General features: G+C 54.1%; 1 protein-coding gene across 1 annotated transcript; it reads left to right on the forward strand.

The window, feature by feature from the left end:
• The first annotated feature begins 20,799 nt into the window (after window positions 1-20,799).
• Window positions 20,800-108,363, forward strand: CMTM8 (CKLF like MARVEL transmembrane domain containing 8). Its single transcript, XM_062179482.1, has 4 exons — window positions 20,800-21,015; window positions 102,895-103,068; window positions 107,071-107,187; window positions 107,966-108,363. The coding sequence occupies exons 1-4, from the start codon at window positions 20,869-20,871 to the stop codon at window positions 108,047-108,049; spliced, it is 522 nt and encodes a 173-aa protein (XP_062035466.1). The 5' UTR covers window positions 20,800-20,868; the 3' UTR covers window positions 108,050-108,363.
• Window positions 108,364-118,205: the final 9,842 nt, after the last annotated feature.

Consider the following 118,205-nt stretch of genomic DNA (forward strand, 5'->3'; position numbering starts at 1 on the left):
TTTTCACTGTAGGTGTTTCCTGTTATAAAAGTCAGATTGCCCGGGGAAAATGTTCCTGAATGTTCTCCATTTCCAGAGGACATCTTCTTCCATTTGCAGTGCCTCTGAGATCTAGGGCTTGGGAATACTTTCAGCACAAGGATAAGTTTATGAATCGAAACTGCTCTTCTGTGACTCTGCTAAATGGAAGTAAACGACATGGTATTAAAACTGGATCTCACCACTGCACTTCCCCCAGGGCACCAGGCTCTTCATAAAGGACTCGGTGGCTATTGTGAGTCCACTAAAGTATCATTTTTATGTTTTCAAGATCAAATACATCATTCTGTAGCCACGGGCAAGTCATAGACGCTAAATAATATTCTCTTCCCAGCATGTCCTCTCATGGGAAACACTGGGAGAGAATACGCCGTCTGCAAGGGAGACTGCATTTTCCAAACCAGCTCTGCCGTGGCAGACCGTGTTGAGGAGTAACTCCTGACCTTGAACTCCTGACCTGGGGTCTCTCCTGACCTTGAACTTTCCCTGGCTGTAGGTCATAATCGCTCCCTTTGTTGATTTCCTCTGCCCAGTTTCTTCTTCTTATCACCCCATCAGATGCCAGGATTTTTTAAGTTAATTCACCTTTGTTTTTCCACCATTCTGGGGGCCAACTGTGGATCAGCTCCCAGGCTCAGGCACAGTCGGTATCTGGAATGGAAACATTAGGACCAGGCGTGATCAATACATCTCAATGGGAAATACCAGCTCTTCAGGGCCCGATGTTAATCCTTCCTGAGCAGCGACCATGTGTCAGACCCTGGCCTGGGCATGCCGGACACACAGATGAAAAGAGACAAGGGGCGAGGACATGTGGCGCAAGGGGCTGAGCCGCCACCAATGGCATGGGCTTCCCACAGGAGTGCTGGTTCGAGTCCCGGCTGCTCCGTTTCCCACTGAGCTTCCTACTAACATATCCTAGGAGACAGAGGATGATGGCTCAAGTGCCACCCACGTGGGAGATCCGGATGGAGATTTTGGCCCAGCCCTGGCTGTTGTGGGCATCTGGGATGTGAACCAGCAGAAAGAAGTCTTTGTGTGTCTTCCTCTGTCGCTCTGCCTTTCAAGTTGATGAAGAATAAATAGACAAATAAACAGACATTTTTTTAAAAAGAGGGGGAGCCATGGCTTTCCTTCCCCGGGGAACCCACAATCCCAGGAGGGAGACACCAGACCCAGAGAGCCTGCAGGAGCATGAGGGCAGCTGGGTAATTTACCCCCCAAACGGGACATTTGGGGAGTCAGTAGGAACGCCGTTAGAATGACGCCTAGACAAGACAAGCTAACTCAGACTACCCCTGGCTCGAGCGGAAGTGTGTGCAATGCGTTACGGAAACAAACAGGTAGCAGCTGGCTTCACCAAGATGAAAGTTGCTAGCCGGCGCCGCAGCTCACTAGGCTAATCCTCCGCCTTGCGGCGCCGGCACCTCGGGTTCTAGTCCCGGTCGGGGCACCGATCCTGTCTCGGTTGCCCCTCTTCCAGGCCAGCTCTCTGCTGTGGCCAGGGAGTGCAGTGGAGGATGGTCCAAGTGCTTGGGCCCTGCACCCCATGGGAGACCAGGAGAAGCACCTGGCTCCTGGCTTTGGATCAGCGCAGTGCGCCGGCTGCAGCGCGCCTACCGCGGCAGCCATTGGAGGGTGAACCAACGGCAAAGGAAGACCTTTCTCTCTGTCTCTTTCTCTCACTGTCCACTCTGCCTGTCAAAAAAAAAAAAAAAAAAAAAGAAAGAAAGAAAGAAAGAAAGTTGCTGTCCTCCATTTCAGATCCCTAGGACTTTAAACACTGTGTGTGATTAAGTCCTTTAGCTTGCGAAGGGCCTTTATTCAACCAACCGTTGCATGGAAGTCACTTTTAAAAGCAAGGTTCCCAGTGTAATTTTTGGAAGTTGTATGGGCGCTTGCATACCTGGAGAAGGTTAAAGATAATTTATTCCCAGAGTAAGGATGGCATCGATATATTCATTTAATAGCAAAAGTTAATAAGCCAGCTCTAATAGAGTAATTATTTGAAATCTTCCACGCAAATCTTTCCTTTTTCATCTACTGCTTTTCCTAAGATTTCAATCCCAGCCACAGAGGATAATTAGATATGCTTGTCTGGCTTAAGGAGTAAATTGATTTTGCACATAATTCCCCCAGAGATCTATGCGACGGGCAACTCCATTTCACGCTTTTTTTTTTCCCAGAATGGCACTAAATAGCACAAGATGTATCTGAAACCACGGGCCGCTAGGGTTTAAAAGGAGAAACTTCTAGAAACTCACTTGCTTCACTATCTCCAGCCCCCAACGGCAAACATTTTCTAGACAGACTTGGAAAGAAAGCTGGAGAAGAAAGCTGTTGCGTGCGTCTCTCTCTGTCCACACCAAGCCAGCGGCGTGGGGCCAGGCAGGCACCCCCGTTCTGTGCACAGAGGCCGCGGGAGGGAGCCTGGGGTGCTTCTCATCCCAGCAAGCCAGCGCACAGGGAGCATGCGCACATCCTTGCACGTGCGAAGCGGACGTCGGAGCGGCAGGAGCATTGAGAGAAGCGCCTGAACACACGTGACGTCATAGCTTCATCAACAGGAGCCAGCCCGGATGCCAGATCCAGGCTGTACAGGAAAGGAGGGCTGGGGTCAGGTGCTAACTCCGAGCGTCCACCCAGGTCTCTAAGCCACCCAGGTCTCTAAGCCCCTCCCCACCAAAAGAGCCCTAGCCCAGTCCACAGCCTGGAAGGAATGTGCCACTGGGAGCAGCTGATGCAATTTGCTTTTGCAATGGGCTTCCAGTGCCAATGGATGTGCCGACAGGGCAGTGGGAGGCTGCGAAGGACGAAATGCTATCATCCCTATTTGGATACCCGGGGCTCCACCCTGGCCTGTGACTCCATCCCATATGGGCGCCGGTTTGAATGCCGGCTGCTCCACTTCCCATCCAGCTCTCTGCTATGGCCTGGGAAAGCAGTAGAAGATGGCCCAAGTGCTTGGGCCCCTGCACCCCATGGGAGACCTGGAAGGAGCTCCGGGTTCCTGGCTTTAGATCAGCACAGCTCTGGCCATTGCAGCCAATTGGGGAGTGAACCAACGGATGGAAGAACTCTCTCTCTCTCTCTCTCTCTGCCTCTCCTTCTCTCTCTGTGTAACTCTGACTTTCAAATAAATCTTAAAAAAAAAAAAGCATAAAACTTCAGGGTAATACCATAAGACCCCGGGGGTCATCTGCATCACCTCACTTCCTAACAAATAATGATTATTTCCACCCCCAAAATAATGATTACTACTATTAATATGCCTTAAGAAGGTAGACTCAGGTTTGCTGAGGTCAGAGGCGTCATTTTTAGGGCCCTCTTTAAGAAAAGGAACACACAATTATGATGACAAAATGAAGCGACAAATGTGACAGCATCCTGAGGGCCCTCGGTGGGTTTTTGCAAGGGCCTGTGCAGCTGAGTGGTTTGTAGCTTAAGTGCCATTAGCTTTAAGGAAAGTCCACTCTTAGAAAAAAAGAAAAAAAACTTTATATATTTGAAAAGCAGAGAGCAACATAGAGAGAGTGAGAGAGACTTCACATCTGCTGGTTCACTCCCCAAGGGCTGGGCCAGGCTGAAGCCCGGAGCCAGGATCTCCACGTGGGCCTTCGCTGCCTTCCCAGGCGCATCAGCAGGGAGCTGGATCAGGAGAAGAGCAGCCGGCACTCATGAAATATAAGAGACAAGGAAATGCTGAGTTGAAACCAGACTGGAAACCTAGTTGGAGGGACTGAGCCTTTAGCCTAGTGGTTAAGACACCAGCTGGGGCGCACATGTCCCAGACTGGAGGACCTGGGTTTTTTTTTTTTTTTTTTTTTTTTTTTGACAGGCAGAGTGGACAGTGAGAGAGAGAGGCAGAGAGAATGGTCCTTCTTATCCGTTGGTTCACCTCCAATGGCTGCTGCGGCCGGTGCACCGCGCTGATCCGAAGGCAGGAGCCAGGTGCCTCTCCTGGCCCCCCGTGCGGCACTTGGGCCATCCTCCACTGCCCTCCCGGGCCACAGCAGAGAGCTAGCCTGGAAGAGGAGCAACCGGGACAGAATCCAGCGCCCCGACTGGGACTAGAACCCGGTGTGCCAGCGCCACAGGCGGAGGATTAGCCTAGTGAGCCATGGCGCCGGCCATGGACCTGGGTTCTATGCCCAGCTCTGGGTCCTCTCTCCAGATTCCGGCTGATGCAGACCCTGGGAGGCAGTGGTGATGGCTCGGTGGCTGAGTTCTTGCCATCCATGTGGGAGACCTGGGCTGAGTGCCCGGCTCCCAGTCTGGCCCCTTGCCTAGCCAGGGCTCTTACAGACACTTGCAAAAGGAACCAGTAGGCCGGTGCCGTGGCTCACTAGGCTAATCCTCCGCCTGCGGCGCTGGCACCCCGGGTTCTAGTCACGGTCGGGGCGCCGATTCTGTCCCGGTTGTACCCGTATGGGAGACCAGGAGAAGCACCTGGCTCCTGGCTTTGGATCGGCACAGCTCTGGCCGTAGCGGCCATTTCGGGGATGAACCAATGGAAGGAAGACCTTCTCTCTGTCTCTCTCTTTCTCACTGTCTAACTCTGCCTGTCCAAAAAAAAAAAAAAAAGAACCAATGAATGGCAGCTCAGTTCCCTGCTTCTCCCTCCCACTCTCTCTCTCCTCCCTCCCTCTCAAATAAATACATTTGTAGGAGAAAACCTTCTTGTGAAAGGGCAAGAAGTAATGGATGCATTTCCATTAGAAAGACATGGTTTCTGGGGCTCACAGGGAGTTGACCACTATCTCACCTCACTGCTCTGCCCTTTGTTAGCCCTGCCCCAGGCCTGCCCTAGGGGGAGAAGCTTCCTCCCAGTGAGGCCACTGGACACAACTGTAATCTAAAAAGAGATAAAAATAGTGGTCTGTCCCACTCCCTCCACCGCCACATCCAAAAATAAGTCTTGCTCTGATAATAACAAGGACCTTGGATCCAAAGATGTGTTGATAAGGAGAGTGACAGGGCCACGCCTCCAGGAGACGGGACCAGTGGTCCATTTCCTTGCATCATCCGGGAAGTGTTTATTAAGTCAGGATAATGACCCTGGGCTGTCTTCTCTCTACCCTCTCCCACTCTGCTCTGGGTACCAGGCCTCCCTGGACAGACTGCCAGGGGCTGCCCACATCAGCTAGGGGGTGCAGGGTGGGAGGTTGGTTCTCCCAGCCTCTGCCTCTGCTTCCGTGACCTGCACCTGTCACCAGCACCTCCATACAGCCTCTCTGTGCAAGGAACAGCTCCGTCCCAGGAATAACTCTGGGCCACTGCACACCCCCCACCCCCGTGTGGCTTCTCCCCATTCTCACAACCTCCCACACGCAAGGAGACTTCAAAAAGTTTATAGAAGGGGCCAGCACTGTGGTGTAGCAGGTAAAGCCGCCACCTGAGGTGCCGGCATCCCATATGGGCACCGGTTCAAGTCCCAGCTGCTCCATTTCCCATCCAGCTCTCTGCTATGACCTGGGAAAGCAGTAGAAGATGGCCCAAATGCTTGGGTCCCTACACCTGCATGGGAGACCAGGAAGAAGCTCCTGGCTTCTGGCTTCGGATCAGTGCAGCTCCGGCCATTGCAGCCATTTGGGGAGTGAACCAGTGTGCGAAAGACCTCTCTGTCTCTCCCTCTCTCTGTAACTCTGTCTTTCACATAAATAAAAATAAATCTTTTTTTTTAAAGAAAGATTCCAGACAAAAGCCAGCAGCATCAGGTGTCAAACGGCCCTGCAGGCCCGCAGGGCTTGAGCACCAATAAGGGCGAGAGTCCAGGATTCCTGGGCACTTACTATGTGCAGGCACCAGTCTCTAACTTGCTCAATGCTCACAAAAACCCAGGTAGGCAGTGGGGGCTATTATCAGCCCCATTTTTCAGATGCTCTAGTTGAAAAAGCTGAGAGTAGCTGTTTGGGGTATCTGTCGCTTTGTAGAAAATCGCCCCCAAACTTGTAAAACTAACCAGGATTTTATTGCACGTAGGGACACTAAGGACCAGGAATTCGGCGAGTGCTGGCCTGTCTTTGCTCTGTAAGGTCAGAGAATCATCTGGAAAGACTGACCAGCCGGGGGCTAGAATAACCCGAAGGCCTTCTCAGTTCACGTGGTTGGCCCTCGGGCGAGGTGGCCTGATCAGCAGACAGCCAGCACAGCCACACAGCCTGTGGCCTCTCTCGGCTTCCCCACCACCCGGAGGCCTGGGGATAGTCAGATTCGAACTCGGCAGCTCAGGGCTTCCAGCGTGAGTGGCCCAGGGTTAAGCTCCCACTTAGGAAGCTCCTATCCCGTATTGGAGTGCTGCTCCCCTTCCAATCCAGCCTTCTGCAGGTGCGCCTGGGAAGGCAGTAGTTGATGGCCCAATGCTTGCCACCCTTGAGGAAGCCCCAGATGGAATTCCCAGCTCCGGCTTCAGCCTGGCCCAGCCCAGGATGTTGTGGCTACTAGGGGCATGAACCAGGGGGTGGAAGATCTCTCTCTTTGTCTCTCTCTCTCTCTCCCTGTCAAACAAATAAGAAACTAAAACAAGAAAGAAGCTCAAGTGAACAGCCAGTGAGCAAGGCTAAAGCCGCCTCTCCTTTTATGAGCTTGCATCAGAAGGAGCACAATGTCACGTCCCCCACGGTCAACATCCAAGGGCGCGGGGCGTGCGAGAGAACACGGATCTCACACCCTGGTGGGAGGGTCAAGGACCTTGCAGATGGAACACGAAGGGGACCCCAGTCGATGTCTGAGCTTAGCCACTGTTTCACTGGGAATGACCTGCAAAATTCAACCCCACACCTGGGCTTTGTGTAGTCCTGTAGACTTCACGAATCAGCTGCCTCACTGGCGATGATTAAGCGGGTGTTTCTATCTCTGTTTCACAACTTGAGAACCCGAGGTAGCTCGGAGACTTAAGGAGCTTCCCCAAAGTGAATTCTGAGCTCCTGACCCAAGCTTTCCAGCCGTCTCCAGGGAAGGCTTTGCCCCGTAGCCTGGGCTGTGGTGTGCAGGTGCTGGCCCGTCACCTTTCACTTCTCCCAGGGGCAGGCATTTGGCATAGCAATGAAAGTGCTACTGGGATGCCCCTGGGCCCCATCAGAGTGCCTGTGTTTGAATGCAGGCTCCTCCCAGTCTGAGCTTCCTTCTAACGAATGTTCTAGAGACAGTGGTAAGGACTGAAGTAGCTGGGTCCCTGCCACCCATGCAGGAGACCCATGTTGAGCTTCTGACTCCTGACTTCTGTCCTGATCCAGGCCCCACCCTCGCTGTTGTAGACAACTGGGGAGTGAACCAGCAGGTGGGAGCCTGCTCTGTCCGTCTCTCTGCTTTTTAAATAAATGAATGAATAAAAATTTGCACTGGAGCTTGATTCCTTTGGGTTTGAAGGCTTTTGGTCCCATGCATGCGTGTTGGTAGATCCTCTGAGGAAACAGCACACAGTGAGCAGGAACTGTTGTTACTGGGGCTGGTGCTGTAGCACAGCGGGTTAAGTTCCGGCCTGCACTGCTGGTATCCCATATGGCCATCAGATCCCAGCTGCTCCACTTCCCATCCAGCTCCTTGCTAATGTGCCTGGGAAAGCAGCAGAAGACGGTCCAAGTCCCCAAATCCCTGCACCCATGTGGGAGACCCAGAAGAAGCTCCTGGCTCCTGGCTTCAGCCTGGCCTAGCCCCAGCCGTTGTGGCCATTAGGGAGTGAACCAGCGGATGGAAGACCTCTCTCTCTCTCTCTCTTTCTCTCTCTCTCTCTCTCTCTCTCTCTATCTGTCTCTCTACTCTGTTACTCTGCCTTTCAAATAAATAAATAAATCTTTTTTAAAAAAAAAAAACTGTTGTTACCTACAAAAAAAAAATGTTGTTCCTGCTCAAAGGGTGTGGCTTAGGCAGAGACCTGCTGGGAGGCAGGGTTTACAGGGCACAGGGAGAAGGTCAAGGACACAGAAACAGCATCACTGAGAGACGGACGGAGCCAAGCCTACGCACACACCTCGCTTCATCAAGGCATTCGCGGCGTTACCTCCCATCCCAGGGCTCTTCTAGAGTTTGATGTTGTCACTCCTTCCAGAAGCGGTGGGGACCGGTACCCCTTTTCCTCACTCTGACCTGATCTATGGCTGACAACCAAAAGAAGGTAAAGAAAGCAGTGCCTTGTGCCCTGCCAGGCCAGGTCAGAAAGATCACCTGGCTCTCCCTGGTTCTCCTGGGATGCTCGCAGGTGCCATGGAGGAAGCCCAACTTCCTGAAGACGGCCGTGCTGCATGGCCTCAGGCAGGCTCTCTACTCGACAGGCCCAGCAGGGCCCCCTCCCTGCCTTCTCCACCAACATGCAGGCGTGAGTGATGCCATCTTGGATCCTGCAGACCCAACCATCCACCTGCTGAGCAGCCTCAACGGATAGGATCACATCCTGCTTAAATTCCTGACCCAGGGAACCTGAGATATCATAAAATGCGGGGTGTTTCACGCACTGCACTGTGAGTTGGGTAGTTTAGTAAACAGCATTAATGATGTGACACACAGCTTGATATCCGGTACCATATGGTAACCATTATTAATTCCGGATTAGGAAGCCGGGGGAGGGGTAGTTCAACAACTCGCCTGGCCCTGCCCTGCTGATAGCTGGGGCCATAACCCAGTCCTCCAAGGCTGGCGGTCTCTGCCCTACCCCCAGCTGATCCTAGAGAGTGAGGGGAGCCTGGCCCCAGCCTACAGGATGCCAAGGAGAAACACTGTCTCCCTTAGGCTTTGTGGGGGCCAGGCTGTTCCCGCACCACTAATTATGAAAGCAAAGAGCTCTCCCTCGGGGCCAAGGCCCAGAATCCAGCACCTGCCACTGTGGCTTTAGCCTCCAAGGGCTTGAGCAAAACCGTTTGTTTACACGTTTGTCCCTTGTGCCTCTCGGTTTCACAGAACTCAGGAGAGAGTCAGAAGTTCAAGCCCACCGTGGTGATGTCACTCGGGGACAGCGGCTTCCGTCCCCCACAGACTGACAATTCCATCCTTTCTGATGTGTGTGCCCTATGGCTTGGGCCCACTATCCACTCTGTCTTTCACAGGCCACCTGGCCCCACAGTCCTACTGACTGTGTGTCACCTTCTCCCAGGAGACGACGGAGCCACCACACCACTCTCCTGCAGGATTGCAGTTGCCTCCCCACCAGGCTCCCACTTCCTGTCCCCCTTGATCAGAGACCCCTAACGAGACCGTGTCTGGGTGGGCGTCCAGCGTAGGCGCGCACGACCCACCTGTCCTGCTTCCTGCCAGTGCAAACCCGGAGAGGCCGTGCTGATGGCTCAAGTAGTTGAGTCCCCTGCCACCTGCAAGGGAGGCCTGAGTTCCCAGCTTCCAGCTTCAGCGTTTGGGTAGCAAAACTGCAGACGGGACCCCTCCCTCTCTCCCTCCCTCCCTCTCTCTCTCCCCCCACCCCATCCCGCCTCTCAAACAGATAAAGACAGGCCCATCTCTGAATGCGTGTCTCCTCCACTCACCCCAGTCTGTCCTGGCCCTGCACTGCCTTGCTCCCCTCCCGCCACCACCACCATGGCTTCCTTTCTCTCCCGGGGAGGCCTCTCCTTGGGGCCTCTGCTCAGGTTCCCTACACCCGGGAGACTTTGTCCCAGAGCTCCCCAGGGCACAAGCTTCATGGCTCCTCACAGGGCTTTGTGGGGCGGCTAGCACTCCCCAGGGGCTTCCTCCAGGTGCACTGCCCGTGCCAGGGGTCTTCAAGAAGTTCATGAAAATGTGGATCAAGGAAGCCTGCATTTGCTCTAAATAATAAGATAAAGTAGAAGATAAACTTCTCTTTTACTCCCATGTCCCCCAAACCTTTTGGAGACCTCTCGCGCTCCCTACACAGCTGGGTGTCTGCAGCGGACTTGTTCCCACCTCTGACTGATTGCGGCCTCCCTCCCCGGGAGGGAAGGGACACTGGCTGTGTTTACCACTCTGCAGCTAGCACGGACTTTAGTGTGAAACGGACACACGGCCCAGTTACTTCCTGAATGGTCCTGAGCGGATTCAGTCTCAGAGTCTCGCGAACATCAGAACTTCTGCTCCGATCAATGCGGTTCGGGTATGACCTCGCAGACAATCTCGGTGGGGCGGAGAAGAGGGGGTCCCAGGTCACCAGGTTCCAAGCAAGGGAAGGCCTTTTGCTTTGGGGGGCCAGTGTGGAAAACCAGGACCTCCAACCTCCGACAGCGGGAGCTGGACCGTCTCAAGCTACACGCTTGCAACACTGCAGCCATTATTCAAGTTCCACCAACGCCCTCTGCCCTCCATTGAGAGCCAGCTGCTTGCCAACGCTGTCCTAGTGAGACAGAGTATCCTGAAGACACTCAGTCCAGAAGAAAGAGCACCGGGCAAGTGCTGACTCTAACAAGGTCATTTCAGAACCAGGGTGTGGGCCGGCGCCGCGGCTCACTTGGTTAATCCTCCACCTGTGGCGCCGGCACCCCGGGTTCTAGTCCTGGTTGGGGCGCCGGATTCTGTCCCTGTTGCTCCTCTTCCAGTCCAGCTCTCTGCTGTGGCCCGGGCACAGCCATCCTCTGCTGCTTTCCCAGGCACATTAACAGGGAGATGGATCAGAAGTAGTGCAGCCAGGAGTCAAACTGAGGCCCACATGGGCCCAAGAGACAGAGAGAAAGGAGCCAGGAGCTTCTTCCTGGTCTCCCATGTGGGTGCAGGGGCCCAAGGACTTGGGCCATCCTCTACTGCCTTCCCAGGCCACAGCAGAGAGCTGGCCTGGAAGAGGAGCAACCGGGACAGAATCCAGCGCCCCGACCGGGACTAGAACCCGGGTGAGCCGCGGTGCCGGCCGTAATGGGTCTTAAGTATCCTTCCGGTCCTGGGCTTTTAAAGAGCTGCCTGGGTGACTGTAGTGGACAGGCAAATCCGAGACAGCCGGGGCCACAGGGTCCTCCCTTCCCCCACACCCCTGTTCTTTAGCCAGAAACCAGGAACCAGCACCTCAAATCCCTTCGCTGTTAGGACAGCAAATTCCAAGGAAGCAATTATCCTGTTGGGTGTTTGCTGTAGGCTTTAGGACGGTAAATAGCCCCAGTGCCTGCCCTTTCTCTGGGTGTCACCTGGGCTTCCCTTCCTCTTCCAAGCCACCTCTCGAAGGAGTCCGGGTCCTCTCCTTGGTGTCGCTTTGCTACTGATTTGCGGTCTCCGCTTTCCTATTGGCTTAAGGTCTCAGCCTCTGGCGCTACCCTGCGTGAGCTGCGGAAACTGAAGCCCAGTCGAGCTGCCCGTGTTCACGTTCACCTGATAGGACCGCAGGGCTGGGAACAATCCTCCTTTGACGGCCAGGGCGACCTCCCGGGGGAGGGGCCCTTTGCTTTAATCAGCCTCTCCTGGGACCCATCCCAGCGCCCTCGTCCTGGGCGGCTCCGTGCCACCGGCAGCCTGCCCCGCGCCCTCCTGCTGCTTCTCTCCCCGCAGAATCACATTGCCTACAACGGGCTGAGGCGAGGACTTCAATCCGAGGGAGGCAGGTGCCTCCAGCTCAGTGCCTGGGGAGCGAGGGCAGAGTCCGAGATAGAAGGCTGAGCCGGCGGACGGACGGAGACCTTGGTCGCCTCCCCCGATCCGGCAGCCACAGACCCTCAGCTCTTCCCCCAAGCGGAAGGTTGAGCTGGTGCAGGGAGGGCTGGGTCTGGCGCTGTCTCCCCTAGAGCCATCATACCCCGCCCGCAGCTCCGCAGGGGGCCTGGACTGGCTCAGGAAAGCCGCCCCCCTGTGCCATCCAGGTTGGGGGGGGGGGGGGAGGGACGCCTGTCGCAGCCAGGACACAGCTCTCGGCAGCTTCCTCCCCGTGGGGTGGGAGTGTGCGCACTGAGCGCCGGTGCCCGCGCTCTGGCTAACCTCACAATGCTCGCTTTATTGCCGCTTTCTCTTCCTGTTGCCACTTCCCAGTTCTCTCCCCGTGTTCCCTTCAGAGTCCAAAATAAACTACGCAGGTGCAAACCCTTCTCTCGGGTCTGCTTCCAGGGAAAGTCTGAACCAAGACCAGTTTGTTCACTTTGCATTTCTAGACCAGGGGTGGCTTTCTCTTTGTTACATGGTGGTATTTGTCAGGATCACTCTGCCTGCCTGTCTCTACCCCACGAACTCCTACGCATGCTTCAAGACCCAATTCAAGGGGCAGGCATTGTTGCCTAGTGGGTTAAGCTGCCGCCTGCCACACAGCATTGCATATGAATTATTTATATGAATGAATAAAAATTTACATTGGAGTTTGATTCCTTTGGGTTTGAAGGCTTTTGGTCCTGGACATGCTAGGTGTTAAGATCCTCTATGGAAATCACATACAGTGAGTGTAAACTGTTGTAACTGGGGCGGTGCTGGGGCACAGTGGGTTAAGCTGAGGCCTATGGCAGCCAGGACTCGAACCGGTGCCTGTACGGGACACCGGCGCTTCAGGCCAGGGCTTTAACCTCCTGCGCCACAGCGCTTCCTAGCTAGGGGCTTCACACGACTGCCCTGCAACCTGGAAGGTCCCACGTGCCCAGCTAGCAGCCAGCGCGCCCTCCACCTTCGACACTCCTCTTTTAAAATCCATGCAAACTGAGAAGGTATTTTGCAAGTTTCAAGAAGAAGGGCTTCTGGGGTCTCAACGGGTGCTATTGGTAGAGGAACCATCCGCCTTGAGCTTCTACAGCTGTGCCTTCTAAATCCGGCCATCTGTTGACGTTCGGGGTAAAATCGCTTGTCTGGCCCGTTTTCTCAACTATCAAATGGAACTCAGCGTACGATCAAACGGCTTTGCAGAGGAACTAATAAAAGGCTATGAGTCACGGCGGATGCCCCAGCAGTTCTGCTGTGGATGAGTCACCTCCTGGAGGCATCGCTGCAGGGGAGTGAACGGAGGTGTTTGGAGAAGAACGCCTTTGGAAATCCCAGGCTGGCCACCTGTGTCATCCTAGGCAAAGGGCTGAGCCACACTGGCCGCGGACGCTGGCGGCGCCGCCCTGCAGAACCCTCGTGGGGGACAGAATGAAGGCACGGGACGAACAGCAGGTGCTCCAAGACTCGCTTCTCTTCCCACTGTCACCGCTCTCTTCCCGTAAGGTAGATTCGTCAGGACAGAGTCTACTACCGCATTGCTGTGCCAAAGACTATACCTTTCCTCTCCAAATACAACGGCTGAAGTTTCTCATGTAACAATCTGAGCACCAGGAATCCAGGCTGACGGAACAGTTCTGCAGCACTGGGCACCCGGGCTCCGCACGCGACTTCCCTCTGTAGTTTGGGATGGTGATCACCACCTGGCAGGAAGGGGCACTGGAGAGGAAGCCCCTCCCCCTTTGAGCTCCACTCACATCCATGGGCTAAATGAGAGCTAGAATGCAAACTTGGGAGCCAGGCTTTTGGGGATGAAATCCAAGCTCTATCACCTACTACCCATGTGGCCTTGGGCCTTAGTTTCCTAATCCTTGATTATCCTATTGTGACAATTCAATAGGTTAATAGAGCTAAAGCATTTAAGAGAGTTACCTGGGGCCAGCATTGTGGGGTAACAGGTTAGGCAGCTACCTGCAATGTCAGGACCCCATGTGGGCGTCAGTTCAAGTCCTGGCTGCTCTACTTCCAATCCAGCTCCCTGCTAATGCACCTGGGAGAGCAGCAGAAGATGGCCCAAGTCCTTGGACCCCTGCACCTGCATGGGAGACCTGGAATAAGCTCCTGGCTTGGGATCAGCTTAGCTCTGTCCATTGTGGTCATTTGGGGAGTGAACCAGTGGGTGGAAGACCTCTCTCTCTCTCTCTCTCTACCTCTCTGTCTTTCAAATAAATAAAATAAATCTTTAAAAAAAAAAAAAAAGAATACCGAAGAGAAGTGATTGTGATCTCTTATACGGGCCTGGAAACACAGGGACACAGGGACAGCTGTCTGGTGCTAATGTACACCCTGGGGGGCATCAGATGATGGCTCAAGTGCTTGGGTCCCTGTCACCTGTGTTGGACACCTAGATGGAGTTCCTGGTTCCTGGCTTTGGCCTGGCCCAGCCCTGGCTGTTTCAATCATTTGAGGAGTGGACCAGTGAATGGAAGATCTCCCTGTGTATGTTTCTCTGTGTCTTTCAAATAAGATTACATGTAAACCAAATGCCCGCATGTGGACCGTGTATTTGAATAAATCAAACCTGAAGCAATTCATTGTAATGAAAAATGCTACCGGGGTGAATGGGAGCAGTTCCTAGAGGTGGAGACAACAGTATAAGTGTGGGAGGGAGCTCTGGGTTGTCAGTGATGGCCCACTGAGAGGCCCACAATACTCTGGTTTTAGGCAAAGTGCCATTTTTTCCTGCCCCATCCTCTTCCCAGATCTTCCCAAATGCTTAGCATCTTCCAGGCACCCTGGACACAGGTAGGGTGTCCCCCGTGAATTCTACTTTCTCATGGATAAGGCCCCCAGGATGCCTCCAGGGGTCTCCCTGCTCTGCCTGCGACCCCCACGCTCTGAGTGTGCCAGGAGATCTAACTGGCTTTTCCGGTTACAGATTCACCAGGTGAAAGGGAGGGAGGGGCTTGAATGCAGCCTGCCAACCAATGGGAAGCCCGATGTCCCAGCCAGGCCCAGAGCCCCTCCCCCAACTTCCAAAGCAAGCACCGCTCAGTCCGGAGAATCCAGGGGTCCCTCTGAGCCAAGTGGATTTGCACACAGGAATTAAAAACCAAGGGAGAGGGGGGCCGGCGCCGCGGCTCACTAGGTTAATCCTCCGCCTGCGGCGCCGGCATCCCGGTTCTAGTTCCGGTTGCTCCTTTTCCAGTCCAGCTCTCTGCTGTGGCCCGGGAGTGCAGTGGAGGATGGCCCAAGTCCTTGGGCCCTGCACCCGCATGGGAGACCAGGAAGAAGCACCTGGCTCCTGGCTTCAGATCAGTGCAATGCCGGCAGTAGTGGCCATTTGGGGGGTGAGCCAACAGAAGGAAGACCTTTCTGTCTCTCTCACTATCTAACTCTATCTGTAAAAAAACAAAACAAAGAAACAAAAAACAAAAAACCAAGGGAGAAACAGGTGATGGCATTTCTTGACCAACTTCAGAATACTCAGGCCACGTTTTACCTGCCAGCAACTCTACAAGAATGCGTCGTAAATACATCTTTTACTACAAATGCGATGTTTCTTAGCAACGACTCAAGACCCCAGCTACCTTCACGGTTCTCAGCTCTGTCCTCTCTCTTCAACTAGGAAATTGTCCAGAAACAAACACTTAACTGTCTGTTGGCCCCTCGGGTGCCAAAGAACCCTCCAATTAATTCTTTCTGAAGCCAAAGGCCGCGGAGAGTCAGTAACCACCCCCTACATTGCCTGCTTAGCGGGGTTCCCTTCGCGAGCCTTCTGGGGAGCACAGGGGAACAGTAATTACTCCCCCCTTCCGAGTGCCCTTCTGATGGCCTGTGGAGGCCCTGGCGCTTCCTTGGCAGCAGCTGGCTTTGGAAGGGCAGGTCCTTGCTCATCCAGCACCTGCGGCAGAGGCTTGTGCACGTGGGCGCCTAATTAACCCCAAAGAATGAAAGGAGTGGGCCCCTCTGTCTCAAGTCCTCTTAAGAGCATGGAGCTCTTCCAGTCTCCTAACAGAGCCTGTAGGTCTGGGCCCAGGGCACCTCCACACCCAGTGTTTCCCACCATTCTGTGGGGCTTGGAGGCGGCTCTTCCCGACTCAGCTGAGCTCACAGGAACCTCGCCCTGGATGGTCACTCGCAGGCTTTGTGTGCCGGTGAAGGTTGTCGCCTATCTCTGTTGCAATGTGACACAGGAGCCTTGCTCCTAAGGTATGCCTCAGGGCTCTGGCCCTTCCGGCAACAAACCTCAGCTATGTGCCCCCCCCCCCCCCCCCCCCGCAGCCTGGCGCCATGGCCCCGCCCCACCCCCAGGTCCCTCACTGAGCCTTGTTTTTGTAATAATAATAATAAATAAATATGTATATGTATAATCAATCTGATTCTCTATTGACTTGCCAAATGGCTGGATAAAGTTAAATGCCTGTAGACCAACAGGACGGTGTTTTAGCCCTGTAAGGTGATACACGGGGACTCTGGGTGCCTGGGTCCCTCACCCCTGGGTGCAGCTAACCTCCCATCAAAAATATTGAGGGAAAAACTGCCTCTGTACCAAACCTGTGCAGGCTTTCTTTCCTTGTCATTGTTCCTTAAAAAGAAATCCACATAACTATTTACATTGCGTTTGCATTGTATTCGTTATTATCTAGAAGTAATTTATAGAACACCGGCAAGGTGGACAGTGTGGCACAGTGGGTTAAGCTTCCACTTGGGACATCCATATCCCCTATCAGAGCACCCGGTTTGAGCCCCAGTTGCTCCACTTCTCATGGACTTGGAAGGCAGCGGAGGACGGTTCAAGTATTTGAATTCCTGTCACCTCTGTGGGAGACCCGGATGGAGTCCCAGGCTCCTGACTTCAGCCTGGCCCAGCCCCAGCTGTTGTGGCCATTTGAGGAGTGAACTAGTGGGGGGGGGCATCTTTCTCTTTCTGACATATATGAATGTTTTTAAAAGTTTTAAAAAATGAATTCAGGGGCTGGTGCTGTGGCGCAGAGGGTTAATGCCCTGAAGTGCCGGCATCCCATATGGGCGCCAGTTCGAGACCCAGCTGCTCCACTTTCAATCCAGCTCTCTACTATGGCCTGGGAAAGCAGTGGAAGATGAACCAAGTCCTTGGGCCTCTGCACCCACGTGGGAGACCTGGAAGAAACTCCTGGCTCCTGGCTTCAGATCGGCGCAGCTCCGGCCGTTGTGGCCATCTGGAGGGTGAACCATCTGATGGAAGACCTCTCTTTCTCTCTCTGCCTCTCCTTCTCTCTCTGTGTCACTCTTTCAAGTAAAATTAAAATAATTGAATCCAGGGGCACTGGCGCTGTGGTATAGAGCTGCCACTTGCAGCGCCGGCATCCCATATGGGTGCCGGTTTAAGCCCCGGCTGCTCCACTTCTGATCCAGCTCTCTGCTATGGCCTGGGAAAGCAGTGGAAGGTGGCCTGGGTTCTTGGGCTCCTGCACCCGCGTGGGAGACCCGGAAGAAGCTCCTGGCTCCTGGCTTCAGATCAGTGCAGCTCCGGCTGCTGAGGCCAACTGGGGAGTGAACCAGCGGATGGAAGACCTCTCTCTCTGCCTCTCCTCTCTCTGTGTAACTCTGACTTTCAAATAAATCCAGGAGGAAGTGCACAGGTTATCTGTAGATGCTACACCATCTCATACAATGCTGCAAAGCTGAGGTCACATTGTGCCCCTCGCCAGGTCCCTCCAGCCACTCTGAGTGTGGAATATTCCCTCGGCGTCTGCCTTCACAAAGCTGACAAGAGAAAGCCTCTTGGAGTTGGTCTGTCCGCGCTCTCCTCCCGAGTCAGCCTGGGCTGTGCGGTTCGGTCAGAATCGTATGGAAGCGACGTAGGATCTTCCCGACTCGGCACCTGACACCAGGTGATGCTTACCTCACTGGTGAAGCTGACCCCCATTCAAAGGGAAAATAGTGCTTTCTGGGCGCAGGCTTCGAGAGGGTGTAAAACATTCTTTTTCTCATCGTGCTTTTGTCTGCTAATTTTTTCTTAAAAATTTATTGAGTTATTTGAAAGGCAGAGTTACAGAGAGGCAGAGGCAGAGAGAGAGGGAGAGTCTTCCATTCACTGGTTCACTCCCCAATTGGCTGGAACAGCTGGAGCTGCACAGATCCAAAGCCAGGAGCCAGGAGCTTCCTCCCGGTCCCCCGTGCAGGTGCAGGGCCCAAGCACTTGGGCCATCTTCTACTGCTCTCCCAGGCCATAGCAGAGAGCTGGATCAGAAGTGGAGCAGCCGGGTCTCAAACCAGTGCCCATATGGGATGCCGGCACTGCAGGTGGTGGCTTTACCCACTATGCCACAGCGCATAGACCAGCCCCCCTTGTCCTTGGCTTTGACCCACAGAATGTCCCACAAACGAGGCATGTAGCTTGACTCCCTTCCTGGAAAGTTCCCTCTGGTAGCTGGTTGTCATGCAGAGCTTGGGAAAGGGCGAGCTTCGGGGAGACAGCGAGCGAAGTTGGATGAGCACTGAAGCGCCTGCCTGTGAGTGAAGTCTCTGTGGACTCTCTAGCCCCGCCCAGCGGCCTGCCGAAAGCTGCTGAGGGGATGCCTTCAAGCAATGGAGCACAGAGCAGAAGAGCCTGCCAGCCAAGCCCTGCCCCATTCCTCACCCGCACATCCCTGAGCAAGTTATGTATTTATTTATAGATTTATTTATTTATTTATAGATTTATTTATTTATTTGAGAGGCACAGTTATAGAGAGAGGGAGAGACAGAGAGAAAGGTCTTTTATCCACTGGTTCACCTCCCAAATGGCCACTACAGCTGGCGCTGGGCCAATCCGAAGCCAGGAGCTTCTTCTGGGTCTCCCACGCGGGTGCAGGGTCCCAAGCACTTGGGCCATCTTCTACTGCTTTCCCAGGCCACAGCAGAGAGCTGGATCAGAAGTGGAGCAGCTGGGACTCAAACCAGTGCCCATACGGGATGCGGGCGCCATGGGCAGAGGCTTAACCTACTAGGCCACAGCACAGGCCTGAGGTGGTTATTTTAAGCCACTAAAAATTGGGAACATTTGTTACATAACAATAGATAACCCAGGGTTGGCACTGTGGCTCACTTGGTTGATCCTCAGCCTGCAGCACCAGCATCCCATATGGGTGCCAGGTTCTAGTCCCGGCTGCTCCTCTTCCAGTCCCGCTCTCTGCTGTGGCCCGGGAGTGCAGTGGAGGATGGCCCAAGTGCTTGGGCCCCTGGACCCCCATGGGAGACCAGGAGAAGCACCTGGCTCCTGGCTTTGGATCAGCGCAGCACCAGCTGTGGCGGCCATTTGGGGGGTGAAACAACAGAAGGAAGACCTTTCTCTCTGTCTCTCTAACTCTGTCAAAAAACAAAAACAAACAAAAACACATGTCTGTTATATCTTCATTACAGGAAATTAAGTGTATTTGGTTACAGTGCCTCTCTAGCCTTCACTAGGGTGTTAAATAATATACAGCATATGCATAATTTACCTTTCTAAATTGTAAAAAAAAAAAAACAAAAAACAAAAAAAAAACTCTGAGTGCTGAAGTCCCTTGGGCCCCAAGAGTTTTGAGGACTGTCCTTTGTATTACAGAAATAGAGTTGTGTAGACTTCCTTCCTGTCTTAGGAATTCACTAATGTCCCGCGCGGCGCCTTGGGTGCCCCTGCCATTGCCCATGTCTCTTACCTGCCCAGCCTAACCCGCGGCTCTCACACTAGGGCTGGTCTCAGTGTCTGTGGGGGCTCCGGACCCCGCCCTCAGTTTCTGAAGCAGGGGGCGTGGGGCGGGGCTGGAGAACTTTGATTTCTGACCCGTTCCCAGCGGATGGGGATGCCACTGGTCCTCGGGACACATTCTGACAACCGCTGTGCTAGGGAGAGTGGCATCTCCTGAGTTCTGACGCATTTTCCTACCGACCAGCCCAAGCTGCCAAGCCCATGGCCGGGTGCGGGACTTCCCCAAATCTTCACCTTGACCACGCCTTTGAAGTCTGGGTGTCCTGGGCCCCAGACTTGGGAGAAGCGAATGTCTTGTTTCCTTCTTGTCACTGCTTTGTAGCTTTTTCATTCTTTGCACAACTAGTAAGGTGTGGAAGATTAAATGTCCCTTCTCATCTTTTTTTTTTTTTTTTTTTCTTTCCTTTTTTTTTTTTTCCAACCTGGCTTGGAGTAGCTCAGGGGGAACGGGACGCCTTCTCTGCGTACCCAAAGCTACCCTGTGTTTGGGGCCCAAGGGTGCCGGAGACAATGTTCCTTTAGCGAAACAGGAGGGACCCCACCGAGGATGGGCCGGAAGTTCCGTGTCAGAGCCTGCATAGTACAGACCTATGACCAAGGCCCGGGAAAGCAGGCCACAAGCGGTGACCCCACGGCCGCCCCGTGCAAGCGCGCAGGTGCCGGTGCGGGTCTCCCAAGGGGCCTCCCTCACCAGGGCGCTGGCTGCTCGCCCGCCCCAGGGTGTGTCACCAGCGCCTCTCGACCCAGTGTTCCAGGGGCGACGGGGCGATGCGTCCCGACCAGCGCCCCCGCACCTCTGCCCCCTGCCACCCGCTCCGGGCTCCTCCGTCTCGCGCCACGGAGCCGCGGCGAGCGCCTGGCCGCGTCTCGCCCTCCGAGCGCAGAGATTAAGTGGGTTCCTCGAATTGTTCCCAGCAGGAGGGGCAGGAAATAGCGCCGGGACTCGGTGGCGGCCGCGGGGGCAGAGGGAGACGCGCGCGCCGCCCCGCCCAAGTCACCACCCCGGCCAGTCCCCGGCCCCGGAGTCCGGGCCAGGTGGAAGCACACAGGGGTCAGCGGCCCCAGGAGGCGGAGCCTTTCGGACACGCAGGCCGCGACCCCCCCCACCCCCCCCAGCCTTCCCCTCCGCGCCCCCAGCCCCTCGGAGACCTCGGGCGCGACCCCCGGGCGCCCTTTCTGCGCGGGTCTCCCGCAACAGGTGAGGCGGCCACCCGGCCGCGGCGCCTCCGCGGGGCGGTCCCTGCGCGCCCGCCTCGCGCCCGCCCCTCTCCACGCCCCCTCCCCTCCTCCCGGCCTCCGCCGCCCGCCGCGCCCGGCGGCCTCCCCTCGCTCGATCGCCGCTCTCCGCCTTTCCCTCGGGCCCCCGCGCAGCCCCCGAGCCACGCGCCCCGCAGCGGGGGTGGCGCGGCGCGCTCGCGGGACACGCGCGGCGCCTGGACGGGCCCGGGCGGGCGACCCCCGGCGCGCTCCCCTCCCCCCCGCCGGTGTCCCCCCCCCCCCCCAAGCCGGGGGCGCAGGGCCGCGTGCGCAGCCCCGGCCGCGCCGGGGGTCGCCGGGGCGCGAAGATGGAGGAGCCGCCGCGCGGGCGCTCGCACACGGTCACCACCACCGCCAGCTCTTTCGCCGAGAACTTTTCCACCAGCAGCAGCAGCTTCGCCTACGACCGCGAGTTCCTCCGCACCGCGCCGGGGCTCCTCATCGTGGCGGAGATCGTGAGTGGCCGGCGGGCCGGGGCGGGAGGCTCGGGCGCAGGTGGACCCCCCGTGCGCGCACCCGCCCGCCGCGCTGCTCGGGACGGAGTGAGCGTGGTCCCATAGGTGGGCTGGAGGTGCCTGGGCTCTATGGCTGGGAGAGACGGCCGCGACCCCCGGGACGTGGGTGGGCAGTGGGTGACGGGGACACCTGGTGCCCTGGATCTCCACGCGGATGGGCTCCGCTCTGAGCATGGGGGGCGGGGGAAGGAGACAGCTTCCTGCTTTCCCTCATTGTCTCCCCGGTGGGAAAATTGCGAACCAGGACAAGCTGAGTGCGTCAACCCCAGGTCTCCTGCCTGGTGCTGTGCACATCCCGTGTGGGTGCAGAACGTGCGAGAAAGGAGGCAGAGAGGTGCCTCCCCCTGTCCCCTGGAGGTGTCCCCAGAAGCCCCCCCCCCATCCTTGCTGGGACTGGAGCCCTGTCGGCAGCTGGTAGGGGTCACCCTCTGTAGACTCTGCACCCGGTGTCCGGCCTGGCCAGCCCGTTCCTTGCCCTCCTGCGCTTGTGCAATGCCTACAGGAGCCGTCCCCTTGGGGAGGTAGCTCGGCCTTCCCCATTTGAGCTGTGAAGCCAAGGCCCAGAGCCAGGAAGAAAGTCGCACCTGTGGATGGTGGCGCTAGGGTCCAAGCCCCACCTTGTTCTCCCAGGCCCTGCTCTTAACGCTCCGGGGGGCGTCCCTTCTGCTCTCTGTCCCAGAGTCTGGTTTGGGCATGCGTGCGGTTGAAGTGCAGCTTGTGCCGGAGCTGTCACGGTGCGGAAGTGACCGAAGGCTGCCCCCCTCCCCTGGCCCTTTGAGAATCTTTCAGGCAAACGTGTCCAGCAGGCCGCTCGATTGCCCCGGCAGCCTCAGAGCGCGGTCCACACCCACTCCATCGAGCTCGGTCCACACCCACTCCGTCCATGCACCCAGAGTGGGACCCCAGGGGTCCCCTCGGCCGGGCTGACCCCGGCAGGGGGCCCAATCAGAAGCTGCAGGCCTTGGAGCCACCTTCCAGCGCCTGGATTTCAGGAGTTCCACAAATATTTGCTGTGTGCATAAGGGAGTTGGCAGGCTGTGTTTGGGCAGGGCAACAAGCTGGCATGACACCGAGGGCTTCTACCCTGGGCTACGTTTGCAGCAGGCATGAAGTACAATGCCTCTTGCTTTCTGATTTATTACCAGAATGCACCGTGTTCCAGACTTTCTCGGAAAATGTGCAGGGGAGGGAAGACATATTGGCAGCCCATGCTGCCATCCCTAGAAAGAAGCGCATGTGGGCGTGTGTCCTTTGAGATTTTAGGACCTTTCTGGAAGTGCAGACGGGCACATAAGCAAAGCTGCCCTCATGACGGCTTGGGCCGAGTCTTTGTGTTTGCCCGCGTTCATTCGGCACAGGTTGGAGTCCGGCCGTGCTGCTGCAGATGTCCGCCTCCCTCCCTCGCTGTCCCCACACCTCCGGGGCTCCCCAGAGCTTGTTTCTGATGCTGGGGGGCTCTCAGTTGTATGCATGTGCCGTTGCCTTCCTGTCTGAACGGTGGGGCGTGTTAGCTCTCCTGGGCCACCTTCCCCCACCTTTTGCATCAAGGGGTCTTCAAAGCCTCCTGGACAATGCATGTTGTGAACGAACCCTGTGTTCAGACTTTCTTTCCACCAGAATAACTTTGTATTTTAATTCCATTTTCCCCTGAGCTCTTGGAAGTGCCACTGTATGCCTTGCTCGTCTCCCACCATAGCCATCAGGTGGTTTGGGTTAGAACAACAGCCTACCTACGGCACCCAAGACACTGTGCAGCCCTGGGCCACCCAGCAGCGGGGGGGAGCTTCTCCTTGTTCTTCCTGATGTCCTACTCCCCTTCTGAGTCACAGTTCTCCAGGGAGCAAACGCTGCTTTACCCTGGATGTCTAACCCTCCTCCCAGTTAGCTGAGCCACCCCTCTCCCCACCTGCCCTGTGGCCTGGGCCCACTGGGGTCTCTGAAGGCTGTCATGTCCAGAGCTCTCCTCTGCCACCTGGAGTGACACACAGGTCTCTAGTGGTCTCGTGGAAATTGAGACTTGGTTTTTTTTTTTTTTTTAAAGATTTATTGGCCGGCGCTGCGGCTCACTAGGCTAATTCTCCGCCTGCGGCGCTGGCACCCCAGGTTCTAGTCCTGGTCGGGGCACCGGATTCTGTCCTGGTTGCTCCTCTTCCAGTCCAGCTCTCTGCTGTGGCCCGGGAAGGCAGTGGAGGATGGCCCAAGTCCTTGGGCCCTGCACCTGCATGGGAGACCAGGAGAAGCACCTGGCTCCTGGCTTCGGCGGCGCAGTGCGCCGGCCGCAGAGCAGCGGCCATTGGAGGGTGAACCAACGGCAAAGGAAGACCTTTCTCTCTGTCTCTCTCTCACTGTCCACTCTGCCTGTCAAAAAAAAAAAAAAAAAGATTTATTTGTTTATTTGAAAGGAAGAGTTACAGAGAGGCAGAGAGAGAGAGAGAGAGAGGTCTTCCATCTGCTGGTTCACTCCCCAGATGGCCACAACAGCCAGGGCTGGGCTGATCCGAAGCCAGGAGCCAGGAGCTTCTTCCGGATCTCCAGCGTGGGTGCAGGGGCCCTAGAGTCATCTTCTGCTGCTTTCCCAGGCACAGTAGCAGGTAGCTGGATTGGAAATGGAGCCGCCTGGACTTGAACCGGCGCCCATATAAGAGACAGGCGCTGCAGGCGGAGGCTTTACCCTCCACACCACGGCGCCGGCCTCCAGACTTGCACCTTTTAAGATGTCTTCCTTCCGTTGCATGTAATGAACAGACTGAATGTTTGGTTGGAAATTGTTTTCTTTGGAATGTTGGAAGTACCCATCTGCCGTCCTCTAGCGATCCTCAGTTTTATTCCAGTCTTCACTCCCCCCACCTCTTCCTGGAAGCCCACAGGACCTTCTTTCTCCCCAGAGACTGGAAATACCACAGGGACCAGTGTGTGTTCCTCCCTAGCACTGGCGTTTGGTGTGTTCTCCCCAAGAGAGAAACAGGTTCACCTTAAGAGAGGGACTTTCTTTTTGCTTTCTCTCTCTCCATTTTCTCAGTTCTAAAACTCTTTGTATTTTCCCCTATGTATGTATATTCCTGTGATTTTTTTTTTCATGCTGATTTGCGGCCTGCTATTTGCGCTCTGTGCCATGGGCATTTCTCGGGTTTTGTGTCTCCTGAGTTGTTCGAGTTCCTGCCGGCAGTGAGGACATCCCGTGCTGGCTTTCCCTAGTCCTGCTCCTGTATAGTGCACAGTACGTGCTGTTTCTGGTATAACCAGTGCTGTCGCGGCCTCCTTTGTCTTTCCACATTTGTCCAGTGGTTTTTCTTGAGGAAAAGTTTTTTAGAGTGGAATTGTTGGGCCCATGGGTGTGCACATTTAAAGATTTTATGACGTGTTATCAGGTCATTTTCCCCAAACTTGTTTTTTTTAAAGGTAACCTTTATTTTTCTTTTTAAAGATTTATTTATTTGAAAGTCAAAGTTACACAGAGAAAGGAGAGGCAGAGAGAGAGGTCCTCCATCCGCTGGTTCACTCCCCAATTGGCTGGAATGGCCAGAGCTGTGCCGATCTGAAGCCTGGAGCCCGGAGCTTCCTCTGAGTCTTCCACATGGGTGCAGGGGCCCAAGCACTTGGGCCATCTTCTACTGCTTTCCCAGGCCATAGCAGAGAGCTGGATCAGAAGTGGAGCAGCCGGGACTCGAACCGGCGCCCATATGGGATGCCAGCACTGCAGGCGGTGGCTTTACCCGCTACACTACGGCGCCGGCCCCTCCAAAGTTCTACTGGTTTAAATTGTCATCAGTAGTAGCACGAACCTATTAGGCTAAACACATAAGGATACTTTAAAAAGTTCACAGAACAGTGAAATAAAAAGATAAGTGTATTTTGGTGCAAAACAATTTGCAGTCTATGCATAGTTTTTTCATAATATTCATTTTCCAAAAACTTTTAAGAAAACTCTTTACTTGAAAGACAAAGAAACATACAGAGAGAGAGAGACAGACAGACAGACAGACAGACTGATACAGATCTTCCAGCTGCTGTTTATTTCCTAAATGCCCACATCAGCCTGGGTGGGGCCAGGTTGAGACCACAAGTGGGGAAATCCAGGTCTCCCACGTAGGCGTCAGGAATTCAGTTACCTGAGCCACCCCTGCTGGCTGTACATTAGCCGGAGCTGGGGCTTGAACCCCGGGAACTCTGGTACAGGGTGTGGGTGTCCCAGGCAGTGGTTCACCTGCTGTCCCACATGCCCTCCCCTCCCCAGACTTTCAAGACTACCTGTTTGTATGGATTTCAATTTTTTTGCACTAAAATGAAGTTGTGTTTTAATTTAATTTTCCATGAAGTTTTCTTTAACAATTTAAATTTGTTTATTTATTTGAGAGGCAGAGGAGAATGATGGCGCTCACATCTGCTGGTTCACTTTCCAAATACCCCGAGCGAGCGGGGTGAAGCCGGGAGCCGGGAACTCCATCCGGGTCTCCCGTGTGGGTGAGCCGTCACCCCTGCCTCCCAGGTGTGTGCTTTAGCAGGAAGCTGGAGAAGGGAGTGGGGCCAGGATGCACCCAGGCACCCAGGCACTCCAGCGGGTGTCTTATCTGCTGCTGCACCACAAACTTTTGGAAGCACTTTGTACTTTTTTTAAGTTGGATAAATTCTTAAAATTGAAAATGAGATACTGTGTGTTTTTTTTTTTAAAGATTTATTTATTTATTTGAAAGTCATAGTCACACAGAGAGAAGGAGAGGCAGAGAGAGAGAGAGAGAGAGGTCTTTCATCTGCTGGTTCACTCCCCAACTGGCTGCAATGGCTGGAGCTGCACTGATCTGAAGCCAGGAGCCAGGAGCTTCTTCCGGGTCTCCCATGTGAGTGCAGGGGCCCAAGGACTTGGGCCATCTTCTGCTTTCCCAGACATAGCAGAGAGCTGGATTGGAAGTGGAGCAGCCGGGACTTGAACTGGCATCCATATGGGATGCCAGCACCACAGGCAGTGGCCTTACCCGCTACGCCACAGCACCGGCCCCGAGATAACCTGTTTTGATTCTAAGATACTCTTTTGTTCATGTTTTAATCTCTGAGTCAGGATGCAGTTTCTAATAGATGACTTCTTGGATGTCATGAAATATACTTTTTTTTTTTTTAAAAAGATTTATTTATTTGAAAGAGTTACACACACACACACACACACAGAATTTTCCATTTGCTGGTTCATTCCCCAAATGGCCGCAGTGGCCAGGGGTGGTTCAGGCCAAAGCAGGAGCCTGAAGTTCCATCCAGGTCTGCAGGTGCAGGGGCCCAGCTCTTTGGGCCATCCTCTGCTGCTTTCCTAGGCCCTTAGCAGGGAGCTGGACTGAAGTGAGAGCAAATGGGATTAAACTGGCACCCGTATGGGATGGCGGCCTCGGGTCGTAGCCCTGGAATACGACACTTCCGTGGAGTGGGGACTCCCAGCAGATGTATTCCAAGTTCTTGTCTCTGCCTAGGAGACGACTTCAAAGCCGGGATGGAGATAAGGTGCGAGAATGGCAGGAGGGGTTATTTCAAGAGGTTAAGGGACAGGTACACACTCACAAGTGGATGCAGGCGACCTCGTGGGGAGGCTTCATTGGGCAGGGTGTGGTGTCTTAATTGTGTGTCCAAGTGAGGTAGCGTTTGGGTGGGGTTCAGTGCGTTGGATGATCTCTGGGAAGGTGTCATGGAGTCTCCATGTGGAGCTCATTACACACCTATTCACGTGGTGCCTCGTGCATAACGGAGCATAACGGAGGCGGCTCAGGTGCATCGTGGGAAGTCGGTGTGCAGAATTGGCGTGGAAGGGGGTAGGGCTGCGGCAGAGCCTGCTGGATGCCTGTTACCCCTTGTTCAGCAACTCCCTGCCTCGCCCATATCAGTTCCACTTGTTCTTTATATGGTGTGTGTGTTTTGAACTATTGCTATCCCATTCCTGAGATTAAGATACACCTGCCAGGGCCGGCGCCGGGGCTCACTTGGTTAATCCTCCGCTTGTGGCGCCGGCATCAAATATGGACACCGGGTTCTAGTCCCGGTTGCTCCTCTTCCACTCCAGCTCTCTGCTGTGGCCCGGGAGGGCAGTGGAGGATGGCCCAAGTGCTTGGGCCCTGCACCCGCATGGGAGACCAGAAAGAAGCACCTGGCTCCTGGCTTCGGATCGGCGCAGCACCAGCTGTAGTAGCCATTTAGGGGGGTGAACCAATGGAAGGAAGCCCTTTCTCTCTGTCTCTCTCACTATCTATATCTCTACCTGTCAAATAAAAAAAGACCTACTTCCTGCCGTGGCGGCCATTTGGGGGGTGAACCAACAGAAGGAAGACCTTTCTCTCTGTCTCTCTCCCTCACTGTCTAACTCTGCCTGTCAAAAAAAAAAAAAAAAAAAAAAGATATGCCTGCCACCAGAAAAGTGCTACTTCTGCATTATAAAAGCAAAACACTGTGGGCAGCGCTGTGGCACAGTGAGTTAACACCCTGGCCTGAAGCACCAGCATCCCATATGGGCGCCAGTTTGAGACCCGGCTGCTCCACTTCTGATCCAGCTCTCTGCTGTGGCCTGGGAAAGCAGTAGAAGATGGCCCAAGTCCCTGGGCCCCTGCAGCCATGTGGGAGACCCTGAGGAAGCTCCTGGCTCCTGGCTTCAGACTGGCGCAGCTCCAGCCATTGCGGCCATCTGGGGAGTGAAGCGGCGGATGGAGGACCTCTCTCTCTCTCTCTGCCTCTCTCTGTAACTCTGTCTTTCATATAAATAAAAATCTTTAAAAAAAAAAATGAATAGACTACTATCAAATGCTACAACATGGGTGAAAATTAAAAAAAAAAAAACTAATTAAAAACAAAACACCAAGAGAATGACCAAGAACCTGACTTCCTGCTTGAAACTGGGCATTGGCAAAGAAAACACAGTTTTTCCCCAACTCGCTTATTTAACTGGCTTCCTCACAGGGACGAGTGGTAGTGGCTGTCCCTACTCAAATACTCAAGGGGTGCCAATGGAACGCCATTTCCTTGCCTTTACGGTTTTTTTTTTTTTTTTTTTTTTTTTTTTGACAGGCAGAGTGGACAGTGAGAGAGAGAGACAGAGAGAAAGGTCTTCCTTTGCCGTTGGTTCACCCTCCAATGGCCGCTGCGGCCGGCGCACCGCGCTGATCTGAAGCCAGGAGCCAGGTGCTTCTCCTGGTCTCCCGTGCGGGTGCAGGGCCCAAGCACTTGGGCCATCCTCCACTGCACTCCCTGGCCACAGCAGAGAGCTGGCCTGGAAGAGTGGCAACCAGGACAGAACCCGGCGCCCCAACCGGGACTAGAACCCGGTGTGCTGGCACCGCAAGGTGGAGGATTAGCCTGTTGAGCCACGGCTCCGGCCGCCTTTACAGTTTTCTAACGAGCCAGAAGCAACCCAGCACTTGCCCTGTGACTTGCAGATGCTGTGGGCTGTGACTGCCACCAGTACTGGAAGAATGAAGTCATCTGTGAGCTGTGAGCTGTGAGCACCCTTTCTGCCGACTTCAGGACGACTTAGAGCACCCATGCCATAATTTACTTTTATTTTATTATTTTATTTACTCACTGTCCCGGCAAACAGAGTTGAGCCCTGAGAGCTGGAATCCAAACTGCTCTCTTGTTGATCCTTTCGAATAACAGTGAGCCTGGCTTCCATCACCCAGTCTTTGTGGGAGAATCAGGAAGAAACGGCCCCCCGCGGTGGTTCCGGCAGGTGTGGGAGCAGGTGGGCAGGGCGTGTGCAGTGTTGGGGTTTCTGTAAGTGCCCTGGAGGCCAGGAACGCTAGAAGTCCTGACATGCAGGGCGGGGTGCTGCCATGGAGCACTGCCTCGTGGCTGGTCGGTAGCAGCGCTGTCTGCCACGGGCGTGGACTGGTGCAGGAGTTCCTGAGTGATGGCGTACAAACGCTCCTCCTGCTCCTGTGCCGTCTCCCTTCGCCAGATGTCCCACCACCGCCGAGGTTGACCTGTGTGCACCGTGGCAAGGCCCCGCCCCCACCTCTGGCCTGCCCTGACACCTGTGGGTGGCTCCCAGGCGAGGGGAGGGGGCAGCTCCCTGCTGGGGCCCAGCAGGTTGGCTGGGTCTCTCCCCATGGCTGACTATCGCTTGTGGTTTTCCTGCACCCTGCTTTATAAATGACCCCTTTATTGAGCTCTACTCAGATTACCCAATCTGAACGTGCCTGGCTTCCTGCTGAGACCTGATACGTTGCCTTTCCTCATCAATGATTAATTTCTTGTGACATTCTTTTTTTAAAAAAATATTTAATTATTTAATGTATTTGAAAGAGAGGCAGAGACAGAGACAGGTAGGCAGAGAGTTCTCATTTGGGGGTCACTCCCCTGTTGCCTGCAACAGCCTGGGGCTGGGCTAGGCCACAGTCAGCAGTTGGAAGCTCCATCCAGGTCTCCGCTGTGGGCGGCAGAGCCAGTGCTTCAGGCATTGTCCGCTGCCTCCTGGGTGTGCATTAGTGGGAAGCTGGAATCTCCAGTAAGTCCAGTAGAACTCAACCTCAGGCACTGCACTATGGGATACGGGCATCTTTTCCTTCCTTCCTTCCTTCCTTCCTTCCTTCCTTCCTTCCTTTGGGGGGGGAGAGGGAGGGGGAGGGAGATCTTCCTTCTGCTGGTTCACTCCCCAGATGGCCACAACAGCCAGGGCTGGGCCAGGCCAAAGCCAGGAGCCAGGAGCTTCTTCCAGGTCTTCCATGTGGGTAACAGGGGCCTAAGCACTTGGGCCACCTTCTGCTGCTTTTCCCAGGCCATTAGCAGGGAGCTGGATTGGAAGTAGAGCAACCAGGACATGACCCGGGACCCATATGGAATGCCTGTGTTGTAGGTTGTGGCTTTACCTGCTGTGCCACAGCTCTGGTCTCTCAAGCTGTATCTTTAACTGCTAGACAGGGCCGGCACTGTGGCGTAGTGGGCATTCCATATGGGCGCTGGTTCGTGTCCTGGCTGCTCCACTTCCAATCCAGCTCCCTGCTAATATACCTGGGAAAGCAGCAGAAGACAGCCCAAGGAGTTGGGTCCCTGCACCTGTGTGGGAGACCCAGAAGAAGCTCCTGGCACCTGGCTTTGGATTGGCCCAGCTCCGACTGTTATGGCCATTTGGGGAGTGAATGAGTAAATGGAAGACCTCTCTATTTCTGTCTCTATCTCTGTCTCTATCTCTATCTCTATCTCTATCTCTATATCTCTATCTAACTCTGCCTCTCAAATAAATAAACATATAAAAAAAAACTACTAGACAAAATGTCCAGTCTGTGTTTTTTATGTATTTATTTGGAGGAGAGCGCGCGAGAGAGTGAGAGAGCTAGCTAGCTAGCTAGGTTACACCTGCTAACTCACTCTCCAAATGCCCACAGTGCCCAGGGCTGGGCTGAGCTGAAGTCAGGAGCCAGGAACTGAGTGCAGGTCTCCCCTGTGGGTGGCGGGAACACATCTGCTTGAGCCATCACTGCTGCTTCCCGGGGTCAGCCCAGGCAGGAGGCTGGAGCCAGGCACTGAACCCAGGTACTTAAAAGAGTTACAGAGAGAGGTAGAGACAGAGAAAGAGCTCTTCCATCCACTGGTTCACTCCCCAGATGGCCACAATGTCTGGAGCTGCGCTGATCCGAAGCCAGGAGCCAGGTGCCTCCTCCTGGTCTCCCATGCAGGTGCAGGAGCCCCAGGACTTGGGCCATGTTCCACTGCCATCCCAGGTCATAGCAGAGAGCTGGATCAGAAGTGGAGCAGCTGGGACTAGAACCGGCGCCCATATGGGATGCCGGCGCTTCAGGCCAAGGCATTAACCCGCTGCACCACAGTGCTGGCCCCATGATTTATATTTTCTTTTAAGAGCTTCATAGTTTCAGATCTTTCATTTATGTGTGTGGTGTTCCTTTTGAGTTTATTCTGTATATGGGATGAGGTAGGGATAGCTAATCATCCTGCACCATTTCTGTTCTTTCTTCCTTTCTTTTAAAATTTATTTATTTGAAAGGCAGAGTTAGAGAGATAGAGAAGGAGATACAGAGAGAGACTTTCCATCCACCAGTTCACTCCCCAAATGGCTGCGATGGCCAGGGCTGGGTCAGGCCAAAGCCAGGGACCAGGAGCTTCTTCCAGCCTCCTACATGGATGCAGGGGCCCAAGGACTTAGGCTGGCCTCTGCAGCTTTCCCAGGTGCATTAGCAGGGAGCTGGATCAGAAGTGGAGCAGCAGGATCTCGAACAGGTGCCTACATGGGATACAGGTGCTTCAGGCATTGGCTTAAACCACTGTGCCACAGTGCTGGCCCCACGGTACCTTTTTTTTTTTTTTAAAGATTTATTTTTATTTATTTGAAAGAGTTACAGAGAGAGGTAGAGACAGAGAGAGAGGCCTTCCATCTGCTGGTTCACTCCCCAGATGGACAAAATGGCTGGAGCTGCGCCGATCTGAAGCCAGGAGCCAGGAGCCTCCTCCGGGCCTCCCACACGGGTGCAGGGGCCCAAGCACTTGGGCCATCCTCCACTGCTTTCCCAGGCCCCAGCAGAGAGCCAGATCGGAAGAAGAGCAGCCAGGACTAGAACCGGCACCCATACGGTATGTCAGTGCTTTAGGCCAGGGCTTTAACCCGCTGTGCCACAGTGCCGGCCCCAAGTACCATTTCTTAAAAGGCCATTTTTCTCACACTGAATTGTCTTGGCCCTCTTGTTGAAAATCAGTTGGATTTACATATAAGGGCTTTATTTCTGAATTTTAAGTTCTACTTGGTCTGTATGTTTATCCTTCTGCCACTACCGTATTATATTGATTACTGCAGCCTTGTAGTAAGTTTTGAAATCAGAAAAGTGAATCTCCAACTTTGTTGCTCTTTGTGAAAATTGTTTTGGCTGTTTTGGGTCCTTGCATTGCTGTATGAATTTTAGGATCAGTTTGTAATTACTGCAAATTTAAAAAAAATGGCAGAAGGGTTTCAATATGGGTTCTGTTCTATCTGTAGATCAATGTGGGGAGTGCTGCCATTTTAACAAAATTAAATCTTCCAGTGTGTGAGTGTGGGGTATTTTTCCATTTTTTTATTTCTTCTATAGTTTCTTTCAGCAGTTTTATAGTTTTCAGCATACATCTCTTGTACTTTTTTTTTTAACCTTTATTTTTGTATTTGAAAGGCAGGGTTACAGAGAGACAGAGGCAGAGAGAGAGAGAGAAGGAGAGTGAGGGAGAGAGAGGTCTTCTACCCACTGGTTCAGTTCCCAAATGGTTGCAATGGCTGGAGCTGGGCCGATCTGAAGCCAGGAGCCAGGAGCTTCTTCTGGGTCTCTCACGTGGGTACAGGGGCCTAAGGACTTGGGCCATCTTCTGCTCTCCCAGGCGCATTAATAGGGAGCTGGATTGGAAGTGGAGCAGCCGGGACTCGAACTGGTGTCCCTATGGGATGCTGGTGCTGCAGATGGCAGCTTAACCTGCTGTGCCATAGCGCCGGCCCCAAGTCATTTCTATAAATGGAGAGTCTCTGTCCACCTGTCCTCCTTCACTCCCTGCTCTCCTGTCCACTGCTCTGATGCAACCTCCATTGCCTTTCTTCAGACCTTTCTCTGTGCACGTACGGATGTATGCACGGTCTTGGTATTTCTGTCCTTCTCCCTTTGTTTCCTAGCTGAAGTGAGGGTCACGTGACAAAGTGAACCAGTGTAAAATGAACAATTGAGAGTACATTTAAAATGTTGTCCAATTGCCACTCCTAACTAGGACCAAATGTTTCATCTCCCCAAAAGGGAAATATCCTCTTTTTTTAAGTTTATATTTTAAAAGTTAACATACTCACTTAAAGGCAGAGAGAGAGAGAGAGAGAGAGAGAGAGAGAAGCAGAGATAGCTCCCATCTGCTGACTTATTCCCTAAATATTCACAGGGACCAGGGATGGGCAGTGCAGAAGTTTGATACGGGGCACTCTGCATGGGTGGCAGGGACCCAGGTGCCTGAGCCATCACCTGCTGCCTCCAGGGTGCACATCAGCAGGAAGCTGGAGTCAGGAGCGGAGCTGGGACTCAGATCCAGGCCCTCCACTGTGGGGTATGGGTGTTCCAAGTGGTGTCGTAACTGCTCTGCCGGGCACCCAGCCTTCCTTTTATTTTTTAACTTTTCTTTGTCATCTTGTTCTAAGTACATCTTCTATAGCCATCATGCAGGGGGCATTTTATTTGTATACCCAGAATGAGAATTTGTTTCAATATAGGAATTTAACACATTCATATTGATTGTGATACCTTACTTAGAATTCTTGGTTTCCCCTACGGACTGCAAGTTATAAATTCTATTCCTATTTTGTTTCGTTACTTTAAAGTCTCCGCCACGAATGTTTGAACACTTGCTACCTAGTTCTAGCCATGGTTCCCACAGCCTTAGTTGCCACGTAAAGGACAGTGAGGGATAAACACCTCACACAGGTTGCCTTCTGCTATTATGTTACCACGGGAACGGAGCAACAAGCTGTAGGTGGGATGGTGTCAGAGGTGAAGTGGATGGTGGCATGCAACCCGGGTTGATGGGGTTCGGAGTGGAAGAAGATTGTTCCGCCCTGCTTAGAGTTTGCAGAGTCATGTTGGGGTCTCTCCCAGGCCCTGGGCAAGCAGAGCTTCCTCAGGGAGACCTGGAGCCCCCTTCGCAGGTGTCTCTAGCCAGACTGCAAAATGTGCATCTCCTGCTGTAAACTGTAACTTGCATACAGTTTACTCAGAGGCCTGGTTTACACTGGCCTGCCAGCTCACCGCCCTGTGACCCGGCTTCAACTTTCCTTTTGTGAATACCTGATCGTTTTTCTCTCCAGGAGCTTTTGGGAATTTCCCCCCATCTCTGGGGTCATATTTGCAAACTTTACCCATGTGTGTTTCTGCCTTCCTCACCACTTTTTGGACTCCTTGTGTTGGATACTCAACTCTGGTTTCAGTCAGGGTGATTCTTATATCCTGCATTTTTTTCTTTGCTTTCCCCTTTAAAGGAATTTTTATTCAATCCAGGGGTTCCAGGAGAGATTAAACTGTCTTCAGTATTTCCTAATTTTTCTTTCATTTCCAAAAATCTTTGCACAGAGTTTTAGAGAAATTGCACTTTCGGCCCCAATTCAGATTTTTAGTGGGGTTCCTTCTGCTTTTCGGCCCATCTGTGAGGGTTTTATTTTCTCACCTCACTGTGAGTTTTACAGTGTAAATGACTAATGCATATCTCGTTTATCCAGTCTTCAGAAATGTTGGGTATTTACTGCATGCAAGAATGTGTGTCAGGCCCGGAAAATATCTCAGTAAATAGCAGCACCTCTCTGTTTACACCACGATCAGTGATAGGATGTGAGGCCGGAGCGGCTCAGGAAGACCCTGAGTTTTAAAATTGGAGCTGAGGTTGAGAGGCATCGCTTTCTTGTGTGCTTTTGGTCCTTCATGTATGTTAGAGTTAACTCTAAAATTTACCATGTAAAATGCTATTCGGTTCTCCTTCTTGTTTTTCTTCTCCTCCTCTTCTCCCCCCTCCTCTTCCTCCTCCCCCTCCTCCCCCTTCTTTCCTTCTTCCTCTACCCCCGTCCCCCTCCTTCCCCTCCCCTCCCCTCCTCCCCCCTCCCCCTCCCTCCTCCCTCCCTTCCTCCTCCCCCTCCCCTTCCTCCTGCCCCTGCTCCCTCTCCTTCCTTTTTTCTCCCCCTCCCTTTTGTTAAGATTTGTGACCAGTGCTATTTCCAGTACTTGTCCTTAGGTGAACATTGTACCATGTAAAGGGTTTTTTGTCTTGTTTTGTTTTGTTTTGTTTTGTTTTTGACAGGCAGAGTGGACAGTGAGAGAGAGAGACAGAGAGAAAGGTCTTCCTTTGCCGTTGGTTCACCCTCCAATGGCTGCTGCGGCCGGCACGCACCGCGCTGATCCAAAGCCAGGAGCCAGGTGCTTCTCCTGGTCTCCCATGGGGTGCAGGGCCCAAGGACTTGGGCCATCCTCCACTGCACTCCCGGGCCACAGCAGAGAGCTGGACTGGAAGAGGGGCAACCGGGACAGAATCCGGCACCCCGACCGGGACTAGAACCCGGTGTGCCGGCGCCGCAAGGCGGAGGATTAGCCTAGTGAGCCACGGCGCCGGCCATAAAGGGTTTTCACAGTCATTATCCGACTGCTGATAAACCAGCCCAAGCTGGGGGGAGTCCCTGCTCTCTCATTCCCGTTTCTAGGTGAGCCATGAGCCAGGGCACACTCCCTGTCCTATATGGGAATGAGTCAAGCCTGCCCTGTGGATTGCGTGGTGAAACCAGCCCCGTGGGTTGCTTGCCCTGCTCAGGTCTCGGGCCATGAGATTCACTGTGACCAGTCCAGTAGCATCTCCCTTCCCTGGGAAAGTGGGGTATCCATTATCTTGGACAGGGTTCAGTTGCAGATGACAGAATCCAGTCTGGCTAGCGGAAGCAACGTGGGATTTGTTACACATCATTTGACGTCCTCCAAAACCCTGGGTAGAGTTGGAGGAGCAGCCTGTGGGCTGGACTCTGAGGAACACTTTCGAGAATGGTAGTACGACCTCGCCTGCCATGAGCTGGAAGGAAAGGAAGCAGGATTTCCCCTTATGACTGCAGTGTTGTGACACATGGCACCAGATGGCACCGGATGACACAGCCCCCTGCCTCGCCTCTCAATATTTTAAAGCTAGGAGTGGGAGACTGGGGTTTCTTTTAGCGGCCACAGAAAAACCAGATGCCTCCTTGACAGTGTCTGCCGTGGGAACACAGAAACACCCAAAGCCTATCTTTTGCTTCTGGTGTCTTGGATAGGTGTGTCTGCCGCAACTCCGTCGTCATAGTAGAACCTGAGCCCCGCTCTGTCTCTCCTGTCTCTGGTGAGCAGTGAGGCACCAGCAAGGGGATAGAGTGGAGTTGAGTGGATCCACCTGAATCTAGTATTTACTGTGTCTACTTTCCCTGGATTCAGCCTGGGTCACTGTGATGCAGGTGGAAGATCACCTGGGAGTGGGTGTGCTTCTAAAGTGCTCTGAGGATTTGGCCTGTTTCAAAGACGGGCATTCTAGCCGTGTGACCTTGCACAACTGACCCAGTATTTCCTGAACTACCGCCTGTGATAATGAGAAAGGTGATGACAGCTTCTCTAATGGGAGTGAGCAGAAGTACCTGTGAGCCCAGGCCCAGAGTAGCTCTTGGTTATTTCTTGGGTAAGAGTAGTTTGTTCCTTCGGTTGTCCCCTCGGTAGGTGTAGACTTGGTTGACTGGTCCTGCTTGGACAGGGCTGCATTTGGGATTGTTACCGGAGAAATGCAGGGTTCTTGTCTTCGCGCAAGAAAGAATTCAGGCGTGAGACAGAGTAGTGGAAAGTAAAAGTAGCAAAGTTTATTAGGGAAGAGACATCCGTAAGAACGGATGGGCACCTCTCCAGACAGGACCTGGGAGAGAGTGCCCAGTCGCTCGGATGGGGGGGGGGGGGGATGAGGTTACATGGTTGAGTGGAGAGATTACACCTGGCCAGACCAGGCGGGCGGCTCAGCAGTGAGGCAGAGGGCTGAGGGCGCAGTCCGGTTGAGAGGCCGGGGGTGGGGGGTGGGGGTGGGGGGGTGGTTAAGGAGATGGGTCTCTGTCTTCACACATCTCCTCCTGAAACAAAGGATTTTATGGCTGTAAATATTAAGAAGCTCCTATCTGAGTTTTCCCCTGAAGGTATCAGACAGGAGGAAGCCTAGCTGGCGTGAGCAGGACCCCCTGGAGAATCCGGATCCGATCCGGAGCAGGGTGTTTGAAATGCAGATACTGGGCTGTATCTGGGAGACTGGAAGATTTGTCAGGCAGAAGGGGCGGGGACCTCCACCTGGCAGGTTATCGGGTAGAAGGGGGCAGGGCAGGATGCGAAGGCCGGGCTGCCCCTGAAACATCGGGATGACTTTGAGATGCAGATGCATATGCTGGACATAGATGTCTTCTCTTTAGGCCTTTGTGTCACACTGCCAGCAATGAGCGGTGAACATAGAATTTAGCCTCATTGCTAGGAACTGGGGTTAGGATTAGGATCGTACCTTGAACAAAGCTTGAAGACCACATTAAGAAACGCAAAGACTTGCTTATTTGAACTTTTTACATGATGAGTTCATTTAGACTTAGTGAGAGGTCAGTAGAATTAATGGATGATGCCAGCTTTGTACTCACAGGGGAGAGATTTTATCAGCAGACTTTATTCAAGGAATCCCTAGGTGTCAGATTTCCAGAGATCTGTGTTGAAAACCAGGCAAAGCTCACTCCTTGTTCCTTTCCTTCATTCTTCCAGAGTCTAATTATAAGAGGTGTCACTTTCTGGGGGAAATAGAATTCAGAGGAGACAGACCTCTTTGTTGTTTATTTACAGTCTGCCTTGTTTACTAAAAGGGCTTGAGGCGGGACAGAAGTCTTTACATTGAGGCTTTGAAGGCTGCAACAAGAAATCTACATCAATCAAGGTTTGAAGAACATCAAAGATCAGTTGAGGGAAGAAAGCCGTGATCTGACGCAGGCTGGAGTGAACGCTGTAGAACCGGAAAGTGAACAGCGGTCAAGAGATAAAATTGTGAGCACGTGTGGGCTAGTCGCCGGTCGGCTTTGGGTTTACTTGAGTGAGAATAAAAAACCTGTGTGCTTTGAGACTCTGGCCTTCCAAGCCCAAATGGAGATGTGCTAGCTGTATTTAATATTCCACTAGCGCCTACATTGGCAGTTGTACGTAAGGTTCCTTTAACTCTGATGTGAATCCTGAGTGAGTTTCCTCTTCATTCAAACTGTGTGCTCGTGTACATACTGCCTGAGGACGCTCATGTTGGATTTTTCCTCCCCCTTTACATGATTTGGTGACAGGTGGAAGCCCCGAGCTCAGTTCACTAGGTCACTGGTTAGTACCAGGCTGGCTTAGCTGCCACAGTGGGGCCAGGGGTCAGAGGGGAGTGCACCTGTTTCCCGTCTCCCAGGGTCTTTGAAAGTTGGAAAGGTCGAGCCACAGTGGTTCCTTTGCCGACTTGCATGATCGAGGGGTGGAGCTCTGTCTTCTGTAGACTTTGCTCATGCTCCCCAAGCTAAGATTCCTTGCTGGCTTAACTGTGTGTGTGTGTGTGTGTGTGAGAAATGTACAGCACTAAAGCCCATATATGAGTTAAAGAACAATGGAGCAAGTAACCGTATCCCAGCTGCCCTAGTCCACTTGTGCCAGCTATAACAGAATACCTGAGACCGGGAATTGTCCAAGACTGGAAGGGGCTGTGGGGTGAAGGTCAGGGCTGCTGGTAGGGGCGCTGTCTACTGAGGCTCAGATCCCTGGTTCCCAGATGGCGCCCTGGACGGTGCATCCACACCAGGCAGAAGGGCACGAAAGGGCAGACTCCCTTGGCCAAACCTTCCACAGCAGCATCAATCCATCGTGAGGACGCGAACGCTGTGGAGTTGGGCATCGAGCTGCCAGTACGTGGGTTTGCGGGGACACACTGAGAACATCACACCAACCCCCAAGCTTAGGGAAGAGCACATTCTCCAATCTGGGGCCTCACGTGGGCCTGCCCTTTGCCCCAGAGGTGGCCACCGCCCTCGATGTTGGTTCTGTACGTTCTGTATTGTGTGGAGCTCAGCACGTTCTGGGTGCCATTTAGCTGTGGCTCACTTTGAGCTGTGCAGAATCTGGGATCACACGTAGTTCTCTCTGTCACTCTCTGCTTTCGCCCGCTGTTGAGTATTTCCCATGTTGGTCCGTGTTCACTCTGGAAGCCCTATCATGTTCCATTTTCTCAAGTGCGGTGTCTCCTGGACCGCCACCTGGTGCACTGATTGACTTCTGGTGTTTCTCATTCCCTCTGTTCTGCTTATTTGGAAGTTAATCTGTTAGTAGATTTCCTAGTTATCTTCACATGCATCCTTAGTCTGTTACACAGGCTAATTGCTTTTTTTAAGATTTATTTTATGTACTTGAAAGGCAGAGTTCCAGAGAGAAGGAGAGAGGAGAGAGATCTCCCATCTTCTGGTTTGCTCCCCAGGTGGCTTCAGCAGCCGGGATGGGACAGGCCAAGGCCAGGAGCCAGGAGCTTCTTCCAGGTCTCCCACATGGGCACAGGGGCCCAAGGACTTGGAGTGTCTTCCCCAGCTCTCCCAGGCCACAGCAGAGAGCTGGATCGGAAGTGGAGCAGCCAGGACATGAACCTGTGCCCATACGGGATGCCGGCACTGCAGGCGACAACTTAACCTTCTACGCTGCAATGCCAGCCCCAGACAGGTTAATATTAATCAGCATTTTTAACCTGTTCCTAATCAGAAAGATCTCAGCACGCCAACTCAGATGGTATCCGTCATGATTTACGTTTTCTGGGCATTTCGTTCTGTCCACGTTTCTGCCTACGAGGGAGGCAGTGCACTTGTGCCCGCAACCCAGACAGCTGCCTGGTGCCTTTCTCATGGTTCCTGCTTAAATCTCAGGCCCCCATCTGTTTGTTTTTCTGAAACTCTTGCTTCCTCATTCTTGAGAGAGAATTGTACAGGTGCTAGGATTCTGTGTTGACACTTATTTAGTCTTAGCACATCGAGGGCATCTGTTGGTCTCCATGGTTGCTGTCAAAGCTGGCAAAGTGCAGATTGCCACTGCCTTCAGTTGACTACTTCTGCTTTCAGAATTGTCTTCGCCTTTGTATACAAAACCTCTCTGATAGGTCTAGCAGAGGACTTCTTTTTATGTATCTTTGGGTCCGGTTGGGATTCTTTGATCCAGTTGTTGGTCTTTTTTTTTTTTTTTTAAGTTTTATTTTATTATTTGAAAGACACAGTTATCAGAGAGAGGTAGAGATAGAGAGAGATCTTCCATCCGCTGGTTCACTCCCCAGATGGCCGCAACGGCCAGAACTGCGCCGATCCAAAGCCAGAAGCCAGGAGCTTCTTCCAGGTTTCCCACGTGGGTGCAGGGGCCCAAGGACTTGGGCCATCTTCCACTGCTTTCCCAGGCCATAGCAGAGAGCTGGATCAGAAGAGGAGCAGCCGGGACTAGAACCGGTGCCCATATGGGATGCTGGCACTTCAGGCCAGGGCTGTGCCACAGCTCTGGGCCCCCATTGGTCTTTCAACAGTATAGGGAACTTCTCTTCCTGAAACATTGGAAATTTTGTCTTTCCCAATTTATTTCATCATCGTCTGAAGCACTAATTAGATGTGGGTTAGATTCTCAGACTATTTCCCGTATCTCTTAAACTGCTGATTTCCCACTCTGGGTTCTTGGGCTGCATTTCAGTTATTATTCTTGCTACATCTTCCATTGAATTTTTGGTTTGTATTTCTTTGGAAGATAAACAGAGGGGAGAGAGAGAGAGATCTCCTATATACTGGTTCATTCCACAAATACCTCAACAGCTCATACTGGGCCAGACCAAAGCCAGGGACCAGGAACTCAGGCTGGGTCTCCCACACAGAGGCCGGGGACGCAGTTACTTGGGCCATCATCTGCTGCCTCTCAGACACATTAGCAAGCAAGTGGATCAGAAGTACAGGAGGGATTCGATCCCGGGCACTCAGGGATGTGGGCGCCCAAGCAGCAGCCTAACCTGCCACACTACAACACCTGCCTATCTTCTATTTCTGTATTTTTCCTTTAATCCAGCCATTGACTCTTCAGTTACATGTGTAGAAATTCCCTAACAGTTTGCAGATCTACTACTTTTTTTTTTTAAGATTTATTTTTTATTTATTTGAAAGAGTTACAAAGATGGGGATGGGGAGAGAGTGAGTGTGAGCGAACTGTCTTCCATCTGCTGGTTCACTCCCCAAATGGCTGCAACAGCCAGGGCTGGACAAGGCCGAAGCCAAGAGCTGGGAGTTTCTCCAGGTCTCCCACGTGGCTGCGGGGACCCCAGCACTCGGGCCATCTTCCACTGCTTTCCCATGATCAGAAGTGGAGCAGCTGGGGCTGGAATAGAGCCCAGCTGGGACTTAGGTCACTGCAGGTGGCACTTATCCTGAACCAGAACACCAGCCCCTCTGCTGTGTTCTCAGTCTGTGTAGACTCAGACCCAAACCAAAGGAGAGACTGAGCGTGGCTGTAAATGGAAAGCTAGATTTTCCCTCCTTTTAGTCATTGCCAAGATTGGCCTGCCTGCACTATCCTCTGTTCTTGTGGGTTGGTGAGTTGTTATCTCTCTAGCCTCATGTCCAAGGATGGCCTTTTAAGGTCGCAGCTCTACACAGGGGGGGTTGCTGAGAGATTCTTACCTTGACGGGCCCTTAACTTTGGCTTCCACCATCCAGCCCCTCGACAGAAGCTTGTTAAAGGAGTTAAACAGCAGCTTCTCCAAAGATGCTGTTCAGATGGTCAGTAGACACATAAAAAGATGCTCAATATGATTAAAACCACAGTGAGATGCCACTTGATACCCATGAGGATGGCTGTAATTAAAAAGACAAGAACAAGTATTGGCAAGGATCCAAAGAATTTGTGACCCTCAGGTGTTGCTGTTGAGATTGGAAAACGTGCAGCCGCTGTGGAAAACAATTTGTCAGTTCCTTGAAAGGAAAAGCAGAGTTATCGTGTGACCCAGCGATTCTGTTCTAGGCATATACCCAAGAGAATTTAGCAAAACGTGTTCCCACAGAGAAAGCCACGTGCGATGTTCATCACAGCATTTTTTTTTTTAAGAGGGAGAGAAGAAGAGGGATCAATCAGAGATAGAGATCTTTTTTTTTTTTTTTTTTTGACAGGCAGAGTGGATAGTGAGACAGAGAGACAGAGAAAAAGGTCTTCCTTTTTGCTGTTGGTTCACCCTCCAATGGCTGCTGCGGCCGGTGCATTGCGATGATCCAAAGCCAGGAGCCAGGTGCTTCTCCTGGTCTCCCATGGGGTGCAGGGCCCGAGGACTTGGGCCATCCTCCACTGCCTTCCCGGGACATAGCAGAGAGCTGGACTGGAAGAGGGGCAACCAGGATAGAATCCGGCACCCCAACCGGGACTAGAACCCGGTGTGCCGGCGCTGCAAGGCGGAGGATTAGCCTGTTAAGCCACGGCGCCAGCCCACAGCATTGTTGTAACAGCCAACGGCTGGAAACAGTTCACATGTCCATAGATGGATAAATAAAACGTGGTATATCCATACCATGGGATATTAGTTGGCAGTAAAATGAAGTAAGTACTGATATGTGCTGTGTGGAGCACACTGTATTGAAGACGTTGTGCTGGGTGAAGGACGACAGACACAGGTGGTATGGAGAGCAGGATTCCATTTTTACACAGTGCGCAGCATGAACAACTCCACAGAAGCAGAAAGCGGTGGTGCTTGTGAGGAAGGGGCGGGACTGCTGGTGGGTGTGGGCTTCTTCCCACGGTGACGGACGGAACAGGGAGTGGCGACGGCTGCACGGTTCTGCGGACGTGCTCACAGTCAGTTGTGGCAGGTGTTTGGCAGAGCAGGCCAGCTGCTCTCCATTCCAGCCTGCTCCCTGCACCCTGCAAGGCAGCGGGCAGTTACCCCAGTAGTTGAGTCCCTGTTTCCCATATGGGAGACCCAGATTGGCGTGACCCAGCCCTGGCCGTTGTAGGCATTTGGAAAGTGAACCTGTGTACACGAGATTCTCTCTATCTGTCTCTGTCTCTGTCTCTCTCTCTGTTGGTGTCTCTCTGCCTTTCAAATAAAATTAGTTAATTAGCCAACTAATTAAAAGGTCATTTTTATGATCTGAAGAATATAGGTATCTCAAGAAGATGGAAACTCAAGGATCCCAAGTTTGCAAACTCTCATTGTGGAAACTGACTGGCATTCAGGAACTCTTCAAGATTCTTGTTTTATTTCATTTTTGGCCTCTAAGGATTCTTTCATCCCAACTCAGCAACTCAGTGTTTTAAAATGGGGTGGGCGTTGTGGTGCAGCAGGTTAAACCGCTGCTGGAGTACCTGGGTTCAGGTCCCACCTCTGCTCTGGTCCTGCCTGCTGGCTGCACAGCCTGAGAGGTCGCAGAACTGACTCAAGCATTTGGGCTCCTGGCACCTATCTGGGAGACCGGGATGAAGTTCCAGGCTCTTGGCTTAGGCTGGGTCTGGACCTGGTTCTTGTGAGTTTTTGGGGAGTGAACCAGCAGGTGGTAGATGCCTCTCTCCTCTCTCTCTCTCTCTCTCTCTCTCTCTCTCTCTCTCTCTCTCTCCCCTACTGCCTTTCAAATAAATAAACCTTTAAAAAAGATTTAGCTTTTATCTGCACTTTTTTTTTTTTTTTTCATTTGGATGGATACCTGGTCTGTCATACCACCTGGAATTGAAGACAGACCCTCTTTCATTAAGAAAAAACCTTCAGGGCCAGTGTTGTGGCACAGTGGGTTAGGCTACCACTGAGGATGCCTTCATCCCATGTTGGAGTGCAAGTTCAAGTCCCGGCTGCTCCGCTTCAGATCCAGCTTCCTGCTAATGCACCTGGGAAGGCAACGGACAACAGCCCAAGTACCTGGGCTCCTACCACCTGTGTGGGAGACCTGGATGGAGTTCCTGCTCCTAGCTTCAGTCTGGCCCATCCCTGGTTGTGACCAATGGGTGGAAGATCTGTGTCCCCCTCCTCTCCCACTGTCCTCCCTGTCTCGTTTGCCTTTCAAGTAGGTAAGTAAGCAAATAAATGTTTTTAACTCAGAAGTGGTGTTGGGTCCTTCTGAGCACAGTTCGCCAGCAGGGCAGGAGGGCAGTGTGTCTCATGATGCGTGAATCTAACCTGAGTTGCTTTTCCAAAACCTGCATCTGACATTCTGATGAGCGGAAGTGACGCAGACTTCGGAGCAAACAGACCTGGCTTTGAGTTAAGTAGAATGTTCAGCATTTGAACGCTGTAGGTAAAACACGTCTAATACCTCCCTCTTGTGATTATTGGAAGGGGTAAACGTGGATTCCCGTGGCTGTGTAGGGCAGTGCCTGGCTCATGAGAAGTCATCACCCTTGTTTTGAGGGGGGTGGTGTGGGGCTGTGCCTCAAGGGTGCTGGTGCAACTGCTCAGAATCTCAGTGTGTCTGTGTGTGGAACCAAAGACCTTCCAGATGCTTCCGTTCAGTCCCAAAGAGCCTCTGTTCCCGTGGCCTTTTCCGCCTTCTCACACTCCTGTCCCCTTTGCTGATTGCCGTGTCCAGGGTCCACAGGAAGCCCACTCACCCCAGTGGGAGCTTGGCTTTAGGTGTGGATGGGAGCAGAGGCTCTTGGAGACTGCACACCTGCCTCGCACTCTGCCCACCTCTCTCGTTCTGTCTCCTCTCTGCCCTCCTCACCTCCACATCTCTCCCCTCTATTATATAAGGAAACTCTCCAGCTGCCACCTCCAACTTTGCACATGGGGATTTCAGAAGATTCATGGAACATGGAATTACATGCGTATTTTGGTGCAAAACTTTAAAAAAAAAAAATCCGTGTGTATGAGGGGTCTTCAAAAAGTTTGTGAGAAATGCTATTATGAAAAAGCTATGCATGTGTTTCAAAATACACTTACCTTTTAGGGCTGGCGCTGTCCCGCAGTAGGTAAAAGCACCGCCTACAATGCCGACGTCCCATATGGGAACTGGTTTGAGTCCTGGCTGCTCCACTTCCAATCCAGCTCCCTGCTAGTGGGCTGGGCAAAGCAGCGGAAGATGGCCCAAGTGTTTGGGCCCTGCCATCCGTGGGGAACCTGGACGAAGCTCCTGGCTCCTGGCTGCAGCCTGGGCCAGTGCTGGTCATTGCAACCATCAGTGGGGGGTGGGTGTGAACCAGCAGATGGAAGATCTTTCCCTGTCTCTCCCTCCCTCTCTCAAGCTGAGTTTTCAATGAATACTTAATTTTTAAAAAAGATTTTATTTATTTATTTGAGAGGTAGGTTTACAGGTGGAGAAAGGGAAAGGCAGAGAGAGAGAGAGAGGTCTTCTATCTGTTGGTTCACTCCCCAGATGGCTGCAATGGCCGGAGCTGGACCTATCTGAAGCCAGGAGCCAGGAGCTTCTTCCAGGTCTCCCACGTGGGTACAGGGGCCCAAGCACTTGGGCCGTCTTCTACTGCTTTCCCAGGCCACAGCAGAGAGCTGGATTGGAAGAGCAGCAGCTGGAACACAAACCAGTGCCCATATGGGAAGCTGGCACCATATAAATAAGTCTTTTAAAAATTTCAAAAAAATACATGTATCTTTCAGTCACACTTTCTGTGAACTTTTCGAAGTCCCCACATAGATCTGAGCCCATCGAGGATGCTGGGACCGGAGGTTCCCCCCAAGCCAGGACCTGGCCCTAGAGGGCAGGTGGTTTAGTAACAGGAGCTCCCTTTTCTGAGACACAGTCGTGTTTATTCTGTTCATGGTGCTCCTTGTACAGCAGTAGAGCCTGGTAACTCCCTTGTCTTCATGTCGGCTTGCGAGCATAGCTCGTGGTTTGGACCTGTTTTCTGGGCAATATCGCGATGGGGGCGCTGCCCGGCTGGCAGTTAGAGTGACACTGTGGCTGGTCATGACCTCTGCACAGTGTTCTACCCAAACCCTGGGGAACGGTGGGCTCGGCTGAGATTGGGTCCCCCGGGTTTTGTGCTTTTTGGAAGTGGGTACGCTGGGACCTTGCACCCGGCTGATGCCTCTCGTCAGGGCGCCCACAAGAGAAGCGTTAGGGGTTGTGCCTTCTGCGAGTCCCTTCCCGCCCACCTCCCAGGGAGCTGTCTGTCTGGGTGGACTTGTTTGGTGAGGCTGCCAGCGCGCCACCTGCCTTTCACCCGCCGGGCTTTGCATAAATGACCGGCAGTTCCATGATGCTGTGACCCGGCTCTGTCTCTCGGGAATTCTATAATCCTGAAAAGCAGTATTTGTGCTGGTCAAGGGCACCCAGGGAGGCCCTGCGTGAGGCTGTGTGAGGCTGTGTGGCTGCTCGCCTATGAGGCTTTGGGAAATGGGACTGCCCTAGGGATTGTGTTTGAAGGTGATGAGACTTGGCGGGAATTATCTTGTGTTGCCAAGACTTGTAGGATTTCTGTGTTCTTTGTCCTGATGAGAAGCCTTTAGGGGCCGCCGTGCATTGTGGCGTAGCGGGTAACTGCGGTGCCAGTTCTGGTCCTGGCTACTCTACTTCCAATCCAGCTCCCTGCTAATGCGACTGGGCAGGCAGTGGAGGATGGCCCAAGTGCTTGGGCCCCTGCCCCTTCGTGGGAGATGTGGAAGAAGCTCCTGGCTCCCGGCGTCAGCCTGGCCCAGCCCCGGGTGTTGTAGCTATTTGGGGAGTGAACCAGTGGATGGAAGACCTCTTGGTCTCCCTGTCTCTCCCTCTAGCTGTAACTCTGACTTTCCAATAAGTTAAAAGTCTGTGTTTCAGAGCAGAAGTGGTGCTGTCCACTGTTGAAAATCAGAATTTGCTCCAATAGATCAAAGTCAGACATAAGAAAAATCTCAGCTTCCATGTTCTCCTGGGAACCTGGGCACGTGGACGGCGCAGGGCAGGCAGCCCGCGTGGCAGTAACCCTGTGGAGCCAGGAAGTGCCTGTCTGTGCGTCGGCGTGCTGGTGGTGGTGCGTTTGCCTGTCGTAGCAACGGCAGAGACAGGGCTTGCTCACCACCGAGACTCGTTCTTCCTTCGTCTGACATCGGAGTGCGGGCTGCCCAGGGCAGGTGCAATGACCGAGGCCTCGGCGACTCCAGCCGGCTTGCTCTCTGTTCTCCACACCGGGCCTGGGTGCTGCTTTGTCTCCCTTTAAGATGCACCTGTCATTTCCTGTCACGTCCTGTGGGTCAGAACCTACTCTCACAGCCACATCTGGCTGCAGATGAAGCTGGGGAAATGGGGCCTGCTTTTAGGTGGCCGTGAGAAGAGCTAAAATCCACTGCTTTTTTTTTTTTTTTTTTTTTTTCCATTTTAATGGGACAAGGAGAGAGGCATAGAAATCTTCTGTCTTCTGGTTCACTCTCCAAATGACTAATAGCCAGGCCTGGGTCAGGCTGAAGCCAAGAGCCTGGAACTCCATTTGAATCTCCCACAGGAGGGGCAGGGACCCAGGGACTTGAGCCATCGCCTTCTGCCTCCCGGAGTGTGCATTGGCCGAAGCTGAAATCAGTGGAGTGGGGATTTGAACCTGTGCACTCTGGTATGGGATGTGGGTGTCCCAAACAGTATCTTGACCACCACAGGAGATGCCGGCCCCCAAAACCACTCCTCCCTGAAGGCAAAGGTGAGAGTAGTAGGTAGTACAGACAACCGTGTTTGGTGCTGCCATGGGCCTTGTGCGTGCCAAGGGGAACTTCCAAAAGTTGGTGGAAAGTAGAACAAAAAGAGAATGTGCATTTTGCATGAACTTTGTGAAGACCCCTTGTTTCTTTTTTTTTTTTTTATTTGAAATTCAGAGTTACACAGAGAGGAGAGGCAGAGAGAGAGAGAGAGAGAGAGAGAGAGAGGTCTTCCTTCTGTTGGTTCACTCCCCAGTTGGCCGCAATGGACGGAGCTGTGCCGATTTGAAACCAGGAGGCAGGAGCTGCTTCTGGGTTTCCCACGCAGGTGCAGGGACCCAAGCACTTGGGCCATCTTCTACTGCCCTCCCAGGCCATAACAGAGAGCTGGATCGGAAGTGGAGCAGCCGGGACTCAAACCGGTGCCCATATGGGATGCTGGTGCTTCAGGCCAGGGTGTTAACCCACTGCGCCACAGCACCGGCCCGTGAAGACCCCTTGCTGTGCTGCGTGGGAAGACTTCTGTGCCGTCCTCCCTTGGCCGAGGGCGAGTCCTCGTCTCTCACTGCCGATTCCAGCTCTGGTTCACCTGGCTATGTCACCTGCCTGGTCCCTGCAGATCTGAGGTCGCCCTGCTCTGCTGGTGTCTTTCCGTGCACCTCTGTGCTTCCACGTGGCTGCTGCTTTTAGAACCGCTCCCCCGGCTTTCAGAGGGGGCTGTCCCCTCCGCGGGCTGATCCAGCCCCTCCGCGGGCTGATCCGGCCCCTCCGCGGGCTGATCCGGCCCCTGCTTCCCATGACAGATTGGTTCTTCCCTCCTTGACCCGTCCTGCTAATTCTGCATCGTGCCTCTTCACTTGCTTCCGTTATAGACTGGGTGTCTGACACAGCTGGCTGGGTAACAGACTAATGCTCAGTGTCGTTGACCGAGTGCCTATTGCCTATTCAGAGACACTGCAAAGCGTTCATAGCCCTCGTTTCCGACGCCCCACGCTGAAGCAGCGGATTAGTCGTGAACTAGTGCGTGCGTCCTGGCCGCCGCAGGTGAAGGTGCTGGGAACTTGGCCAGACTGACTTCCGCAGTGACAGGAAGGAGGCTGATCCACCTGACAGGTGGAGGAATCGGTGTAGACCTGGAGGAATCGGTGTAGACCTGGAGGAATCGGTGTAGACCTGGCTACGGCGGGCACGGGCGACTCACGTGACGTAGGACTCGGTCTCTGCCTGCTTCTTGTGTGAGCTTGGTTTTCCAATGGCTCCCTCTGCACGACGACCCAGATGGCACCCACAGCCTGTGTTATTCTTACAGTTACCACTCTCGCCGTCGGGACAGAACGTGAGTCTGTGTCTTCGCAGTGCAGACCAAGCACCGACGAGGCCCCCGGTTGACGTGGCTCGGGTCAGGTGGGCATCCTTGCTCCGGTCCGGGTGGCCAGGGCTTAGAGAACTCCGGCCACACCTGGGTCATCTGCAGGCTTCTGGTATCTGGGTGGAATCGAACCTACACTGAAAGAAACGTCGGTCTCCAAGGAGGGAAAAAACAGATAGAAACATGTGCTCACTGCACGTGGGGCCTCCCTCGTCCCATGTCACAGAGGAGACTGCTGAGGCTGAAGGAGAGGATGGTGACCTAAGGTGACAACCGGGGAGCGGCAGAAGTGGGATCCTGGTTCCACCCGGGTCTCGCTGCACCTGCTTGGCTCTCACTGTGCTGCATACGCCAATTCTTGGACCTGCATCTCTGCGTGGGGACCACCCTGTGGTTCAGTCCTGGGCTGCATTTGGAGATACGTCCGTGGCAAGATTGTGTGTAGAAAAGACAAGTTTACCTGTAAGTTGTGTTGTCCTTGAAACACCTCCGGTGGCTACACCTGCACACGTTTCTCTCAATGAGCAAAGGAGCTCTTGTTTCGCACTTGTGAAGCAGGGAGGCCGGACGGCTGGGCTCTTCTGTTCCCTGGGAGCGTTTGGTGGATGTAGCGCCTGTGTTCTCAGCGGGGTCTGTGTCCCCCAGGCCTCATCCATCCGTCTGCCCACGTGCTGGTGCGTGCGTGGGTAGGCGATCGGTTTACCTGCAGGGGGCGCCATTTCCCCAGGAGGATGGCGCCACCTGGGAAGCAGGAACCAGGGTCCACTGCCAGCCTCGCCCGCCTCCAGTCGTCACCTGTGTTTTCTGAAAGAACTGCCTGCCTCTCCCTCTCCTCTCATCCACCCTTGAGCCCACGCCACGCAGTCTTGCCACTGCCCCACCACCCAGCTCCTGTCAGGGTCACCGGTGTGATGTCTGCTTTGGCAAACCCAAGGGTGAGCTTTCAGTCTTCGTCTTACTGAACCTCCTTCTTTATTTTTATTTTTTTAAAAATTTATTTACTTATTCGAAGCTCAGAGTTACACACAGAGAGAAGGAGAGGTAGAGAGGGAGAGAGAGGTCTTCCATCCGCTGGTTCACTCCCCAGTTGGCTGCAATGGCCAGAGCTGGGCCGACCTGAAGCCAGGAGCCAGGAGCTTCTTCCAGGTCTCCCACTCAGGTGCAGGGGCCCAAGGACTTGGGCCATCTTCTAGAGCTTTCCCAGGCCACAGCAGAGAGCAGGATTGGAAGTGGAGCAGCTGGGACTCAAACTGGTGCCCATATGGGATGCTGGGGCTTTAACCCACTGTGCCACAGCACCGGTCCTAAGCCTCCTCCATTAAATGCCGGTTGTCCAGAACGTGGTTTCTCGTATCTCACTGGGTAAATACCTCGGCTCCTTTCCTGGAACTCCTGCCTCTACTTGACTCTGAACCTGGGCGTGCCTGGGCTCAAGCCGTAGACCACGTCTCCTGGCTTATTTTTACAATTACCTCCTTTTTTAAAGAAATATATATTTATTTATTTGAAAGTCAGAGTTACACAGAGAGAAGCAGAGAGAGAGAGAGAGAGAGGTCTTCCATCTGCTGGTTCACTCCCTGTTGGCCACAAAGGCTGGAGCTGGGCCAATCCGAAGTCAGAAATCAGGAGCTTCTTCAGGGTCTCCCACACAGGTGCAGGGGCCCAAGGGCTTGGGCCATCTTCTACTGCTTTCCCAGGCCCTAGCAGAGAGCTGGATCGGAAGAGGAGCAGCCAGGAACCAAACCAGTGCCCATATGGGATGCCGGCACTGCAGGCTGCGGCCTTACCTGCCACACCACAGCGCCGGCCCCTACAGTTGCCTCTTAAAGGATCCCTGCTTCTCCCGCCCCCCACACCCCTCTAACCCCATTCCCTTCTCCACCCAGCAGCCAGAGAGGGCTGGGTAGGATGCGTCCTATCGTGCACTTCCCATCTCGTTCCCGGTAATTGCCAAAGTGTGCTCCATCTACCAGAGCCCTAGGGCCTCCCGTGTCCTTCTGTCCTGCTTCACCCGGGAGAGGTGATAATGAAACAAAAGCTTGGAAAGTTCTGCCTTAGCCCCTCTGGCCACTGCGGCCACTGTTGGGGTGTTTAATCTTCCTTCCCCCGCTCCTGCCTTGAGGCGGTCTCTTCTCTACTACAGGCCACTGGGTTCTACCGTGCTCTCCTGGTTGCTGTGAGGAGCTGCGGCAGCCGCAGTGGCCTCTAAACGGCGCGCCACGGGCGAGTTGGCTTCCTCCCCGCTCCACGAGTGGAGCCTGCAGAACAGGACCGGGCAGGCACTGTGGCGCCGTCCCCCGGGGCGCTTGGCATTTCAGGCTGGGCAGCCGCCAGCGTGGGACTGCCCACGTGGCAGGATGTCTGCTCTTGTTGGCTCCAGGATTTATCTTTTTTTTTTTTTTTAATTTGAGAGGCAACGAGAGAGAGACAGATACACAGAGAGATCTTCCATCCACTGGTTTGTTCCCCAGATGCCCACAACAGCTGGGACTTGGCCAGTCAGAAGCCAGGAGCCGGGAACTCAGTCCAGGTCTCCTGTGTGGGTGGCTGGGACCCAGGGACTTGAGCCATCACCTGCTGCCTCCCAGGGTGCACGTTATCAGGAAGCTGGAATTGGAAGCAGAGCCGGGACTCGAACCCAGGTGCTCATAGATGGGACGTGGATGTCCTAGGCCACAGCTTAACCACTGCACCAAGCGGCCACGCCCAGCATTTATGTTGACATCAAAGATATTTTAGCTTGCATCATCCGTGCGCATGCGTGCGCGAACACACACACACACACACACACACGAGGTGGCAGGAGGTCGGGGGGGAAGAATGGTGAAGAAATGCAGGCGATTCTCGCAGACTCACTGGTTCTGGCCAGGAAGCACTGCTCCGGGTGAGGGGAGAGGCCTTTGGTGTGGTTTCTGATGCCTCGTTTGTGAACATTTGTAGCCCACTCTGTCCAAAGCGGCTTGAAGTAGCTTTATGAGTCTACGTAGACCCACACGCTAACACACCCATGGAGGTAAAAGGGAGAAATCTGGCTGAAGGCACAGGAGGAAACAGGCAGAACAGTGAGCCCTGAGGGGCCCGTGGAGGCCTGGCTGGGGGAATCACCTGCAGCCCCTTGCTCTATGTATCCTGGCTCCCAGGGGAGGGAAGCCTGGCTGATACAGACACAGCATTCACGTGGCCTCTCCTCGTCGAGGGGAAGTTGAAGTCCGGAGGCTGGAGGGCAGTTTAAGGGAGAGTTGGAGAGGCCCCGCTGAGGTGATGGCGGGTGCGTACCTTCTGGCCATCCGACAGGATCCAAGAAACACAGGCCGCTTGGGAAGGCCAGAGAACAGTCCTTACGCAGTGTTGCTTCCAGGGCAGCTTCCCGTGCGTGCTGGAGGTGGCTCTCTGTGAGGTTATGGAATAGAGTCACAAGATGCAGGGACACTGTGGAGAATGATAGCCATCACCGCTCAAAAAAAGTGCATGTAGCCGGCGCCGTGGTGCAGGTTAATCCTCTCCCTGCGGCGCCGGCATCCCATGTGGGCACCAGTTCTAGTCCCGGCTGCTTCTCTTCCAATCCAGCTCTCTGCTGTGGCCTGGAAAAGCAGTGGAAGATGACGCAAGTGCTTGGGCCCCTGCACCTGCGTGGAAGACCTGGAAGAAGCTCCTGGCTCCTGGCTTCGGATCGGTGCAGCTCCGGCTATTGCAGCCATATGGGAAGTGAACCAACAGACGGGAGACCTTTCTCTCTGTCTCTCCCTCTCACTGTCTGTAACTCTACCTCTCAAATAAATAAAATCTTTTAAAAAATACATGCAGGCCGGCGCCGCAGCTCACTAGGCTAATCCTCCGCCTTGCGGCGCCAGCACACCGGGTTCTAGTCCCGGTCGGGGCACCGATCCTGTCCCGGTTGCCCCTCTTCCAGGCCAGCTCTCTGCTGTGGCCAGGGAGTACAGTGGAGGATGGCCCAAGTGCTTGGGCCCTGCACCCCATGGGAGACCAGGAGAAGCACCTGGCTCCTGCCATCGGATCAGCGCGGTGCACCGGCCGTAGCGCGCTGGCCGCGGCGGCCATTGGAGGGTGAACCAACGGCAAAAGGAAGACCTTTCTCTCTGTCTCTCTCTCTCACTATCCACTCTGCCTGTCAAAAAAAAAAAAATGCAAAAAATGAGTTAGTCCACTTAAGGATATTGTACCCATTTCCATTACCTAGTTTTTCTTCTTTTCTTTTTTTTTTTTTATGTTTATTTTCATCTACATGAAAGGCAGAGCAACAGAGAGAGAGAGAGAGATTTTCCACCTGCTGGTTCATTCCCCAAATGCCCACAGTAGCCAGGACTGAGCCAGGCCAAAGCTGGGAGCCTGGAATTCCATCTAGGGCTCCAACATGGGTGGAAGGACCCAAGCACTTGGGCCATCATCTGCTGGATTGGAAGTGGAGTAGCCAGGACTAGAACCGATGCTCGTTTGGGATGCAGGTGTCACAAGTGGGGCTTAACCCACTGCGCCACAATGCCCACCCTGATTTTCTGATTTTAATACAGTTTTATAGTTACGTAAGATGCCGCTGTTGGAAGCAGATGGATTGTGGTTATGTAAGATCTCCCTGCAGGATTTCTGCAGCTTCCATAAGAGTCTATAAATTAGAAATACAAAGTGTTTTAAGAAGTAGGGCATTGGCAACAAAGCTGGATCCAATCCCAGGCCTCCCCTGCTGAGTGGCGATTTATTTTCTCCTTGCACTCACCACAGTGGGTAACTTTGTAGTCTCGCTTTGCCTAAGACAGGGTGCATCCTGAGAAATGTGCTGGAGGCACTGGCGTGGTTCTGTGGGCATCAGGGGTGTACTCGGGCTCACACAGACCTCGTGGCGTGGCCACTGCACACCGCGGCTGGGCACTCTCCACACCGCAGGCACCGCGTGCCCCGGGAGCCACGCAGAGCAGCACGTCATGAGATCAGTGCAAGCACAAGGGAAAATGATGTCAAGAGAGAAACCACAAGACACGTGGCGCTGCTGCTGGCGTACCAGGGCGTTTTATTTACAGTAAATGCTCTTGGGCACAGCAGTGCCCGTCCAACAGGGAGAAGAGGGGGACAGTCAGTGCGTGACAGAGTTGCTTGTCTTTATCACCACGTCTCACGTGCTGCACGTGACTGTGCGTGCTGCGTGTTAGACCACCTGCAGCTCAGCGGGTGCATTGACCTCGGAATCACCCTGCCATGGTGGTCTTGTGGGGCTGGCCTCGCCCACGCGGGCTGCTGTCGTCTGCGAGGTTGTCACTGGTGGAAATACCGTCATGGGGTCCATGACCGTGTCTGTTTTCCTTCTTTCCACATGGGACTAGAAACTCCTCAAAAGCGGAAGCCAGGGGCCGGCGGGTTATTCCTCTGCCTGAAGTGCCGGCATCCCACATGGGCGCCCGTTCTAGTCCCGGCTGCTCCTCTTCCAGTCCAGCTCTCTGCTATGGCCTGGGAAAGCAGTAGAAGATGGCCCAAGTGCTTGGGTCCCTGCACCCACGTGGGAGACCTGGAAGAAGCTCCTGGCTTCGGATCGGCACAGCTCCGTCCATTGGAGCCATTTGGGGAGTGAACCAATGGAAGGAAGACTTCTCTCTCTGTCTCCCCTTCTCTGTCTGTAACTCTACCTCTCAAATAAATAAATAAATTATTAAAAAAAAAAAAAAGCAGAGCCAGCCTGTTTTGCTCGCTGCTCGTTCCCTGCTCCGAGCACGATACCTGGGCTGGTGTCTTGTCCTTGGGTGCTTGGAGGCAGCAGCCCCGGTGGGCACAGGGGGCTTTACCCCCTCTGAGCAGTCCTGTGGCTGTTGCAGTGAGGACAGAGCCCCTCCTCGGGACACCTGAAGGAGGCACCGCTCCGGGTGCAGGGCTCCGCCTGGGCGCCGGCAAGTTCTCCCACCCCAGGCCTGATGGTGGGCTCCAGGCTCTGCAGGCTGGGAGGTCTCTGCGGCAACCCCCTGCCCACCGCAGGGGCAGCCCCGGGCCCAGTGTGACCAGGGCGGCTCACTGAAACAGGAAACTGTTTCAAACTGAGATTTTAAATCTCTAAAGTTAAAAATTTAATCTTGATGAACACTGAAATTCACATTTCATATTTGGGCTGGTGTTGTGGCGTAGTGGGTTAAGCCTCCACCTGTGACACCTGCATCCCATATGGGCACGGGTTCAAATCCCAGCTGTTCCACTTCTGATCCAGCTTCTGTCTACTGGGAAAGCAGTAGAAGATGGCCCAAGTCCTTGGGCCCCTGCACCCATGCAGGAGACTTGGAAGATCTCCTGGCTTCGGATCGGCGCAGCTCCAGCCGTTGCAGCCATCTGGGGAGTGAACCAGCAGATGGAAGACCTCTCTCTCCCTCCCTCCTTCCCTACCTCCCTGGTTTCTCTGTCTCTCTGCCTTTTAATTAAAATGAAAGCATTTTTTTTAAAGAGTAGAATTGGAGCAGGTGTTTGGCTTAGTCATTAAGACACTGGTAGGGACGCCCGTGTGCCTGGTTGAGTCCTGGCTGCCTCCTAATTCCAGCTTCTTGCTAATGTGCACCCTGAGAGGCAGTGGGTGGGGATCCACGTGCTTACATGCCTGCCACCCGCAGGGGAGACCTGGCTTGGATTACCAGCTGTTCCTAGCTCCTGGCTCTGACCAGCACAGCCCCGGGTGTTGTGAGGATTTGGGGAGGAACCAGCAGGTGGAAGATCGCTCTGTCTCTTAAACAAACAAAAAGAGGAGTCATGTTGTGGCTGCTGCCCTTCCGTTGTTTGCAGCCAGCTAATACCTATTGAAGGCCCTTATCTACTGAGCATTGCCGGACTGGCCCAGTGCATTGAGTGCTGCTCGAGGGAATAAGCATTCAAGCACTTAACCGCCGTTTGCACTGGGCTCCTTCCCTAGGAAGCATCTAGGTGAGGCGAGATTGCCTGCATTCTTTCAGACACACGCGCACACACACGCTACCGCCCAGCTCGCTCACCTTGAAGCGGTCTTTCCCCCCAATTTTTTTTTTTTTTTTTTTTTTTTGGACAGGCAGAGTGGATAGTAAGAGAGAGAGACAGAGAGAAAGGTCTTCCTTTTTGCCATTGGTTCACCCTCCAATGGCCGCTACGGCCGGCGCATCTCACTGATCCAAAGCCAGGAGCCAGGTGCTTCCCCCTGGTCTCCCACGCAGGTGCAGGGCCCAAGGACCTGGGCCATCCTCCACTGCCTTCCCGGGCCATAGCAGAGAGCTGGTCTGGAAGAGGGGCAACCGGGATAGAATCCGGCACCCCGACCGGGACTAGAACCCGGTGTGCCGGTGCCGCAAGGCAGAGGATTAGCCAGTTAAGCCACGGCGCCGGCCTCCCCCCACTTTTCTTTATGTTTGTCAGAATGAGCATAGCACAGAGTCACAAACTAAGGTTGTTTCCAAAGTTTCACTTCAAACCTCCTGATGTTTTGTTCTGAAACAAGTTGGGACCCGATATGATATTGCCCTTACCATAATATCTTGAAACACGTCAGCTGTTAATCCTATTAAGCATTTACAGGGTGAACTGTTTTCGTAGCGTTCAAGTACATTTTAGTATAGATTGATTGGGTGAACTCTACTGGTAAAGCTTCATGGTTTGTCTTTATGTATGATAGAAATTGCAAGGAGCTGCCAGTTCACAGTAAAGTTAGAATATTAAAGGTAAGAAAGCTCTAGTATTGTGTGTGTATATATATTATATTATTATAGTTATATAGTAAATAACGCATATTATATAATATGTAATGCACACTATATCCTTACATATTATAAAATAAATAAAACATACTCCATTATTATATATTATGCAATGCTAAAGTTTCCCTAACTCTAGTACGTATATGTAATATATATATATATATATATATAAAAGGCTTTGAGGTTGACTAAATTGAAAGGTATTTTATAAAATTATTCTTTTGAATTAAAATGCACATTTTTAAAAAATATTTATTTATTTGAGAGGCAGAGATCAAGAGAGATTTCTTCCATCCACGGACTCTCATTCTCCAAATGATGTCAACGGCTGGAGCTGAGCCAATCCAGAGCCAGGAGCCAGGAGCCAGGAGCTTCTTCAGGGTCTCCCACACGGGTGCAGGGGCCCAAGCACCTGAGCAGATTTCCAGTGTTTTCCCAGGCGCATTAGCAGGGAGCTGGATCAGAAGTGGAGCAGCCGGGACTTGAACTGGCGCCCATATGGGATGCTGTCATCACAGCAGTTGTCTCAACCTACAGTGCCGGCCCCTGTTTTGTAAAGAATTGTTTATTTATTTATTTGAAAGGCAGAATAACAGAGAAGTTGGGGGGAGAGACAGAGGTGGAGACAGGTGTTTTATCTGGTAGTTCACTCTCCAAATGGCTGTAATTGTGGCTGGGCCAGGCTGAACCCGGGAGCCAGGAACCCCATCTGGGTCTCCCACGTGGGTGACAGGGGCCCAAATACTTGAGCCATCACCTGCTGCTTCCAGGGTGAGCTTAGCAAGAAGCTAGATTGGGAGCTGAGGCAGGACTCAAACCCAGGCACTTAGATATGGGGTGTGGGGTGTAAGCAGCATTTGAACAGCTTCACTGTGTGCCCTGCCCCTGTGTTAATATTAACAAGGAGACAAGGGAGCCAGTGTGACTGAAGTGGTTCATAGAAAATGCAGGATCAGCCCCCAAAGCCTCCAGCAAGCGTTATACTTAGTGACAAAGTAGGAGCTGTGGAGGGGAGTTAGGGTCAGAATATAAGGATGCTCTAACCGGTGTAGTAAGATCAGAAAAAGCAGCGGGGGCAGTGCTGTGGGTCAGCAGGTCAAAGCCGCCTCCGCCTGTAGTGCCGGCATCCCGTATGGGCACTGGTTCTAGTCCCAGCTACTCCACTTCTGATCCAGCTCTCTGCTATGGCCTGGGAAAGCAGTAGAAGATGGCCCAAGTCCTTGGGCCCCTGCACCCATGTTGGAGACCTGGAAGAAGCTCCTGGCTCCTGGCTTCAGATTGGCTCAACTCTGGCCATTGCAGCCATTTGGGGAGTGAACCAGTGGATGGAAGACCTCTCCCTCCCTGTCTCTACCTCTGTATGTAACTCTGTCTTTCAAATAAATAAAAATAAGACTAAAAAAAAAAAAAGCAATAAACATAAGGATTGGCAAGAAAGAAGCCAAATTATCTTTAATCATAGTGAAAAATATCTACAAAGAAAATGCAAGAGAATCCATAGATGATTAGAATTAAGTTATTATATAATTATATAGATAATTACAATTTTTATCTACAAGTGATTGGATTATACAAATATATAATTAGCTATGAATGATTAAAATCAGCAGGCTTGCTCAATATAAGACCATAATCAAATATAAGCAAGCAATTTAAAATATAATGTTAAAGCATTTTCTTTTTTTAAAGATTTATTTTATTTATTTGAGAGATGGAGTTACATAGAGAAGTAGAGCCAGAGAGAGAGAGAGGTCTTCCATCCTCTGGTTCACTTCCCAGATGGCTGCAACCGCTGGAGCTGCGCTGATCCGAAGCCAGGAGCCAGGAGCTTCTTCCAAGTCTCCCACATGGGTGCAGTGTCCCAAGGACTTGGGCCATCTTTGACTGCTTTCCCAGGCCATAGCAGAGAGCTGGATCAGAAGTGGAGTAGCCGGGACTTGAACTGGCACCCATATGGGATGCCGGCGCTGCAGGCCAGGGCTTTGACCCACTGCACCACAGCACTGGCCCCATAAAGCATTTTATAAAATTTTATTGAGAAGTAGAGCAAGAGATGGAGTCCTCCCTGCCCCCCTCTTGTAAAATTCCCCAGATGCCCCCAGTGGCTGGGGCTGGGCTGCATGTAGAGCCAGGAGCCAGAAGCTGAATCCAGGTCTCCCACGTGGGTGGCGGGACGCTAACTACTTAACTACTTGAACTGTCGTCCGCTGCCTGCAGGTCTACAGAGGCAGAGCTGGAGCAGGGAGCTGAACCCGACCACTCAGATCTGGGACATGTGCATCTCAACTAGCGTCCTTGTCACGAGGCCGAACACCCACTTCTATGAGTACCGTCTTCAGACTCACCGTAGATGACCTTTACGAAGCAAAACTAAGAGACTTCACGGAAAGATGAAGACCTAAATAAGGCCAGTGCCGCAGCTCACTAGGCTAATCCTCCGCCTGCGGCCCCGGCACCCCAGGTTCTAGTCCCGGTCAGGACGCCGGGTTCTGTCCCGGTTGCCCCTCTTCTAGGCCAGCTCTCTGCTGTGGCCCAGGAGTGCAGTGGAGGATGGCCCAAGTTCTTGGGCCCTGCACCCGCATGGGAGACCAGGAGAAGCACCTGGCTCCTGCCTTTGGATCAGCGCGGTGCGCCGGCCGCAGCAGCCATTGTGGGATGAACCAATGGAAAAGGAAGACCTTTCTCTCTCTGTCTCTCTCTCTCACTGTCCACTCTGCCTGTCCAAAAAAAAAAAAAAAGAACTAAATAAATAGAGAGCTGTACCATGTTCATGAATGGGAATCAATACAGTTAACATGTCGGTTCTCTCAATTTTTTTTTTTAAGATTTATTTTATTTACTTGAAAGGCAAAGTAATAGAGAGGGAGATCTTTCCTCCTCTGGTTCACTCCCCAAATGACCACAGCCAGGCCTGGTTCAGGCCGAAGCCAGGAGCCAGGAGTTTCATCCAGGTCTCCCCACGTGGGTGCAGGGCCCAAGCACTTTGGCCATCTTTCACTGTTTTCCCAGGCATGTTAGCAGGGAGCAAGATTGGAAGTGGAGCGGCCAGGACTCGAACTGATGCCCATATGGGATGCTGGTGTTGCAAGTGGAACCTTAACGTGTTATGCCACAACACCAGACCCTTTTCTCTCCCGACATAACACATGCAATGTAAAGTCTGAATCACAGTCATTTTTGTGTGGGTGGATGTAGACATTATATAATAGAAATACTTATAAATACACTTACATACTTCTTAGGTATATGTAATATAATATTTATAATAATAATACGAGTAGTTCTATAATATAAATAATAAAGTGAATATTATAAAATAGTATGTATACGTATCAGATAATCTTGGGCCAAGTTTGCAGAACTTTGGTGCCAGAATGGGGTTTAGACCTGACCCAGCCCGCTAATGTTTCTGAGGCTGGGGTCAGCATCTGCGTTTTTCCAGATTTCTAAGCAGCTTTTGTGCACTTTCGTAGATCTGCAGATCTGCCCGAGGGCCGCCGGGTGACTTCAGCACAGACGCTTGTGTTTGTGTTTGCAGTCACCTTGGTGCTGAGCTGTAATTTGTCATGGGCTAACGACCAAGGAACAAAGCAGACTGATTATATAAGGATCTGGGTAAACCAAGTGTAGGCCAGGTAATGTCACAGCCCAGCAGGCACAGCCGGGGTGGGTGGGGGGGTGCAGTGCTTGGAGAACTGCACAGGATGTGTCGTTGTCGTGTGGGAAGTGTTACATGGCGTGGATGTGGGAAACCCGAAAGGACCTGCCAGGCCACTCTCAGTCCCATATCCCAGTTGGCAGACAAACAGTGGTCTAGTTTCACAAAATAGGAAATGTTATTGAGTTGAATTCCGTTTGGTTTGGGGAGGGTTTACCCGTGGGGAAGTAAAAGCTGTACATTCCATTTTTTGTCTATATTGACATTACATGGCTTGGCCATCACCGAGGGCTGCTCGAAGAATTATTTGCTCCTGGGTTGGCATCGAGGTACAGCGGGTAAAGCCGCCGCCTGCGACGTTGGCATTGCCTACGGGCACTGCTTCGTGTCCCAGCTGCTCTGCTTCCGATCCAGCTCCCTGCTGTCTCAGGAAAGCAGTGGAAGATGGCACAAGTGTGTGGGGCCCTGCACCCACGTGGGAGACCTGGATGAAGCTCCCAGCTCCTGGCTTCAGCCTGGCACAGCCCCAGCCATTGCGGCCATTTGGGGAGTGAACCAGTGGGTGGAAGCTGTCTCTCTGTAACTCTTTCAAATAAATAAATAAATCTTAAAAAGAAAAAAAAAATTATTTTCGCCGTGCGCTGTTCATGATTGAGAAGTAAGTGCAATTGGCCATCAGGAGTGTGACTTGGAGTGGGCTATGATGTCGATTTTATGTTTACAGTTTTGCCACTGGCAGTTCGCAGGTTAGACAGGAAATGAGAAGCAAGAATGTGGCTGGGGGTAGAAGAGAGTGCATTGAAGACCAGCTGTTGCCAAGTCATTAGGCACTTAATTTCTTCACAGCACCCCCATGAGTTCATCTCTCCATTTCACGAATGAGGACATTGAAGCTTGAGAGAAATGAACTCATCCAGAGCCACAGAGCCGGAGAGTGGAGCAGGCACTGCAGCCTCACAGGGATAAGTGGTGGCCACACGGGGACGGTCACAGCTGGGTCCAGAGAAAGGAGCGAAGCTGGAAACATTTCCTGGAATATCCTTTCCCCACTAGAAAACCCGAGATCCCCAGCCCCTGCCCGGTGACTGACCTCAGTGCCTTGGGTACGGACAGGCTGGGGCCCCAGACCTGCCTCCTACCTCCTGGTTCCTAGAGCTTCCTGTTAGAGGGCGAGGCCTCTCCCTGTGCAGCTCACAGAGTGGGGGTTGTAGCCTGCGTTCTTGTTTGCTATTGCTTGGCGATTGAACAGGATATAAAGATTTTCTTAGAACTAAAAAAAAAAAAAAACAAAAAAACACATGGGGCCGGCATCCCATTTGGGCATCAGTTCATGTCCTGGCTGCTCCTCTTCCGATCCAGCTCTCTGCTGTGGCCTGGGAAAGCAGTAGAGGATGGCCCAAGTCCTTGGGCCCCTGCACCCACGTGGGAGACCTGGAAGAAGCTCCTGGCTGCTGGCTTCGGATTGGCACAGTTCCGGCCGTTGCAGCCATCTGGGGAGTGAACCAGTGGAGGGAAGACTTTTCTTTCTGTCTCTCCCTCTCCCTGTCTGTAACTCTACCTCTCAAATAAACAAATATTTTTTAAAAAGAAAAAAACCAGTTAGGTGAGATTGTCTGTGCATAAACTCCTCCAGCAGATCTATAGATCTCACTTCCTTCTCTCTAGATGTGCCCTGTGGTATGAGTCTTGCCAGCCTGCCCTGGAGAAAGTGTGTGGTGTGTCTGTGTAATGATTAGAGAACTGGAGCTATTCGTGGAATAGCCGTCTCCCACCCCCACTCACCGCCGGCGGCCTAGCCTCTGACACACGTGGCTTCCCCTCTGTGTGTCTTTAGGCCGGGGTTCCTAACCCTCAGCGCTGGCGCCAGTTGGGGCCTGCCTGTGCACAAATGCTGCCAGGGCCACCTCGCCCCACCTGAGCCGTGACCATCAGCGATGTCTCCAGGCCTGGCCAGATGCCCAGGAGTGGGGCCAGGGGCAGAGTCACCCCCCGGTTGGGAACTGCTTGATGCAAAGAGAAGCAACGTGCAAACATGTCCTTCCTCTTTCAAGATTTGTTTCTATCTATCTATCTATCTATCTATCTATCTATCTATCTATCTAGCACAGAGACAGAGAGATCTTCGGTCTGCTGGTTCACTCTGCAGGTGGTTGCAACAGCCAGGTCTGAGCTAGGAACCCCATGCAGGTCTCCCACATGGATGACAAGGACCCAAGCACTTGGGCCATCATCAGGTGCGTTGGCAGAAACTGGATCAGAAGCTGAGCAGCGGGGACAGGAACCGGCACTTGGATATGGGGTGCTGATGTTGCAATGGACAGCTTAATCTGCACACCACCACTGTGGCCGCTGCGGATCCGTCCTTGGTGTGGAGGCACCAGCGTTGATGGGAGCAGACCAGTGCTTGGCACTGCCCCCAGTGTGTCGCTGTCGACTGCCCACGGTCCTCCCTCCCTGTGCACGTGCGCCCTGGGCTTGCAGGGTCACAGGTAAACACACGTGCCGCCAGATTCCCCTGTGCCCATCGGCCTGCGTCAGCAGTGATCTGACAGGCTGCTCCCCGTGGCTTCCCGGGCACGACTCTCAGCCCTGCCACTCCTGCCAGTCCCGTAGGTTAGCCGTGCCTTTGGGCTCCCATAGGCCAGTGTAACACTGCTGTAGAAGAGCCTGTGCATCTTGGAGGAGGGCTGAGTGACCTTGGGGCCAGTGTCCAGGGCAGGTCTGCTTCGGGGCGCCTGGCTCTGATCCTGCACCAGGGACTTCCAAGCTCTGCTCCGCCCACTGTGGCTCCCAGGTGCTGTCTTCCCTTCCTGCCTGGGCTCTGCACGCACACCCCTGCCCTGGCTTCCTCCTCCACCACACCCTCTGGCTTGTGACAGCCGCTCAGCGCTCTGGCAGTCACATACTTGTTGTCCAGAGGTGAGTGTGACAGGTCTGGTTTTAAATTCCAGGTCTGCCACTCACCGTCTTGGACAGATTTCTTGCTCATTCTTCTCACCTGTAAAATGGTCACAATACGTGCTTCCTGAGATAAGGGAAAGGAGTAAACGGGAACCCACACAAAGCGTGCAGAAGCAGCACAGACGGGCGTGAGTAAGCGTCCACCCTGGAGGGCTGATCTGAGGTTGTTCCATTTGCTCTCTGCGTCGTGTCCATGTGCCCATGCACACAGTAAGTAAACATATTGAATCTGTTTCTTTAAAAAACCCAAACTGGAGGCTGGCACTGTGGCACAGCAGGTAGAGCTGCAGCCTGCAGGGCCAGCATCCCGTATGGGTGCCGGTTCGAGTCCCGGCTGCTCCACTTCCAATCCAGCTCCCTGCTAATGGCCTGGGAAAGCAGCAGAAGATGGACCCCTGCACCCAGGTGGAAGACCCAGGTGAAGCTCCTGGCTTCGGCCTGGCTCAGCCCTGGCTGTTGTGGCCATCTGGAAAGTGACCCGGTGGACGGAAGATCTCTTTCTCTCTCCCTCTCTGTAACTCTTGCTTTTCAAATAAATAAATAAATCTAAAAAAAAAAAAATCAAAAATGAGGATTTAGCCTCGAATCTGAGCACCTGTTCCAGGCATTGATCTCAGAGCTTAGAGTTTAGCAGTGGGAAGAGACATCAGCCCTGCCTGGACAGAGCAGGCACCCCCTGGGGGCCACAGAACAAGAGAGGTAAAGGATGCTGCCCACACAGATCCGTGCGTGTCCCGTGGCTCTGAAATCCCATGGTGCTGTCTTCTTGTTAATCATTGTTCTGGGGCCTCCTCTCCTCTCCAGCTCTGTCCTCCACAGGGCCGCCCCCTGCCCAGCCCCCAGCCCCTGTACCCTGCCCTCCGGCTCCTCTGGACCTGCAGCTGCAGCTCTGCTCGTTTGCCTGGAGTAGCTCCTGTGCCACCTCCGCTGGCCAGTGCCTTCAGGAAGCCGCCCCCGTCCCCGCTCCGAGTCCGGGTCACTGCCCTTGCTCGGGGCTTTGGTCAGTTCCTTCTCCGCACACTTCCACCAGGCGTGCCTGACTCTCCCTGATGGTGAGGCCCCCGGGAGGGGGTGCCTCTCTCTGGTACAGGGTGTCTGCCGTGAGTGCCTGACATGGTGAGTGCTAGGTGGGCAGGCGACGGATGGTCAGAGTACACGATGTCCTGCCTCGGCTGTCCTTGCGGGGGCAGGCCAGCTGGAACCTGCTTCAGGTTGCCCTTGGCCACCCCCTTGAGACGGACCACATACCTGCTTCTGGCCCATCACTGGCCTGCTGACCCTTGAAAGATCACTTAACACTCCGGGGCATTTATTTTAATTTTTATATATTTATTTATGAGAGAAAGAGAGAGAGAGAGGGACAGAGGGAACTGCCATCTTCTGGTTCGCTCTCCAGATGTTGCAATGGCTGGGGCTGGGCCAGGCCAAAGCTGAGAACCTGAAACTCAATCCAGGTCTCCCACGTGGGTGGCGGGGACGCAACTACGTGAGCCACTGCTCCCTCCCAGACTCCCAGAGTGCGCATTGGCAGGAAGCTGGAGTCAGGAGCAGAGCGAGAACCCAGGCACTCCAATGCAGGATGCCGTGTCTTAGCCATGGGCCACGTGCTCACTCCAGGGGCATTTATCAGGTGATCTTGGGGCCCCAGGATTGCCTAACGCTGGAGACCTGGTGCATTGGCAGTGCACCCCGGGGACTGTGTGGTGAGCCTTGTTGCAGTAGCTGGTCCTGCCCGATCCAGGTTCCATGGATGGGGGCCTCCTGTCTTTCTCCCTCGACTTCTTCAGAAGCTCAGTGCCTCACTGAACCACAAAGGGAAGGGAGGACTACAGAGGAGGCCATGTGAGATGATGGTGTTGGTGATGGTGGTGATGGTGGTGATGGTGATGGTGATGATGGTGGTGATGGTGGTGATGGTGATGATGGTGGTGATGGTGGTGATGGTGATGGGAAGGGAGGACTACAGAGGAGGTCGTGTGTGGTGATGGTAATGGTGATGGTGGTGGTGATGGTGATGGTGACGATGGTGATGATGGTGGTGGTGGTGATGGTGGTGATGGTGATGGTGATGATGGTGGTGATGGTGATGATGGTGGTGATGGTGGTGATGGTGATGGGAAGGGAGGACTACAGAGGAGGTCGTGTGTGGTGATGGTAATGGTGATGATGGTGGTGATGGGGATGGTGATGGTGATGGTGGTGGTGATGGGAAGGGAGGACTACAGAGGAGGTCGTGTGTGGTGATGGTGATGGTGATGATGGTGGTGATGGGGATGATGATGGTGATGGTGGTGGTGATGGGAAGGGAGGACTACAGAGGAGGTCGTGTGTGGTGATGGTGATGGTGATGATGGTGGTGATGGGGATGATGATGGTGATGGTGGTGGTGATGGGAAGGGAGGACTACAGAGGAGGTCGTGTGTGGTGATGGTGATGATGATGATGGTGATGGTGATGGTGATGGTGGTGGTGATGGGAAGGGAGGACTACAGAGGAGGTCGTGTGTGGTGATGGTGATAACGATGATGAAGGTGATGATGGTGGCGATGGTGATGATGGTGGTGATGGTGATGGTGATGATGGTGATGATGGTGGTGGTGGTGGTGATGGTGATGATGGTGATGGTGGTGATGGTGGTGATGGTGGTGATGATGGTGATGGGAAGGGAAGACTACAGAGGAGGTCATGTGCGATGGTGAAGATGATGACGATGCTTGACCTACCCAGTAGAGGGCAGCAGAGCCATCCACCGAGATGTCCACATTTTTGTTGTTTAAATAAGCCACGGTGACCATACTTTTTCAGCCCACTCCCGACACGCGTGTTCTCGAAAGATGGCTGCTTTTCCACAGGGTTTGTGGTCCAGCTGCTGAACAGAGAGCTGATGACTTAGGTAGACGGCCTTCCAGATCTGAGCAGGTTCAGCATTTCCTCACCTTGACTGTACAGTCTAGACCAGGCTGTTCTCTCCAGTGACCCCGCGTGTGTGCCTGCACCCGCCTTGTGGGGCTGGGGCTGGGGGGTCGCCCCACCCAGACCATGTGGTAGGGGTATCAGCCCTGTTTGCCCGGCCACTACTGCACCTGTTTCAAGTCCCAGCAGTATCACCACAGTATCTTTGTGCAGAAATGTTGATGGTACAAGATAACAATTTCTTCTATTGTTCACCAGCTTTATCTGGACGAGCATGTAATTACCAGCTTGTGGTAGTTAAGGAAAAATAAAGTTCTTAAACTTAGAGGGATTTGGCAGTTTAAAATAAAGGCTTGTGTGGGAAAAGTCAGGTCTGTGTGTGGGAAGCATTTGCGGAAAGGGTTGGATACTAATTTAAGTCCTCGGAGGGTTGGTTTGGAGGGAGCCCTGGATCTGAGTAACATTTTACAACTGGGAGGTGAGCGCAGGGGGGTCTGGTTTCTGCTCTCTGCTCTCTGGGACGTCTCAAGGTCATTGGCATTGTCTGTGGCTCGTAGAATTCCAATTCAGCTCTGCATCTCCTAACTTAATTTTTCTTAACTCAATCTGAAAGGCAGAGAGAGAGACAGAGAGAGAGGGAGGACAGAGAGAAAGATCTTTCTTCTGGTTCACTCCCCAAAATGTCTGCAATGGCAGGGGCTAGACCAGGCTGAAAGCAGGAGCCAGGAATTTCTTCCAGGTCTCCTACATGGGTGCAGGGGCCTAAGGACTTGGGTACACTGGTAGGGAGATCAGAAGCGGGGCACTGAGGCCGGTGCTGTGGCATAGTAGGCTAAGCCTCTGCCTGCAGCACCGGCATCCCATATGGGCACCAGTTCATGTCCCGGCTGCTTCTCTTCCAATCCAGCTCCCTGCTATGGCCTGGGAAAGCAGCAGAAGATGGCCCAAGTGTTTGGGCCCCGCACTCATGTGGGAGACCCAGAAGAAGCTCCTGGCTCTGGGCTTCGGATTGGCTCAGCTGCAGCCGTTGCAGCTATTTGGGGAGTGATTCAGTGGACAGAAGACCTTTCTCTCTGTCTCTCCCTCTCTCTGACTGTAACCATCCCTCTCAAATAAATAAAATGGAAAAAAAAAGGAGCGTCCAGGACTTGAACCAGCACCCTGATATGGGATGCCAGTGTCACAAGCAGTGACTTAACCCCACGCACCACACCGCCTGTCCCCAACTGAAATGTTTCTATAAATATTTGGAAATCTAAGATGCAGAGGTGCGTTAAACACAGGTGACTTTGTTTGCTTTGAAATCTTTCAGAAAGTAGACTCTTGGGGTCTTTGCAGGGCGACCCTGACCAGGCTCCGTTCCTTATATCCCTCTCCTGCTTGTTAGCTTAGAACAACCCTGGCCTCATTTTCCTTTGCTCTCCTATCATCCAGCCCCTGGTCAGGTTGTCGCTTTAAATCCCCCGTGGGATCACACCTGGCAGGATCCTGCTGCATTTTCCCGCACTCCGTGGGCCTGGAGCTGGAGCCGCTCTTGTCACAGTGTGAAGAGAGAGAATGTCAAAGGCACTGTTTGACAGTGTGAGTGGCTCTCCTTTTTGGAGAGTGGAGGAGGGAGCATTGCTCTGAATCAGTGAAGGTGCTGGCTTAGGCTGCCCTGTGTTTTGCAAACATGGTGGAGTTCTGTGGTTCAACCATGGGGTTGCAGGGCTGCAGCCTCTCTCCACGCCAGAGAGCAGCTGCTGCTGCTGCTTCTTCTTCTTCTTCTTCTTTTTTTTTTTTAAGATTTATTTATTTGAGAGACAGAGTTACAGACAGAGAGAGAGACAGAGAGAAAGGTCTTCCATCTGCTGGTTCACTCCCCAAATGGCTGCAAAGGCTGGAGCTGGACCTATCTGAAGCCAGGAGCCAGGAGCTTCTTCCAGGTCTCCCACATGGGATCAGGGACCCAAGCACTTGGGCCATCTTCTACTGCTTTCCCAGGCCACAGCAGAGAGCTGGGCCGGAAGTGGAGCAGCTGGGACTTGAACCGGTGCCCATATGGGATGCCGGCACTGCAGGTGGAGGCTTACCCGCTATGCCACAGCGCAGAGCCTGGAGATCAGCTTCTGTTTTGTAAGGGTCATTGATTGGGGGGCAGATAGCATGATAAAGAGTCATTTTCCAGAACAATTGAGGGACGGATGTTCGGCACAGCAGTTGAGATGTCCCATGTTGGAGTGCCTGATTCCGGTCCAGCTCAGCTTCTGTTCCAGCTTCCTGCTACTGCAGACCACGGGAGACGCAGTGGCAGACGCAGGTGGAGCTCCTGGCTCCTGACTGGCCTAGCCCAGCCCTGGCTGTGCAGGCATTTGGGGAGTGAGCCAGCCTATGGAAGAGTCTCTCTCTCTCTGTCTCTTTCTTTCTCGCTACCTTTCAAATAAAGTGAACATAAATTAATAAAACTTAGGAAAAGAAAAATTCACCGAAAACTTGGATAAAGGCAAAACAAGAACAAGGTTCCTTAGTGCCCTTTCAGTACCCACTGGAACATTTTCTCACGGATCCACTGGGGATCTGATATTCCTAAAGAAGAGGCCAGCAGATTTCTCTGGAGTGTCAGAGAGTAAATATGCTGGGGTTTGTTTTGTTTTCAGATTTACGTATTTAATTGAAAGAGTTACAGAGAGAGAAGGAGAGACATAGTAAGACATCTTCCTTCCGTTGGTTCACTCCCCCAGATGGCTGCAACGGCTGGAGCTGGACCGGGCTGAGGCAAGGAGCTTCATCTGGGTCTGCCACGTGGGTGCAGGGGCCCAAGCACTTGGGCCATCCTCCACCGCTTTCCCAGGTGCATTAGCAGGGAGCTGGATCAGAAGTGGAGCAGCAGGGACTCGAACCAGCGCCCATATGGGATGCCGGTGTTGTAGGCGGTGGCTTAACCACTATGCCACAATGCTAGCTCCCAATATTTTGGGCTTTATATATGTGGATTTCGTATCATTTGCTTGTTTCGTGGTAGGAAATCCTAATTTCATTTTTTCCCAGCCATTTAAACAACACAAAAGTCCTCTTCATTTGTGGACCCTGTGGACATGCAGATGACTTTCTCAGGGAGGGAGGACGCTCGGGACCCCGCCTGGGGCGGCGCGGGGCACTGAGCAGTTCTGCACTAACTTCCAGTCTGAACCCAGCACTCGTTTCCTCTGGCTTGGGTTCTGTGCCCTCCCGTGAGCCAGCTGTGTCCTCCTGTCCACTTCCGGCCGTTTGTTTTTAAAACTGAGAACAGGACACTTCAATAAATCGTTCAGTCGGAGGCGAAAGGTGCATGCCTCACTGTTGTAGCCTGGCCAGTGGGTGCAGGCAGTGGTCAGGTGCAGGGTGGCACTGTCTGCCCTCCGTCGCTGCTCAGTCACGGCGCAGGTGCCTCTCATGGCACCTGCTGTTCCATGTGCCGAGGATCACTTTGTTCAAAGTTATTTTTGAGTCCGAGAGCAAAGATTTCCTTGGCTAAAGGAGAATGAGCTGAAGGAGGCCTGGGGCTGGTGCTGTGGCAGAGCGAGTAAAGCCTCCACCTGCAGGGCCGGCATCCCACATGGGCGCCGGTTCAAGTCCTGGCTTCTCCACTTGCTAATGCGCCTGGGAAAGCAGCAGACATGGCCCAACTGCTTGGGCCCCTGCACCCACGTGGGCGACCTGGAAGAAGGTCCTGGCTGCTGGCTCCTGGCTTTGGACCAGCCCAGTTCTGGCCACTGAAGCCATTTGGGGAGTGAACCAGTGGATGGAAGACCCCTCTCTCTCTCCCTCTCTCTCTGTCTCTCTGCCTGTCTAACGTTGCCTTTCAAATCAATCAATCAATCTTTAAAAGAAAAGAGAGGCCCTTTTGAATGTACAAGCTCACTCGTGGGTGTTTGAGATTGCCTGTGCCCTCCCAGCCCAGAAAAGAGGCCACAGCACATGGCACAGGCTTCGGTCCTTAACCTCTCCGGGGCTGGCGGGGCGGTGTCAAGGGATCTATGAGCAGAGAGGAGCTGAGGTTCCCACGTTCTGCCCACAACCTTGGGATCTTTTGAGACCCCGACATAAAGAGGGTGACTTGGAAGCCCAGGACACTTGCATGCTAACCTTGGCGTCTCTGGGTGGACCTGGTCCCAGGGTGACACGCCCAGTGGCCTTCATTTCATCAAAGCATTTTCTCCCCGTACCTCCGACTGTTCCAACAATTGCAGGCCCCCGTGGGCCGCTTCGCCCTGTTTTCAGCCCAGTGTGTCCGATCCCCGTTCAGACATCTTGGACCCTAGATAAATTAGGTTGTCAGTGGGTTAGGTTTGTACCGAAAGGGCTTTGTCTTCGCGTTCGGAGTCGCTGCCGGGCGCCTCTGCGGGTAAGCTCTCACAGTATTCTCTCGAGAGCCATTGTGCTAACAAGCTGTAAAGATTGCTTTACTGCTCTGCTTGGAATTCACTGTTGCATTGGCGAGAAGTTTCTGGGGTTTTCGAGGGCCCTGATGCGTCACAGCTTATAATGTCTGCTCATTGTTAAAGTGACGACACAATCAAAACATGTTGGATTAGAGGCAGGTGAGGTTTTTTTTTTTCTTATTTTTATCTTTGGCTTCCAACACTGAAAGTAACTCAGGTTACTTAATTATTTTTCAAAATAATTTTTAAAAATATTATTTATTTGAGAGGCAGAGACAGAAGGAGTCCCACTGCCATCCGCTGGTTCACCTCTCAGATGCCTGCAGGGGCTGGGCTGGGCCTGGGCCATGGCCTGGGGTGAGTTCCTCCTGGGTATCAGGGACCTCCCAGCATCTGCCTTAGCCAGAGGCTGTAGTTAGGAGTTGGAGCTGGGATTTGAACCCAGGCCCTCAGGGTGGGAAGTGCCCATTCTCAGTTACTTATCTCTAGATTGGAGATAGAAAGTAATATTTGGTGCTTAAACTTATTTTGCCTGAGTGATGCTTCTTTCCCGCAACATTTTGGCTTGGTTACATATTCATAGCAACAGATATAAACCTAGCTCTCTCCCCTCCAATTTTAGTTTTGAAAATTTCAGATCTATAGGAAAACTGAAAACTGTATTTAAAAAGCAACACAGACCCCCTCACTAACTTTGCTAGTTAATATTCTGCCAGATTTGCTTCGTCTCCCTGTGTCTCTGTGTGTTGTTTTAACTTTCTTTTTGTTTTCATTCAAACACTGGGAAGTGGCAGACATGACATTTGTTCCCTACATATTTCAGTCTGTGTCTCCCAAGAACAGAGAGACTGTCTTAAGTAGTTGCAGTGTCTCCATCACGGAACTTAGGGGGCGGGTGTTTGGCGGATACCTACATCCCGCATCCGAGTGCCTGAGCCCCAGCCCCGCCCCTCACACCAGCTTCCTGCACTGCACCCCGGGGGGCCCCACAGACTCAAGGACTTGGGCCCCTGCCCACCCACGTGGGAGACTGGCTTCAGCCGGGCCGGCCCAGCCCTGGGTGTTGCAGGCATTTGAGGAGTGAACGGGCAGGTGGAAGGTCTCTGTATTGATCTGTTTCTCTGCCTTGAGAGAGAGAGAGAGAGAGAGAGAGAGAGAGAGAGAGAATGTGCCCTACCTTTAAGAAACAAAGGACGTAGGCTCCGATGCAGTAATACGTGATGCCGCCTCTACTCACATTTCCTAAAATGTCCCGATTATGTCCTCTTCCTCAGCGGAGGATCGGTCCGCTCCTCTGGTTGCCGTGCCTCTTCGGAGATCTGGGGTCTGGAAGAGCCCCCCACCCCCTTTTATTTCTTGTGGTGTTGGCACAAGAGTCCAGGCCAGTGGCCTTCCAGTAACTCCATGGCCTGGCTCCTCTCCTCCTCACGGTGAAATTTAGGGTGGAGCTGTGTGTGCCTGGCTGGGATCACCTTAGGGGCCCCTAGCGACGGCTGGCCCTGCAGTTGGCTTTGCTGAACTTGGACGTGGGGATACAGAGACACCTGCCAGACCTCGTGAACTGGACCCTTTGCCCTGGTGGATGTTCATGGGGGTGGGGGCGGGGGCATCCTGTTCTGAGGCTGTGTGAGTGAATTTTTCCCCAGCAGCCTGCCCCCCATTGATGGTGGCTCAAACCGGTGTCCTTCCTGGCTTCGTTCTCTTCATTGCCGGAGGCGGCACCGGGAAGGGAAGCCGGAGGAGGTGGAACCGGTTCCCTGGCTCCTTGTTTGTATAGTTACGAGGAGGGAGTGACGGGAGGCCTTGGTATTTTCCAGATTGCTATGGTCCATCCCTGGGAACACAAGCAGCTCAGTTGTCTGCCAGGCAAATATTTGTCCCGAGGCAGTAGCGTACAATGGTCATTGAAGGCCTGGACGAGCTTATTAAAATGCCTGGCGTTTGCCCCGGTGACACACACAAGGTGAACGGGCCGGAATGTTGGAGCTGGGTGACGTGTGGGTTTCTTGCCTTGGAGTTAACAGTGCGGGATGGGACTGGCCGGAGGGACGGTGTTGTTGCACGGGTGTGAAACTCGAGACAGTTTAATCTTTCCCCAGTGAGTAGTGAGCCATGAGTTCGTTGGGAAACAAGAAAGATGCTGCCAGGGAGAATCCTCGTGAGTGGCCCTAGGTACAGGACGAAGTAATGTAGTCGCCTCAACCGTTGAAGCCATACCTTCCCGTAGCCCCGTCCTTTAGGGCACTGGTTCTCAACCAGGGTGCAGTGCTGTCCCACAGGGAACGTGTGGTGATTCAGGAGGTATTTTTTTAATTGTCACAGCTGGGAGGGTGGTGTTGGCCTCTCCAGGCTACCGACCAGATTGCTGCTAAAATACCCAGTGTGGGGCCGGTGCTGTGATGTAGCCAGTAAAGCCATCGTCTGCGGTGCCGGCATCCCATATGGGCACCAGTTCGAATCCCAACTGCTCTACTTCCCATCTAGCTCTATGCTATTGCCTGGGAAAGCAGTAGAAGATGGCCCAAGTCCTTGGGCCCCTGCACCCATATAGGAGATCAGGAGGAAGCTCCTGGCTCCTGGTTTCAGATCAGCCCAGACGCAGCCATTTGGGGAGTGAAGCGGCGGATAGAAGACCTCTCTCTCTCTCTGTCTCTGCTTCTGCCTCTCTCTAACTCTGCCTTTCAAATAAATATTTTTTTTTAAATCCAATGGATAGGGCCGCCCATCTGCTCCCCAACCCCAACAAAAGAGAGATTACCTACGGGATGTCACTAGGGCTTTTTAGGGTTGCAAGCACTTTACAGCATAGTAAAGTTCTCCAGTTGATACCTATTTGCAGTGTGGAAGGCATGAGGCATTGTAAGAACACTAAGTTGTGAACTCTGCCTTCAAAACTCACCATTTCACTGGGAAAACAGACCCGTAGATGATCACAAATACGGTACGTGCACGTCCATGGTCTTCTGTCTGGGGCAGGCTACAGACGGAAGCTTCGCCGGGCTGGGCTCACAGGCCCAGCACGCACTGCTGAGCCAGGAGGCGTGGATTCACTGGCTCGGGGAGGCCTCTGATTGCTCCCTGCGTAGCCCTGCTTTCCCGCCACGCCACTGGCAACGTATTCAGGGAGCAAACGTAAATCTCTGGTTAGGTGTGTTTTTTAAAAGTAAAATGTATATTATTGACTTTGTAGGCATCTTCGCACAATTCTGTTGCATAAATTAAAGTCAGTTTGTATCGCCATGGTGCCATCTATCCTGTGGCTGCTTGTTGTTTTGTGATGCTCCTTGGGGGTGTGCACGTGTATTTATTTATTTTTTTTAAGATCTTATTTGAACTAATGGAGTTTGTGGATTCAAAAAGCTTCCATAGCCTCGGCAGCTCATGTCAAGAGCCTCAGGTGATCACTGACGTCACACATTGGAGTGTTTTGTTTTGTTTTTTAAATTTTATTTTATTTATTTATTTTTTTGACAGGCAGAGTGGACAGTAGAGGAAGACAGAGAAAAAGGTCTTCTTTTTTGCTGTTGGTTCACCCTCCAATGGCTGCCGCGGTAGGCGCACTGCGGCCGGTGCACCGCGCTGTTCCGATGGCAGGAGCCAGGTGCTTCTCCTGGTCTCCCATGCGGGTGCAGGGCCCAAGCACTTGGGCCATCCTCCACTGCACTCCCTGGCCACAGCAGAGAGCTGGCCTGGAAGAGGGGCAACCGGGACAGGATGGGTGCCCCGACCAGGACTAGAACCCAGTGTGCCGGCGCCGCAAGGCGGAGGATTAGCCTGTTAAGCCACGGTGCCGGCCTACATTGGAGTGTTAATTGTTAAATTAACACCAGGAGTCACTGTGCACCAACTTCCCATGCAGGATCTCTGTCCTCAAGGAGTTGTAATACAACTGTCTAAGTGCTTCCAAAAGATGTATCGTTCTTGGGTGCTTCGTTAAAGTTAATTAAGCCTCTAAAAAAAAGAAAAGTGAAATCAACTTCAAGATGCAATGACTGAACAGCACTTGTCTCGACTGTTGAGGAATAGTTTTTTGTTTTGTTTTGGTTTTGGTTTGGTTTTTTTTACAATGCAAATTGTTGGACTCTTTACTTAGTATAGACTTGGTCTTCTGTATAAAGTTAATCAAAAGTAGACACTGGGAATGGGAGAGGGAGGAGGAGGAGGGAGGGGTAGGAGTGTAGGTGGGAGGGTGGGTATGGTGGGAAGAATCACTGTTTTCCTAAAGTTGTACTTATGAAATGCATGACGTCTGTATTCATTAAACAAAAGATTTCTTTGGGGGGAAATAGATTAAAAAAAAAAAAAAGATCTTATTTGAAAGGCAGAGTTACAGAGAGAAAGGGAGAGACAGAGCAAGCGAAATCTTACATCTGTGGGTTCATTTCCCAAATGGCCACAGTGTCCAGAGCTGGGCCAGGCCGAAGCCAGGAGCCTGGAACTTCATCTAGGTCTCCCACATGGGTGGCAGGGACCCAAGCACTCGAGCCATCTCTGGCTGGTTTCCCAGGCATGTTAGCAGGGAGCAGGATTGGAAGTGGAGTAGCCGGGACTTGAACTGGCGCTTATGTGGCCCTCAGAGACTTCTGGGACTGTGGCAGGACCAGCTGCTAGGCGTTTAAGCAGGGGAGGGCTAAGCAGACTGGCGCAGAACCAGTTGCTTCTCGTGCCGCTGTGCCCACAGAGTCCAGAACACAGAGCACCTGCAAGTCCCAGTTTTCCTCCACGCTGGCCCAGCGAGAGCCTCAGCTGACACCAAGCTTCTGGTCCCCTGGGGTCCAGAGTGGGTGTTCAGATCCTGTGCTGGTTTCCTGCAGATGCTTGGTGGTTTCCCAAGTTACAGCAGAGAATGGGGGCTTTGTGCTGGGGAGGTGCCCCACGCCCTGGACATCCCGAGTTTGTGATGGAAGTGTGTGTTTGCGCCCTGCCCCCGGGCATCCCGAGGACCGCGGTCAGTCGCACTTGACCTTCGTGGTCAGCCCTGCTTTCTCATTTATGAGATTCCCATGGTCTTTATTTTCCCAGCTCAGTACTGACAAGAGACAAGAGGAAGCAGACTGAGGACATCTCAAAATGAGACTAAGTGACAGCGCAGTAGGAAATCCATCCACTCTGGATTTTTATTGTGCTCGGAGAAGCACAATGTGGGGGAGTTGTGGATGGATCCGAAATTTGTGTGAAGTTGTTTTCAACCAATCGGGTTTCTCAAGGCTAACCAATAGCTTTGAGAGCCACACTGCTCTTCCATGGGGGTGGAGGTGGGAGTGTGCTATGTGGGAAGGAAGTTCCTATACACTTCTGCTGAGGCCGTGGGAGAGCAGAGGGATTTTGCTGGCACTGCCGGGCTGCAGCTGGAATATACCGTCCAGCTGTGTTCCTGCTCCAAGAAGAAATGCACCTGAGCTGTAGATGGGCTGTCGAAAGCTCCCATGCTGGGGCCGCTGTTGCGATGCAGCAGGTGGAGCCATGGCTAGAGACTCCAGCATCCCGTATCGGAGTGCTGGCTGCTCTGCTTCCGGCTTCCTTCTTTTTTAAAATTTTTAAAATTTATTTATTTATTTATTTTTGACAGGCAGAGTGGACAGTGAGAGAGAGAGACAGAGAGAGAAAGGTCTTCCTTTTTCCGCTGGTTCACCCCACAATGGCCAATGTGGCTGGCACGCCGTGGTCAACGCACCGAAGCCAGGAGCCAGGTGCTTCCTCCTGGTCTCCCTTGTGGGTGCAGGGCCCAAGCACTTGGGCCATCCTCCACTGCACTCCCGGGCCACATCAGAGAGCTGGACTGGAAGAGGAGCAACCGGGTCAGAATCTGGCGCCCCAACCAGAACTAGAACCCGGGGTGCCGGCGCCGCAGGCGGAAGATTAGCCTATTAGCCACGGTGCCGGCCATTCTGGCTTCCTTCTATTGCACCTGGGAGGCAGCAGCAGGTGTACCAGATAGTTGGACCCCTGCCACCCATGTGGGAGACCAGGATGCCAGTCCTGGCTCCCGGCTTCAGCCTGGCCCAAACCTGGCTATTGTGGCCATTTGGGGAGTTAACCAGCAGATAGATTTGTCTCTCTGTTTCTCCCTCTCTCTGTCTCCCTCTCTTACTCTTCCTTTCAAATAAATAAAAATCTTAAAAATAAAATAAAAAAAAAACTTCCCACCCAGTAAATGACATCCTAATAGGGACCTTGCCGTTGCCAACGAGGAGTGCCATGGGAAGAGCCGAGCTCAGTGCAGCACTGCCACTGTGTGTGCAGGGTCCCCCTGGCAACCTGGGCACTTCCCTGCCAGGGTTGACCTGCTGTCAGCTGTGGGCACAGGCGCCGGCAGGTGCTGGCAGGTGCACCTCTCAATCTCTAAGGAACCTGTTCAGGAGATGCTCTGACTTGTGTCTGGGGATTGGTTTGCACTTTTCTTTTAAACACGTGCGAAGGATTATATAAAAATTCGGGAAGAAATACACAAATCTGGAAATACAGACAGTTGGGGGAAAAAAGTGTTTAAATACCAATGCTATTATAACAATTATTGTAGCTTTTCATTCTGGACATTGATAACGTATCTGCTTAATGGTTGAGCTTTATAAAACTTTTGAGAAACGAGTGAATGAATGGACAATCCGTTCCTGATACAAAGGGGTGCTGCCGTGGTGTGGGTTACCCTTGTCCGCGACAACACAGATGGATTTCAGGCACGCTGTTGAATAAGAAAAGCAACACACAAAGGAGCGTAGGCTGTACCAGCGTCAGCAAACCCGCCTTAGACGCAGCATCTGGCCCCTGCACATTTCTGTGTGGCCTGGAAGCTAAGAATGTCGTCTGCATTTCTGAGTGGTTGGGGGGATTTGACATTTCTGGGCATGTGAAGATCCGGTGAATTTCAGGTTCGAGGGCCACCCGGTGTTGGAGTTTTCCTGGCACGCGGCCGCTCGCCTGCGCCCTCTGCTGCCAGGGCAGAGGGGAACAGTGACAGCGATGCTGGGCCCTGCACGGGAACGGCGTGCTCACCTCTGAACCGTGCGAGTCCATTCACGTGAACTGCTGGGGGTGCAGGGAACAGCTGGGTGGGGGAGGGCTGGATTGTAACGGGCACGAGGCAACGGGGCGGGCCTGTTTTGACTGTGTGGGTTACGTGGATGCCCACATTGGTCGAAACCCATAAAGCTGGACTTTACACGAGGGCAACTTATGTTTGCAAGTCATCCTTCCATCGAGGTGTGGGGCGGGGGGTTGAGCCCAGACAATTCCCCCGTGCCGACTCCACGTGGCAAACTCTGAGTGCATCCCGCGTCCTCCAGATCTATAAACGTCTTCTGTGATTGTGATGTTGAAGGTGAAAATAATGGTTTGAATGATTTAATTTTATTTGAAAGGCAGAGAAGGAGAACCATCTACTGTTTCACGTACCCCAAAGCCTGCAACGGCCAGAGCTGGGCGAGGCCAAAGCCAGGAGCCTGGAATTCAGACCGGGTCTCCCACATGAGTGGCAGAGACCCGGCTACCCGAGTTGTCACCTGCAGCCTCCCAGGTGTGCATTAGCAGGGAGCTGGGCTCCAAGCAGAGGAGCCGGGGCTCACACCAGGCACTGTCACGTACGATGTGTCAGACATGTGCCCCTGAAGGTATTTTCTCAAGGGGTCTTTGCAAATTTGTGGAAAATGTGAATTAGGAAAAACTGATGCATGGATTTCAAACAAAAATGTTTGCGCCAAAATAAACTTATCTTTCAATTCCCTTTTCCACGAACTATTTGGAGTACGCACGTATGTTCATTCCCGGGCCAGTTCTTCAAGGAAGTCTGTCACCTCGGTCAGGGTGACGCTGTCGAAGTCGGCTCCCCAAATGCTGCTGTGCAGCTGTCCCGTGAGACACTTGAGGGCTACAGCCCGGTTTTTCTTTTGGTGAAGAGCAATCAGGAGCAGCGCCAACCCTGGCTGTTGAGCCCCTCGGAGCAGGTGCACTCCTGCGCAGTCACCTTGCGCCCAGCCTGCCCGCTGACCTCCTGGGTCTAGGTCTCAGCTGCGTATCCCCGGTGCCGCGGTTGAACCCCACCGCCTACCGTCAGCATCAGAGCGGACCCCACCTTCTTCCCTAGAGAGCAGTTTCTCCATCCCCACCCAGCCAGGGTCCCCTTCTTTCCAGTATCCCGCTCCTCACCTGTCCTCACTGGGGACCGTGTTGTAGCATTGTTAAGCCTAAGTGACTGCACTCCCATGGCAAGAACTTGGTGGTCCCTGTCACCACTGCCCATGTTACTCTGCTCCGTGGGCTGGTCCTGCCTCACGCTGCCTGTGTCTTTGACACCAGCCTGCAGGTGTACTAAAGCGCTGTCTTGGATTTTGCAAGTTTGTTTTTTTTTTTAATGTTTATTGATTTATTTGAAAGGTAAAGAGAGAGAGAGAGAGATCTTCTACCTGCTGGTTCACTCCCCAAATGTCTGCAAGAGCCACGGCTGGGCCAGGCTTCAGCCAGGAGCTGGGTGCCCCAAGAGGGCTCCCTCGACAGGTGAGATTTTAAAGTGCAAGGGGCTGGTGGCCGAGTGGTTTGCAGGAAGGTGGCTCTCTAGACAAACACAGCACAGTGCCAAGCGATGCGGGCCTTTCCCCATACGAATTTGACCGTGAATCTTGTTTTCCATGGAATGCTTCTGAGAACGTGGTTTGAAGCCGGTGAGCCTGGCACCAGGTGGCTTATGATGTCAGGTGCTAGTTCCTCAAGGAGCCGGGACACTGGAGTTGACAGTTTGTACTTTACTCCCTTTAAAGGAGCCAAATGTTTCTCACTTTTTTTTTTCTGAACCAGATCTATTTTGAGAAACTCATACCATTTGTAATATAACTAGACGTCCTCTGGGAAGTTACAGACGTTACTGAAATCCAGCATTAGCTCAGTGCCTCCGTGGTCGCACCACTGCACTTGCCACGGTCCTCCCACCGGGCAAGCAGCGCCGATGACTGCGGCCGGCCGGCGTCTTGTGAAAGGACACCTGTGCCGTCTCAGAGGCTTCCGGGTGGCCAGGCTTTGCACGGGGCCTGAGCCTGGACGGACGGCAGTGTTCCCAGGGTGGCTTAGAAGGGTTGAAGGAGGCCTGCCTTGGTGAGAGGTCTGTGCAGAATGTGCGAGACGGTTGGAGCGTGGCGTCCAACCTTGACCCCGCGCCCGCGTTGGGTGAACGCGCAGGGAAGCTGGGTGAGAGGTGCCTTCCCGCTTGGTTTTAGATGTTTTCCCCGCAGGACAGCAGCGATTCCAGGTGAGGTTCGAGATTTGTTGGACGGGAATGATGTTGGGGTGAGGGGGAAGCAGACTTACAGACTTGCATTGAAAGCTGCATTTGTTTCGGTAAAGCTTTTAGAACTTGGTTACGTGTCAGGAGAACTCCTGTTGGCTAAATTTCCATTTTCTTGCCCGCAAGTCATGGACCGTATGAACTGTTAGGATTTTTTTTAACATGTAAAACGTTCTCTGTTTATAAATATTTCAGGGCCCCGTGCTCAGATCAAATCCTTAACTGAGAGTCCAGATTTAAAAGTCCGTCTGCCAGTCGGATAAAGCATTTCCCGTGATAAGAAGATGCCTTTGTATATAATTATTCCTGAAAATGTAGGGCAAGCCAGTGTTTGAGAATTGAACACTAGACTTGCACATTTCTGAAAAGATTTTTTAAAAATATTTATTCATTTATTGGAAAGTGAGAGTTACACAGAGAGAGAAGGAGAGGCAAAGAGAGAGAGAGAAAGAGAGAAAGAGAGAGAGAGAGAGGTCTTTCACCCACTGGTTCACTCTCCAAATGGCTGCAACGGCCAGAGCTGGGCAGATGCGAAGCCAGGAGCCAGGGGCTTCTTCCGGGAGGGACAAGGGCCCAAGTACTTGTGCCATCTTCCACTGCTTTCCCAGGCACGTTAGCAAGGACTGAATCAAAAGTGGAGCAGCCAGGACTCAAACTGGCGCTCCTACAGAGTGGCGGCATTGCAAGCTGCGGCTTACCCTGCCGCTCCACAGTGCCAGCTCCTAGACTTCCATGGCACTTTAGAGGACCTGAATGTTGGGGAATGGATTGGGATTGGAATCTCTAAGTGTATAACCCTCCGGGGTTTACGCACGCACAGACAGGCAGCAGAGGGGGAGAGCAGAGGGCAGCTGGCACCAGCCGGTCACTCACAGGCGCTGAGACCTGTCCGAGCTTCTCTCCTGTGCCTTCCCCCGGGTGACAGCAGTGGCCCCGAGGCCGTACAAGGGTTGAGCTTGTCGGGACATGGGAAGGGCTCAGGGCGCTCCCACGAGACTGCTTGGTAAATGTTAGTTTATTTTGTTATACAGGTGCTTACCGCAGATTAAACAGTGAGTATGGACAGTTGGGATTGCTCTCCGAAAGTAAATTCTGCACGTTGGCCTTGCTCCATCTTGCTGGGGCTGGCCTTTGGTATGAAGATAAACGTGCCTGTTGCAGCCGAGTGAATGCTGGGAGAAGGGGAAAGGAGAGGGCCGTGTTTGGGTTTTATTTTTAGTTCATGCCGTCTGTGGGGCAGTGAATTGGCCTCACTTTTATGAAGGACAGTTGAACAATAGCCTTCATAATGGCAAACACAGTTTTGGTTTTGGTTTTTTTTTTTTTTTTTTTTTTTTCAGATTTATTTGAAAGTCAGAGTTACACAGAGAGAGGAAAGGCAGAGAGAGAGAGGTCTTCCATCCGCTGGTTCACTCCCCAGTTGGCCGCAACGGCTGGAGCTGTGCCGATCTGAAGCCAGGAGCCAGGGGCTTCTTCTGGGTCTCCCACACTGGTGCAGGGGCCCAAAGACTTGGACCATCTTCTACTGCTTTCCCAGGCCATAGCAGAGAGCTGGATCGGAAGTGGAGCAGCCAGGACTAGAACGGGCACCCATATGGGATTCTGGCACTTCAGGCCAGGGCATTAAACCACTGCGCCACAGCGCCAGCCCCATGTTCTTTTTTTTTTTTTTTTTAAGATTGTTTATTTGTTTATTTATTTGACAGGCAGAGTTAGACAGTGAGAGAGAGAGAGAGACAGAGAGCAAGGTCTTCCTTCCATTGGTTTACGCAACGGATGGCCGCTACGGCTGGTGTGCTGCGCTGATCCGATGGCAGGAGCCAGGTGCTTCTCCTGGTCTCCCATGCAGGTGCAGGGCCCAAGCACCTGGGCCATCCTCCACTGCACTCCCGGGCCACAGCAGAGAGCTGGCCTGGAAGAGGAGCAACCGGGACTAGAACCCGGCGCCCCGACTGGGACTAGAACCCGGGTGCTCTGTTTGCAGCTCAGCAGACTGAAAACAAAAGTCCCCCCCCCCACACACACACACACAGGGAGCGGGGGGAGGCGCTGCCTGCCCGGGACTGTGTAGCAGCTTCAGAAGCAGTGAGGAGGCTCCTAGACAAGACTTGGTTAATTCCTGCGTGAAGCCAGGAAGGCAAGGAGTGGGGAAGTGGGGGCTCACATTTGATTTTGGAAAGATACACAAGGAACTGGAACTGTGTCTCAGATGGTTCTCGAGTGTCCAGTATAAGGTTGGTTTGTCTTTAGGCGAACGGCGGTGATTTTCACCCTGGGGACGTGGGGTTAGCCATACTGTACCCCTAGCTGCAGCAGCTCCGCTCTCCCATGCTCCGCTCAGTGTAAAGCCAGTGAGGGCAAGAGCCACAGAACGCTGACCCTGTGGCGAGCCCGTGCGGCTGGGAAGGTGTGTAGAGGTCAGGAGCCGCTGGGGGGCGTGCTGGTTTGGCAGCCGTCGGGAGGGTTAACATAAAAGGGATTTGGGGGTCGCTCAGTAACATGCAAGTGTGGACCCTGTGTATCTCCTCGTGCAGGCACACTGTGTCCTAAGAAGCTTTGGGGAGAAAGTGCACCAGCAGAAACTTCTTTGAAGCCCAGTCATTTTTTTTTTTCTCTATCTAAAAATTTAAATTGAACCCAAGGTGGGCCACCCAGCCCCTTAGCAAGCTTGCCTTGTGCACTGCAATAGGAGCAATGAAAACATATGCCCAGAGTGGTGTTGCGGCACAGTGTCTCTGTCCTCTGCCTTTCGAAGTAAATAAATAAATAAGGTTTTTTGTTGTTGTTTTGTTTTGTTTTGACAGGCAGAGTGGACAGTGAGAGAGAGAGACAGAGAGAAAGGTCTTCCTTTGCCGTTGGTTCACCCTCCAATGGCCGCCACGGCCAGCGCGCTGCGGCTGGTGCACCGCGCTGATCAGGAGCCAGGTGCTTCTCCTGGTCTCCCATGCGGGTGCAGGGCCCATGATGCCGGCACCCATATCAGTGCCAGTTCAAGTCCTGGCTGCTCTGCTTCCATTCCAGCTCCCTCCCAGTGTGCCCAGGAAAGCAGTGGAAGATGCCCAAATCCTTGTGGGAAACTGGATGACATTCCAGGCTCCTGGCTTCAGCTCTGCCCAGCCCTGGCCGTTGTGGCCATTTGGGAAGTGAACCAACAGATGGAAGATCTTGATAGCCCTCCCTCCCCTCATCCGCTCACTCTGCCTTCCCAATAAATAAGTGTTAAATTATTCATGCTAGCCAAGCGTAGAACCGCCGTAGACGCAGGTGCTGCGTCCTGTATTGGAGTGCTGGGGTTCAGTACCCGCCCCTGGCTTCTGACTCCAGCTTCCGGCTAGTGCAGACCGTGGGAGGCAGCAGTGACGGCTCGGTGACTGGGTCACCGCCGTCCCCAGGAGAGACCGAGGCTGAGGTCCTGGCTCCTGGCTTCAGCCTGACCCAGGCGTGGCTGTTGCGGCATTTGGGGAGTGAACCAGAGGGTGGGAACCCTGTCCCTCTCTTACTCTGTCTGCCTCTCCAACAGAAGAACTGGTAATACATGGCATGGCGTGCAGGAACTCTAACAGTACCATGCTGAATTAAAGAAGCCAGCCACGCAAGGTGACACATTGCGTGATTCCGTTTATATGAAATGTCCAGAATAAGACTGGCTGTGACAGGAGAGAGGGGCTCGACCTCTGTGTGGCAAGGATTCCTTTAGGGTGGTGGGAAACTTCTGAAATTGGGCGATGGTAGCACAACTCTGTGAGTCTGCCAAAATCCATTTGTTTGTGTAGACTTTAAATGACCGAATCTCCAGTATGCAAAATAGATCTCAATAAAGCTATTATTTAAAAAAATAGGATTTGATTTACATAAGATGCTTCCGGGTATGCCCAGGTGTCTTCACTGTCCTTTGTGCTCTTGCTGGACTGGGGAGTGTACCCCAGTGTACCCCGCGGGGGTGAAGGAGCCGTGGCTGCCTTTATCTTTCAAATCCTAGGTAAACAGAGCCCTGAACACTCACCTGGGAAACAGTAGGGACCTTGTTTGAGCTGTGATCTCATTTTACTTCCAGTTTACTTCTCCACCCACTCCACAAACCCCCTGCACAGCAGGCACCTTTGTGCTGGTGGCCACACAGTGACGTTCCTTCCCCAGAAATTGCCCTGGTCTTCAGCAACCAGTGCTGGTGTCCGCCCGCGACAGGCGCAGTGTTTACACGGCTCCACGAGCAGACAGACGGAGTTTAAAAATAACCCCAAGCCGGTGGTGTCTGTTCCGACTGGTGAGGCAGCTGCTTTCCCAGGAAACAGGGCACTGGTTACACAGCCTTGGGGCCCCCGCCTGGCCCAGGTCACAGGCAGGTTGCCCATTTGCAAGCTGCAGAGTGTCGGTGGCGAGAGGGTTGGGAATGCACGGCCGGTAGAGAGCGTGAGGAGTACCGGAGTGGATGCACAGCCTGGCTCATGGGGAGATAGGAGACGCCCAGCCAGCTTCTGCCGGGAGTTCTTCCGTTGGGGGGGGGGGGGGTCCTGCCTGCTCCACAGGGCAGCTGTGGCTGAGGTCTGCTGGGGAGGGCGTGGAGACACAGCCTCCGCTCGCTTCCAGACCTCTGCAGAGAGCAGTCCGCACCCCTGTGTGCCTTGAGTCCCGAGCCTTAGAAGACCTTTGCTAACTTCCGTGGGCGACTTCCCTTCCCGTGGGAGTCCCGGAGGAGGCCTGTATTTGTGGGCTTGGGGGCCGAGCCTACGGTGTGTTTCAGAGGAAGACCACAGGTCACGGAGCAGCCCAGCCAGGGGGGCAAAAACTCGAGAGAAGGTGCAGTCCGGTCCAGGTTGTGCCGCTCTGTGCGGTCCGCAGATTGCCTGTTCCTGCATTTTTGCTCCCTAGCATCCTCAGGAAGGTGATTGGTCATCTTCCAAACATTTTGTAAAGACTATTTATTTGAGAGAGAGAGAGAGAGAGAGAGGTCTTCCAACTGCTGGTACATCCTCAAATGGCTGCAATGGCCAGAGCTGGGCAGATCTGAAGCCAGGAGCTAGGAGCTTCTTTTGGGTCTCCCATGTGGGTGCAGGGACCCAAGCACTTGGGCCATCCTCCACTGTTTCCCCAGGCCACAGCAGGGAGCTGGATCGGAAGAGGAGCAGCCAGGACATGAACTGGTGCCCACGTGGGATGCTGGCGCTGCAGGCAGAGGCTTCGCCTGGCACGCCATAGCGCTGGTCCCCAGATGTTTTTCAGTGGCGTGTTTGTCACTTAGAGGGAGGACATCTTGGTGTCCGAGGGGGCAGGCACAAGACTAATTTACATTTTACTTCTAAAGGAATAAGTTGCGCGACACCAAATTAAACGCGTCTGCCCACGCGGTTACGTCCTGGTGGTTTGACGCCCTGGCTGGGCCACTCAGTGCTGCTCTGGCTACGGACACCTGTCAGGTTCTTTGCGCACAGTGTTTGTCACCACTGTCAGTCCCCTCTCCCGATGGCCGTGGTGGGCAGGGCTGGTTACTGAATGATGACGCCCTCCTGTTCCATCCATTTTTTTGCTCTGGGCCCCTCCTTCCAAAAGAGAATGTGGCTTGTGACATACATATTATCAATTCTTGTTGTTAGAATTCGAGCAGGGAGCAGGTTCAACTGGCTCAAGTCTCAGCGCTCCACTTCTGATCCAGCTCCCTGCTAATGCGCCTGGGAAAACAGCAGAGGATGGCCCAAGTCCTTGGGCCCCTGCCACCCACCTGGGAGACCTGGATAGATTTCCAGGCTCCTGGCTTCAGCTTGGCCCAGCCCTGGCCATTGCTGCCGTCTGGAGAGTGAACCAGCAGATGGAAGCTATCTCTCTCTCTCTCTCTCTCTGCTTTTCAAGTCAAAAAATTTTTTAAAAAAAGGGATTTGAGCAGGTTGAGTAAGGAGTGTTTTGTGTGCTGGAGGCCAGCCCCCGAGTTAGCAGGCCACGCCTCTGTGATGGGGCAAGGGGAATGGACCTCCCACTCCTCACAGAGGGAATTGTGACCGCTCACCTCCCCGACGGAGAAAGGCGCTTGGTGATGCAAGGGAGGCAGACCTTTCCCTCGGCCCTCCGGGTTCCCTCGGGCTGGGTCTGAGAGATGACGCAGACAGATGGACAGGTGCAGGTGCACACAGTTCTACACATAGGCGAGCGCCCCCATAGGAAGACAAGAGTCCACAAGATGTGGCGAAACCCACATGCCCACGCACGAGCTTGAACAAAAAGAGGCAATTGCAGAAAAGGAACTAAAGCTATAGGGAGAGCAAGGGAAGGAAGGGGTTCTCTGAACAAGGCTGTGTTTGCAGAGTCTGCCTGGAGTCTCTTGGCCTCAGTCCCCCGCCTGGGCAATATGGCTTTTCCTTCCTACCCCTGGGGCATGGGGTGGGGGTCGGGGTAGGTCTTCCATGAAGGGCTTAGCTGCTGTGCTCAGGAGGAAGGAGGGGGCCGGAGGGCACCTCTCGCACCTGCTGCCCATCCAGCTCCGTGAGTGCTCTGAGCTCAGCGCCTCGTGCGGGGTGGCGTCATCCAGCTTGGCAGCACCTGTACCCGTTTCATTGAGGGCATTGGTTCCTGAGAACCCCACGGGGCCATTCCAAGCCTGTTCAAATTGTGCTCTAGACCGAGGGGGTGCTTTGGTGTAACCCAGTTGCAGGAAAAGGAAAAATAAGTCCCCGTGGAGCAGATGCGTCGTTGCTGGCAGCCGAGAACGCCTCACAGTGCTGAGCCGCCGACCGCCCGCTCCTGGGGGCGGGCAGGGGAGGACGTGTCTTGTTTGGAAGACTTGGTGGAAGGGAGATGTCACATCTCATTTAACAAGTCTTTACTTCTGAACCGTACAGCTGGGCTCATCCAGTTTTTCAACCAAAATATCCCGGAGCTGGCAGAGTGGGCCCTCATCCCCAGCATCTGAGGGTGGGGCGTGCAGCTGCCCACGTGAAAAATATCTGCAGAATTTTCTTTTTTTTTTTTTTTTTTTTCCATTCCTGCGAACTGTTCCTCCTCCCACCGCATTTCTGGTTTTGGTTTGCAAGGAAAAAGTGCTTCCTAATTTCTCTCGCCAGCACCTCGCTTCCTCCCCGTCTCACCTCCAGATCCTCAATGCTCCGCTTGCTACAGCACGCTGCCAGGTCCCAGGGAGCCGCCCACAGCACAGTCTCCCTTCTCAGCACGTCGGGGCCAGAGGCCAGCCGCTGCCTGTGCAAAGCCAGGCTTTGAGTCCTCGGAGTGGAGGGCTGTCACTCTCCCCGGAGCTGGCAGAGCCCGTGGCATTAACCAGGATTGCTGGGAGGGGCTAACAGGGCGTGGGAAACAGCTTGGGACCTTCTCTGGGGAGTGCAGGTCTGCTCCCCAGATGGGGAGGTGCGGGCCACCATGCCCCCATCCGCTGGCCTCCTGATGGCCTGGCCTGGCGCTCCCCGTGCAACCTCTTCCAGGGAGATTCGGGAGTTGTGCTAGAATCAGAGTCCACAGATACCTCTGTGTCCACTCCTGCCTGTCGGGGAGTGAAGTCTCAACTCCGTAGCCCCCCATTCCACGCTCTCCACGACGTGGCCCCTGCCACCTACTCCTGCCACGTGTCGCACTGCCATGCCACATGCTGCCAGCCCTGTGGGTTCTGACTCCCACCCCCAGAGCGAGTCTGTGCCAGACGCCAGCAGCTCATCTCTGCCTCAGAACAGCCACTCTGGTCCTCACCTCCCTGTAGCTGTGAGTCCTCCCTGGGCACCGTGCACCCCCGAATGCATCTCAGCACGCCACAGCGGCCCCACGTCCTCCACGCATGCCCAAGGCTGTGCTGCAGGGTTGCCTTTTCTGTTTAGTTTATCTCGCTGGCCCCTGAGCATTCTCCAAGGGAAAGGGGCGGTGTCCTATGTCTTGTGTGCATGGATTTTGTGCAAGGTCTCAGGCTGTCCTGGTGTCCAGGAACCTGGTGACCCCCATCCCACTGCTGGGAGGCTGAACAGGTGCAGTCTTGGACAGCTCCACTCTGTACAGATGCAACCCAGGAAGGTTCAAGTTGACTCGGAGGCTGCATTAGAAAGTCCCGTATAGGATTGTGTGCATCCTCTGGGGAACAGCACTTCCCTGCGGCTTCTGAAATAAATGTTGGTGTTCAGCAGCTTGATAATATCTTTTAGGGGGAGAAAAAAAAAGCTCTTAAAATGTCGGGGGCACACCTAGATTGAAAGCTATAATTGTTGATGTGTATTTCAAAGCTGTTAGGAGAAAAGTATCGGTCATTACAGTGAAAAATAAACATACGCTTGCAACCTAGTACTTCATTATCCGCCAAGGAGAATTTTGCTTTTAAGGGATTTCCCTGCTTTTGGTTTCTCTCCTCCCAGACTCCCAAGTGAAATTGCTGGGGCCGGCGCCGTGGCTCAACAGGCTAATCCTCCGCCTGCAGCGCCGGCACCTCGGGTTCTAGTCCCGGTTGGGGCGCCGGATTCTGTCCTGGTTGCCCCTCTTCCAGGCCAGCTCTCTGCTGTGGCCAGGGAGTGCAGTGGAGGATGGCCCAAGTGCTTGGGCCCTGCACCCGCATGGGAGACCAGGAGAAGCACCTGGCTCCTGGCTTCGGATCAGCGCGGTGCACCGGCCATGGTGGCCATTGGAGGGTGAACCAACTGCAAAAAGGAAGACCTTTCTCTCTCTCTCTCTCACTGTCCACTCTGCCTGTCCAAAAAAAAAAAAGAAATTGCTGGAATCTTCCCTGTGCGTTTTTCTTCGTTCAAAATACCAGAGGCAGCACAGAAGGGGGCGTTTGGAGAGCCTTGGGGGATTCGTTGCCATCTCCTGAATTAAAGTCTGTGTTGTGGCCTCTCCTGGGAGTTGTGTAGGTAGGCGTCCACTATTTGTGTGGCAGGTCACAGAGATCCAGGTGTGGACTGTGTTCAGAGAGGGCGCTCCTGGCCGTCTTCCGTAACGGGGCAGATTATTTTCTGCTGTAGTCCTGGGTAGCCTGTAGTCCGTGAGTACTGTAACCCATGAGTGTACACACGTGTCCGTGAGTACTGTAACCCGTGAGTGTACACACGTGTCCGTGAGTACTGTAACCCACGGGTGTACACACGTGTCCGTGAATACTGTAACCCACGGGTGTACACACGTGTCCGTGAGTACTGTAACCCGTGAGTGTACACACGTGTCCGTGAGTACTGTAACCCACGAGTGTACACACGTGTCCGTGAGTACTATAACCCGTGAGTGTACACACGTGTCCGTGAGTACTGTAACCCACGGGTGTACACACGTGTCCGTGCGTACTGTAACCCACGGGTGTACACACGTGTCCGTGCATACTATAACCTGTGAGTGCGCACACGTGTCCGTGAGTACTGTAACCCACGAGTGTACACACGTGTCCGTGCGTACTGTAACCCGTGAGTGTGCACACGTGTCTTTATGCCATGAAGGCAGCGTTCCTTGCAATCAAGGAAGCAACGCTTGATTGGTGTTTTGAAAAGATCAACAAAATGGATGAACCTTTTGCTAGACGAAGGGAAAAAGTGACAAAATCAACAGAAATCAGAGATGGAAAGGAGATGGAATAAGTGACAGTGCAGAGGTAGAAAGGACCATAGGGACTGCGTGAGCAGGTGTGAGCCAAACACTGGAATAACTTAGGAGAAATGGAAACACTTCTAGAAGCATAACCCGCCGAGGATACATCATGAAAAACTAAAAAACCCAACAATCTGGCAGCTGGTAAGGAGATCGAATCAGCGATCTGAAACCTCCCGGCCAAAGGGGGTTCAGGACTGATGGCTTCGTGGAAAATCCCGCCAAGGATTAAAGGTGAATTAATGCCAGTTCTCATTCCGAGAGGAGGCAAGGTGTTGAAGCAAGGCCGCCGAGGCATGCATTCACGCGGCTGGGCGGCCCCTCTGGGGCTGTCCCAGGGTTGCAGTGGCCTCCGCCCCGCTGTGAGCATGGAGCCCCCGTCTGCGCCCTCTGGATGCCTGGCGAGACCACCCTCATCACTGATGCCACACTGCTGGGGGAGGCAGGGCTCACTTCCCCACCCGCCCTGACACCTTTCCTCCGAGGTCCTCCAGAGACCTCTCCTTCCCTGCTGCCTGTCCCCCTGGGCTCCCATCAGCGTGTGTGGGATGGACCTCTGGGGCCTGAATGTTGTTATAATGTGCAAGGGCTTGGATTGCGTGGACGGGAGCAGCCCAGGCCAGGTGTTGGCACACTTCCTATCTGTGAAGGGCCCACAGGAACTCTTTTTTGATTTTAAGATTTTTATTTATTTATTTATTTGAGCGGTAGAGTTATAGACAGTGAGAGGCAGAGACAGAGAGAAAGGTCTTCCTTCCGTTGGTTCACTCCCCAAATGGCTGCTACGGCCGGCACGCTGCGCCGATCAGGAGCCAGGAGCTTCCTCCCACGCAGGTGCAGGGCCCAAGCACTTGGGCCAACTTCTGTTGCCTTCCTGGGCCACAGCAGAGAGCTGGATGGGAAGAGGAGCAGCCGGGACTAGAACCGGTGCCTATATGGGGTGCTGACGCTGCAGACGGAGGGTTAACCTACTGCGCCACAGCGCCGGCCCCCCAACAGGAACTCTTTCAGGCTTGATGGGCCGTGGGGTCCCTGCCGCAGCCACTGCCCCGTGCCCCTGTAGCACAGCAGCAGCCACAGACTGGCAGTGAGCGAGCGTGGCTCGTCCTGATGAAGCTGCATTTATGAGCGTGGAGACTTGAACGTCGTCTCGTTTTTATACATCGTGAAATATTCCTCTTCTGATCTCCCCCCACCACGCCAGCTATTTATGAAGTCATAGCTCGCGGGCTGGGCCGTGGCTGGCTGACCCCTCCTCCAGCTCCTTGCTGTATAATATATAGAGCAGCAGTGGCGTCAGCAGGGAGCTGGTTGGTACTGCACGCTCCCAGGCCCCGCCCCAGGCCGGCCGGATCCGAAGCTGCCATTAAACAAGAGCCCCAGGTGCGGGATGTGCACAGTGGTGTTCGAATGTACTGCCTGCCTCTCCTGTTTCTCTTTTCTCCTTAGCGCTGGTTGAGGGCCTAGCCGTGTGCTAGATGTGTGTCGAATCCTTGCTTCTAATGCAGGGTAGCGAGCCGCCTTCACTTTTGCACAGAGAGCGGGAGGAAGTAGGAGACATTCAAAGACGAGAGGTAACCAGGAGTCCCAGGGGCTCCTGAGCTCTGCCCCCTGCCCCCAGCCCTGGGACACCTTAGGTGGGGAAGGAAGGAGAGGGTTCGCGGCTGGCATCTCAAGTGCCTGCTGCCCATCTCTGCTCAGCTGGGGAGGCTGCAGGCCTGACCAGGGGCAAGAACTCCACCCTGCAGGGGAGAGCCAGGCTTGGTCTCCAAGGACGTCCATGGGCGCTGCCCAACGGTGCCAGGCTGTGCCTGCCACACCTGTTGTCAGGGTCTCCGGGTGGGACCGAGGAGAAGCAGGTTCGCACCTTGAGGCTGTGGGCCGCTGCCCAGGGCTGGGAGGTTCCCCTGCCTTGTAGACCATGGCCTGGGACGTGGCCTCTCACTGCTCCAAGCCGTGAGTCCCTAGTCCCTCCCCGTCTCGGATGGCGACTGTCAGGTCTACCCCACATGGCTGCTGTGTGGCCACATGAGCTGGGCGTGACAGCGCTGGGGCACAAGGCCTGTCGCGGTTCTGGGATCCAGTGTCCCGTCCCACACAGACGTGGAAGGAGCTGTGTTGCAGACTCACCTCCTCCTCCTCCTCTCCCTCGTGTGTCTCTGTCTCTTCTGCTCCCGAAGGGATCCTTCTTCCTCCCCTTGCCTTTTGTCCCCCACCCCCCACTTCCCCAAACAGGAGGAAGCCAGCATTGGAAAAGGACAAGTTGGGGTGGCACCTGCCTCCCCACTGCAGTGCTGGGTCGAGTCCTGGCTCCACCTCTGGATTCCCGCTTCCTGCAGGTGTGGACCCTAGGAGGCAGTGGTGATGGGCCCCTGCCACCCACGGGGGAGACCTGGACTGAGTTCCTGGCTTCGCCCTGCCCAGCCCTGGCCGTTGTGGATATTTGGGGAGGGAACCCGCAGATCGGAAATTGTGTGTGTGTGCGTCTCAAATTTTTTTAAAAAGGGAAAAATGTTGCAGAAGTGAGTGGAGCTAGGAGCCAGCTGGCCTTTGACTCCAGGGGACTCCCTGCAGGCCCAGGTGGCCCTGGGGTGTCACTCGATCTCATGAAGTTCACCCTGTTTTCTTGAAGGTGTTTGGCTAGGGCTGGCTGCCACTTCACTGCTGGGGACCCAGGACGGTGAGCCGGGCGTTTTGCACCGATGCTGGGGCGTCGTGAGCTCTCTGTGAGCTCATGAGCTTCGATCCAGGCCAAGGGCAGCTCAGGTCCTGCCACACCGGTGGGGCCTCGCGGGGAGCTGCCGGACGTGTTGCCAGGCGCAGGGCTGGGTGGGAGCCTGCACGTCTAACGAGCAGCTGGCGGTGCTGAGCCTGCCGGGCTGGGACCACACACCTGGAGAAGCAGGGCTGAGGGTGGCAGCGAACCCGCCGGCGGCCAGCCAGACCCAGCGTGCACCTGTGTGTGTACACGACAAGTTTCGACAGAGTCCTGCCTCCCGTGCATTTACATACCAGACCTGGCTGCTTCATGTGACGGAGGCAAAGCTCAGCAGCTCTGGCGCAGACCGACTGCCCTCAAAGCCGGGAATCTTGGCCGTCTGCCCCGTTGCAGATCGCGCCAGCCCCCGCGGCACCAGGAGCCACCCCAGCCCCACCACCTCCGGGATCCTTCAGGCCGGGACACCGGCTCTGCCAAGCACGAAGGCCTGTTTCCTGGAGTTCAAACCCTGAGAACTGCTCTTTACCCAGCTCTCTGCCTCTCCCAGGGCCATCAGACCCTGCTGCAGCCTAGACGGTGCTGGACCCATCTTACGGAGGTGCACACTGAGGCTTGGAGGGACAGTAGCTTCGCTGTGGTCCCATGGCATGGTGGTGACAAAGCCAGTGGGCTTAAATTATTCTTTTAATTAGAGAGCGAGATCTCTTCTACTAGTTCATCCTCAGATGCCAATAATGACCAGGACTGGCCTGGACTGGGAACCAGGAGTCCCATCCAGGTCTCCCACTTGGGTGACAGGACCCCAGTGACTCGAGCCGTCACCCCTGCCTCCCTGGGTCTGGGTAGCAGGAAGCTGGTCGCAGGAGCCAGAGCCGGGCATTGGATCCAGGTTCTCTGGAGCGCGACACTGGTGTCTTCACCAGCATCTTAATCGCTAGGCTACATGTCCACCTCTGGTAGACATTCTGAAGCCCAGCCCGCTCTGCAGATTCCCGTCGCGATGCCTGCTGGGGCTGGCAGGGTCCTGCGGTGTCACCCCAGTGCTGGAACTCCAGGCTGCGGCAGGCTTAAGTCGCAAGGACTGACTTCCCGCCTTGTTCTGCAGGTAGCACCCACAGCACGGCTAGGGCACCTGAGAAAGGGTCAGGGAGGGCCGGGGACCACACCCACGCTCCTGGCATGGTTGCGAGTGGGCAGAAGACCACCTGGCTGGAAGTCCCCCGGTGACTCAGAGCCGCCCCTCCTAGGTACTGGCCGATTCCCTGCCCGTGTAACCCTGCCGTCCCCATCTGTCAGATCAGGAAGCTGGGGAGAGCAGCGAGGCCCGAAGCCCCTCGGCTGCACTGGCCGGTACCCCCAGCCCCCCCCCCCCCCTTCCGTAAAAGCTCTGCGCGGGCGCCGGGAGGAGCTGTGGACTTGGCGCCCAGTTCTTCCTCCCAGATCTTGGTGTTAACTCCTCCTCATCCCAGCCAGCCCAGGGTGTTTCTTGTCAGATCTGTCTCCAGGCAACGTCTGGGACCGACGGTCGACGCCTCTGTGCAAAGCCATCTCACGTGGAGGCGCTCATCCAGGCAGATGGTAAACTTCTCTCCGCTGAACCAGTCTGGCCGCAGTGCCTCCCTGCTGCTTCCTAAGCAGTGCTCGGATACCCCCTAGTGGGTGAGTGTGGGTGGTCACCGAGCCTGCCGAGGGGAAGAGCTTCCAGCCCGGAGCAGGTGGAGGTGACTGCTGGAGGGGCCCCCCTGGATAGACTGAGGATCACGGCCCCCTGAGGGCCAGGGAGCAGGTGCTGTCGTCCTCTCTGACCGGTTGACAGGATCCAGCTGACAGAGGTGGACACGCACACGCACGCCTCTGTGCAGGTCTGCTGTGTCCTGCGGCACAGAGCACGCGTGGTCCTAAGTAGGAACCCAGATGGTAAATATTTTAGGCTTTGTAGCCAAGAGGCCATGCGCTTTGCTGGTTTTGTTTTTTGTGTTTTCTTTTTTTTTTTTCTGATTTATTAATATTTGAAAGCGAGAGAGAGCTTTTCCATCTCATTTTCAGCGCTGTGCAGGTTGCAGGTGGGAGGGGGCAGCCTGCTGGCCCTCTCAGCAGTACCGCTCCCTGGCACAGGCAGAAGACGGAGCAGGGGCCAGCATCTTGATCCCCAGCCCCAGCCTGTCCAGTGCCACCAGGGCAGGCGGTGGCCTGCCAGGCTGCTCTGCCTCCTCATTTGTGAGTCACGATGGTAGACAGCAAGTCATTTCGGCATGTGAGTTTTGGAAAATATATATTATCCTTGTACTGTAGATGAGACACAGGCGTGGAGATCAGGTAGCATCGTAGTTAACGAGCTGGGACTGAGTGTGCGACACGGTCCATGCCTCGGTTTCCCCCTCTGTAAAATGGTCGTGACAGGAGTTACGTCAGGGGCAAGCGGCGTGGGTGCAGTGAGAAGAGCACTTCTTCGTCGCCGGTAGATGTGGTATTCCCGGGGCTGGAGAAGGAGACGAAGGCTCCACGAATCCCTGCTGGCCAAGCAAGTGCGAGTGAGTGACGCGCTGGGTCACACCGCAGGGAGGAATTCCAAGCCCGAGGGGCGGCTGTTGGGCGGGCAAAGAGGCTCAGACACTCGGGGCCGCCTGTGTCCTGTCCGGAGTGCCTGGGTTCAAGTCCCAGCTCTGTTTCCGACTCCAGCTTCCTGCTACGCAGTAGATGATGGTTCAAGTCCTTGGGTCCCTGTGGGAGACCCAGACCAAGTTCCAGGCTCCTGGCACTGGCCTCACCCATCCCCAGCCGTTGCAGGCATTTGGGAAGTAAACTGGCAAGTCGAAGAGCCCTTCGACCCCCTGCCTTTCAGATAAAGTAAAAATAAATAATTTTTGTAAATCAGGAAAAAAATAAAATCTCTTAAAAAATGCAAAGTCTGAGTCTTTCTGAGCAGCCAGGTGGCCTTGGCAGTATCCCGGTAGAAACGGAGAACGTGGTCACCGTGGCCTTCAGATGTCGGCACTGGGCAGGCAGGGCAGAGCTTAGGGGTCGGCGTCCCCGGTCACCTAGCCTGCCATCTCTCGGGCAGCAGTGCTCGTGGGACAGGCTCAGGTTTAGTCTGCATATCCAGGGACCTGGCTCCATGCACGTGTAGAAATCTGGAGTTACAGAGACAAGTGTTCTGGATGAGAGCAGGAAGGGAGGCGGTCGTAAGAGCCCCCGGGAGTGCTGGGTGCTGCCTGGAGGTTAGCGTGATCCTCATCGCTGGCACAGCGTCTGGTGTGGCTCGGGCACTGTTGCGTGTGTGTTGCTTGGCTCACTATGCTCCCAACTGGACCCCCATTTTACAGATGGGAAAACTGGAACTGAGGTTGGTTGGTGGCGGGGGATAGAATTCAGGTAGGTCAACGGCAACGTACGTCTGCCATCACCCCCGGAAGGAAGGAGGACAGAAATGAAGGGGAGTGAAGGAAGGCAGGCCAGAGTGTCAATGAAAGTAGCGGCTGGGAGACAGCAGGGGGCGCTGGTTCCGCTGTACCCGCCGAGGAGCTCTGTGCCAGGCCTGGGGTGTCTGAACATCTCCTGCCCTCCTCTTCCCCTGTTAAATGAGGGGTTAACTCTGGCGCTAACATGCTTTTATTATTATTAGATTGGTTATTTACTTAAAAGGCAGAGAGTGAGACAGAGGGGTCTTCCAGCCGCTGGTTCACTCCCCAGGGCTGGGTCAGCTGAAGCCGGGAGCCCTGAAGTCCACTGGGTCTCCCACATGGATGCAGGGGCCCAAGGACTTGGCTCATCTCCCACTGCCTTCCCAGGTGCATTAGCAGGGAGCTGGATCACAAGTGGAGCATCCGGGACTCGAACCAGCGCCCCTATGGGATGCCAGTGTCTCTGGCGGCCCCGGCACTGACATTCAGAGGCCCTCCAATGCATCTGGACTTCCAGAAAAGGTGCCACCCGTGGTGAGTGGTGTCCACTGTCAGGCCACGGGGCCACCGGGAGGCTCGCATCACCAGCAGGGGTGTCTGGTCTGCCTTCCTCCACCGGAATCTTGCCTGTTTAAATCCACCTTCCTCCAACCCCTGGCTGGGGTCCTGATGCTTTACTGTCTCTGATCAGCCTCGTCTCTCTTCATGGGATTTTTCAGTTTATAATTAAATATCGATTGGCGTAGCTCCTCTGGGGCCCAGACTGCCCCGCCCCCATCGCTATCAGTGCGAGAGCTTTGTGAATGGGTCGGTGTTGCTGCATGTGCACAGCGTAAAACAGGCGTCAGGGGAGGGGCACTCAGCCGTGCTGCTCTGGCTGATCCCCTCCTAGCAGGGCACCTCAGCATACACAAACCACGAGAGTGATTGCCAGTGCCGCCTCACTGCAGGGAATTAACACGGCGCGTGATTTAAGGTCTCGTAAAGTATCTCAGAGGTGAGCTGAGCTCGCGCCTGGAACGGAGCCAGCTGGGAAGCCTGCTGGCGCGCTGCTCCTGGGGTAGTCTGGTTAACGATCAGAAGTCACCCGTCTGACGTTGGATGTGAGAGTGGTGCTCCTGGGGGCCCTTGTGGCACAGTGGGTTAGGCTTCAGTCTGCAAGGCTGGCATCCTGTGTGAACGCCAGTTCAAGTCCCAGCTGCTCCACTTCCAATCCAGCTCCCTGCCAGTGCATCTGAGAAAGCAGTAGAAGATGGCCCAAGAGCTTGGGTCCCTGCCACCCGTGTGGGAGACCTGGAGGAGGCTCCTGTCTTCTTCCAGCCCAGCCCTGGCTGTTGCAGCCATTTGGAGAGTGAACCTAGCAGATGAAATATTCTCTCTGTCTCTCTCTGTCTCTCTGTCTCTCTCTCTCTCTCTCTCTCTGTCCCCCTCTTCCCTTTCCTTCTCTCTCTGTAGCTCTGCCTTAATAATAATAATAACACAACAACAATATGCTCCTGCCAGTCATGGCTAAAGTCAGAAATGAGTCGGCCAGCTCGTGTGCTATGGCCAGCACTGTGGTGGTTCCTGCCCCAGCAGCAATGCCCGGAACATGCCTGTCTCACGATGATGCTCGGTGGGTTGTGGACTAAACAGGACGCGTGACTGCTGCTGGCAGATAACCTCTGAGCACCAGAGCAGCTGTCACACAGCTCGGCCTTGGCTCCACGCGAGAGTCCTCAGGCACAAGCGTGTCTTTCAGTAAGACTTACAAACCTAAGATGTGTTCCCTTTGTCCCTAGACTAGAGTACAGATGAGGTGGGGGATGGGTGTCCTTGGGAAGGCCAGAGGAAAGCTGCTGGCACCAGCTTGCTGGCCGCCGCAGAGGTCATAGGTAATGAGAGTGCAATGCTCAAAAATTTCCTCATTGCAAAACACAGACGTTGGAAGCAGGTTCAGGCAATCTCCTCCCATGACCCCAGGCAGCGGTGAAACACTGGCGTTTGTGATGCCCCCCGGCCGGCCGAGGACTCAGCTGTGCTAGGAATCCCCTGTCTGATGTCAAAAGTGCAGCCGGCGCTGCGGCTCACTAGGCTAATCCTCCGCCTGCGGCACCGGCACACCGGGTTCTAGTCCCGGTCAGGGTGCCACATTCTGTCCCGGTTGCCCCTCTTCCAGGCCAGCTCTCTGCTGTGGCCAGGGAGTGCAGTAGAGGATGGCCCAGGTCCTTGGGCCCTGCACCCGCATCGGAGACCAGGAGGAAGCACCTGGCTCCTGGCTTCGGATCAGCGCAGTGCTCCGGCCATAGCAGCCACTTGAGGGGTGAACCAATGGAAGGAAGACCTTTCTCTCTGTCTCTCTCACTGTCTAACTCTGCCTGTCAAAAAAAAAAAGAAAAAAAAAGAAAGAAAGAAAAAGTGCATTCCGCGGGCTCCTTATCCTCTGGTTTAGGGGAAGAGGTTGAAAACATGGAAATCCTTAGCTTGATACACGGTGCCCATCCTCTGTGAAAAACCAGTAATGATGTAAAAACGTGAGACATCAAAATGAACCACTAGCCGGCGCCGCGGCTCAGTAGGCTAATCCTCCGCCTAGCGGCGCCAGCACACCGGGTTCTAGTCCCGGTCGGGGCACCGGTCCTGTCCCGATTGCTCCTCTTCCAGGCCAGCTCTCTGCTGTGGCCAGGGAGTGCAGTGGAGGATGGCCCAAGTGCTTGGGCCCTGCACCCCATGGGAGACCAGGAGAAGCACCTGGCTCCTGCCTTCGGATCAGGGTGGTGCGCCGGCCGCAGCGCGCCTGCCGCGGCGGCCATTGGAGGGTGAACCAACGGCAAAGGAAGACATTTCTCTCTGTCTCTCTCTCTCACTATCCACTCTGCCTGTCAAAAATTTTAAAAAAATAAAAAAAATAAAAAAACCAAAATGAACCACTAAATAAGGATGGTCGTGGTCTTTTATGTCCTGGAGATTCTAGCCAATGCAATCATACAAGAAAAAGAAGCAAGGGGGACAGATACCAGAAGCCATCCAAATTGCTGCTGTTGGAGACGCCTTAGCCAGAAAACTCAAGGGACTCAAGTGATAGGAGTTGGGTGGCCAGATACCCATAGGCGTAGAACAAAAAGCGGCTCTGACCCCACATGTCCCCAGGTCTCCCCAGAGACAGCCGCTTGCCACACCACTCACTTTGCCCACATATGTGAGGCGCCATCTTCCATTCTGCATGTTAAGTAGTAACTTCCTGTTGCCTTCCGCCTTAGCTCGGGCCGGCTTCCATAATCCAGTGTCGTAGGTTGGTGGCTGGCATTTCAGGACTGGATTTCTTCTAGTTCTGGAGACAAAGTGTAAGCTCCCGTCCTGCTGTGTCTTCACATGGTCTTTGCTCTGTGTACGGGGGCTGGGGCAGGGAGAGCAAGCTCCCAGGGCCCCTCCTTACCAGGGCACAATCCCATCCAGTCACCTCCCCATGGTCCGGCCTCCTGAGGCCATCAGGGTGAGGGTTGGAGCCTCGGTGTATGGGGAAGGGGAGAAGCGCACAACTCAGTCCATAGCACTGTCTCCCATGCGTCCCTTCTCACTGTTGGAATGAGTTTGCGTCCATATTGGTGTATGTTACCCTTATGCAAATGTTGGCTCACTCTTGAGTTTTTTGCGGTGAACAATGATTTATTTCCTTGGTTTTTACTGAGATTAATAATACACTGCAATTTTTTCTTTTGTCAAGTTTCCTTTGCATCTAATCTGTCTCCCACGTCCCCAGTAGCCGCTCAACACAGCTGCCTTTGGAATCCCCTTTGCCCTGCTGCTGGGTTCAGTGTCCTGCTTGCTTAGCGTCTTGGTTTCCTCCCTCATTCTGATGAGTTCTGGGAGAGCTTCAACAGGCGTGGTGATGGCACTGTACAGTGGCTCCTCTGAGTCACCCCGCCCCCTCTGGCCTGGTGACTTCCTGTGCTGTTGGGGGGGGGGGGGAGCTGGGGCTTTGCTGCTGGCCTAGGCGGAGGACAGAGACACGGCAGTCAGCGCAGGGCCGCCGCTCTCCCCCCACACAGCCCCCAGCGTGTGTAAGGCCGCGGTTGAGGTTTCTGGTTTAGAGAATGAACTTCAAGACCAACGACGGAAGCTCGGGCTCCTAGGAGCTTGCTGCAGGGCGGGAGGGAGGGGCCTCACTGTTTTACCACCAAAGCCATCGCCCACCACCACCCCCTGCCCTCCATCCCAGAGCTGCCCCAGTCTTTGCAGACTCAGGGTTGGCTTTGGGTTTTTGCTTTTGTTTTTTGACAGGCAGAGTGGACAGTAGAGGGAGATAGAGAGAAAGGTCTTCCTTTTCCATTGGTTCACCCTCCAATGGCCACTCTGGCACTGCACTGATCCGAAGCCAGGAGCCAGGTGCTTCTCCTGGTCTCCCATGTGGGTGCAGGGGCCCAAGGACTTGGGCCATCCTCCACTGCCCTCCCAGGCCACAGCAGAGAGCTGGCCTGGAAGAGGGGCAACCGGGACAGAATCCAGCGCCCTGATCGGGACTAGAACCCGGGTGCCGGTGCCGCAGGTGGAGGATTAGCCTAGTGAGCCGCTGCGCCTGCCGGCTTTGGTCTTGACTTTCTCACTAGACAACTTAGAATTTGGCTGAATCGACAGTGGTTCAGTTATGCCTTATCTTCGTGTGTTCTGAGCTTTCGGAAATGTGTCCCTTTTACCCGTTTTCTGCTTACCCTGTCCGCTCGATAACTTTAGAAGGGCTCCAGCAGGGAGCAGAGTCCGATCCCTGTGTCCAGTCTGACATCTTCTCCAGAAGCCTGGAGTACGGGAAACACGTGCAGAAGCTGTGGTCATTGGCCTTGGCCCAGCAGTAAACTGAGATGAGTAGCACAGAAGGTTCCAGAAGCTGACCCGACGTGTGGGAAGTCACTGATAAGTGACAGTACTTCAACCTGCTGGAAAAATAAAATCAGCCTTTCTTTGCCCCATATCTAGAACTCAATTCTAGCCGCATTAAAGGCATAAAAATACGGGAGTAGTCCAAAAAGTTCCTGGGAAAGTGGAATTAAAAAATAAATGAGTTTATTTTGAAGTCCATGCTTAGTTTTTTCATAGTACACGTTTTCCGTGAACTTTTTGCCTCTTGCACACACAAAACTAGGCGAAGTTTAGATAACTTTGTGTTAAGAGGGCCCTCTCTAAGCAGATAGGAACAGAAGGGTTAAAGAGCAGCCAGCTAACTATCACGTAGGACTTAAAACTCGCCGATGACAGAAGACTGTCATAAAGTTAGAGGCAGACCGGGATGAGGGGCTGGTGTTTTGCCCGGCAGTTAAGGGGCCAGGTGAGGGCTGCCTGCACCCCAGGTCAGTGGAGCCTGGGAGGCAGGGGTGCTGGCTCTCGTCATTGGGTTCCTGCCGCCCACATGGGAGACCTCGGTTGAGTTCCTGGCTTTGCCCTCTCTCTAATTCTGACTTTCAAATAAAATTTTTTTAAATGCCTATTAGGGAAAAAATAAACAGCAGTTTTGTAGCCTAGGCAATTAAAGATATAGGGCTTGTTTTAAACACAAACAGGGAGCAGGAGTGAAATGACGTGTTTGTGGCGTGGTTTTCGTGAGTACTGGTTGTATGGGAGAGAAGAGGGCCGCCTGCGGGCGGGTTGCAGGTACTAGGAAACGCACTCGGGCCAACACTCGTTTTTCTGACAGGGCCGTTTCTTTTAGTGAGTTGCTGGCAAGGCCGTGAGGCAAGTACTTCGAGAGATGGCTCAGGTCCCAGTGGTGTGTGGTATACCAGATGACCGCAGCCGGAGATGAGACCATTCCCAGCAACCTGTCAGCCAAGGCTGGTGGTTGAGCCTGTCCAGCTCCGTGCAGACTTTTTTGGAAAACTCTCAACCCTGTGATCCCGTGCCGAGTCCCCATAACCACAGCTCCCTTCGCTCGCTGTCATGTCTCCTGTGTGCAGCCTTGACCGAGGGCCCTCCGAGCCCTTCCATCAAACCCCAGTGTATGGATTAGCTGTCAGATGGGGGCAGCTCGGGCCCCAGGGCTCCGTCAGCGTGAGGCGCCGTGCCTTCTGCACTTACATCCCACTTGGTGCACCTTCACTTGCGATACATCTTGCTGCCGCAGACAGCTGTTGGCACAAAAACACATCTCCATTAAGCGTCTCTTCCCTGGGACTCATACCCAGCCTCAAGTAGACCAAAGAGCTGCCGGCTCTAAAGAGGGGGCGTGGCTGTGTTTAGCGTCTGTTGCCTGCTCTCAGTGGCACCAGCATCATAAGGGCGCCAGTTCGAGTCCCGGCTGCTCTTCTTCTGATCCAGCTCCTTGCTAATGCACCTGGGAAAGCAGTGGAAGATGACCCAAGTTCCTGGGCCCCTGCCACCCATGTGGGAGACCCTGAAGAAGCTCCTGGCTCCCGGCTTTGGCCTGGCCCAGTCTCAGCTGTTGTGGTCATTTGGGGAGTGAACCTGTGCCTGGAAAACTCGCTCTGTGTGTGTGTGTGTGTCTGTCTGTCTGTCTGTCTCTTCCCTCTCCCTGTGGCTCTACTTTTCAAATATATAAATAAATCTTCACAAAAAACAATGTGTACCAATGTCTTAGCTCACTACACGTTCTTCGAGACTCTGGGAGACCCCGTGCACCTGCAACCTGCACACCTTTGCCCGTGCTGCACACTACCTACAATGCTGTTTCCCACCTGCCTCGCCCCCTCCCAGGCCTCAGGGTGTTCTTCAGGATGGCCCTGTCGACCTGCCTGTGCCTGCCAACAGGTGATGGCCCCCGTGGTGGAACTTTATGGCACTCGGAGCAGTTTTTCACAGCTGTGATTAGCCAGAGACTTCAGGGAACCGTGCGATTCGCATCCATCTTGTCCTTGGGTTCTAATAGCGGCAAGCCTGGCCTATTGTGGGTGCTCAGCTGTTAAACCCAGGAGCGGAATCTGTCTTAGGAGCTCCGTGATGGGCACTGCTGTAGTGTCTTGTTCCCTGTACCTGTACTAAGCAGAAGTGAAATGCCGGGGGCTGAGCTACCCAGCGAGGCAGGGACTTGAAGCCAGGGCCCACCCTGGAGCCCGACGCTGTCTCCTAGGAATACGGTTCAGGTGCTTTTTTGTGCCGTGGGGCTGACCTCTTCTGGTCCCTAGGATACAAGTGCACACTTTGTTCTGGCTTCCTGTGTTCAGACTCAAGACCCTTGCAGCTGCGCCTCTGGACAGCGGGTGATGTTGGTGTGGCCTCGGTGGGACGACTGTGCCGGGTGCCAACGCACACTTGTGCTAAGACCCCCTCTTTCTCTGGGCTGGGCCCTTGCTCGGCCTCTCTCAGGCCGCACAGTGTTGGCTGTCGGCGAGGACAGCCGTGCAGGTGGACAGGTGCAAGGCCTGACCCAGCCCGGCCGGCCCAGGGTCTACCTGCATGTGCAGCCTTGTTTCTTTGACAGGTGTCAGTCCGTGAGCAAGTGCCAGCCACGGGTGTTGCTTTGCCCGGCCTGCGTGTTAAGACTCTTAAGTAGTGCTCATATTTGAAAAGCAAGATGAGCAGGGACCAACCTGAATTCCTGTGTTCTCCTGGGAGGGGTGGGGGGTGCGGGGGGAGATCTGGTGCAACCAGCCCGCGGCAATCAGCAGGAGCTGACCAGAGAGTACCCCTCCCAGGCTTTCCCTTGGCCGTGGCACCTGCCATGCTGGCTGTGTTTGCTTAACTTGGCTGTGCAGCATTATGTTTTTAAGTCATGAGTGTGTGTGTGTGGTGCAGGCAGGTTGTAGTGGACGTCCTATGACTGCTTTGTCTCTTTTCTTTCCCCTGCCTCCCCCATCTCACAGGTCCTGGGCCTGCTGGTGTGGACACTGATTGCTGGCACGGAGTACTTCCGGGTCCCTGCGTTCGGCTGGGTCATGTTTGTAGCTGTGTTTTACTGGGTCCTCACCGTCTTCTTCCTCATCCTCTACATAACGATGACCTACACCAGGATTCCCCAGGTGCCCTGGACCACAGTGGTAAGGAACCGTGGGTCTTTTTTTTCCTAAAGTTGTTCTTTCTCATTTATTTATTTATTTATTTGAAAGGCAGAGTTACAGAGAAGCAGAGGCAGAGAGAGAGAGGTCTTCCATCTGCGGGTTCGCTCCCCAAATGGCCGCAATAGCCTGAGCTGGGCTGGTCCAAAGCCAGGAGCTTCTTCCAGGTCTCCCAAGCGGGTGCAGGTCCCAAGGACTTGGGCCATCTTCCACTTGGGCCATAGCAAAGAGCTGGATCGGAAGTGGAGCAGCCGGGACTAAAACCGGTGCCCATATGGGATGCCAGCACTGCAGGTGGTAGCTTTACCTGCTATGCCACAACACCGGCCCCACCCATGGGTGTTGTTCTTGTCCGATGCCCATTGCAGGGATGGCACTCGGTCCTGTCTCTTGGCCAGGCCACGGAGAGCCCAACACAGCACACCATCTCAGCGCGTCTCAGTGGCTTGCAAGTGCTTTACCCCGAGTGTAAAGCTGGGCGTGCTGGAAGATCCAGGCATTGTTTCAGACAAAGTAGCAAACCAGTGCTCAGAGAGTCAATCCAGCGATGCCAAGTGCTCCTGTAGAAACACAGGTGTGTCGGGGACCAGCCTCTGCAGGTCTTCCTTGCTCCCAACTCCTCCCTGGGCGGGCGTGGGCCCTGGTGGTTGAGACACCCGTGTCCCATATCAGAGTACCTGTGTTCGAGCCCCAGCCCAGTGTCCGGTTCCGGCAGACCCAAGGGGGCAGCAGTGCTGGCTCCACTGCTGGAGTTGCTGCCTGCCGCTCACATGGGAGATCTGGACGCACGCCCAGCTTCGGGCCTGCCCAGCCCTGGCCATCGGTGGGCACTGGGGGAGTGAGCCAGCAGACTGGAGCTCTGTGTCTGTGTCTCTGCCTCTCAGATAAACAGACAGACCTCTCCTTAACCCTTGTGTGCCGGGGTGTGCCGTGTACAGAGTTAGAGTGAAACTGCCATTAAAAACAAAGAGGCAAGAGTGCTCCGGGGTGATCGGATTCCTGTCCTGCCTGCCAGGCACAGGGTAACCAAAGGCCAGCACACAGTCGGGGGAGGTACGGACGAGACCGTGCCACGAGCTCTGGGTGAAAGCCGCCAGCTCGGCTCGGGACGGTGGCAGCTCTTCAGAGAGAGGTAGCATTTAGCTTTATCCTGAGTGGATTCGCAGGCCCCTGTGTGTGAAGTATTGGCGAGCTCATTGGGGAATTAGAAGCGGCCGTATCAGTTTAAACAAAAAGTCCAGGTGATGCCGTGCGCCTGTGTAACAGGACCCTGAAGGGATGCTCTGTGTTGTTTTTAATCCGCACATCAGAAGAGTACCCAGTTCCAAATAACTGACTCAGGGCCCACACTTGGAACACGGCCCGTGGTGGGTTGAAGCCTGCAATGAAGTGGGCAGGTTTTCAGACGATGCTAGCAGCCCTCAAAATGTACCTGTTGTTGGCCTCCTCTTTGCTGAGTTGCCCTCGGAGCTAAGGTAAACTGCACAAGAAAACAAAACAGACTGGCTGGCTCCTGACTGTTCCCCAAATCCAAAAGTGAGCATTCTGCATTATGGGTTTGCAGGAATGGAACCCCAAACAGGGGCCCGTGACCACCAGGGCAGGGGTGAGAGCTGGGAGGGTGCCTTCCGGCAGGTGTGCTGATGCCGCTGTGGGTAGCACCCAGCCTCTCCACCCGCTGGTCGTGGGCAGCCTGGGAGTGAAAGGGGGCGGCGGGAGTTGGCCCAGTGTCAGCCTTTGCCAGAACATTCTCCTCCATCATAGGGGCGCTCGGTGATAGAGACTGGAGAGCCGCACCCCTGGGGGCCTCTGATGGGAAAGACAGGCAGGTGCAAGGCTGGTTAGGGTGTGAAGCAGAGTGGCATTTGGCAAATGCCACCAAGAGGGACAGGGGCCGTTCCAGGGGAGCGAGAGGAGAATGCATCCTCCCCCACTGCTGGCTTTCGGTGTTGGGGCTGGGGAAGCCAGGTGTTGACCTCGGCACTGAGGACCCAATGTCAGACGCCCCGCAAACACAGGGACAGGCGCTGCGCACCATTCTTCAATTCCCATTTCCTTTGCGGGTGACAGAATTCTCAGTCGGGTCCATGGCTGGCTGGCTGCATTTGCGCTGCCCAGCCGCTCTGCCTTGCCCAGCGAATGGGCATAAGAGGAGGGGGCGTGTGGTGCGGCTGTAGGGAGGGCGCACCCTGCAGACCCCCGAGGCCCGTGTCCCTGCCTCCCCGAGGCTGCCAGCCCAGCTGTGGCTGCCCACGCCTGGCACTCGAGCCGGGAGTCAGCCGTGCGACTGTTTACGGATGGATCTCTCCCTCTCTCTGTCTTCAGACGTGACGCTCCTCTGCGCACGCGGGGAAGTTGGACCAGGCTTTGTCCAGTGCCTTTTTGTACTCGGGAGTTGAAGGGCAGTCCATGTGCAGGAACAAGCCCATTCCAAGCTCCGCCCACATTGCAAGGGACGGGACGTTTTGTGTGAAGTCTGGCAATGGTGGGCGGGTAGCTTCCCTCCCGGGGCGGCCATGCAGGGCGGACTGCACCGCTGAAGTCCTGCCTGGTGGACTGCCCGCGCCGGGGGGGCTGCCGTCTGCTCGCAGCCCCCCAGGAGGTCTCGGGGAGCCTCTGTCGCCTGTGGAGGGAGCAGGCGTGATTGGCAGGCGGTTGGGTCTTGGCAACTGCAGAGCCCAGTGAGCCAGGGCGGAGGGTCGGCACACGCTGGCCCGCTACGGGAGGCGTCTTAGCTGCAGGTGCTGAGAAGGAAGAGGGCTTCGTCTACAAGGAGGGCTGCGATTCCGGAAGAGCAGAGCAGCCGGACCCCATGTGAGACCCCCAGGCCCTGCCCCCCAGGGCCGATTGCTCTCCGGCAGCCCCGCCTCCTGCTTCTGGGAAGCCGGGTGCTGTTCTGGAAGCTTCCTGTGTCCTCCGTCCCCCTCTGCGGCCTGCAGGGCTCCTTGTTAACCCCCGAACCAGCTCTGCTGCCGGCTTCCCTGCTCTCCCTGCCTGTTTTCCTTACAGCTTCCCAACCCCGGCTCCCCCCGACGTGCGTACTTCCGGGGACTATTAACCTACACTGGGGGGGCCAAAAGGTTAGCTCTGTGATGGACTGGCCAGACTCCCAGCAGGATGGGGAGTGGGGTAGGGGGTGGAGGGGTGCCTCTGCCTCACCTCTCCACAGCCCCCTTCCCCGCCGCTCTCCCAGGGAAATGGATGGGACCACCCTTGGGGAGTCACCTAGCCTGCTACCTGCTACCTGCTCCGCCAGGGTCTGCCCTGCCAGGAAGCTGGAGCCAGAGTGAACCGTGTCCCCCAGGCGCGCCGAGGGGCCCACAGGGTGGGTTAAGCCACCACTTGCCATGCCAGCACCCCATATTGGAGTGCCAGCGCGTGTTCTAGCTACTCTACCGCTTATCCAGCTCCCTGCTAGTGCCCCTGGGAGCCAGGATGGAGTACCTGCATGGGATGCCGGCAACCCAGGCAGCTCAGCCGGCGACGCCACAATGCCGGCTCCTCTCCTGGCACCTCAGTACGAGACCAGAAACCAAATGGCTGCTCGGCTTTAACATGTCCCTCTCCCCTGAGGCTAGGAAGACATCGGGTGGGCTGAGTCCCCAAGGGGCCGTAGGGCAACCTGAGGTCTCCTGACTCGCTGCCAGGACAGACAGCTCACTGAGTTGTCCGTCCCTGCATCAGGCCGGGGCTAGGGTCGGGAGGCTCCGGCTCAGCAGACCTCAGCGCGGCCCTCCCGCTGCTGCCGGTGCCCCCACAGCTGAGTCTGTAGCCCAGGAGGGAGAGACCCCCGGGGGGGGGCAGTCTGCAGCCACGCGGGGCACAGGGGTGAACACTCTCCTCTTGGACCTGGGGGCAGCTGCCGTCCCCCACGCTGCCAGGTGCCCGCTCGGGCCCTCCCACCCCACAGTCAGGTGCAGCTCTGTCCTCCGTGCCTGGGCGCCGCCCTTCCTGACCTCTCCACCCCCCCGCCCCCCCCCCCAGGGCCTGTGCTTTAACAGCAGCGCCTTCATCCTGTACCTCTCGGCCGCCGTGGTGGACGCGTCGTCCATCTCCCTGGAGAGGGACAGTCACAACTTCAACAGCTGGGCGGCCTCGTCGGTGAGTGGGCCCTCTCCCCCCTCCCTCCCCGGGCCTGTGCGGGATCTGGGAGCGGAAGTGACTCATGGGTGATTGGCTTCTTGGTTTGCAAGAGGACGGGGTGTGCTGGGTGGGGCTGGGGGCTAGCGGGGCCTCAGGGCAAGGGGGTGGGGTAAGGTGGTGCCCTGGGCCAAAATGACAGTGAGAAAGCCGGCTGACGGCTGAGGGCAGGGGAGCCCACTATGCGCTCCCCTCCTGGTTACATTTTAAATCAACGGTGCAACATAGAAACCTCGGGTGCACACAGGCGACAGTAAAAGTAGCAGCCTTGCCAAGGCTGGGCACAGGGGAACCTGCAGCCGAACCCTGTGCTGCCGTGCGCCCTGTCCCCCCAACAGGCGCCACGTGGCGTGCTGCTTGCCCCAGCCCCAGCCCCAGCCCCAGCCCCCTTACAGGAGCTGACCCTGTAGCCCTATGAATCCTGGCCTGCATTACCCGCCCTGGATTAGAAACGATGCGGTTTTCTCTGGTGCACGGCCACCCTCTTCACCTCTCCGTGAACTCACGGGGGTTATTGGAGCCAAAGCACAAGGCTTTCCAGAAGCGGCCCCAAAACGTAAAAACAGCATGGCCAGGAATGGCGGGGGAGAGGGGCGACCGAGCCAATGACGTGGTTTCGGATGGGAGAGCGGGATCGAGGGAAGGCCGCGCGCGCCTGGTTCAGTGCAGGTGAAAGGCGCAGGTGCGCGAGTGAGAATGGGCCCTAACCCCGGCTCCCGTGACGCTTTGTTTCCCACAGTTCTTTGCCTTCCTGGTGACCATCTGCTACGCTGGAAACACATACTTCAGTTTTATAGCGTGGAGATCCAGGACTGTGCAGTGATGGGGCGTTTTTATAACAAAAAGGAAACGAAAGAATCAAACTGTCGAAGCAGCTGTAGGTATGATGTACTGTATTCCTGGAGAGTTGTATTTAACTAATGTTTTATATACTGCGCCCGCAGCCGTTTGTACAGACATTGGATCCTTATTTGCAAAGCGCCGGAGCCCCTGATGTGTCTTTCTAAAGTCACGGAGACAGTATTTTCCTAGGCAATGTACAAATAGAGAAATTGCTAATATTAAGAATGTGACAAGTTTGTAAACCTGACTCTTAATATGCCAGATTCTTTTGTGATTAAATGTCGCAAAATCCCAGCCACTTGTTGTGTCTGATTCGAGCCAGGAGACCCACTTGGGAAGCCGGAGGCGGGGCACTGTGGCCATCTCCATCCTCCTGCAGCTGTGCAGGTGCTGTCAGGAGGCGGGTGGGGGTGCACAGCCCCAGGGCAGGGGGCAGGAGCCGCTCAGCTCTCCGAGGCGGGGTCCTCAGCGTCCACGCTTCTCTCGGGCCAGCAGCTAGGCCCAGGAAGCCTCTGCTGAGACCTGGCATGGACATCACGGGTGCTCCGGGGTGCAGTGACAGGTGCGGTCATGGGTTTTCTAATCCGCATTAGAATAGGGGCGGGTGTGCAGTGACAGGAGGAAGATCTTTCTCTGTCTGTCCCTCTTTGTCACTCTGTCTCGCAAATAAATCAGTGATCCAGCACTATGGCGTAGCGGGTAAAGCCACCGCCTGCAGTGCCAGCATCCCCTATGAGCGCTGGTTCAAGTCCTAGCTGCTCCACTTCCAATCCAGCTCTCTACTATGGCCTGGGAAAGCAGTGGAAGATGGCCCAAGTGCTTGGGCCCTGCACCCATGTGGGAGACCTGGAAGAAGCTCCTGGCTCCTGGCTTCAGATTGGCACAGCTCTGCCCATTGTGGCCACCTGGGGAGTGAACCAGTGGATGGAAGACCAACCTCTCTATCTGCCTTTCCTTCTCTCTCTGTGTAACTCTGACTTTCAAATAAATAAATAAATGTTAAAAAAAAAAAACCTGCCAGCTGTGCCCACATCTGCCTCCACCTGCAGCCCTGAGCATCCTCTCTGGAGGCTGCACAGGTTTTAGTTTGATGTATTTGCCTACTCGTGGCACATCAATGCAACGCTTTAGGTGATTAATCTCTCCCCACTGCGATTCCAACTTCTGCCCCCCCCCCGAATAAATATTTAGCCAACATCTGAAAAATACAAGAAATCCAGAGACGAGAATGTTCAATATCAGTGATTTCTTTTTATATTTTTAAATTGCTCCCTTCACAGGAGAATCCCTTTAGGGTATCAGCGCACAGAAGATTTTAAATACATAAAGGATCTTTATGAAGACATTTAGAATTGCTTACTGCAGATGGAGCCCTGGGTGGAAAATGGTTAGGTCCAGGTTTCTGTCCCGTGGACAATTCCTGTTTTCATTGAAAATATGCATTGTCATAGAAGTGGGTTCTATTGACTTTTTTAAAAAAAGATTTTATTTATGTTTTTGAGAGGCAGAGTTACAGAAAAAAAGCAGAAATGGAGAAAGCTTTTTTTTTGTTAAGTTTTTTTTATTTATTTGAGAGGTAGAGTTACGGGGGGGGGGGGGGGGGGGAGTGTCTTCCATCTGTTGGTTCAATCCCCAAATGGCCACAACAGCAGCAGCTGAGCCAATCCAAAGCCAGGAGCCAGAAGCTTCTTCCGAGTCTCCCATGTGGGTGCAGGGGCCCAAGCACTTGGGTCATCTTCCACTGCTTTCCCAGGCCACAGCAGAGAGCTGGATCGGAAGAGGAGCCGCCAGGACTTGAACTGGCGCCCATGTGGGATGCTGGTGCTACAGGTGGAGGCTTAGCCTACTATGCCACAGCGCCGGCCCCAGTTCTGCCTTTTGAGATACTCACATACTAACACTGCAGGATGAATCCTCTCTCATTGTCTAATGATAACATCGGTGCTTACTTTTTAAATAAAAGTACGAGAGAGGCAGAGAGATAAAGGAACAGGGAGATACACAGACAGACAGATTTCCCATACACTGCTTCCCTCCCCCAGATGCCCGCAATGGCCAGGACGGAGCAGAGCTGACACCAGGAGCAGGAGCAGGAACCCAATCCAGGTCTCCCATGTGGGTACCAGGGACCCCCCTACCTCAGTACCACCACACCTCCTAGGGGATGCATTCACAGGCCTGGAACGGGGAACAGAGCCAGGACCTGAACCCAGGCATTAGGAACCTGGACACCAGGGTCGTGACCCCCGAGCCCCTCCGTCTTTTAATAGAACTCCCAGGAACAAAGCTCCTCTCCTTGGGCGGGGACAGAGGGAAGCAGCAGCCAGAGGTCGATGGCAAATATCTTTGTGGCCACCAGGGGGAGCCTGGCGTGGGCTAATGATAACCGGCAGGAAGAGCCCGGTGGAGGAGTCCTCATCAAGCCGGGTACCAGTTCAGCCCAGGATGCTGCCAGTGGCTCGCAGAATCCTGCCCTCTTCGCTTCAGCTGATTTCTGCTTCTTAGGGCGGCGTGCATCCTGGCCAGCACACGGGACGTCCCAGCAGGTGGCATTCGGCACGGACAGGCATCAAGTCCCGGCTCTGGCTGCCTGTGACAGTGGAGTCACACGGGGCCCTAGTCGACTGGCAGTGATGATGGGATAAGTCGGCGCCGACACCAGAGGGCAGGAAAAGGAGAGCTGAGTTTGCTGCTGTGAATAAGATGGCCTGTAAGTGCCAAAGAGCGGACTGTGCAACGGCGAGGCCCGGGACAGGCAATCCCACGTCCCACGCCAGCGTGCCTGCCTGCAGTACCGTCTCTGGCCCCAGATTCCACGGTCCTGCTCATGCAGACCCTGGGAGGCAGTGTTGGTGGCTCAAGTGGCCGTGTCCCTGCCGCCCACGTGGGAGACCTGGATCCCATCCCTGGTCCCTAGCTCTGGCCCCTGACCCAGCTCTGGCTGTCGTGGGCGTCTGGGGAGTGAACTGGCATGCAGGAGCTCCCTTCCTCTGTATGTCTGTGTTCATATCCCGGCTGCTGCACTTCTGATCCGGCTCCCTGCTAACACGGCTGGGAAGGCAGTGTGAGGCTCGGGCCCCTGCACCTGCACGGAAGACCCGGATGGAGCTCCCGGTTCCTGGTGTCAGCCTGGCGCAGCCCCAGATGTTGTGGCCATTTGGGGAGAGAACCAGTGGATGGTTCTCTCTCCCTCCCTCCCTTCCTCCCTCACTCTCCATCTACCAATCTGCCTTTCAAATAAGCCTTTTTAAAAATTAATTAAATTTGGCCGGCGCCGCGGCTCACTAGGCTAATCCTCCGCCTTGCGGCGCCAGCACACCGGGTTCTAGTCCCGGTCGGGGCACTGGATTCTGTCCCGGTTGCCCCTCTTCCAGGCCAGCTCTCTGCTGTGGCCAGGGAGTTCAGTGGAGGATGGCCCAAGTGCTTGGGCCCTGCACCCCATGGGAGACCAGGAGAAGCACCTGGCTCCTGCCATCGGATCAGCGCGGTGCGCCGGCTGCAGCGTGCCAGCCGTGGCGGCCATTGGAGGGTGAACCAACGGCAAAGGAAGACCTTTCTCTCTGTCTCCCTCTCTCACTGTCCACTCTGCCTGTCAAAAAATAAATAAATAAATAAATAAATAAAAATTAATTAAATTTAAGAAAAAGAATGAAGACTAAGCCTAATCTGGTATTTGGGACAAACAACTTAGAGATCAAAGGTGGTGCAATTTTTTTTTTCTTTCAAAGTAAAACCACAAAGAGCTGTCATTTCACACCCTCTAGAATGACTAGGATTTTTTTTTAAAACCTGACACTAGCCAATGTTGGAGCGCATCCGGAATTCTCACACACTGCTGGGAGGGAGTACAACTATATCTAAAGCTAAACATGTTGCATATGTATACATGAATATGCTCCTCAGCTTTACTATAATTATGTCTTGATAAATCATTGTATTTTGAAAATATTATGTCAGGACCAGCATTGTGGCTCAACAGATTAAGCTGCCGCCTGTGACACTAGCATCCCATTTGAGCACCAGTTCACAACCAGGATGCTCTATCCATGATCCAGCTCCCTGCTGAGGTGCCCGGGAGAATAGCAGAAGATGATCCAAATACCTGGACCCCTGTTACACATGTATGAGACCCAAACAAAGCTCCTGTTTCCTGGCTTCGGCCTGTCCCGGCGCTGGCCATTGTAGCCATTTGGAAAGTGAACAACCAGAAAGAAGATCTCTGTGTGTGTATGCGCACATGTGTGTGGGTGTGTCTCCCTCTCTCTATGTAACTCTTTCAAATCAATAAATAAATCTTTAAAACATGTCTAAAAAAAATAAATAAAGCTAAGCGTGTACCTCAAGTGGGATCCGGCTCCATTCCTAGATGTTTCCCCGTGAGAAATACGCCGGTGTAGAGATTCGTGCAAGAACACGCAGAGTAGCCGTATGCATAACTACCCCAAATGGAAACACCCAGGTGTCTGTCGGGTGAGGAATGCATAGCGAACTGTGCAGTCTCCTTGCAATGGAATACTTCTGAGAATGAAAAGGAACCCGCTACTGACAGACTGGACGAGTGTGTGAATCACCAACAGTCTCACGGAATGAAGAAGCCAGGCAAAACCCCCATGTTGCTTCCGTGCGTAAGGGATTCTGCTGAGGGCTCAACAGCCCTGCAGTGGCAGGAGGACCAGCGGCTGCCGAAGGGCCCAGGGAGAGGCTCCGAGGCGACAGGTGTTCTCCGTCTGGTCTGTGGTGGGCAGTGCAGAGGTTAGACCCCGGCAGGTAAGCAGACGATGGCTTGTGGGGGAGACCTGGCTCCCCCAGTCCCAGCCCTTGTACTTGGGACATTTGGGGAGTGAAGCAGTAGATGGGAGTTCTGGTTCATCTCTCTGCCTTCTCTCTCTCTCTCTCTCACTCTCTCTCTCTGCTCCCCCCTCCCCTGCATTCAAAGTAGAGGCAGGAGATCTAACGTGGCCTGACACACGAAGCCCCTGTCCCATCCGCTGTGCTGCTAGATTATCCACGCCGTGGGTTTCCCGGCGCCTCCGTGGTCTCGGGCAGAGTCAGGAGATGGGTTCATCTCCATGTTGTCCGGAGCGCAGCTCGGGGCCAGGAAAGCACTGTGTGTTCTGTCACCAGGCAGCTGCTGGGACCCCTTGCAGGGTTAGCAAAGGCGGGGAACACAAGGTGACCTGAGGCACGGCAAGCCTGGAGCGGCCCGTGAGAGGGGGAGCCTGCCGGGGCCACGTGGAAGGTTCTGGTGCGGCTTCTGTGTGTTCCAGGGAGCCGGCCGGGCTGGCAGGGACATGAAGACCCACACCTGGGGCTGTGTTTATGGTCTCGGAAAGAGAGAAGCGCTTCGGTGAGAGCTACCGGGCAGGGAACAAGAGCTAGCAAGGCTAACTGATGGTTTTCCGGAACCTGTCAATGGCCACAGGGCCTGGGAGCTTGCACCCACTTACTCTGCAGTCCCAGGTGGTTGCTGGGTAAAAGTGCCAGGATCAGACTCTGGCCTCCAGAAACAGCAGTTTCTCCTGATTCAGCTCACAGCCCTGCACCTGGAGCACCGGAGCACCTGGGGCACCTGCACACCTGCCGGCAGCGCCCTGAGTCACACAGGTGGGTATCCACAGCTCCACGGATGTGGCAAGGATGCTTGAGGTTGTAGGGAGTGGTCAGTGAGCTGCCTGAGGCTACAGCAGGTAGCCGAGCGACTGGAATGGCTTGGGCCACACTGAGATAGTCTCACTGCATTTCCTCCAGCCCCATGTGCTGGGGACATCTGGACGGCGAGAAACGGTCCAGGGCACGGGGCCAGGAAGTTCAGTGGTTCCAGAAATCTCTCTGTCAGTATAAACATGAAGACCCCTAGACACGGGTGTCCCCTCGGGCAGGCATGTCGCACAACAGTGAAGACGCCACTTGGGGTGCCCACGCCCCACATCAGGGTACCTGGCTGGGGCTGATGTGCATCCTGGGAGGCAGTGGTGATGGCTCGAGTCCTCGGGCCCCTGCCACCCATGTGGGAGACCCAGATGGAGCTTCCCAGCTCCCGGCTTCGCTGGCCTGTCCTAGCTATTGCTGGCGTCTGGGGAGTGAACCAGCAGGTGGGAGACATTCTCTCTCTCTCTCTCTCTCTCTCTCTCTCTCTCTCTCTCTGCCTTTTAAATAAAACAAGTGTGTGTGTGTAAGTTTGAGCCTCGGATTTGTATGTGGCCTCTTCAGAATCGAAGACTTACATGCCAAGGTGTGAACACTGATCTTCTCTCTAACAGGAAACATCCTGGAGCCAGCCTGACACAGCGGGAGCGTGCTTAAGTACCTGGTTAGAAACCAACGCACTCCCCTGAGCCCCCCACCCCCAAGTCGCTCAGCCTCAGAGTCGGTTAGCACCGTCATGGGTGGCTTCACTGTGCGTTTTTAACAGACACGTTTCTCAGGCTGCGCTGAACTCTGGTTGCTAGACTGGATATTACACTGAAGACCCGTTGTTGTTAAAGTGCTGTCTTTCTAAAAATAGATGATGGAGAAAAATAAGTTGTATGCGCACACACAAAAAAAATCCATGGCACCAGAACAGGTTCATGAGGAATTCTAGTGGGCAGGGCTACGGCGCGAGGGGCAGTCCACACAAGGCAGAGCTGGCCAGGCCGTGGAGAGCAGCAGCAGCGGAGGGGTGTGGCTTCTGCCGCCTTTGTTTTGCTGAATGTCCCCCAGTGAGCATACAGGATTTTACAGTTATTTATTTATTTATTTTCATTTTATTTCACAGGCAGGCAGAGATCTTCCATCTACTGCTTCACTTCCCAAGTGGCCACAACAGCTGTGGCTGGGCTGATCTGAAGCCAGGAGCCAGGAGCTGCTTCTGCGTCTCCGACGTGGTGCTGGGGCCACCTGTGCTGAATTATCTCATGCAAGCTGGGGCGGAGCATGGGGACAGACAGCCCAGGTTAGGAAGCCACCTTAGCAACTCTGCCTGTCCCCCAGGTGTGCAGAGAGCTCTCTCAGGTATCGGAGGGAATACTGGACAGTACATGTAAGCCGGACAAGGGTGACGAGCCAAGAGGTCAGGTCTAAAACAAGGGCAGCCCTCGGCTGGCTTTTGGGTTTGCTGGGTCCTGCCTCCAATGCTTCTGCAGTTCTGTCTTTCAGAGCCCTAGTGTGCCCGGCCAGGCCACCCTTCACCCCAGCCTATTTGAGATTCCGTCAATGCACATGAATGCCTGAGTGAGTGCAGTACCCCATGGGCCTCTCTCAGCCCTGGGAGGTGAGCAGTGTCAGCCCCACGTGCAGATGTGAGGACTGATACTCAGGGTGCCTCTGCGGCACCCGGATCCCAGGCCAGGTGTATAACTCTACCCGGCGCTCTTTCCCTTCTACTCCGGTCTTGAACCCTCAGATAGACAGTCACCATTATTCCTGGCTGCATGGCGATTTGAGCACGAATCCACGGCAGACAATTCTCCCACCACTGAACTGGAAGGTAGTACACGCTGGGTGTCGTGGCTGGTGTTGAGGATGTCGGATGAAGGCCAAGAACAGCCAGTGCACTCCTGAGGACGAGAGCGCCAGGCCCTGTGCTGTGGGCTTTCCACGCCTAAGTTCATTTAATCCTCACGGGAGGCGTGGGCAGTGGCGTCTTCCAGTGATGGTCACAACAATAATCAGGACGCAGCTTCCTAACGAAATAGTGGAGTTGATTCTAGCACCCCTGGAATGCTGGGAAGGCCCCGCAAAATGCAGGAGAAGCTGTGATGTTCCCTGCAGGGCTCCCTCTCCAAGCTCAGCCACCACACTCTGAGAGCCCAAGCCACACGGAGAAGCACGTTCCGGCCCTCAGGTTGACAGCCGTCTGGGAGCTAGAACCCAAATGAGCCTTGGGGGAGTCTCACCCAGCTCCTATCTGACTGCCACAGCAGGAGAGGCACCAAGAGAAAACCGCCCAGCTGAGCACAGCCACATCAGAGCCATGAGAGAGGATACATTTTTTATTTATTTGAAAGGCAGAGTTAAGAGAGAGACAGAATGCTTCCATCTGCTGGTTCACTCCCCAAACAGCCAGAGCTGCACTAGGCCAAAGCCAGGAGCCAGGAGCTTCTTCCAGGTCTCCCATGTGGGTGGCTGTGGCCCAAGGACTTGGGCCATCTTCCACTGCTTTCCCAGCTGCATTAGCAGAGAGCTGGATTGGAAGTGGAACAGCCAGGACTCAAACTGGTGCTCATATGGGATGCTGGAGACACAGGCCATGGCTTAACCCACTGTACCACAGTGTCAGCCACAGGATACATTATCTGTATTTTTGTAAAAAAGATTTATTTATTTGAAAGAGTTATGGGGGTTAGGGAGAGATACAGATACAGAGAGAGATCTTCCATTCTCTAGTTCACTCCCTAGATGATCACAATGGCTGGGCAGGGCCAGGGCAAGCCAGGAGCCAGGAGCTTCTTCCAGATCTCCCAAGTGGGTGGCCGGGGCCCAAGCACTTGGGCCATCCTCCGCTGCTTTTCTCAGGCCATCAGCAGGGAGCTGGATCGGAAGTAGAGCAGCTGGGACTCAAACTGGTACTGATATGGGATGCCAGCGATGCGGGCAGTGGCTTTACCCGCTATGCCACAGCGCCAGCCCCCGGATACATTATTTGAAGCCACAAGCCTTGGGGAGGTTTCATAGCAGCACAGGGTAACTGGGTCAGGAGGTGGACATATTTATTTTCATCCTCATTTGCTGATGGAAAACGGAGTCTCAGAGCAGGTTAGAAAGTTCCCAGCTTCACCATGCTGGTGGGTGACAGGGTCGGGATGTAAACCCAAGGCTGACTGCAGAGTTGCCAGCTGTACTTTCTTCCCTGGGTGAATTCCCGGTCTGGAAGACACACCGCTGAGGCTGACGTGTGGTGTGCCGTTCACTTCCAGGAGCGCACTCGCGAGGGAGGGAGCCCACCCACGTCCGCCAGGTGGTCTTGCCCCCTCTGCAGCTTCAGCCAGCACCGGCCTCCGCTGTGCCTCACACTCAGATCTGCATGAACTTCGTGCCCTCTGCTGTGTCAGCCTCTGAACCCTCTCCTGCACCCACCGAAGGCTGGGTAACTTCTTCCTTCAGTGTGAGGTCAGATGGCACCTCCTCCAGGAAACCCGCCCTGACTTCCCTGCCACGCCCCCGAGAGGGTGACCTGTCCCAGTCTGCTTCCTTCCCCTGACAGGTCTGGCACCCAGTAAATTCGTGGGTGTTTAATAAATGATGGTTGGGGGCTGGTGTTGTGCCGTAGAGGGGTAAGCTGCTCCCTGGAGTGCCCACATCTTGGGTCAGAGTGCCTGGTTCAACTCAAGGCTCCTCCACTTCTGATCTGGCTCCCTGCTGATGCAGCCTCGGGGGCAGCAGGGGATGGTCAAGCAGTTGGGCCCTTGCCACCCATGTGGGAGATCCCGATGGCGTGCTAGGCTTCGGCCTGGCCCAGGCTTGGCTGCTGCAGGCCAGAGGAGTGACGCGGCAGATGGAAGATCTCTGTCTCTTGGTCACTCAGCCTTTCAAGTAGACGGAAATAAACAAACTTAGAAACAAAAAAGGGAGGCCGGCGCCGTAGCTTAACAGGCTAATCCTCGGTCTTGCGGCGCCAGCATACCGGGTTCTAGTCCCGGTTGGGGTGCCGGATTCTATCCCGGTTGCCCCTCTTCCAGTCCAGCTCTCTGCTGTGGCCCGGGAAGGCAGTGGAGGATGGCCCAAGTCCTTGGGCCCTGCACCGGCATGGGAGACCAGGAGAAGCACCTGGCTCCTGGCTTCGGATCAGCGCGGTGCGCCGGCCGCAGCGGCCATTGGAGGGTGAACCAACGGCAAAAAGGAAGACCTTCCTCTCTGTCTCTCTCTCACTATCCACTCTGCCTGTCAAAAAAAAAAAAAAAAAATTAGAAACAAAAAAGGGGCCGGCACTGTAGCGCAGCAGGTTAACGCCCTGGCCTGAAGCCCCGGCATCCTATATGGGCGCTGGTTCTAGTCCCAGCTGCTCCTCTTCCGATCCAGGTCTATGCTTATGGTCTGGGAAAGCAGTAGAATTTTACCCAAGTGCTTGGGCTTCTGCACCCATCTGGGAGACCTGGACCAAGAAACTCCTGGCTCCTGGCTTCGGATCGGCACAGCTTCTGACGTTGTGGCCAACT

This window comes from Lepus europaeus, chromosome 2, assembly GCF_033115175.1.
Source record: "Lepus europaeus isolate LE1 chromosome 2, mLepTim1.pri, whole genome shotgun sequence".
Classification (NCBI taxonomy): domain Eukaryota; kingdom Metazoa; phylum Chordata; class Mammalia; order Lagomorpha; family Leporidae; genus Lepus; species Lepus europaeus.

Excerpts from the sequence above, each read along its gene's own strand:
- CMTM8 (XM_062179482.1), top strand. The coding sequence starts at position 20,869 with ATGGAGGAGCCGCCGCGCGGGCGCTCGCACACGGTCACCACCACCGCC. Across the intron at positions 21,016-102,894 it reads TCCTCATCGTGGCGGAGATC|GTCCTGGGCCTGCTGGTGTG; the intron begins GTGAGTGGCCGG and ends CCCATCTCACAG. Across the intron at positions 107,188-107,965 it reads ACAGCTGGGCGGCCTCGTCG|TTCTTTGCCTTCCTGGTGAC; the intron begins GTGAGTGGGCCC and ends TGTTTCCCACAG.